Source organism: Gymnoscopelus microlampas, assembly GCF_963454915.1.
Source record: "Gymnoscopelus microlampas genome assembly, chromosome: 15".
Lineage (NCBI taxonomy): Eukaryota > Metazoa > Chordata > Actinopteri > Myctophiformes > Myctophidae > Gymnoscopelus > Gymnoscopelus microlampas.
The window spans coordinates 43349625-43493803 of NC_139952.1; the positions used below are offsets into that span (position 1 = coordinate 43349625).

The 144179-nt window shown below is 41.8% G+C and overlaps 2 protein-coding genes and 1 long non-coding RNA gene across 3 annotated transcripts in view; all 3 read right to left on the reverse strand.

The window, feature by feature from the left end:
• Positions 1–8930: 8930 nt before the first annotated feature.
• On the reverse strand, positions 8931–27661 carry LOC311062480. The gene is made up of 6 exons (XR_014602503.1): positions 27532–27661; positions 23795–23863; positions 19489–19623; positions 19007–19080; positions 18851–18911; positions 8931–9167 (listed from the first exon to the last, which is right to left on the reverse strand). It is a non-coding gene; the product is annotated as an uncharacterized lncRNA (long non-coding RNA).
• A 2199-nt stretch (positions 27662–29860) lies between these two features.
• LOC311062163 (uncharacterized protein) lies at positions 29861–80636 on the reverse strand. Its single transcript, XM_084081003.1, has 45 exons — positions 80436–80636; positions 79806–79874; positions 77230–77254; positions 76142–76159; positions 67903–67956; positions 65572–65702; positions 65354–65479; positions 64789–64846; positions 63300–63347; positions 63054–63122; positions 61754–61893; positions 60130–60252; positions 58177–58237; positions 57970–58050; positions 55303–55431; positions 54108–54194; positions 53855–53892; positions 53669–53737; positions 52680–52707; positions 52553–52579; positions 52276–52341; positions 51945–52078; positions 51325–51444; positions 50222–50339; positions 49497–49553; positions 48031–48164; positions 47386–47493; positions 46294–46339; positions 45763–45843; positions 44323–45288; positions 43627–43784; positions 42940–43062; positions 42072–42726; positions 41399–41523; positions 41209–41307; positions 40716–40776; positions 40116–40379; positions 37921–38003; positions 36843–36962; positions 35955–36006; positions 35023–35100; positions 34785–34925; positions 34063–34125; positions 31133–32726; positions 29861–31034 (listed from the first exon to the last, which is right to left on the reverse strand). The coding sequence occupies exons 1-44, from the start codon at positions 80460–80462 to the stop codon at positions 31135–31137; spliced, it is 6852 nt and encodes a 2283-aa protein (XP_083937129.1). The 5' UTR covers positions 80463–80636; the 3' UTR covers positions 29861–31034; positions 31133–31134.
• An 8605-nt stretch (positions 80637–89241) lies between these two features.
• The window catches only part of LOC311061218 (uncharacterized protein), a gene marked incomplete at its 3' end in the record, with an annotated part of 79943 nt that continues 25005 nt past the window's right edge, over positions 89242–144179 (reverse strand). The window contains exons 15-52 of the mRNA XM_084079772.1: positions 142066–142185; positions 132564–132698; positions 132034–132107; positions 131878–131938; positions 129945–130079; positions 128445–128527; positions 128288–128348; positions 126325–126594; positions 123591–123674; positions 121978–122280; positions 120633–120719; positions 116468–116505; positions 116310–116378; positions 116170–116197; positions 115588–115659; positions 115284–115429; positions 113830–113949; positions 113660–113714; positions 113495–113542; positions 113257–113313; positions 112954–113087; positions 111630–111737; positions 111430–111475; positions 109791–109871; positions 107743–109116; positions 105501–105608; positions 104378–104746; positions 103412–103551; positions 102425–102556; positions 99581–100370; positions 96450–98927; positions 96100–96251; positions 94312–94446; positions 93535–93592; positions 92929–93006; positions 92576–92740; positions 92026–92088; positions 89242–90941 (exon numbers count right to left, since the gene is read on the reverse strand). Of these exons, the coding sequence (XP_083935898.1) occupies positions 89242–90941; positions 92026–92088; positions 92576–92740; positions 92929–93006; positions 93535–93592; positions 94312–94446; positions 96100–96251; positions 96450–98927; positions 99581–100370; positions 102425–102556; positions 103412–103551; positions 104378–104746; positions 105501–105608; positions 107743–109116; positions 109791–109871; positions 111430–111475; positions 111630–111737; positions 112954–113087; positions 113257–113313; positions 113495–113542; positions 113660–113714; positions 113830–113949; positions 115284–115429; positions 115588–115659; positions 116170–116197; positions 116310–116378; positions 116468–116505; positions 120633–120719; positions 121978–122280; positions 123591–123674; positions 126325–126594; positions 128288–128348; positions 128445–128527; positions 129945–130079; positions 131878–131938; positions 132034–132107; positions 132564–132698; positions 142066–142185 (10157 nt within the window). The remainder of the gene's footprint in view (positions 90942–92025; positions 92089–92575; positions 92741–92928; positions 93007–93534; positions 93593–94311; positions 94447–96099; positions 96252–96449; positions 98928–99580; positions 100371–102424; positions 102557–103411; positions 103552–104377; positions 104747–105500; positions 105609–107742; positions 109117–109790; positions 109872–111429; positions 111476–111629; positions 111738–112953; positions 113088–113256; positions 113314–113494; positions 113543–113659; positions 113715–113829; positions 113950–115283; positions 115430–115587; positions 115660–116169; positions 116198–116309; positions 116379–116467; positions 116506–120632; positions 120720–121977; positions 122281–123590; positions 123675–126324; positions 126595–128287; positions 128349–128444; positions 128528–129944; positions 130080–131877; positions 131939–132033; positions 132108–132563; positions 132699–142065; positions 142186–144179) is intronic.

A 144179-nucleotide genomic window follows, 5' to 3' on the forward strand; every position in this document is an offset into this window, starting at 1 on the left:
TAATAATCATTCTAGCATCAATAATATATCTGTCAATAATAAACTGTTTACAGGCATTGTAATAGTTACTATAATATAAAATTGTATAATTATCACTAATAACTATAATTAACCTATATATAGAATCATAAAATATAACCATACTATTATTACATATAGAATCATAATAACAACTATAATAACAATAATTGATAGGACATTATACCAAATATATTGATGGTGTTGCTTACAGTAAAGGTACCAATAATACAATTGTGTCAATAAATACTTTAAACTATATCTGCTCTGCTTTGTCTCTACTTATTATTCTTTTTACCATGTGTTTGAAAAGTGAATCTATATGTTTGCATGTATTTAACATTTACAATGAATATACATGTGTGTTTGAGTTGTTCTGGAATTACCATTCACAATCAGAAGGGTTCTTGACTACTAAAGCTGAACAAAAAGAGAAACTTTGGAATGTAACATCTCATTAAATACCTAAGCCCATACACATATGAACATAAAATACAAAAGTTGTTTGTTTAACTGACAATAATTTTTGCCCTCTACTATCTGGTGTTTTAATTTATTTATTTGACCAGCTTATCCACTTAACGGTTTGATCCATGCAAGAGTCAAAGCTTGTAATTTAAAGTGTTGTCAGACTATAATCTCTGCCTGCTGGACAAAATGGATTTCAATCCCTCTACTGTGTGTAAAATTGTGAAGCAATTGGTGCCTGCCTGGTGATGACAAGTCTGTCACAATGTAGGCTAAACAATAGTTTTTAATTGTGGTATTGACGCCATTCAGTAACATTGATATGCCTGATATGCTGGGGAGTATCTATTGTACAATATACAAAATGGTATGGCTTCAACCCAGCTACTTGCCAGGTCAACAACTATCGTAATGGTTCCACATGTATTAAATGGTGAGACATTCCCAAGTACATTACAAGGTATTTAATATCTATTATCAGGCTGGGGGAAAATAGGTGCTGAATCTTATACTCACAAAACATGACATCATAATATAAGTGTGGGGAAAATGTGAAATGTCTTCTGAGTATTTACAACTTGTTTGCAAATAGCAGATATGCCATTTACTCTATATACACAGGGTATGTCTCCTCATAATATCTCAGATCAGAACAATAAGGTAAAAACAAATAGCAAGTTTGCTTTAACAACAATTTATTTTGAGATCTACAACACCATCTGTTCCACTTGGGACTTGACTGTGAACTACCATGTGACGATGGATTCCTTGGACCCCCATGGCCACAACCCAGAACTCTGCATGGGCGCAACCACACTCTGCAATTTCCCCGGAATTGCGACGCGTCTAGTTTCCATCTTTATAGATAAACTTTTTTCAAACCGCATCTCCTCCCACAGTTTTTATCCCCCAATGTTGTGCCATATGTCAAAATGACCGTCTAAATCGGGAATCGTGTGCTTGTATTTTGCTAAGAGATTGGTTCAATACTTTAATTGATATTAATTTATTAGTGCCATTAAATGTCCCCATCCACTTTAATGGAAAAGTGCAAAAACTCAAATTCAAGTATTTTTTTCTCAGAAACCTTAACAGCTAGAGTTATCAGATTTGGAGGGATAATTCATAATTAAGTCCCAAATTATTTAACAAAATATCACACCATTCGGCCTCATGGTGGCGCTATAACAGCCCCCTTTACGTTTTGGCCTATAACTCTTGAACCGTAGGTCCGAAAATCAAAATTTCTTTTCACCTGGATTCCTTGGGTCACTACGCATCTCCCCATATAGGCCACGCCCATTTGCGTCAGGATAGATTTTTTGATATTGATTTATTTGTGCATTAAATTTCCCCATCCACTTTAATGGTAATTGCAAAAACTCCCATTCAAGTATTTTTTTCTCGGAAACCGTACGGGCTACAGTTACAAGATTTGGAGGGGAGGTTAATAGTTTTTTGCGAAATTATTATGAAAATAATCACACCAGTCGGCCACATGGTGGCGCTATAACAGCCCACTTTACCTTTTGGCCTATAACTCTTGAACCGTAGGTCGTAAAATCAAAATTTCTTTTTCCCTGGATTCCTTGGGTCACGACGCATCTTCCCATATAGGCCACGCCCATTTGCGTCAGGATAGATTTTCCGCCATTTTGAATTTTCTTCAAAACACACTTTTTGCTCCTTTTCCTTCAATTTTTTTCCAAATCTCACACAAATCGGTACACGTGATCTATGGACCCATGCGATAAACCTATCCAAGCGGAATTTTGATAGTCCGTACCGTCCGTCCGTAAATGGCTTCCAAAGTTAGCGGGAGGGGCCCGTTTGACCAAAAATGCCATAAATCACGAACAAAACGTCCGGTCAATCCCAATTTTGAATCACATGTCGAGGGTGGTATACTAAACCAATCCCCAAAAGCATTTCTACTTTGATCCATAGGGGGCGCCACGAATGCTCGAAATGTAACCGTTTGATGCAAAAACATGATTTTTGGGGGATCAATCCTCTCAAAATGAAACGCAGGCGATCTCAGGAGTGACGTGACGATGTAATTGGCGCAGTCTCCGACGGTATTCCTCCCGGCGTATTACTGGAGTCCCGACCGCGTCGGCGCAACCACACTCTGCAATTTCCCCGGAATTGCGACGCGTCTAGTATTAACATTGTTTTTGAAAAATGTTAAACTTCAGACCTTAACTCCTCCCACACTTTTGGCAGCACACACTCGTGCCATTTGTCAAAATGACCGGCTTCACCGGGAATCGTGTGCTTGTACTTTGCTAAGTCATTGTGATTTTGTAGGCTACATCTGCTATTTTCAAATATCTGATATATAGTCTATCACAGGGGGGTCTTCAGCGGTTTCAGGCCAAGGACCCCCTAGCTGAGAGAGAGATGAAGCAGCGACCCCCTACTCTATATTGTATAAAATAGTTTTGTTTGACTTAGTCTGCTCTTTTTCCCTATTCACCCTTTTGGCCAAAAATAGCCGATCTACAAGCTCTCAACGCTCGCAGCACGAGGCGTTGAGAGCTTGTAGATCTGCTATTTTCGGCTAATGTTTCCCTCAGAAAAGGAATTCTATAGGGTTCAAGTGGTTAATGTAAAAAAAAACTAAATCCTATCACACAAAGATTTGGTGGACGGTCGGACCCCCAGATCTACAAGCTCACAATGCTTGTGAGCTTGTAGATCTGCTATTTTCAAATAGCCTATATATAAAATATGGTTAAAGTGGTTAATGTATGTTTTATGATATAGTAATTTATATTTGCAAAGTAACTAGTAACTAAAGTTTTCAAATAATTGTAGAGGAGTAAATATTTGCCTCTGAGAGAGAGAGAGAGAGAGAGAGAGACAGACAGAGCAAGGACCCTTTCGTATAGGCACTGGGTTGGAATGTTTATGATCTAGTCTTCAACAATGAATCATTGTCATTCAAGATGTGAACACACACACACACACACACACACACACACACACACACACACACACACACACACACACACACACACACACACACACACACACACACACACACACACACACACACACAGACAGACATCACAAAGGCCTTACATATACATATTATATTGAGGGGAGGAACTTTTTAGAGAGAGGTGGGTGTGACTGTTTGTTCATATAAATAAAACCAGTTTAATGTATAGCCATACAGACCAGCGAGACAAAAAACATGCATGTTTTCAGAGTGCTGATGTGCTGCTGTGTTGTACTGTCCCTCTCCAGGGGGACAGAGGGACAGCCATGGACAGAGGAGGACAGTATGGATGGACTGAAGCTGGTCCAAGATCAGCCAACCACAGGTCAGCCTACTGTAGCCATTTTTGACATTTTTGGCTATCGGGCAGGTTTATTGGCATGACTGGTAACACGTCGGACTGGTGAGTGGGAGCTTCGTGTTTGATCCCAGAATGTCCCATTTCCAAAGTCTACTATGCCTAAAATCTTTTGAAAATAGCAGATCTACAAGCTTGTGATGTGTTGTGAGCTTGTAGATCTGCTATTTTCAAAAGATGTTTTAACCATTCATAAACATGGCGAGCGCAACAGCTGTCACTTCGTGAGAGGAACTGGGGACTTTCATCATAACGTTTAACTATAAAACTTCGAAATTAAGGAAACATGTTTAGCTCAGCATCATTTATATACCTTTAGTTAACTTGGCATATGCTTAATATTTTTATTAGATGATCGGATCATCCGTGAGAGTACAATTTGTAAACTTCGGGTTCATGCATAGAGGACGAAGCACCGTAGCCGCTCGCCCTACCCAAAAGAACAGATCTGCAAGCTATCGACACGGCATGTCGCAGTGCGTTGACAGCTTGTATGTCTGTTTTTTTTTGGGCATGTTACGCACCGGCCGTAATATATATATATATATATATATATATATATATATATATATATATATATATATATATATATATATATATATATATATATATATATATATATATATAATTGTGTGTGTGTGTGTGTGTGTGTGTGTGTGTGTGTGTGTGTGTGTGTGTGTGTGTGTGTGTGTGTGTGGTCGGTCTTTTCATAGATCTATTTCGTTACGATGGGTGTTACGAGCGCTCGCCCATCAAATATCTGATATATAGTCTATCACAGGGGGGTCTTCAGCGGTTTCAGGCCAAGGACCCCCTAGCTGAGAGAGAGATGAAGCAGCGACCCCCTACTCTATATTGTATAAAATAGTTTTGTTTGACTTAGTCTGCTCTTTTTCCCTATACACCCTTTTTGCCAAAAATAGCCGATCTACAAGCTCAACGCTCGCAGCATGAGGCGTTGAGAGCTTGTAGATCTGCTATTTTCGGCTAATGTTTCCCTCAGAAAAGGAATTCTATAGGGTTCAAGTGGTTAAACTAAATCCTATCACACAAAGATTTGGTGGACGGTCGGACCCCCAGATCTACAAGCTCACAATGCTTGTGAGCTTGTAGATCTGCTATTTTCAAATAGCCTATATATAAAATATGGTTAAAGTGGTTAATGTATGTTTTATGATATAGTAATTTATATTTGCAAAGTAACTAGTAAGTAAAGTTTTCAAATAATTGTAGAGGAGTAAATATTTGCCTCTGAGAGAGAGAGAGAGAGAGGGAGAGAGAGAGAGAGAGAGAGAGAGAGAGAGAGAGAGAGACAGACAGACAGACAGAGCAAGGACCCTTTTAATAATAATGTCGTCTCTGTCAGGTGGAAACCTAATAAGTCCAAAACTGTGACTTTTTGGGATTCAAATTCAAAAGCAGCAAAAGTAGCAGATACAAGCTCAAAATGCAGCACTTTGCACCACGTTTTCGAGCTTGTGTGGATCTGCTATATTATTGATGCTTTTGTGTGACGCAGTATGATCAAGTAGGGCGTTCATTTATGAAAAAATACACAAAAGGTTAAAATATGAAGATAAGAGGTTTCTGCCTGACAGCGACAATTAACTGTGTTCACGCTCTACAGGACAGAAACGAGCAGAGACCCTTACAGGTGGAGGAACTGAGCCTGAAGCACTTCCAGGATCCACCCAGGGGCCATCGGACCCTTTCTCCTTCCTTTCTGAGCTCCAGGTAAGATATAGTGGCAGCTACTGATAAACACTGACTGTGTATATGTATCACTGTTTCCCATTAAAAAAGATCAAACAAATCAAAGAATTTCATAAATGAATAAAAAAGAATCAAGGAAATGTAATGAATAAAAAAACTTTTAAGAAGTGGGGAAAATAGCAGATCTACAAGCTCACACCGCGTCGCAATGCATTGTGAGCTTGTAGATCTGCTATTTTCACTAGTTTGGATCCTGGGGAGACACAACATTTCTCATGGGTCTCGAGCTAAAACGTTTGGGAACCAACCTCTGGTGTATATAATATTATGCCAAGCTTATACGTACACCAATTCTATTCCATATCTACATTGTACATACGCTGATCTGTTTTTCTTGGTTTTCTTGTTGGTATAAAACTACTGACTTTTTTTCCCTGTCTTTCTCTTTCTTCAGTAACTATTATTATTATTATTACCCTTATTATTATTATTATTATTATTATTATTATTATTATTATTATTATGCTGCTACATTGTCTGAAGGAAGACGAACAAAAATCAGTTTTACTCTTATGTACCTGTTCATGATGAGAGTGACAATACATCCATACTTTGACAGGAGTTCCTGCAGGGTGATGCCTGGCCCCATGGCAGTGTGAATCTGGACTCTCCTCAGGGAGTGGCCCATGACAGTGTGAATGTGGACCCTCCCCTCACTCTGGGCTCCAGTGAGACCCTGGCACCAATCATCAACTCCTCCACCCCAATGCTCATGTCCTCCAACCTCATGGTTAGTACACTGTTTGCCTTTTTCAGTATTATTACTCTCCGCCAGGAGAGTATTGTTATCACTGCGTTTTCACTTTCTAAACATGACACACCGATTGGTCAAGCCTCACGTGACACGTGAAATACTGTGATCTGATTGGCTAGTGACGCCACCGGGCCTATATATACATGGCATCACTCTGACAGTGTCTCCGCCACTGTCAGAGTGAGGTAAGACGCGCCTGTGGAACAATTGTTCCAATTGTTCCTATCTGTCTTATTGGACAGATAGGACAGATAGGACACTTATATAGACAGGAGGGATATGACACTTACATAGACAGGACGGATAGGACAGGAGGGATAGGACACTTACACAGACAGGACGGAAGAGGACACTTACCCAGACAGGATGGATAGGACACTTACATATACAAGAGGGATAGCGACCTTCGCGACCTTCGAACCAACACAAGTCTTCTGGCGGAGAGTTGTGCTCCGAGGAGCACTTTTTCTAGTTATTATTATTTTTTGTTTAGTTTGAATTATTTCATACTTTTTTAAGTGGATTTACAGTTTAGGTTTACGAAGGGAAAAAAAGCTTTGGTTTTCATTTTATTAGTTTTACTTTAGTGATGGTTTTTGTTTTGTTTTTATTGCAGTCAGCGGCATGATTAATACTTCTCAGAAAAAAATTGAAAATAGTCTATCTACAAGGCGATAATTATACTACTATATGTACAAAGAATTATTGTCATTCAAGATGTGAAAAAAGACATAATAATAATAATAATTTGTATATGTATATGTATATGTCTGACATACAATGTTGTCGTTCAGAAGGTGCAGCGTGTGGAACTGGCCCTGCCTGCTGTTCTGCTGGAGCTGCTCCGACACAGACTGGTGGAGGCTATGGACCAGATAACACAGGTGAAAAACGTTGCTTACTTTAGTATATTACACATACAATGTAAGTGTACAAAGATTATTAAATGTATACTTTCAATTTGAGAGCTTAATTTAAGTACAGGCCTATTCCAGGTATTCTTTTAAAAAGTTGTTCCAATTTAACATAGTTTACACTTAAAGTATACTCAAGTAGTACTTGAATTCAGTTAAAGCGGCACTATATGTAATAGTGTGGCACTATATGTAATAGTGGACACAAATAACATGGCAGCCAACGTATTTGACTTCATTACCCAAGAGTCTCTGCAAGCATGTCTGGCGAGGACGTGTTGTGATTGGCCAGTCTTTGCTCTGACTTGCTCATTGTCTCCCCTATACATGGTAATACAGTTAAGCCCCTAGCAGGGACCCCCCTGAGTTTACATTTAAGGAAGGATGATTGTCATTGCTTATGCTTAAAGAATCAGAATCAGAATCAGAAGACTTTATTGCCATGACATGTGAACATGTTAGGAATTACACTTGGTACAGCGGAGCACAGTTTACAACAGACAGAAACAACACTCCCCAACACCACAGCAGCCATGGGCGGCGCTATCTTGGGCGGGATGCCCGTTCCCTCTTTGCAAGAATATTGTGTGGGGGGGGGGGTTGGGGGGGGGGTGGGGATGGGATGGGCAAAAAAGCACTACTCTCACGCCCTGCCTCAGGGGGGGCAGTGCGTGAGGGGAGCAAAAAAAAAGGAGCCCAGGGGGGGAGGAGCAGGTGCGAGGAAGCGAAGGCGAGTGTATGTGCGGGTTATGTTAACTTCATGAGAACCATGTGTTCGTGTGTGTAGAGAGTATAGCCTGAAGTTTGTCCTTGGTGTTTTCACCCAGTCTGGTTATCTCATGCGCTGGTGTCAGAGCGATAACACAGCGAGTTGTGAGGCTGTGGGAGACGGCCTTGATTGGGTTCCGACCCAGAGTCATAACAACAGGTGGCCATGGGGGGGGGGGGGGGTCATCTGGGGGGGGGGTCTTCTCCACATTGTAGCCACCGGAGGAAGAACCGGGGGGGGGGGGGGGGGGGGGGTCCAATAATCCATAATCCATAATCCATAGTATTCCCGAGCAGAATGCCACAAAAATGCCACAAAAAAGCATGTCCGTACTAAGCAAGGGATAATCAATGGGGAGCAGGTTGTTATTGAGAAATAAACCCCTACTGGGTGATTAGACCACGCGTAGTGGAGGGGTCTTCATCCCTCTGAAGGGGTTTATTTTTCAGGACCACAATGGAATCAAGCCCTCAGGGCTTTTTGTGTTATCCTTTTAGCATTATTGTGTAACTGGCTGCTGTACTTTTTGCAAACTGTTAATAACGTATTCAATCAATCAATCAATATCCCGCTCATAACATGGCTACTTGGTAAATAAATTAATACATTGACCCAAAAGCTAACAAAACTAAGGATTTAATTGCTTACGGTAATGAAAGCAGTCCATTAAGTAATGCCAGGTGAGTCCAGAGTGACACAGCGCCTCGGAAAACAACAGTGTTGATAAAATAGAATCAATTTTCGGTTACTGAGAGCAATGTTTAGCTGTACATTGTGTGTTTGTTTACATAGCTGCCATGTTGGATACGGCACAAGATCAAGCAGCACAGCAGGTGCTCTGAGTCTTTGATTAGACAGCTCTGTTATTGAGTTCAGCGGTCATTATTAAAAAAAAGAACACACCGCTGAATTCAATGATTGAGCAATGAGAACCAAGCATTCAACCAAGCCGTGTAATAAAAAACAAATACATGACATTCTTCAAAAAGTATAATTTCCGTGTAATATGTGTGTGTGTCCGGTGGGAACACAGGTGATGAGGGAGGAGGAAGCAGGTCACATGCTCATCCAGAAACTGCACAGGCTCAAAGCTCTCAGTGATTTTCCTATGGATGGACCAGCAACAGGTCAGCAATGCAGGGATTCAATTATTTTATTGTTCTCATACATGGTTGACAAAACCATTATATATACAGTATATACACACAGTATATACACACAGTATAAAAGTATACACACACACACACACACACACACACACACACACACTCACACACACACACACACACACACACACACACACACACACACACACACACACACACACACACACACACACACACACACACACACACACACACACACACACACACACACACACACACACACACACACACACACACACACACACACACACACACACACACACACACTTTATTTTAAAAATCTGTATTTGTTTTGTTTTGCTTGACAATAAGGCTGTGTACAATTTTTGTGGAGAAAAAAAACAGGAGTAGTTCACCCAAAATAAATCTTATTTTCTATCAATTACACACCGCACAAAGCCTTCAATTCATGGCGATTTTTTTGCCGTCATCAAACTATTGGCTTAGGAATGCAACAAAAATAAAAAAATCACCATGAAGTCAAGGCTTCATGCGGTGTGTAATTGATAGAAAACTAGAAAAAGTGCTCCTTGGAGCACAGGTAGGTCAGGTCAGGAAGGTTATTGTGGGCCAGCAATGTTTGGAATTTACCAATCAGGAAGGAATATGGAAAAAGTCTTAATGACTTGACTTATAGAGATAATGTGTACCGATTTGCATGATGTTTGTAGGAGTAATATAAACATTTCTTTAGCAAAAATCGGCCTCCTGGTGTAATAGGGTAATGTTAAAAGGGTGGCATTTGTTCCTCAACGTAGTGCGAATGTGCAAAGTTTCACCACAATCGGACGTTGTGTCGGACGTTGTTCAAAACGTAACCTGACACCGTCAAATGGAAGAAGCTTGCGACACAACTTTGTTTCACAGGCTACTTCCATCTGAGACTCCGTAAGCAGAATCGATGACAGACGTTTTTTTTATTTTTTTCAAGCTACTGGGCAGGTGATTGGATGATCCCGCCCCTAGCAGCCGCTGATTGGTTCGAATACGCAGCGACCGGGCAGCTGAACTCCCTGAGAGATTCCAGATCAGGGTGTGTATTGATGACTCAATACCGCCCTCATCTGGCTAGTCAGGTTATTCAAAACGGGCCACGCCTGCAAACTTAGCCAATCAGGGTGGGATATGAAAAATAAAACAGATCCGACTTGATCACAAGACTAGAGTACTGAAGTCCTGACGTCACTCGTCCATCCCCTGGGTTGCGGAAGTAATTTCTCTATGGAGAATAACATTGGGTAATCTTAGAATCGTCTCATATAAGAATTGTGGTCCAAAAATAAACAAACTGTCTCGGCAATATTGTCAGGGAGGTGTCGCTGTATCGTTTATGATAGTCAGTCACTCATATTTGATAAAGTCTATTTCTGGCGAAAATGCAACTAATTTGGCCGCAGTAACATTAGCGTTTTCTCACCGTCAGTTGATGCTTCATATCCATCCATATGAGTCAAACCGCCGGGGTCATTTGTTTATTTTTGGAACACAGTTCTTATTTGACGCGATATTAAACAAGTCTATGGGAATTCTGAATGGGGGAAATAAACCGCAACCCAGGTAGGATAAGTAAATTACGTCAGACTTCGGTGCTCTATTAGAGATCATGTGTACCGGTTTGCGTTAAATTTGGATAAAATCTGAAGGAGTAATATAAAAAGAAATGGAGCTATATAGTCAGATGTGAAAAATACAGGGCAAAGGTTTTTCCTTGGTCTTTAGGGAGTGCACATACAAAGTTTTACACAGATCGGTGCAGTTATAGCTAAAAACACAAAACAGCCTCTTTAACTAAATGCCTCAAATCATGAACGCAGAATATAGGGTAGAGATTATTATTATAATATAATAATATGGGAAATCTGACAGATCCGTGTTGGTCACATGATCGACTATAGAGATACTGTGTACCGATTTGTGTGATGTTTGGACAAAATCTGTAAGAGTAATACCCAAAAATGTGTTTTGCAAAAAGCGACCTCCTGGTGGCGCTATAACAGGCCAATCGGAAAAATTGGGTCAGAGGTTCTGAATTGGCATCCAGGGAGTGTGTGTGCACAGTTTCGCAGTGACGGGGGCAACGGTGCCGCCGATTAGCTGTACACAGACAGAAAGAATGACACACGGACGGGCGGGCGGACAGACAGGGTGCAAAATATACTCTTTGACAATATGCCTTTGACAATAAGTGGAGACAATAAGATTTTTTTTTGGGTGAACTAGTCCTTTAAACTGCACTAAATTGTTGAGCAGCTCCTTAGGATTCTTACAGTCATTTAATTGTTTTCTTTATCTAACCATATCCTGTGTGTGTGTGTGTGTGTGTGTGTGTGTGTGTGTGTGTGTGTGTGTGTGCGTGTGCGTCTGCGTCTGCGTGCGTGTTTGTGTGTGTGTGTGTGTGTGTGTGCTGTCACTGTGTAACGTATAGGAGAGAGCCAGTACCGTGCTTTTCTGCTGCTGAAGGCAGTGCACACGGTCATGCACTTGCGCGAGGTGGAGAAAGGGCGGCGGGTGAAAAGGTCAGCGCAGCAGACTGGGACGTCCAGACGTTGCGGGCTGCACAGCCTGAACGTGTCCCTCGCCAAGTTTGGGTTCGCCCCAGACAACTACGACATCAAGAACTGCTACGGGCTGTGTACCTTCCCCCTGCCCAACGCCAACGACCACGCTGCCCTCCTCAACTCTTTGATCAGCGACGGCAAGGTCCAGGACGTGGGGCGTGCCCTGTGCTGTGTGCCTGTGGCATACACTGACGTCCGTGTGCTGGACATAGCAGCTATTAAACATGTAATGAAATTCATCGTGGCGACCGAGTGTGGATGTCGCTAAATGATGGATGAATGGCTTTTTGATTAGGTGGAAAAAGTATTCAAATTCTTTACTTTAACTGAAAGTATCAATACTGCAATGTAGAAATAATACTCTGTTTACAGGTAAAAGTCCGGAATTCAACTTACTTGAGCAAAAGTACAAAAGTATTGGTATCAAAATGTACTTAAAGTACCAAAGGTAGAAAGTACCCATTATGCAGAATGTCCCATTTCACAAGTTTTCAAATGTATACATTGTACACTGTAAAAATCTTTTGAAAATGGCAGATCTACAAGCTCACAATGCGTCGCATCGCGACGCATTGTGAGCTTGTAGATCGGCTATTTTCAAATGGCCAAAATGTATTTAGGGTTGAAGTGGTTAATGTATGTTTAATATGAAATCCTTGCCGTGTGCCTCTCAGCGGCAAACACATTTTAATCACTTGAACCCATCGCGTGGCCTATATGGAAAGTTGCGTAATGACCCAAGGAATCTAGGGAACCCATGCTGTTTGATGGGAACCCATCAAACAGCAGAGATAGCAGACCTACACACTCTAAAAGCTTCACGTCGAGAGCTTGCAGATCTGCTATTTTCACCAAACATTTGCTTATATTTGTCGTATGTTTGCAGTTTGCCTTTACATTTCCGGAATAGGCACACTCCATGCGGTTAAATCAGTGCAGTCCTGTTACCCAACTGATATCCAGTGGTGGAAAGTAACTGATTACATTTACTTGAGTCCTGTACTGTAAAAGGTACTTTACTGGAGTATTTCCAATTTTTTATTTATACTTTTACTTCTACTCCACTAGATCTCAGAGTCAAATCCACTACAATTATTAGAAAACTTTAGTTACTAGTTACTTTGTAGATTTTGATTATTATTACAAAACATGCATTAACCACTTCAGCCCTATATACATTTTGGCTATTTGAAAATAGCCGGTATACAAGTAGATCTGCTATTTTCAAAAGATATTTATACATTTTATAACTTGGGACATTTCATTTCATGCTTAATGAGTACTTTTACTTTTGATACTTTAAGTATATTTTGATGCCTACAGTTTTGTACTTTTACTCCAGTACATTTTTGGTTACCAGACTTTTAAATGTAACAGAGTGTTTCTACATTGCAATATTGATATGTTTTACTTAAGTAAACAATTTGAGTACTTTTCCCATCACTGCTGATACCCTTGAAAGAAAATGCATGTTTTAACCCCCGAGAGGCTTTTTAGCTTCCATATATTTAGTCTTCTATTTTGTATTCAACTTTCGGATTTTTCTACTGGGGTTCATTGTAGCTAAAGCACTTCTATGAATGATCCACTTCTACTGCATGAGCACTCTTCTCTGCTCAGATGATTCCACAACCCTACTTAAGGGTCATGGGCTCACTGTAATCATTATTATTTCACAGTAAAATATTTTTTTAATAGCATAATGCTGTTGTGCAGACTCTTTCTTTTTGATGGTAACTCAGAGAGGCCCGTTTATTTGATAGTAAACAATGTACTGTATGAGCTCAGCATATATAGCATATTTTCATGTTTCATCAAATGTAAATATATCTGGATCAAATCGAGTGTTACAAATCAAGTGTTACGAAGGCAAAGCACCTTTAAAATGGCTGCTGCCCGCACAGCTGGGCAGTTTAACCCATTAAGGTTAAGTATCTGTCATGTGAGCTTGTAGATCTCTCTCTACGTCGTCCTCAGACGAGCCCTCCATCGGAGTTTCCAGTCATCTTGGTTCTCCATACATCTGGCCAGCTCCTTTGTGCTTTCTGCACCAGCATCTTTCCATACATCCACGTAGGTAGGTGTGGGACGTCCTCTTGATCGATGCCCATGTGTTAGTTCCCACAGTACAAGCTTTTTGACCGGGAATTCTCGGTGTCGGTGGCAGTGGCCGGCTAGTCTCATCCTCCTGACTGCAATCTTTTCTGATACACTTGGTAGTGCCCCGTACAGACGCTTGTTGGTAATGTGCTCGTCCTGGTTGATGTTCAGTACCACACGTAACATTCTGGTGTAGCACCCATCCAGGGACCTCTGTAGGGCTTGCTTTAGTGTCCAGCATTCACAGCCGTAGAGGAGAACGGACTCCACGGTCGCAGAGAAGAAACTGATCTTGATGCGTCGGGGGAGGTTGGATTTCCACACACTGGTCAGGCCATTAAGAGCTCTCCAGGCAAGTGCTTTCCTCACCTTAAGGTCCTTTTCTGTGGAGGCGACCCATGCGCCCAGGTATTTAAAGTCACTGACCTCCTTTAGCACAGTGCCTTCTGTTGTTAGTGTGGTTGCCCAACAGGGCAACCAGACTATAGTTATCTTCACACTTTATTAGTGTGGTTGCCAGGGCAACCAGACTATTGTTATTGAGACACTTCATTATTCTAGATAAACAATACTTTGCCGGACATCTCCTCCCACAGTTTATTTTTCCCAATTTAGTGCCATATGTCAAAATGACCGGCTTCACCGGGAATCGTGTGCTTGTACTTTGCTAAGAGATTGGTTGCATAGTTTTATTAATATTGATTTATTAGTGCATTAAATTTCCCCATCCACTTTAATGGAAAGGTGAAAAAACTCCCATTCAAGTATTTCTTTCTCAGAAACCGTAAGGGCTAGAGTTACCAGATTTGGAGGGGAGGTTCATAATATTGTCCAAAATTATTTAAAAAATCATCAAACCAATCGGCCTCATGGTGGCGCTATAACAGCCCCCTTTACGTTTTGGCCTATAACTCTTGAACCGTAAGTCGTAAAATCAAAATTTATTTTTCCCTGGATTCCTTGGGTCACAACGCATCTCCCCATATAGGCCACGCCCATTTGCGTCAGGATAGATTTTTTGATATTGATTTATTAGTGCATTAAACACCATTCAGCCTCATGGTGGCGCTATAACAGCCCACTTTACCTTTTGGCCTATAACTCTTGAACCGTAAGTCGTAAAATCAAAATTTATTTTTCCCTGGATTCCTTGGGTCATTACACAACTCCCCATATAGGCCACGCCCATTTGCGTATGGATAGATTTTTTGATATTGATTTATTAGTGCATTAAATTTCCCCATCCACTTTAATGGGAATTGCGAAAACTCCCATTCAAGTATTTCTTTCTCGGAAACCGTAAGGGCTACAGTTACAAGACTTGGAGGGGAGGTTAATAGTATTTTGCAAAATTATTGAAACAAATATTACACCATTCGGCCTCATGGTGGTGCTATAAGAGCCCACTTTACCTTTTGGCCTATAACTCTTGAACCGTAGGTCGTAAAATCAAAATTTCTTTTTCCCTAGATTCCTTGGGTCATTACGCAACTTTCCATATAGGCCACGCCCATTTGCGTCTAGTCAAGTATTTTTTTCTCGGAAACCGTAAGGGCTACAGTTACAAGATTTGGAGGGGAGGTTAATAGTTTTTTGCGAAATTATTATGAAAATAATCACACCAGTCGGCCACATGGTGGCGCTATAACAGCCCACTTTACCTTTTGGCCTATAACTCTTGAACCGTAGGTCGTAAAATCAAAATTTATTTTTCCCTAGATTCCTTGGGTCATTACGCAGCTCCCCATATAGGCCACGCCCATTTGCGTCAGGATAGATTTTCCGCCATTTTGAATTTTCTTCAAAACACACTTTTTGCTCCTTTTCCTTCAATTTTTTTCCAAATCTCACACAAATCGGTACACGTGATCTATGGACCCATGCCATAAACCTATCCAAGCAGAATTTTGATAGTCCGTACCGTCCGTCCGTAAATGGCTTCCAAAGTTAGCGGGAGGGGCCCGTTTGACCAAAAATCAAAATTTCTTTTTCCCTAGATTCCTTGGGTCATTACGCAACTTTCCATATAGGCCACGCCCATTTGCGTCTAGATAGATTTTTTGATATTGAATTATTAGTGCATTAAATTTCCCCATCCACTTTAATGGGAATTGCGAAAACTCCCATTCAAGTATTTCTTTCTCGGAAACCGTAAGGGCTACAGTTACAAGACTTGGAGGGGAGGTTAATAGTTTATTGCTAAATTATTTAAAAAATAATCACACCAGTGGGCCACATGGTGGCGCTATAACAGCCCACTTTACGTTTTGGCCTATAACTCTTGAACCGTAGGTCGTAAAATCAAAATTTATTTTTCCCTAGATTCCTTGGGTCATTACGCAACTTTCCATATAGGCCACGCCCATTTGCGTCTAGATAGATTTTTTGATATTGAATTATTAGTGCATTAAATTTCCCCATCCACTTTAATGGGAATTGCGAAAACTCCCATTCAAGTATTTCTTTCTCGGAAACCGTAAGGGCTACAGTTACAAGACTTGGAAGGGAGGTTAATAGTTTATTGCTAAATTATTTAAAAAAGAATCACACCAGTGGGCCACATGGTGGCGCTATAACAGCCCCCTTTACCTTTTGGCCTATAACTCTTGAACCGTAGGTCGTAAAATCAAAATTTCTTTTTCCCTGGATTCCTTGGGTCACTACGCATCTCCCCATATAGGTCACGCCCATTTGCGTTAGGATAGATTTTTTGATATTGATTTATTTGTGCATTAAATTTCCCCATCCACTTTAATGGGAATTGCAAAAACTCCCATTCAAGTATTTTTTTCTCGGAAACCGTAAGGGCTACAGTTACAAGATTTGGAGGGGAGGTTAATAGTTTTTTGCGAAATTATTATGAAAATAATCACACCAGTCGGCCACATGGTGGCGCTATAACAGCCCACTTTACCTTTTGGCCTATAACTCTTGAACCGTAGGTCGTAAAATCAAAATTTATTTTTCCCTAGATTCCTTGGGTCATTACGCAGCTCCCCATATAGGCCACGCCCATTTGCGTCAGGATAGATTTTCCGCCATTTTGAATTTTCTTCAAAACACACTTTTTGCTCCTTTTCCTTCAATTTTTTTCCAAATCTCACACAAATCGGTACACGTGATCTATGGACCCATGCCATAAACCTATCCAAGCAGAATTTTGATAGTCCGTACCGTCCGTCCGTAAATGGCTTCCAAAGTTAGCGGGAGGGGCCCGTTTGACCAAAAATCAAAATTTCTTTTTCCCTAGATTCCTTGGGTCATTACGCAACTTTCCATATAGGCCACGCCCATTTGCGTCTAGATAGATTTTTTGATATTGAATTATTAGTGCATTAAATTTCCCCATCCACTTTAATGGGAATTGCGAAAACTCCCATTCAAGTATTTCTTTCTCGGAAACCGTAAGGGCTACAGTTACAAGACTTGGAGGGGAGGTTAATAGTTTATTGCTAAATTATTTAAAAAATAATCACACCAGTGGGCCACATGGTGGCGCTATAACAGCCCACTTTACGTTTTGGCCTATAACTCTTGAACCGTAGGTCGTAAAATCAAAATTTATTTTTCCCTAGATTCCTTGGGTCATTACGCAACTTTCCATATAGGCCACGCCCATTTGCGTCTAGATAGATTTTTTGATATTGAATTATTAGTGCATTAAATTTCCCCATCCACTTTAATGGGAATTGCGAAAACTCCCATTCAAGTATTTCTTTCTCGGAAACCGTAAGGGCTACAGTTACAAGACTTGGAAGGGAGGTTAATAGTTTATTGCTAAATTATTTAAAAAAGAATCACACCAGTGGGCCACATGGTGGCGCTATAACAGCCCCCTTTACCTTTTGGCCTATAACTCTTGAACCGTAGGTCGTAAAATCAAAATTTCTTTTTCCCTGGATTCCTTGGGTCACTACGCATCTCCCCATATAGGTCACGCCCATTTGCGTTAGGATAGATTTTTTGATATTGATTTATTTGTGCATTAAATTTCCCCATCCACTTTAATGGGAATTGCAAAAACTCCCATTCAAGTATTTTTTTCTCGGAAACCGTAAGGGCTACAGTTACAAGATTTGGAGGGGAGGTTAATAGTTTTTTGCGAAATTATTATGAAAATAATCACACCAGTCGGCCACATGGTGGCGCTATAACAGCCCACTTTACCTTTTGGCCTATAACTCTTGAACCGTAGGTCGTAAAATCAAAATTTCCTTTTCCCTAGATTCCTTGGGTCATTACGCAGCTCCCCATATAGGCCACGCCCATTTGCGTCAGGATATATTTTCCGCCATTTTGAATTTTCTTCAAAACACACTTTTTGCTCCTTTTCCTTCAATTTTTTTCCAAATCTCACACAAATCGGTACACGTGATCTATGGACCCATGCCATAAACCTATCCAAGCAGAATTTTGATAGTCCGTACCGTCCGTCCGTAAATGGCTTCCAAAGTTAGCGGGAGGGGCCCGTTTGACCAAAAATGCCATAAATCACGAAGGAAACGTCCGGTCAATCTCACATTTGAATCACATGTCGAGGGTGGTATACTAAACCAATCCCAAAAGCATTTCTACTTTGATCCATAGGGGGCGCCACGAATGCTCGAAATGTAACCGTTTGATGCAAAAACATGATTTTTGTGGGATCAATCCTCTCAAAATGAAACGCAGGCGATCTCAGGAGTGACGTGACTATGTAATTGGCGCAGTCTCCGACGGTATTCCTCCCGGCGTATTACTGGAGTCCCGACCGGCGTCGGCGCAACCACACTTTGCAATTGCCAATTGCGACGCGTCTAGTTTGTATTTGTTGACGAAATTGTCAATATATTTAGTCTTAGTTTTAGTCAGCATAGCTTAGTTTTTATTTCGTTTTTATTTCGTTTTCGTCAGTGAAAAAAGGTAGTCGACGAACATTTTTCGTCATAGTTTTAGTCGACGAAATCAACACTGCTGCAAGCTTACCACATGTGTCTGTGCTGGATACAGACTGGCTGTTGGATGGTCCCTTAACAATCAGGGGCTCCTGAAAAAGAAAAATACATCAATAACTATAAAGCGGTTGTTTGTTTGACAGTGATGGCTGCCACCAGTGTATTGTTGAAGAGGTATTCAACTTACGAAGAACTCTGGATCGCTCTGGGCTGCAGGACAATCTCTAAACTCAAGCAAAAAAGTTGTGTAGGATATTCTTCCTAAAACAAAAAAAGGCATAAAGTGTTCCCATCAACCAGTCATCAATTCAACATCAGGGTCAATTCCCTATGACCTGATGCATCTAACTTTTATACAAAGATATTTTACATGGCTGCTTTGGTTAGTGTGCCACTTGTGTTTGCCATTATCTTCGGCAGAAGATCATCCATTCGATCCTGTGTGTGTGTGTGTGTGTGTGTGTGTGTGCGTGTGTGTCTGACCACAGTAAACGTTTGCATTCAACTTGATGATCAGTGTCATGATTATTGTGCACACTGACAGCAGGCAAAGGACCTCAATTATCAAATATTTTCCAAATCGATCAACAACTATGTCACTGTTTTCACTAATAATGTCAGAGCAATCGTTACTCTACAGCCAAGGCTATGGCATTCAAAAACACTCACTTCTTTTTTTTTCACTCGTCTCAGTGTCAGAGCGATGTACTGCCACTTCCTTCTCTGTTGAAAGAACACTTTCTTTCATGGACACTGGGTCAGGATGAGAGGTGATGCTGGCTTTGACCCCGTCAGGGACATGAACTGAAAAGAACACAGTAGCTTACAGTATTACAATACAATTCTTAGACGGTTAGGATCTGAGACGGAAGGTGATATGTATGTAAAGGTTTCTCTCTGAGGAACAAGGGACGGGTGTGTGAAGGTTCTCTCATTCCATCCTATATTAAAATTGTCTAATGGGAGGTAGAGTTCTCAAATTCAGCACGAACCCGACCCTACCCGAACCAACGTTTTCGGTGTGCCAGGCCCCAAATCTATGCTAATTAGTCGGGCCGGGCCGAGCCTCGGACTTCCGTGAAGAAAAAAAAGAAAAAAAAGAAAATATTACCCCCAAAAAAGACATTTCAACTGCCCCTAGCGGCCAGGCCGGTAATTGTTGGGGCCGGCCCGAGCCTTGGGTCAGCCCAGTAGGGCCCAGTTAGGGCCGGCCGGGCCTTATTTTTCAGGCCCTTGAGAACTAATGGGAGGGAGGGCGGGCCCCACACCTCAACCGCAACATCGCATACAACTAGGGCTGACCCAAATAACTCGAATATTCGAAGCTTCGTTCGATGGCACATGATTCGAACTTTTTTTTTTTAAATCGAGTAATTGGCCGTTTTTTAAATTTGATAATTTTTTCTTTTTTTCTTTTTTTTTTACCCCTCCCCCCCCACCCCCCCAATTGTACAATCTGCGCAGCAATGGACCCGCGCTACACAAGGTTAAAGTGGTTGTACAATTGGGGAGGGGGGGCCGCGTGCCTTACCGTGCGCCTCAATACGCTTACCTTGCTCCCCACAGTGCAACGTCACGACGTCCTCCTGCCATGTGTTAAGCAAAGCCGTCAACAAACAAACAACAAGAGCAGCCTGCAGGCATGTCCACGAAGAAATCAGAAGTGTGGTTGCATTTTAAAATATGCCCAGACAACACCAAAAAAGCTCAATGCCAGATTTGCGAAAAGAAAATGGCATACCTCAACTCAACAACGAGTCTGAAGAGCCACTTGAAAAACGTAAGTAGCAGCATAACGTAGCAGCACATCCATTAAGCAAATGGCTAATGTAGTTAGCATTAGCAAGCAACTTGACTAATTGTTATCATTATATGCGTTTATAGGTGCATATGCTTAAACTGGATGCTTCATCAGCCGGCCCCAGCAGGACACAAACCACTATTGATTCATCAATGACAAAAAGGACGCTTACGGAATCCAGGAAGGGTGTCATAACTGAGGCACTAGTCTCGTTCATCGCAGAGGACATGAGACCAATAAACATTGTGGAAGGGAAGGGATTTAAACAGTTAATAAAATCACTGGAGCCACTGTATACTTTGCCCAAGCGAGAGAATATCTCTCATGCTCTTTCTCTAAAACACAGTTCCATTCGTGATCAGGTTAAAAGCGAAATTGATACGTGCTCTGCTGTCAGTTTCACAACTGATATGTGGACCAGTCTACACATGGAGGCATACATGACGGTGACAGCTCACATGATAAACAACGACTGGAAAATGAAAAACTACGTGTTGGAGACTAGGGCCATGGAGGAGGCTCACACGGGTGTAAACATTGCACAGAGACTTGGAGACGTAGCCGAAGCTTACGCCATACCCGCAAAGAAGAGAGCTGCAGTTGTTTGCGACAATGCGTCCAATATGACTCTGTGTCTAAATACACTGAAAGCAGAGGAGGATTGGGGTGATGTCAGGGGGGTGCGCTGTGCGGGGCATACGCTCCAGCTGTGCATCAATGCCGCACTAAAACATCATGACCCTGTAAACCGTACCGTGGGACATGCTAGGAGACTCGTGTCCCACTTCAAAAAGAGTGCCAAAGCAACTACGGCGTTAAAGGCTAAACAGAGGTCACAGCCAGGTGAGCCAGCAGTCGATCACAAACTAATTCAAGACGTTGCAACTCGCTGGAACTCGACGTATGCAATGCTCCAGCGTCTGTGCGAGCAACGGTGGCCAATCTCGGCTGTCCTTTCTGACCGAGACGTCACTAAAAGAGAGGACCGAGCTCTGGACCTGACAACAGCCCAGTGGGCCATCGCAGAGGATGCTGTAGCCATCTTGAAGCCCTTCGTCACTCTGACTGAGCTGTTGTCAAAGGAAGAAAATGTGTCCTTATCAGCAGTAGTACCAATGCTGATTAATCTAGAAAGAGAATATCTGACAGAGGAAGATGATGACAGCCCCGCCACAAAAGCTCTGAAAAGTAAACTGTCGGAGGAAATTAATAGGAGGTGGCGAATCTCAGACCCAACTGATGCTGCTGTCCTCTGCGCAGCCATGGACCCCCGTTACAAGAAGTTAAAGTGGCTGTCCGACGTGAGAAAGCAACAGGTCCACACAGAGGTGACACGTCTGGCTGAGCGCCTGGCTCTCCAGGCTGCCTTTTCTGAGAGTGACGGGGACGAAGACATTGACGTGGCTTCACCGGCAAAGAGGGCTAAAACGGACCGAGATATCGTCATTGACCGACTCCTCTTAATGGACGATGAAGATGAACCCCACAGTGGCGGCACTGCAGAAGATGAACTGACTGACTTTTTAAGAGACAGATCCAAAGCGGAAACCGGCCCACTGAAATGGTGGGGGTTAAATCAGCACCGCTTTCCCAAGTTGGCAACTCTAGCAAAGCGTCTTCTCTGTATCCCTGCCACTTCAACCCCTTCGGAGCGCATCTTTTCGAAAGCTGGATTTATTGTTAACAAAACTAGAAGTTCCCTGTTGCCAAAAAATGTGGACACGTTGGTCTTTTTGGCACACAATCAAAAACGAGTTCAATCAAAAGCACAGCAGTGAGTAGTCAGACTCCTTATTTGTCCACCAGCCTCTATTTGCTTTTATTTAACTTCATTGTGTCTGTCTTTATTTTTGTAAAAATGTAGACAACAGAAGCCTATTGATTGAGCCTCAAATTAAGGCATTATGTCTACAATGTATTTTATTTTATTTATTATAGAGCTATTTCGTTGTGCTTTCATAAAGCCTCGATCAAATGATGGCTTAGATGGAAGAGTTTTTGTTGTTGACATTGTTCTATTGTGTTTCAGACAGTAGGTAATTCATTAATTGTGCTTACTGCTTTCATAAAGCCTCGATCAAATGATGGCCTTACTGCTTTTATAAAGCCTCGATCAAATGATGGCCTTACTGCTTTCATAAAGCCTCGATCAAATGATGGCCTAGAGATGGAGGATTTAATTGTTCGACACTGCTTTATTGTGTTTTAGTAGCTAATTATTTGTGTTTTACTGCTTTCATAAAGCCTCGATCAAATGATGGCTTTAGAGTTCATTTTTTGTATGCTGATAGTTGACAGTGTGTGCACTTTGCAGTAGCCAAACTTACAATGTTAGGCCTACCCTTTTATTTTTGTTTGTATATATGAAGGAACTAGAGGTAATGCCTGTGTCGGACTATTTAAGTTCATGTTAATGTCGGAGCGGGTCGACGTAATTAATTGTGCGTCACTGCTTTCATAACCCCAATTGACGCGGTTACACTGTGAAACAAACAATGTGTTTTTGTTTACTAGAAAGCAAAGAACTTGGTTTAGCTAACATTTAAAAACGTTTTAAGAGCTGTGTCACGTTTTCGTACAGTAGCCTATGGTATATATTTTTTACCATGTGTTTGAAAAGACATTTGTATAAATAAAAGGTGCTTATTAAGTCCAGTTATGCGTTTGTCTCTCACTCGCCTCTTACTACCTGTAAATATAGCCTACTGCTAATATATGTATATGTTTGGGTTTAATCCAAAGACAAGTAGCATATCCAATTTAGCAATGCATGTATTAATGTATTAATTAAGCTGGCTGCAGACTGCAGATAGGGCAACAGCGCAGGCCAGCGCAGCCTCGCACTGGCAGATTAGCGACCCGTTTTTAGTTTCCCCCCCCCCGCCCCCCCCCCCCGTCCTCCGCCGAATATTCGAAGTTTAATCGTTTTTTTGCCGAAAAACTCGATTATGAAAATTATAATCGAAGGTCAGCCCTACTACGGTGTAGCGTCGGCGTCGGTGTTGCCATGTCCGCCGATTGTAAGCGCTTTAGGGCCAATGTTGGTGTTATAGGGTTCGTTTGGTTTGACGCATGCGCAGTTTGATCAAGAGTCCACCCTACCACCAACCACCACCACCACCACCAACCACCACCGTGAGCTTACTAGAATTATAATAGGATAGGATTACATACCTGTTGATGTGCCGTAGATCTCAGATGTTCCTTGAAGAGGCCAATAGAGGGACAGTCCACAAGGCAGACCTGAACACAAAACAACGCTCTTAGGGGTAGACAACCTTAGGCACGGGTGCCAACAATTAAGGGGTTTAAATTCGTTCTCCTGCTATGCCACAAAAATGTGTAACATCCTACCAACAGTTGTAAAGGAGTGTAAATCCCTTACTTTTAACTCTATGGTAAATCCCTACTCTCTCCTTCCCCTCTAAAAGAGCACTTACAGCTGGCTGGCCCCTGTAAAAAGTCAAAGCTTACCCCCGGCCACCCCCAAACTTTTTGATTTCTAACTGTTTATATGATGTTTTGCATAGTATTGTATATTTCTGTCTGTCATTAAATGTTTCGATGAATTCAGTACAGCCTGTACTTTTTGGGGTCCTAGTGCCTACTGTACAGTATGACCCTAAAAGACCAGTGGTTCTCAACCAGTGGTCCGGGGACCACCAGTGGTCCTTGAGGGGGTTCCAGGGGGTCCCCAGCCAAATTAATAGTTAGCAAGCAACCAAATTGACCCTTATATGTCTGTAACTCTGAGTGTGTACAAATGGAACCAAATGGACCCTAACTGGTCCATTTGGTTCCATTTGTACACTCTCAGAGTTAAATAAACACTGATGATGGTGATACAGTGTAGATTGGGACCCCCAAGAAATCAAAATGGTTGAGTCCCTGGCATATCTTTTCAAATGGGGGTCCCTGGGCTAATGTTTGTCAATTTGGGGGTACTTGATGCAAAAAAGGTTGAAAACCACTGCTATAGACCAATTATTTGTTTACCAACATTGAGTCTCAATGTGTGAGTGTATAGGATATTTTACAACAGTGCATGTTATGAGAAAGGCACTTGGAAGAAAGCCAATTGTGTGGAAATGAAGCTAGTCAGGATATATAGAATACAATGTATGTCTCCCACTTTCAACATGTGACCTAAACATGTGCAAGGCAGTAGCCATGAGATCATCCCTTGTATAACATACATACAATTGCATTATGCAGGTTATTAGATACCTAAACATGTGCAAGGCAGTAGCCATGAGATCATCCCTTGTATAACATACATACAATTGCATTATGCAGGTTATTAGATTAGATCTAAACAGTATATAGAGCATCGCAGTTGCGCTGAATCCGGGTGCCGGAAGTAAATACTCAATGCATTTTTCCCATTGACTTTTCCAAAAATATTTATATCAATGAATTTAAGCCTAGAATCAAGCCATCCAGGATTCTGGTGAATCATGACCATAAAACCTTTTTTTCTGTGATTTTTTAAATTTTATATTTAATGATATGATATACTATGTTTAATAAATACCCTTTGTTTTGCCGTTTTCAAAAAAGTTTTTTCACAGAATCAAACGTTTTATGGTCATGATTCACCAGGATCCTGGATAGCTTGATTCTAGGCTTAAATTAATTTATATAAATATTTTCGGAAAAGTCAATGGGAAAAATGCATTGAGTATTTACTTCCGGCACCCGGATTCTGCGCAACTGCGATGCTCTATAAGCAGACTACGAGCTGTCTTCGAGAGACAGACATACCCTGAAGATCTTCCAAGTTTTGACCACGGACTGTCTCCTTCTTGAATGTAACAATGATGGAAGCTAAATAAAACTAAGCAACTACTCATCATACTCATCATACATCATACTTCCAAAATGTTAATCAAGTCCATGATCATAACACCAGAGGCAGCTCCACAAACCATGTTCAACCCAGATTTGGCACAACAAAGGGAATGAACTCGTTCTCATGCTATTCATCAAAAATGTGGAATGCCCTACCAAAAGGAGTAAAGGAGTGTAAAACCCTACTCACTTTCAAAAATGCCCTAAAGATACACCTTCAGGAGGCTGCATTTCATAAATGGCCCCTGTCCAAGTCCTAACCTACCCCATGTCCTAACCTAACCTACCCCCTCCCCCCCCCCTCTCTCTTTCTTTTTTTTTGTACATATTTTTCACTCTTCATACCAGTAACCTGTAAACTGATTGTATGACATTCTGTATAATAGTGTGTATATCTGTCTGTCTCTTATATGTCATCATGATTTGTGTGCATGGGGATCTCATCTTAAACAAGCTAAGTGCTTAACTGAGCTATCCAGTTTAGTAGACCTTGTATTGCGAATTTGTACTTCCATGTACTGTTATGTACTGTCATGTACTGTTCTCATGTCTTACTAAAATAAAGTACATCAACTTTGATCCTCTGATTCCGAGTTCATCTTTTTCTACAAGCTGTTGAAAATAACCAATAAGTGATGCACAGGTGATTGTTTCACGCAATCAATTCTCAACCTATAGCCTTATATTCTCAATCTATAGCCTTAGATAAAGACAGTCTGTCTGTTGTTTATCTGTCTGTCTCTTAATATATGTCATCATGATTTGTGTGCATGGGGATCTCATCTTAAACAAGCTCAGTGCTTAATGAGTCTCCCAGTTTAGTATAGACCTTATTGTGAATTTGTACTTCCATGTACTGATGTTATCATGTCTTACTAAATAAAGTACATTTTATTGATTGACATTTTTTTTTCATAGCTATCACCCCCCAGATTGCCCTGGAATGTCAGCTCTAAAGCCCGTATTTCCCTAGCCCCTACGGAACCTCTCCCTCCGCTATGTAGCTCCGAGATGAGGTCCCTCTTTAGTTTCTGCCATATGCTGTAGGCCTTGTCGCACATTTTCCACTTTACATGTTTCTTACCCCGTTCTGCACATCGTATCCAAAAAGTAAAGCATTTGCGCCACTCTCTCAGATGTTTAAAATTTTAGCTGGCAATAAAATCTATCCAACGAGTTGAAGAAAGTATTTAATTTGCCTCGGTTTTCTTCCGGTTCCAAAATATTTTGCATTAGAAGATGCAATTCAACATTGGACCAGTGGTAACCAGTAATGTTATCTCTAAGGGCGCAACTCTTGCGCAATGTCTTAAAAACATGGAACCGGATGAAAACCGAGGCAAATTAAATACTTTCTTCAACTCGTTGGATACATTTTATTGCCAGCTAAAACTTAAAACATCTGAGAGAGTGGCGCAAATGCTTTACTTTTTGGATACGATGTGCAGAAAGGGGTAAGAAACATGTAAAGTGGAAAATGTGCGACAAGGCCTACAGCATACGGCAGAAACTAAAGAGGGACCTCATCTCGGAGCTACATAGCGGAGGGAGAGGTTCCGTAGGGGCTAGTATTTCCCCAAACATGTACAAATGCAAAAAAAATCGATAATTTCGAGAGTCTTGATCTACTGCACTTTCCTGTACTTTTTTTGTTGTTGCAAACTGCCAATAGAGTATTCAATCAATCAATCAAAACATTGGCACAGGGTAGGGTGATCACTGGCACACTGGCATAAGTCTGAGAGAGAGAGTTTTTAAATATTAAATATTCAAAAAAGTTTAGTCAGTTAAATTAAGCTCAGGTAACATCCTGCACATAATTCTACATTTCATTAAAAAAATAAGTTTGTGTATGGAAAATCTATTTCTGTTGTAAATATTTTATGTTGATGTGATGTGATGTCATAATTCAACTTAATGTTGATATGTCACTATCAAGAAAATAAAAATATGGCACTTCATGTCAAAAAGGTTGCCAAATCCTGCTCTACATCATCAGATATACAGCTATGACATTAATAACATTTACAGGAGAAAAACTAAAGTCAACAAGTGTTTACCTGACAGAAGAGCCCTGGAGCCATGATGAACCTTCAACCAAACTGCTGACCCGGAAAAAGTACCTTCTGAGCGGATCCGACATGAAGCTGATCAGAGGAAACTCTTTATTCCCTGGAGAGAGAAACGTGTCTGATAAACAAACCTATCATATAACCTTCCAGTGATCAGAACAACTTACTGACCGCTAGGCTTGACCACGGCTGATTTTGCGCCAAGAGTGCGAACTGACCATTCCATTTGCTGTCTGTGGTGGTCATGGGTTTCTATCTGACGGGAAATCACTGTTGCCACATTATGCTGGAGAAATAAGCAACGAGCTCTATGAAAACAAGCCCAAAAGAAGCGACCATAGCTAGGCAAACATATGAGCCTTTTAACCTTATATTATACATTGGCTATTTGAAAATAGCAGATCTACAAGATGCGACGCGTTGTGAGCTTTGTAGATCTGCTATTTTCATGAAAAAAAACTTCTTGAAAAGAAAAAGGGAAAATTGTGGAATATTTTCAAATCCACACAAATTGTGTATGGGGGGGGGGGGGGGGGGGCTCTGGCACAAAATATTTTCAGAAGGTTGGGTCTGTGGACAAATACATATTAATTTGGGGACATAAAAATGTTTGAGAACCACTGGTTTAAACAACATTAGGAAACAAGCCCAAATAAACAACTACACTTTAGAAACAAGACCCACAAAACCGCAACCTGCGACTACCAATATCTTACAAGCAATTTTATAGAAATACAAGCCCAAAGTCGCTTATAATCAGCAGGCCTGGCACCACTCATGTAGGTGGTGTTTGTGGGCGTGGCCTCCAGTCATATCCCTCCCCAAACCAACTCATGTTGCAACTTTGTTTGTTTACTTGCACAGAGAACAAAATACACACATACTGTAAGCATTGGTGTTCAGTAACTAAATACATGTACTCAAGTACTGTTCTTAAAAACAATTTTGAGGTATTTTTACTTTACTGAAGTATTTCCAATTGTCAATATTTTTTACTTCTACTCCACTACATCTCAGAGGCAAATAATGTACTTTAAAACTTTAGTGATTAGTTACTTTATAGATTTTGATTATTATTACAAAACTTACTACTTACTTCGTCACAGAAAAGTAGCCTAAATGGCCGTTTCTTGAGCTTGTAGATCTGATATTTCTGAATTTGAATCCTTTAAACTGCAACAGCTATGGACAGCACATGGGTTTTCCATCTGACTGACAGCAACATATGCATTGCATTAGAAAGGTTTCAGATCTCTGTTGGTTTGTGAGATGCTGCCACCCCATGGACACAATGAGTAATAGCAGGCACACATTGCCTTTCATACAGTGAATAACTATCACTTAGGTTCAATGATTCAAAACTATCTTTATGTGTAATGCTTATTATGACCTAATGCTTCATCACTGAGGAAGACGACATATACGTCAGAATATAGAGCTATTTAACACGTACTTTAAGTAACCAAAAGTTAAAATATGGAGATAAGAGGTATCTGCCCGACAGCGACAATTATATTTAGAGACAGTTCTCATTTCTGCAGCTGCAGTTACAGAAACAGTTAACTTTCTAAAAAAAACAATAGCCAGTCACGCGGCACGCCTTCACAATGCCACTGTGTGAGAGCCGAGTTCATTCTTAAATGTTTAACCCAGAATGAACTGCAGCCGTCATGGTGTGTTATGGCAGGAGTGCCCATACCTGGCACTAATTAATACCTGAAAAACAACAACCACACACCCAGTTCCAATAAAGCCCTAGAGCAGGGGTCTAAAAACGTTTTCAGGCCAAGGACCCCCTAGCTGAGAGAGAGATGAAGCAGTGACCCCCTCTATAGTGTAGGCCTATTGTATAAAATTGTGTTTCAAAATTGTGTTTCAAAAAATTGTGTTTAAAATAAAAATAGCCGATCTACAAGCTCACGTTGTGAGCTTGTAGATCTGCTATTTTTCGCTAAAGTTCTCCTCAGTAAAGGGATGCTAGGGTTCAAGTGGTTAATGTAAAAAATAAATAATCATATCACACAAAGATTTGGCGGACCCCTCTATTAACTTGATCGTACTAAGCTTGTCGATCTGCTGTTTTTTATGCTTTTCAATTTGAATCCTGAAAAGTAACAGTTTTGGACACATGAGGTTTACTTACACCCCACAGAGACGGTATACTGCATCTTTATAATTATCACAATTAATAACGGGAGCAGAGAGGTTTGACCACAGTGGTTCAGGTACAGTAAAGAGTCCTATCAGTAAAATGCCCCAAAATACAGTTGCCAGGGTTGAAGTGGTTAAATAAGAGGACACCTAATATAACACACACTACTGTACATGACCCATTCTTTATTGAAAAAGTGTGAAAATACAAAGAAATCACATTTTGCTTTATATTAAACCGAACACATCCAAATATCCATTTAAGGTTGATTATTAAGAAATAAAACATACTTTTTCATCTTGACAATACTCTCTGTCTGTCTGTCTGATTGATTGATTGATTGATTGAATACTTTATTAGCAGTTTGCAAAATAAAATGCACAGGAAAGTACAGTTCATTACAAGGTCTGCTAAGAGGATTTTAAACCCAAGAAAGCCTATGGCTTGTTTCCATTGGGGTCCTTTGTACTCAATTCATCGAAACATTTAATGACAGACAAATATACACTACTATGCAAAACATCATCTAAACAGTTTGATAACAAAAACACAAATATGTACAGTAACCAGTTTGAGAGGGGATACTTTTAATTAAAAGTAGGGTAAGTGCTTTTCTTTGGTTAAAATAAGCGTTAAATAGCTCTATGTTCAGATAGCACTCATTGCTATAGACTATTTGTTCAGTAACAGGAGTCTCCATGTCTCTCCAACTCTTTATGAAACAGAAAATACATTTTCAGGTCAGGTTACCAATTGTATCCACTCAGGATGGAGAACTCAGTCAGGGTACAGATTAAACAAGTGAAATTGGAAGCGATGACAAAAAGACATGAGCAGACAAAATTGGACCTGGAACACTATAAAAATGAAGCTGATAAATGGCTGAAATTTTGTCACCTACCTGGGCATGTATTTTCTGTTTCTTAAAGAGCCGGAGAGACATGGAGACTCCTGTTACTGAACAAACACTCTATAGCAATGATTACTATCAGTATATAGTGCAGAGAAGTACCAGTGTGAGACAAAAGGAGAGCAACGTCGACTGTAAAGGTAACTATACAGTAGGGCATACGGCTGAATTAAACTGTTGAACTGGTGAACAGTATAAATGCCAAAGCTGAAGATGACGTTACCCGGAACATGGGGCAGCAGTAGCGGAGGAGGTAGTGTCGAAGTGTCCTTGAGCAAGACACAGAACCCCCGAATGCTTCCGATGAGCAGGTCGGTGCCTTGCATGGTTTCCTTCGCCGTCGGTGTGCGAATGTATGCGTGAATGGGGCAAAACGAGCAGGCCAGATGTATGGAGAATCGGGATGACTGGAGACGATGGAGGGCTCGTCTGAGGACGACGTGGAGAGAGAAGGAGAAAGGTGGGTGAATGAAATGCACATTGTAAATCTCTTTGGATGAAAGGCGCTATATAAATGCACAATTTACCATTATTGCGGCTGCTGTTGTCTTTGCATTTCAAGCCAGGCTTCTGCAGTTAGATTTGTGGTATAGGCGCCTCCAAACATCACATCCTGTCCTGTCCCCTGCTGAGGGGGAGTCTGGATTGGGTACAATAGTCCTCCAGTAGGGCCAACACCGTAGTTTACATACTGTGAGAACACAGAGTGCTGATCTGGAGCTCCGGAAATACCTGCAGGCTCTCTTCCGTGCAGATACCCACGTGTGAAGTAAGAGTTCTGGGCCCCAGTTCCGTACGGATATCCATGTAGGAAATACGGGTTCGGGGTGAGTTGACTGTAAGGATAAACTGGGGTGCCATAGCCTGCAGCTGGCAGGGAGCCACTGGGGCTTGCTGATGCAGAGGTGGGCTGATTGATTCTGTAATCACAATCGTTAAATTGTTGGCTAGTGGGGTTTGGGTTCACCACAGTGGCGGGACTGCCCATGTATGGACCGACCTCGATATAAAAAGGAGAGACCATGGTGTTATATATACTAGTCTGCAGTGCTTGAGCAGTGTTTGGATCAATGACTGTGGCTGGAGTGGCGCTGGGCTTATCCACACTGATGCCCAGATTACAGTACAACTGAGTGGCCTGGTCTCCCCGGGGCTGTAGCTCAGTGGCGCTGACGGCCCTGGCTGCAGGTGGGTTGGAGGTAACAGGACTGTCTTCACCTGCTGGATTGGTTGCTCTGTGGTGGCTTTCCAGAGACTGGTCATCATCACCGATGACGTCGGTAGCTCTTCTTCCTGGCATGAACTGCCGGTTCTCGTAGTTCCAGACGTCATCGTCTGCAAGTTGCCACTTCAACGCGTCACCGTCAACACTTTGGTTTGGTTTGATACTAAGTGTCGGCATTCGACAGTTTGAGTCCAATTGCATCCTGGGCTTCACGCGACCTACAGAGGTTTGGGTGGATGTCGATGACATGGTCACAATCTCAGCTGCACTTTCGGGGCTTATTGCTCGGCTGTGAGAGACATCCTTCCCTGATTGCTCGGCTCGCATCAAAGATGCTAATTGTCTAAAGTTCATGTCAAAGATGGATGTTATTGGTTCACTAGAGGGGACATCTTTGTTAGCTGAAGGGGTCAGAGGGACAGCGGTCACAGAGGTCAACTTCGGCAGTGGTGGCGAGGCTTGTTTAACCTTGGAGAGGGTGGAGTGTTCAGGCTCTGGCTCGCGTTTAGCCGGTGAAGAATCTATGGACCAAGGGGTGGTTGACAGCTCAGTAGATGCAGCTGAGACTGGCTTTGTTGGAGAGCATTCAAGGTTAAAGTCAGAGGAAACTAAGGTTCTAAGTGAGTTCAAGATCTGATCTAATTTAGGCCGAGGCCGCATTTGTGAAGGTTCACCCTGCGTTGGTACTGATGTAGTTCCTACTTTCACTTTGGCCACTTCGTTTTGGGGAGAAGAACACTGGCTGGCAGGTGACGAGATGTCTGAATAAGGACCTGAAGGGCTGTCATGTGTGCTGCCGCCATCGGTAGACATTGAAATTCTTCTCCGTTTGACCGTGTCTCCATCTTCATTCGATGAGACGTCATCCAAAACACGTTTCACAGTTTGTCCCATTTCTGGGGAAGTAAAAAAAGACAAATATGTTAGGATACATGGCAGACTGTCACCCACCCGGAGACAGATTCATTACAAAAGCATGTCAAACATTACTTCCATACAGTTATAGTTGGTATCAGCCTAGAACGCGGGCGTCTATCCCCGTTTCAATGTGCCAGACCCCTTGGAAATTGTTTGCTTCGGTGGAGCTCAACACTGCACGACCTAACCCACCTACCCAAGCCGTGCCACTGATCCGCTGAGTTGGCGGTGCCCAGGATCGAACTCAGAACTAACCCACATCTGTACCTACGCAGGGTGAGCCTTAGCGAATGCAGCCTGGGCGAACCACAGGCGAGAGCTCTATCGACTGAGCTACCCAGACACACAGCTGTGAGTGGGGGGAGTGCAGCTTTATCAGTGTGACCTTGTGTTTATCTAACTGAACACAGATGGCCTGTAGGCTCATTCATCTTTTGAGTCCGAGTCTGTGAGGTGAACAGAACATCTTCAAAGGAGTTCCAGATAAGGGGTCAATCTAACCTATGTCTTTGAGTTGACAGGGGGGGGGAAAAAGGGAAAGAATTGACCCACAAGGGTTAAATAAATTAAGACTGGGTTTTGGTGTGTAGCAGCAGCATTGTATTCTTTCTTTCATCCTACATGTTGTATCATCTCCTCCACTCATTATTATATTATATATGTTGTCGGGCAGAAACCAAATATATTATTTCCAAAATATTAACGCTTTCAGGAAATGAAAAAAACAAACACGATACTGCCTCATCAAAGTTCCAATGGAGTTAGGAGGTTTAGTCAGAAGAACTTTTTAAATACTTTTCATTGGTTCAATATTTGTAAAACCCACATACAGACGTGAAGGGTGTTCAATAGCACTGATTTATTCAAGAAAATAAAAAAAGTTGAAAAACAGAGATAGTTGGTTTCTGCCCGACAGCGACGATATAAATTGATGTACATTTTTAATTTTGGATTTTTACTTGTAACAGAGTATTTTTATATTGCAGTATTGGTACTTTTACTTAAGTAAAGAATTTGAGTACTTTTTCCACCACTGTGCATGTGACACATGCACACGCAAATATGGCCATGCTTTATCTGAGTGTTTTATTTCTTAGGATACAACCTCATGAAACACATTTGAAGGACTTTATCAAATGAAATATTCAGCATAAAACATCCTCTTTAAAAAGTGCAGGGAGTATAAACAGAAAGAATTCGAGAATCAAATGGACAATCAAACCTAGGTTTAACTATAACAGTAAAGTTGGTCAAAACAGCTGGGTTTTCAGGAAAAGAAAAACAGGTTGTGTTCCAGTAAGCGTCAGTATTTACCAGTATGTCCAGAGAAACAGGGGTGGGTGTGTTCTTCCTGTTTCACCTCCTGTTTAATGGTGACTGGAAACAGCAGAGAGACAATTAGACCAATTAGACATGGTTTTATATTCAACATTCTATGCGTTGGGAGTGATGTTAGTGTCGATTTTGACGGCAAAATTTTGATTCTGTTTTACTCATAGTCTTTTGAATCAAAATCTATTTAGTTTTAGTCATATTTTAGTCATCTGAAATGTTTTACTGTTAGTCTAGTTTTAGATGACTAAATATAAGATTATAGTCGACTAAAGCTACAGTTGATTTAGTCGACTAAAATGTATTTTGGCGGTGCCTTGATGGTGTCGTAATGGTTGATTTTACACTTGGTTGCATGCTGAAAATAGAAGATCTACAAGCTCACAACGCGACACGTTGTGAGCTTGAACTTGTATTTTCAGAGGGCAACACCTGTGCAACCAAGCATAAAATGACATGTCTTAGTTTTACTGGATCTCTTCTCCACCTATAGACCTTCCCAAACATTTTAGTCTAGTTTTTATTTGCTGACAAAATTGTCATTATATTTAGACTTAGTTTCAGTCATCGTAGCTTAATTTTTGTTTCGTTTTTATTTCGTTTTTATTTAGTTTTCGTCAGTGAAAAAAGGTAGCCGACGAACATTGTTCGTTCTAGTTTTAGTTTAGACGAAATAAACACTGAGTAATGTTGACCTCACAGACCTGTTATGTTTGAGTCGTGAGTGTTCAGGGTTGAGAGATGCTCTGGGACCGGCTCAGTCTTCACGATGGCCACGGTGCTGATCGGAGTCGCCTCAGTCTGAGTCAGAGTCAAGCGTACGCTTTCTTTGTCGTCCGTCGCTTCTGAATTGGGAGAAACGATAATAAGATTATGAACTTCAACAGTGGTCATTGGCTGGGACATAACATAGAGCTTGTCTGTAGACGGAGAGGTTCTCACCTGGTGGTTGTTGGTCAGCAGGTGGACAGGAGGAGGTCAGATTCTGTTGTCTCCCGATGTCCTCCAGTATGTAGATGCCTACAGACAACACCACACATCCAATGACTATAGCTATGAATAGACAATGATTATGTACACTGTAACGACACTGATGTGTGTAATGTTCTCTTGGGTTTAATGAAAGAATCGATACACAGGAGACGTTCACAAGAATGATTGACATGCAGTGTTGGAAAAAGTACTCACAGTTAAAAGTATCAAAACTGCAATGTAGAAATGTGAGCTTGTAGATCGGCTATTTCCAAATGGCAGACATGTATGTATATAGGGCTGAACTGGTTAATGTATGTATTGTAATAATAATCCAAATCTACAAAGTAACTAAAGTTCTCAAATAATTGTAGTGGAGTAAAAGTACAACATTTGCCTCTGAGATGTAGTGGAGCAGAAGTAAAAGTACTGAAAATTAGCTACTCCAGTAAAGTAAAAAATACCTCAAAAGTGTACTTAAGTACATGTACTCAGTTACTTTCCACCACTGCTGACATGTGTCTGCAACTAGTATTGCTGTGGTGTGGTGCCCATGCTCAAGAACCTTATGTAGGCTGCACTTAGGCTGCACTGCACTGCCATCTATTGACCACAGGTATATTAGTGAGTCTATTCTAATGCAGTATGTGAACTGGATTCACATCATCAGTAGATTACAATGTTGTTCATAAAAAATGCCTATACCTGAAAGGTATAGTTACAAATAGCTGTTTTTTTCCTTTTTAATGATGTCTACTTTGTGTTAATTTGGTGCCTTATTTGTTCTAGTCTTTGTTTTGCTTTGTCCCAATGTTGTATTTTGTGTTGTCCTTGTAGTCACATGACTACTCACTGTGGTGCCCACATGAAAAAAAATAAAGTATGAAACAAAAAAGAACTACCTTCATTGAATGAAGCTGCTTGGACGCCATCATATGAGTTATTGTTGTTATCCTTGAAGTTGACAAAATAAAGAAAGATAAATAAAAACATTGTTAAAGCTACCTTTAAGTGATATTCCTTTGTTAAAATAAGTGTTAAATACCTACTGTATATAATCTGATGTAATCATTGCTATAGAGTGTTTGTCTCTCCAGCTCTTTATTAAACAGAAAATTACATTTTCAGGTCGGGATACCAATTTTATCCAATTAGGAGTGAGAACTAATACAAGATACAGGACAAACAAGTGAAATTGGAAGTGGTGACATAAAGAAATGAGCAGACAACATTGGAACTGGAACAATATAAAATTGAAGCTGATATGGGTACTCTCTCTTCATTGGCTGAACTTTTGTCACCCACCTGAAAATGTATTTTCTGTTTATTAAAGAGCTGGAGAGACGTGGAGATCCCTGTTACTCAGAATATCGTGCTTTAACCTTTTAACAACAATTATTTTGTTTTAACCAAAACATATCACTCACCCTACATTTAATTCCCTACTTTGTCACACAAAAGTAGCCTCAGTTTCTTTTTAGCTTGTAGATCTGCTATTTCTGAATTTGAATCCTTAAAAGTAACAGTTATGGACATATGAGGTTTCCATCTGACTGACAGCGACATATGCATTGCATTAGAAAGGTTTCAGATCTCTGTTGGTTTGTGATGGAGATGCTTCCACCCCATGGACATAATGAGTAATAGCAGGCACACATTGCCTTTCATCAAAGATTTGCTCTTCCAAAAATAGCAGATCTACAAGGTGCCGCTAAATCTAAAGTGACACAGATGCGTTCCCGGTCTTAATGCGTTAACTTCATGATGCAGCAACAATCCAACATGGTTACCTCAAACCGCTCCCGTTCGGTGACTACGTTGACGGCAAGCTCAAAGCCGTTCATCTTCTGTTCCTCACTCATGTGCTCCAGACTCCAGATTCCAGCCATTATACTGGGGTGTTTCTCCCACTAACAAAACAAACATACAGAACACATTTCAAACCGTAGCTCAACAAAACACAGCCACTGTTCTACTGTCATATTCATCAGCGTTTACTTTAGATCATCAGCACAAAATGCTCTTTTTTATTTCTTTTTTTGTAAATATATATCCTATATTAAAGTTTCCTAGAGCAAGGGTTCCCAAACGTTCCCAAAGGCTGCGACCCCCCAAAATAATCATATTTGAACTGGGGACCCCCCCACCCCGACAAACACTTGGGATTGTAGGCATTACATTTAGTTTGACTCAGTTCCACAGATAAATATCGTGAAAATAGCCAAACTACAAGCTCACAACGCACAATGTTTGCCTCTTTGTTACGTAGGCCTAGTATTTGACAATTTGGCCAATTTGTTATTAAAAGTAATTCAATTGTAACTTTATAAATGTGCAGATACCCTGTATACACTTACTGTATGTTGGTGTGTTTACTGTTGAGAGAGAAAACAATAATCATCTGGGGTCAAACTTTTTCATGTCAAGGACCCCCAAAATGATATGAATTTGGCCGCAGACCCCCATAGCAAAATGTTTTGTTCCAGGGACCGCCCAGAAGCAAAGATTTGATTTAATCTTTGCTTTAAAAAATATATACATTCAAAGATTTGCACAAATGTTCAAGATTTTTCAAAAATAGCAGATCTACAAGCTCATAACGAGGCACTCGGTGCCGTGCTATGAGCTTGTACATCTGCTATTTTTGAATAGCCAAAGTATAAAATAATGGTTTAAGTGGTTCCACAGAATAGATGTATTCCCGGTTTTAATGGGTTAACTGCATAATGATGTTGGCTAACCGGTTGCAAAAGGATGTAGTTGATTAAATTCACTCAGATTAGAGCATGACAGAATTGTAAGAGTTCCTCAGTTTAGTTAGTAAAACTGGTACTGTATGTGATAATAAGTACTAGAGAGGCCACTGACCATATACTTAAACTGGTGTTCGAAGCTGGTGGTGTGTTCACCGATGTGTTGAAGAGACTGACTCTCCAGCATCGAGCTCAGACCTGGGGCAAACACGCACACACACACACAGACACAGACAGACACACACACACACACACACACACACACACACACACACACACACACACACACACACACACACACACACACACACACACACACAAAATGCTTCTTCAATAGCCTACACAACCAAACGTTGAGGTGAGGACTTGAGTCAGGTGACTAAAGCCGTTAATCCTCTGGAAATGTTTCATATTGGTATAATGTGGGAAGAGGAATCGGTGTCGCATTCTGCTTTATTTCAACTTTTATAGGATTTGACCTTGCCTTTGCCTCATTAGCTTTTTTTAAATTGTAATTTATGTTTATTTGACAGGGACAATACAAAAAACAGTGTGTCAAGTCATAAAAAAACATGAAACCATTGCATGTGTACAAAAGCAATAACATTCCCAACTTTTCCAACTCCCAACTTGGGACTTAATTAAGACTTATGACGTAATACTTACTTTATACTTATCTAAAATACTTTTTTTTTACATTTGCAAATCCTTGTTGAAACCCTTGCATCCAAATTTCAACGTCACAAAGATTTGTGCATAAGGCCGGGCAAACAGTCACTCACTCACCAGTGTTGGGAAGTAACTAAAGTAATATGTAACGTAAAGTAATATTATTACCTTTTCCCAGTAACTAGTAACGTAACTAATTACTTTCACGTTTTGAGTAATAATATTACCTTTACTTTTTTTCAAAAAGTAACTTATTACTTTTTTTCACGAGCCTCGGTGGTACTCTGGGTTTGAGTGTGTTTATTTGATCCTGTGTTGTTTTTGGTCCATTGATATAATGGTAGACTGGTTGGGATCGAGTTGCTATGCAAGCTGCTTGCTGATCCGGTCTAGAGCGGATACGGAAACGTTGCGCTCATGTCTGTGTGAATTATTATCAGCTGCGGAAGGGCGGGCCGCCCTTAAACCGGATCAAACAGTGTTGCCATGTCTGCTTATTATAAGCGACTTGTTAACCGATGAAGATGCGCCGTAAGCTTGTAGGTCGGCTATTTTCTATATATATATATATATTAGAATACATTTGTTTACAAAGAAATTAAGCACTTTATGAAGAGGTTTTGTTGCTTAGTTGGTTGCTGTCAAATAAAAGGTTTTTGAGAGGCTGGCTGTAAGTGGGTCCACCAGCATATTGTCCAATGCCCACTTAACCGTAGGCCTAGTCCATAGGCCTAGCTGTAGGCTGCTATGAAGTGGTCAAGTGGAACACACTTTTGATTTATTTTCCTGATATGTTTTTTTGTGTCCTGAATGATGCACTAAATATCAGTCAGTCAGAATGATTGTTTTGAAGTTTACATTTCCTACACCCACGAACCACGATGATATGTGTTGCTATGGGAGCCTTTTTATTTTATTAGAATTCATTTTGTTTACAAAGAAATGAAGCACTTTATGAAGAGGTTTTGTTGTTTAACTGTTTTGTTTAACCTAGTACATAGGCCTAGCCCACGATGATATGTGTTGCTATGGGAGCATTTTTATTTTTGTATTTTATTAGAATACATTTTGTTTACAAAGAAATATAGCAGTTTATGAAGATGTTTTTATCTATGTTTGTTTAGTTTATGTTTGGAGCTTTAATAAACAACAGAAGTTGTTCAAAGATTGTGTCTCATGATGAGTCATTATCTGTTTGAGCCCAGGTGTTTGAATTTGAATATTTTATTAGGCAAAAAATACATTAAATACATTTAAAATACTTGTTTCCATTGAGGTCCTTAGTATTCAATTCATAGTCGTCAAATGGTTTTCATTTAGTCTGTAAGTTATGAATTCATACACTGTAAAAGTCTTAGTGTTAATATAATTCAAATGAGTGTACAATGAGGATTTTACAATGTAGGCTGCAGAAAAGAGAAAAAAAACAACTGCTAATGTTGAAAATGCAAAGTTAGACTTTTGGGGAGAAAGGATGCAAATTACTGGGGGCGAGAAGAAAAAAGTAACTAAAGTAATAAGTAACTAGGTACTTTTGGCAGGGAGTAATAAGTAAAGTAACTACATTACTTTTTAAACAAGTAATATGTAATAAGTAACATATTACTATGTTTTAGTAACTATCCCAACACTGTCACTCACCTACGACTCGCTTTCTATCGGCTTCTGACATGGCCTTCGGGTAACAGGACAGACGGCTGTCAGTCGTCATCCCTGTGAGTGACAGACTTGACGTGACATCTTGAGGTCCATTCTGACTTGTACCAGAGTACTGGGGAGGCCAGGGTCGTGTGCCAGAACACCGAGGAGCTTCTTGCCTTGGACCAGGGTCCTGAGGAACCTGCCGCCATTCCCTGGAATCCTGGGAAATCTGCTGTCTCAGGATGGCTTGTATTTTAATTAGGACTAAAGGAGAAAAAACACAATCACATCCAATTAAATCAAAAACCACGGCTCTGCGCTGAACCTAAATGTAATGAATATTTCAAAACTATAATAACTCGACGACTTCACCCATTTTCAACCTACAGTATCTTCATATAATTGGTCCTCACTAATGCTCATGATAAAAAAATATATATATATCTACTCGGTCTGTGTCTCATAGGAGGGCTATGGACACTTCGGAAACCCTGAAGTCGCCTACCTGTGACATCATCGTTAGGGAGATTTTTTTTTTCTAACAAGATTTCAAATGTTTTATTCTTATTAACGCGAGAACAAAAGTTCTAAGAGTTTTACCTTCTGGTACATCTGCTTTAGTCAGCTCTTCGTACTCTCTTTCAGTATTCATTGGCATAGCCTATGCAAAGAAAAGAGACAATCATATTCAATACAAAACAAAACAAAACATGGCAATCTGATCACCATGTCCATCCATTCTGAATAGAGTTGGGTATTTTGTCTGGATGTCTAGGACATAATCATGTGAAATTGGGGGTCCAATGACCTAATGAAAATGTAGCTCTAAGCGTAGTTCAAGAAGGAAGATCTCTCACACTTTCATCTTTATTGCTGGGGATGCTTCACAAACATCCTTTCATTCACAGCTTGAAGTGTGAGCATTTTCATACTTAGGGTTCTCCCTGTTAAAAGCTTATCTTATACGTTAAATGTACGTCAAAATATTTTATCTTTTTTTTATTCAATAAAACTTTTCGTTTGCAACAACTTGATCTCTCCTTATATTGAAATCTATTTGGGGGACATGAAAAAGAAAACTGGTTTGACTTACCTGCGTCCTGCCGCCCGTGTCCTCCTTAGCCAACTCAGTGGTAATCTTCAGGAGCTCCGTGTCCGATAGATCCGAAGTCAACTCTGGGCACTTGAGCCTCTAGATGCATCATTCAGAACATACAGTTAACATGTAGAAAACCAATCTGATTCTGAAACTGTACAGCATAATAGACGTTTTAATCACTCACCACGTAGTTTGATCGGTGTTGGCTGCTGAACCTGTGCAGGTAGCTAGTCGGTCTGGTCTTGCACAGCAGACAGAACAACGCACACCTTTTCTCGTCGTGAGTGACCGCCACCATGAAGTTCAAACCTGGAAGGGTTTAACAAGCAAGCGCCAGCGTTGTTACAATTCGATTAATCACAAGGCAAGAAACTACAGAATTGGCATATGACAATCTAACAACTTTGCACAATGTACGAGCTTGTAGATCTGATATTTTTGAAAAGTCTTGAACATTTGTGCAAATCTTTGAATACATAACATTTTTAACTCAAATCTTAGCTTCTGGGTGTCCCTGGAACAACACCTTCACAATAAAAAGTTTGAGAACCACTGATACAGCAACAATAGTTTTTTCAGAAAAATTAAGACATTGTTGAGACATTAGACAGTTACAAATGTTCGCTTTAAAAATATGTATATATTCAAAGATTTGCAAAAAAACGATTAAAAAAAAATTGCAGATCTACAAGCTCATAGTGCGGCAGTCAGTGCCGCGCTATGAGCTTGTATATCTGATATTTTTGAATAGCCCAAAGTATAAATGTATCCTGAATATTTTTGAGAGAATTCACCTATAACGACATGACCAAAATAGGGACACCAGTGTTAAAGTGGTAAAAAAAAATATTGCTGACCCACTGCAGGTCCATATTTGCTGGATTCCGATCTCCTGGTTTCTGATGGGCTGCTCCCACAAGTAGATGCAGGAGGAGACACAGCTGTGAGGAGAGAGAGAAGCAACTGCGTGTCTCTCTTCTGTGTCGTATCCTCACTATTTGACCTCACATAGGTCTGTATACGGCCCGTCTTGGAGGCATCTTCAGTAGTTTGACAGGTAGTTGAGGAAGTGGTATGGGTTTTGGTTGCAGTCACAGACGTCTCTGTAACTTGTTGGTTGGTCGCCGTTTTCAAAGTGGTTTCGTCCGTTTTGGAGGCGACTTTGTTTTTGGGGGCTGCAGCAGTGTCACATGACCGTGCGACAGTTGGACTGAAGGTGGTGGCAGCACCTGAAGTGCTCGTAGCTTTAGATGCAGCGCCTGTAGATGTAGTAGGTTGGGAGACGGTTGCGACGGATCTGAACGATTTGGGGGCGGCTGGAGTTGTATTTAAGAAGGTTGCAGTAGGTTTAGCATCAGTGTGCGATGTGGTTGTGACAACGTTGCCTTTGGAGACAGATTTGACATTCATTTTAAGAGAAGTATCTGTGGTCTTGCGTGTGCCGTCTGCTTTCAAGGGGGATTTGGCAGCAGCTTTCAGGGACTGGCTTGTGGATGGCCTCATCAACTTCACCTTTAAAATAGCACAGAATATTTATGTAATAATACTGCTTATCATCTTTCAAATTATGTGCTGAGCCTCCTCTGCACATCAAAAGCACCTCAGTAGCCGAGGTATTGGTGAAAAATGCCAAACTTTTTTATACCAAAAGTCCCTAATAGTACAATTGACAAATACCACAAATAGTGGTTAATCCAAGATTTATTAAAAGTTCAGGAGAATTACCCTAGACTTTCCACATCCCTCGTCTCTCTCCACCTGTTGGGCCAGGTCTCGCAGCTCTCTAGGACGCCCATTAGGATGCTCGCTGCTTGGCCAGTCATGGACCATACGAGGACGCAACTTTTTCTGCAAAAAAAACCCATGTATCATAAGTTACAGTTCTGTTTGAATCAGTCATAACCAGAGAGTGTCTCTCTTGTTATTCATTTAAACACACGTGAGCGCAAACCAACCTCCAACAGAGTCTCTGGCTGAACATTTTCTGTTGTGAGTTCCCAGTTTAGGCAAAAAGGATACAATGCAGTGACACAGTACAGTTAAATACGTGGTATCATAAAACCTTTCGGGTCAAGTCCAGCCAAATTGTATTCTACTTACCATTACAAGTGGAATTAAATGAGCAAATTCTACCCTACCTAGAGTACGGTATATATACATACAGGTATAATTGGTGTAAGTACGATTATCAATAACTATATGATAAGCCTCAACCTTCCACAGGCTGTTTTGGGGTTTCACTGTCCAATTGCAATTAATTGGTATAACCACAAAAGTGGGGAGAAAAAGTGATAAAAAAAACAAAGAAATGAAGAAAGAAAGGGCTTTCTTTTCCTCCACCATAGGCTTAACCTGACGCTACCAGACCGCCACCTCTGGCAGGGTCAGGTTACCATAGGCTCACATACTCACTATGTAGTTGTAGTGGTGATCTGCAGATATGAGGTGGTTAATGACTGGAAAACAACCGTATTGGACGCCGACCATGTCTATCGTACAGCAGTGACAACGGAAATAGTTGCGGGCGTTGTGCTCCGTAGGCCACTGGTACTCTGTCATCATGCTCACACCTGGAACCACAGTGTCACAGAACAGTCACAATAGTGAACATAACGGAAAGTAGATGATGATAGTAAATGCTCATCATCACACGTTATCTGAAACCATACAAGATAAGATTATAATGTTGTGGCTTCTCTGTGTAACCCATTAAAACCAGGAACGTATCTGTGTAACAACTTAGCTAGGAGCTTGTATATCTGCTATTGTTGAAAATCTTGAACATTTGTGCAAATCTTTGAATACATATATTTTTTTGAAACAACATTTTCCCTGGAACAACATATTTTGATGGGGATCGGCGGCCAAAAACATATCATTTTGACATGAAAAAGTTTGAGAACCACTGATACAGCAACATTTGTTGATTTGTTGAGTTACAAATGTTCGCTTTAAAAATATATTCAGATGTGCGCAAATTTTCATGATTTTTCAAAAATAGCAGATCTACAAGCTCATAGTGCGGCACTTGGTGCCGCGCTATGAGCTTGTATATCGGATTGAATGGGTTAAGAAAACGAGAGAGAAAAAATGAGAGAGTATGCTGACCAATGACTGGCTCTGTTCTTTCAGTGTTGTTGAGGTACTGCCACAGGGCTGTGTTTGTAACTGTGGGGTCCACGATGTCCTCTGGAGTGACCTGGGGGTGACACCAGCTGTCGGTCGGCGACTCGACTTGGTGCTGCCGGAGATTAGCATTGAATGGCTTGTCCTGGACATCAGAGATGAGCGTGTTTGCCCGGGGTTGACAGTCAGACGTGTCCAGTAGCTCCATCATGTACTCGATGTCACTGTCCAGCTGGGGAACGTCAGGAGGAAGGACAAAGTCATTGGCCCAGTACTTCCGGGTCTTCTCACGAGCCAATCTTTTGTCCACATCGTCGCTGAGTCGTTGTCTTTTGCCTCCCACCTCTGGCCTGGTGTGTTCTCTCCTCTGACTTTTCTTTGGCGTCCCATTCTCCGATTCAGCGTTGAGGTCTGTACCGACCCTTGCTGTTGCGTCCTTTCCAGTCGCACGCCTTTTTGTTCCGGCCTCTTCTTCTACCGCGCCACGCTTTCTTTTCCAGGCCGTCTCCTGACTCTCAAGACTCTGTCTTCTCCCCGTAAACTTCACAGCCGACCCCGTCGCTTGGTCTTTTTCGTTCTTTCGTTCTTCTGTACTTTGTTTCCGAGTCTCTCTGTCCACACTGGTGCCTGTGTCTGCTCTACGCTCCACAGAGGTGTTCTGAGTGGGACACTTCTTCTTCTCATCAGGTTTATGGACACAGGAATCTTCCACAGACGCTGCTTCCTTTTTCACTGGAATGGGCCGTGGAGTGCGATAGTTCACATCTGGACGCCGTGGATTGCGATGGATGACACCTTGACGCTGCGGAGTGCAAACCTTCACATCTGGATGCTGTGGGATGCGATTATTCACATCTGGACGTCCTTTGTCAGCAGGCATCTTGGTTACTTCAGGACTAGTGTCACTCCCAAAGCCGTTGTCAACCTTCTTCAGAGCTTCTGTAGGGACTGAGAAACAACACGAGGTAATACAGGGATCTGACAATAAAAAGCAAAAACATCAGTAAACCAGGGTTCATCACATTAGCTTCACATCCTGTTTTTGTCTATAGGGACCAATGCAAAGTTTGTGTAAAATCAGGCATTCATACAACAAGGGACAAGTGAGGAACCAAAACAGAAATGCATATCATGCATTACTTGACTGTGGTGGGTCCGTTCATCTATGAAATGTTTTGGCAATAATGGTCAATCTCAGAAACTGCAGTCATCATTTCTGAGTCAACATTTCATTCAATATCATTGTAGGTGAGGTTCCTTCACCAGTTTGTCCCAATGTGTGCCCAATGTACATACAAAATGATTTAAATACAGTCACATCGACCGAAAAAACTAAAAAGGATGGTGAATATGAGCACTAAAAGACAGGAGCATTTCAATCAGTATGTGCCTGTGGATCAATTAACATTTGACTTGGCTTACCCAATTTCTCTCTCACTCGTAAAACAGGAATAAGCCCTCCTTTACCCGCCATCTTTTTTCTCCTTTCCAGGATCTTGACAACTGGAACAGACATATGTAGCTAAGACACCAACTCTGGTTCCATCATACATTACAGTACATACTGTACACCATGAGAGGAAGGGGGAGTTCAAAACTGCTACTCTTCTCACAAATATCTAGGGTAAAACCAATTTCACTAATTACTAAACATTTAGTTCAAACTACTAATATTAGTAGCCCCACGTCGGAGGGCATGGCTTTTCACAGAAATGCACATAACTAATGATAACAAATGGTTTGTCATCATGGCCCCAGGAAGAACTGATTAACTGCATCAGGAAGCTCTATTGGCTCAAAAGGAGGCGTGTTGCTAGAAAGTCCGCAACAACACCTTATAGACAAGGTGCCACCATGGCGGAGGTCTGGGCTCTACTGAGAACAGTTTCTAGCTACCCATGTTTTGAAAGCAAACAGCAGAGGTTGATCTGGCAGAACCATAACCACACTCACCCGTTTCATATTTGTTTGGACAGGTAAGGAGGCTCAGTTTCCCAATCTGTAAGACAGAACATCGAGAGATAAGGTTGAATGAAATGGAACTGATTTTACGATTAACTGATAGTACTAATATTACGAACCCCCACCTGCAGATCAAGAGCCGGGCCTCTCCATGGAGCACGACTGTGAATTGCTACTATATTTTACTATACCACTATACTGTATATCATCTTAGCATTCTTATACTATACCTTTATATACTATCTAACATCATAAAACTTGCCAAATTGTATTCTACTTACTGTTACAACTAGAATTAAATGAGCAAATTCCACCCTGTCTCTATATGAATAACATGTGTAAAAGAGAGTATGGTATATACAGGTATATGAGCGTAAGTATCTAACATTATTGTTATGCTATATTACATTATCATACTATCTTAGTAATTACGCAAGGGATAATTGATGGCATGCCGGTCGTTGTTGAGAAATAAACCCTGACAGGATGATTAAATCACTGTTTAATCACCGTTTAACGACGACCGGCGCGCCGTCAATTATCCCACTTATTACACAGCTATAAATTAATTAATTAACAACAAAACAAGTTATTTCCTTGTTTACGGTAATGAAAGTGCTCCTGCCAGTGCTCCTGCCAGGTGCCAGGTGCGGCTGTCCGTCCAGCGCAACACGGTCGCCTCGGAAAACAAGGAAGTGTTGATGAAATAGAATACATTTTCGGTTACTGCATTGTCTATTTCTCGCTTCAAATGTTTTCAAAAACATTCCTGAGAGCCATGTTCAGCTGTAAATGACATTGTGCGTTTGCTTACATGGCTGCCGTGTTGGATACGGCATAAAATCAAGCAGCGCAGCAGGTGCTCTGAGTCTTTGATTAGACAGCTGTCTGTTATTGAGCTCATCGGTCATTATCTAGAAATAACACACCGCTGAATTCAGTGATTGACCAATCAAGCACCCCCCCCCCCCCCCCAATTGCTTGCTCAGGGTGGAACAATATCGGGTCTCTGCGCAAGTGTCTTGAGACAAGTTTTTGTGATTTGACACTTAAATAAAATGTAACTTGATGTATAGAGTGTACCTGTATAGAACTATTGGGGCGGATTTTTGCTGCCTGCTTTGACAAGTCCAGCAACACGTCAGGGGTTTCCTTTGCTTCACAATCCAGGGAGCCTGGGTGGGCATAGTTCTGCAATACACGCACGCACGCACGCACGCACGCACGCACGCACGCACGCACGCACGCACGCACACACACACACACACACACACACACACACACACACACACACACACACACACACACACACACACACACACACACACACACACACACACACACACACACACACACACACAAACGTCGAATAAGTGTCATATTTCAAACCATGACCAATGATCAACTGCAGTTACATACTGTATATACACGTCTCTCTCTATAGTATAGTGGTGATGCAGTATTATGTAACTGGATACCAACTGAATGGTCTCTATAATAAAGCCTCAGCACTGACGAATAAATGCTTCATGACATGAAGTCAGTTCGCTATGGTCTGGTTTATTAAAGGACATACATGCATCATGCATACATGCATACATGCACACATGCATACATGCATACATGCATACATACATACATACATGCATACATGCATACATGCATACATGCACACATACATAGCACCTCTAGCACCATTTGTTACAAAAGCGATGTGTATGTACTCACCAGAAACCTTTTGACGTGTTCAAAACTGAATACGTGGCAGGAGAATTCAACTTCTTTCAGGTTCCTCTCACAGAGTAAACACAAGGATCTCCATGGTTCCAAGGCAGATTTGAACCGAAATATAAACTCCAGACCTGGTATAGAAAGAGCACATGTACCACAACAATTAGACAAAGTCCTCTAGTCTAGATGATGCCAGGTTTTACCCTGATCGGTCCAGCGGTGTCTGATGGTGTCAAATTGTAATCACCCACTGAGTGTAGTGACTATCATACAATGAGTGTGTGTCACACATATGTGCACATACATGCTATAACTCATACTGCATGCGTGTGAGTTTGGCTAACCTAAACATGTCTTTAACAGCCCTAGCACCTTCTCACATAGAGTAAATCATGTAGTGCACTATGCTGAGGGTGCAAGGCTCTCATTGACAGAGGTACTTCAGAAAGTTTGTTTCCTGTCTTATCTCAGCCTAATCAATTAGCGTTAACACATTAGTCTAGAAACATTGACATGTTTGCAGAAAGAACACGATTATCTACAAGGACCACGGCACTTCCTGTAACCCTAACAGACAGGATGTCTGTGCGCTACAGATGCTGCGTGTTCCGCCAGCAACTTCACCATGAACTTTTGCACCTCAGATCACCCATACACATATAGAGAGGCTACCTTATTTGTAACCAGTTTAACCCTTCCCTTTGAGTCCGCATCAAATGGGAAGTTCCACATATTGAACCTGTATGTATATATATCACTGTCCTGTCATTAATAAAGTAAGAACTCTGTTGAATCTAGACTCCTCATCCAATGCAGTTCCCAGATGCGCATCGCTCTCTTTGCTGCTAGACCTAACTCTCACTCTGTGATTTCCACTCACTTCTTCTTGACCACACTCATCTGACCAGATTTTGAAAGAGCTTTGAGAAAGAAAATCATAACACTGAGGGGGCTCAAAGTCAAACACAAAGTCAAAGCCAACATAATTCCACCCATAGGGGGTCACACAAATGCATCCATTTGTTTTTGATGCACAAAATGTGCTTGTGCATCAAGGGTTTAACAGGGTTTTCATACTCCATACAGTTTACATTCATAAAATTGTGGGTGGAGCCTATTATATCATGAACACAGCATCCAATCATCCCCAAATTCCAATTGCATGTTGAGGGGAGCCTTTGGAGGAAACCTCCTCCAAAAAAAAACGTTGTTTACTTCTGGCCATAAGGGGTGCAAATGTGAACAGTTGCACCTTCTGTCGTACAACCTCTACCCACACCTCTCCCCACAGTTTCCTCCTGTCCTGATGGCTGCGCTCCACGACTGACACAGCCCTGGGTAGGCTACCCAGTCTGGCGGAGGAGACCTGCACACTTTTATAGTTATAATTACTGTATAGTGATGGCTATAGTGATAGTGCTCGTTGTCTACAGCCCCATTAGAGTGATTGCAGTGGTACTCACCCAGCTGAGGATATGTGAGGCTGCTCTGCAGCTCATCAAGTGTGACCATCTTTGGAACTATGCGTGCGCACACACACACACACACACACACACACACACACACACACACACACACACACAAAAACAGAACATTTCACAATAGAACAAAAAAAATATTTAGATAATGAACGGGAGGCAAGCGCACAACATTGTTACAGTAAAATCACCAGTGGTGGAAGAAGTACTCAGATATTTTACTTAAGTAAAAGTAGCAATACCACAATATAAAAATACTCTGTTACTCTGTTGGTAAGTAAAATGCCTGTGAAATGTAAAAGTACAAAAGTATTGGCATTTAAATATACTTAAAGTACCAAAAGTAAAATTACTAAAATGTTTGAAAATAAGCAGATCTACAAGCTCAAAACGCGTCGCGATGCGACGCGTTGTGATCTTGTAGCCATTGTCGTCACCAACGTCACGTTTTTCATAAGCACAGAGTGCCAATGATGTCGCCGTTTAAAAAAAGGACCCAAGACATCATGATTTGAAGATTTGCTGCTTCATTCACTTCTTGTTTAACATCTTACTGAAAAAGGCTGTATCTCGCTTCCTACGCACTTTTTTTTTACAATGTATTTTTGGCCTTGGCACAGGGATGATAAAGTCAGAAATAAGTTTGGCACTGAATGAGTTAAGTACAGGTACTTGAGTAAATGTACTTTACACCACCGAAAATCACTAACCTTCAGACGTCCAGTCAAAGCTGAAGTGCTCGTCAAGCTTCTTGCAAACTGTCAGAAAATCGTGAAAACCATCGCGTCTGCGCAGCTGCAAGATCATCCAGCTTGGGAGATCAATTATCTGAATGAACAAATGAAGGAATGAAGGAATGAATGAATGAATGAATGAACGAATGAACGAATGAACGAATGAACGAATGAAAAAATGAACGAATGAATGAACAAACAAACTAGAAAAGTGTGGTCTCTGCCCCGCCCGGGTTGCCTACCCATGGCCCACAAACTTTGGAAGTCATTCGCAGTGTTGAGACGCAGTGTCGACTAAAACTATGACGAAAAATAAATAAAAACGAAATGAAAACTAAGCTACGATGACTAAAACTAAGCCTAAATATATTAACAATTTTGTCAACAAATAAAAACTAGACTAAAATGTTAGGGAGTCTCTAGTGGAAAAGAGATCCAGTAGAACTAAAAGACAAGTGTTTTATGTTTGGTTGCGCTCGGGTGTTGTGCTCTGAAAATAGCAATCTACGGGCTCACAACGCATTGCGCTGCGACCACATGTAAAATCAGCCATTACGACGCCATCAAGGCACCGCCAAAATACATTTTAGTCGACTAAATCAACTGTAGATTTAGTCGACTATAATCTTATGATTTTTAGTCGACTAAAACTAGACTAACAGTAAAACATTTCAGATGACTAAAATATAATGATTTTATTCAAAAGACTTACAACTAAATCAAAATCAACACCAGTTGAAGTCAATCGGAATGGAATCCTAAAAATCTCACTGATACATCTTTTATTTTATTGTACAACCTACAGTTGAAAAGTTACGGGCCAAAGTGTTAAGTGTCCCGTCATAATGCCACCATGAGGTCAAGAAAGTTTCACTCCAAATCGGTCCAACGGTGCCGGAGATTAGCTTGCTCATGGAAGGACACACACACGGATAGACAGACACACACACGGACAGACAAGAGTGAAAACATACATAGCCTGGGCGCCGGTGGTAGTAAATACATAGTTTTTGGAGATGAGCAAAATACATGTTTGAAATCTTCAAAGCATATGGAATCCAAAAATCGATGGCATTTACCTTGAGTATCATGTGATCAGGTCCCTGAGCGTTCTCCTCCTCCCAGGCCAATGATGTTAGGTCCTCCTCACACTCTTTTCCCTTCCAGGCAAATCGTAATAGTGCAGGATTTTGGTGCAACTATAGAGCACAAATTCAATGAAAGAGAGAAAATTAAAAAAGCCCCATGGTGTCATTTCCCCACTAATCTCTCAAGAACAGATTCTGCTCTCCGCTTGAATCTGTCGGGGGAGTTCGTCATAACGTGTACGCAATGGCCTACAAGTGGGCGTGCCTTCAGATCAGGAAGCAGGCCGCGCTTTACCCAATCAAATGTAGTGGGCGGGATTTACTGTCTGCTCTCGCTTCCCACTGAAAACAAACAGAAACTCAGTGGACAGATTTTGGCATAACTGTCCGCCTGGATGTCTGGATGCCTCACTTGGCGCATGATAAGGAAAGGACATTTTTGACTATTTCTGGCCGGCCCAAATTATTTTTTACTCAAAGAAGTGATGTTACACATCTGTCTCACATGAGGTCCCTTTGATGCTTGCTAGTATCTCAAATCTCAAATTGTACTCAACTCAATGGATCAAAATGTACATGAAACCAAAAATGAACAGGACCAAATGGCTCACCAGAGTCTGTTTGATGTGTCGTGGATGATTCAGATGGGCTCTGAAGCTGGAGAAAAGATACCGGCAGACCAGGCATATGCAAAGAGGCTTGCAATAATCTCGGGTGCTGGCGCACATCACAATATGAAGAAGACCTTGCCAAAAGAAAAGGCTCCATTCATTATTATTCAAGGAAAATTGTCCATTGTGTTTGCAACTGTGCCAATGTAGCTCTTTCAACGATGCAACTGTGGCAATGTAGTGGTAATGCAGCAAAACAAAATACCATATGTAGCTCTTGAATGGCATCACATATTATACCGATTCACACACATAATGCAGCCAAACTCACCGATGACTGGTTTAGCCCGCGCTCTTTTGATGTAGTGGAATTCGTTCGAGATAGAACTGTAGAACACTAAGATGAAAGAAAGCATTAATTAAGCTTTACAGTTTACAGTGAAGGACGAAAGAATGACATCTGATTGAGAAAGAAGCACTCTTTCAGAGCTCAGTTTGAAACACTCTCCACAGCATCTCTGATAACCCAACATAAAACTACTGTAATAATAATAATAATAATAATAATAATAATAATAATAATAATAATAATAATAATAAAATCATACCTGGTGTCGGGGTTAGAGGTTCATCTGCTGTGATTGTAGAACAGAAGGTTAATATGTACCAGATGCATCAATGTCACATACAGTACATGTGGTTAACAACAGACCATGAGATAACACGGTATAGTACCTTGTCTCACAAAGATTGTCTTCATTTTCTGTGGACAGACAGACAGACAGACAGACAGACAGACAGACAGACAGACAGACAGACAGACAGACAGACAGACAGACAGACAGACAGACAGACAGGTTTTTATTGTTGGGACACATTTCAGAAAGTTCTTGGCTAATCACTTAATTCATTGGTTCTCAAAGTGGGATCCAGGGACCCCCAGGGGTCCTTGGGGGGATACCAGGGGGTCCCCAGCAAAATTAGTTAATAAACCGTCACAATCAGTTTAACCATATTATCCATATTTCATACTTTGGCTATTCAAAAATAGCAGATCTACAAGCTCATAGCGCGGCACTGAGTGCCGCGCTATGAGTCTGCAATTGAATATTGTTAATCTTTTTTTTTTTAAAGGCATTTTTAACACAAATCTTTGCTTCTGGGGGTCCCTGGGCACAACAAATATTCAAGTGGGGGTCCGCGGCCACATACATATTAATTTGGGGGTCCTTGGCACGAAAAGGTTTGAGAACCACTGACTTAATTAACATTAATATTTGTGGCGAGAGAGAGCAGCAACATACTGTTTTTGCATGAATGATATGTCTTCACCTTTGGCCTTTTATGTATTTTGTAAGTGAGACTAGGTGTCCTACTATTGTACTGTATATGCTAGACCAGGGGTCTTCAACGTTTTCAGGCCAAGGACCCCTTAGCTGAGAGAGATATGAAGCAGGGACCCCCTCTATATTGTCTCTATATCGCGCTGCGAGGCATTGTGAGCTTGTAGATCAACTATTTTTGGCTAAAGTTCTCCTCAGAAAAGGGACGCTAAAAAAAATAAATCATATCACACAAAGATTTGGCCGACCCCCTGTAGTAACTCTGAGGACCCCCTGTTGAAGACCCCTGTGCTAGACTGTCTGGTACCTGTCTCACAGCTCTAGGTTCAAAACAGGGACCTGTTACTGTGACTGAACATACTGTATTCAAATGTGTCTCACCTGCACGTGTTGCCATCCTTTCACGTGGGCAAGATATTGCTTTGTGGACTCAAATTTAACATTGCAGACCTGATCGAGAGTCACAATAAATTCATATCAGCATCATCTTTAATTTAATTATTTAATTATCAATTATTTGTCATTGTATGTCCAGATTATAGTGGTGAGAATATAATTCATATTCACCTGGCAGCGCAGCATGCAAAACATGACTCCATGATTTGCTGTGCAAAAGAAAATAAGAAAGAAATATGAGTATGCAGATGATAAAGAACACACACACACACACGCGCACACGCACACACACACACACACACACACACACACACACACACACACACACACACACACACACACACACACACACACACACACACACACACACACACACACACACACACACACACACACGCACACGCACACGCACACGCACATGCACCTTCTTCCAGCTTGGAGACAGTAGTTGGAGGCTCTGTATTGGTGGGATGTTGTGCTGTCATTTCACCACCAGGGGGCTCAGCAGTAGCTTTAAAATGAGAAAAGCAAACACAAATCAGGATTTAGATAAAACAATGTTTTTACCCATTTAGACCTGATGCCGATTAAAAAATAGGCTTCTAAATCCTGACCTAAGTTTTCTGATTTTTTTTGTATTCAAATACAATTAATTGCTGTCAGTTCAAAAGCACTACTTCATTTCTACAGTGATTATAGGGGACACGCCAGACACCGACAGAGAGGTTGTCAGGTCGAATCCCAGGTGAGAAAATCTAGATTGATGAAGTGAATCACCAAATGCTTCCCTCCTTACTTCCACATGGACCTACCGTCACAGTGCTATAGATAACTATCTGGAATTTTAATATTACGGTTATATAGCTTAACCACACGAACACGAGCGTCCTGAGGTGAAGATTCGCCGAAAATAGCAGATCTACAAGCTCACAACATGTGGCGCTGCGACGCGTTGTGAGCTTGTGGATCAGTTACTTTTGGCTAACAGATTTGGTGTGGAGGGGAAAGCTCCCGGGGACCGAGCCCAGGGGGACCCATGTCAACTGTATATGGGGTTTAAGTGAAATGATCAACAAATGCATCTCTACCAGTTTGGTCATGATATTCACATGACCAATAACCAGTTCTCTAAAGTTCTTCTGAAAGCACAGAGTCTTTGCCAGAATATCATCACATCATTGATATATTTAGGTATTTTCAGTCAAACATATTGTGATATTAGATTTTGTCACTATCGCCCAGCCCCGCTCACAGCTAGCCTGGTTCCAGACAAATCTGCCATTGCAAAAAAAAAATGCCCTTGGCCATACCAGGCTAGCTCACAGCATGACTTGGAAATCTATAGGGCATTAACAGGTTCATTATGGGAGCTTAAGACCATTTTAGGGGTAAACGGTATTCAAATGTATCAGTAGATACTTGAGTGTCCACATGGTATTCTCCACCACCTGATCACAACCAGGTGTATTTTAACTTCTGTACCGTACAGAGAAACACTGACCATTATATGTAACCATTTTATTTACAGGTTGCACCAATTTTTATAGCTAATAGCCATTTTTGTGAGATCATTGGATGGAACTTTGATAAATAAATCAAATCAAATAAATCAAACTTACATGTAGGTCCTGGACCTCCACTTCCTTGGGTTGGAGGGGCCGAGGTGGGACAATTCTTTACTTCACCTCCTTGGGCTGGAGGGGCCGAGGTGGGACAATTCTTTACTTCACCTCCTTGGGCTGGAGTGGCTGAGGCGGGATGATTCATTCATAAAATAATCATTTATATCTGCAAAGTAACTAGTAACTAAATTTTTCAAATAATTGTAGTGGAGTAAAAGTACAATATTTGCCTCTGAGATGTAGTGGAGTAGAAGTAAAAGTATTGAAAATTGGAAATACTCCAGTAAAGTAAAAAATCACACCCAGTGTGAAGTGGGCGGTGTGTGGTCATCACAACATGACTCACTTTTAAAAAAAAGGATAAATGACTTTTTTTAAGGTCCATACTGCTATTCATAGGGCTGCACATGTGTCATGTGTTTCGCTAGCCAATCACAGTCCTGAATTTGCAAAGTCAGCCAATCACATTACAGTTAGTGGTGATGACACTAGCTGTAATGTGATTGGCTGATATGAAAAAAGTATCGATTTGCATTAACAATGGAAGGGTTAGGGGGTACACTAATTTTTTGGTCGGTGTCCAAAACTCACTTATAGGGGGCGGCTACACCGCCCCAAAAATACCTCAAACGTGTACTTAAGTACAGTACTTGAGTAAATGTACTTAGTTACTTTACACCACTGACCTCAGGCAGCATTCTGTCTGCCTTCAAGTTAACCAGAGTCACTCAACTCCGAAGAACCAACTGTTGATCTGTCCAGCATCAAAAACCACAGACCAGTATCACTGCTTTCCACAGGGATGGGACAAGGGACTTAATCTGTGATATACTGCACATGTGCTTGTCTATGGCGGGGCACGGTATAGCAGGGATAATTGTGCTTTAAATGCACATTGTGGCACATACTGATACTGTCTCTCTCTCTCTCTCTCTGTGTATGTACAAGCTTATTGTTCGAGGCTACTAAATCATCACACATGAAGGTGTTTGTTTCCAACTTGTCATACTGTAAATGACCCTACAGTATATGCCTGTCCTTGCACCATGTACCCAAAACTGTATCACTTCTTCAAATCTGCAAGAAAGGCCTACAGTTGGTACTTCCTCTATTCCCTAAACGAAGGGGGTACAAGAACACTTACATCCTGTGTGACAGGATGTGTCACAGGATGTAAGTGTCACAAGATGTAGGTGCTCTGATCAGAACACACTTTGCCTTTTGCCTCGGCTCTGTTCATGAACAGAGCCTCGGCACACACACACACACACACACACACACACACACACACACACACACACACACACACACACACACACACACACACACACACACACACACACACACACACACACACACACACACACACACACACACACACACACACACACACACACACACACACACACAGTATACATTCCCCGACAGATTTACCATCACTCCCTAAACACACACACACACACCCACAGGTACGTACACGCGCACACACACACACACACACACACACACACACACACACACACACACACACACACACACACACACACACACACACACACACACACACACACACACACAGTATCTTACATAAGTTAGGACACACACATACATACTGTACACCCATTAAGAAGACAGATGACATGCACGCACATACAGTCTTACTTCAGTGCCTTATAAGGATAAGTATCGCTATCCCTAACCCTAACCCTGTCTAATACACACACACACACTCACTCACACATGGACGCGCCCCTCTACCACGCACGGACATCTGACCCCAGACACATGTGGACAGTGGGAGCGCCTACATACATATACATGTATATACATGCCCCAGAGCCTTACCACGAGAACCTTCCCACGGTGTACTAGAGAGAGAAACAGCCCGTCAGACTGACCATGTAAACTTATCTTCAATAAACCCCATCTTTAATGTTACCTACTTTTGCTTGACTGACTGCCTGACTCATTTTACAGCCACTATTCGTCTCCATGGCCATACTTAAAGATACCACATCAACAGGCACTTCCACCACACTGCCAATTCTACTGAAACAGCCCCCCCCCCTGCTCCCCCAGCAAATCAAACCTTGCAGGTACTGTAGTTGTGGGCTACACTGTAGCCCACAACTACTGGATGTGACACATACTAACCACTGCTACCAACAGTGATTCAAACATGACATATCAGATCCACCGCCTCCCATCAGTAAATTGGTTAAATCAGTAAACCAGTAAATGGGTTTTCAGTATCATAAAAAATAGTTTGTAGATCTGTTATTTTTTTTAATAAAATGTGCCCAAATCTTTGAATATATATATATTTTTCAAAAAAACTGTTAGGATTTAGAAGACATTTGTAGAACACCAAAGATTTGATTTACACATTTTCGCTTTAAAAAACAAATATATTCAAAGATTTGCACACATTTTCACGAAAAAAAAAGCAGATCTACAAGCTCGTAGCGTGGCGCTATGTTTTCCTACTTGATCATACTACAGCGTCACACAAAAGCATCAAAAGTAGCAGATCCACAAGCTCGAAACTTGATACTTTTGAATTTGCATCCTGAAAAGTAACAGTTTTGTACATAATGAGGTTGGTCATACTGATATGTCATGTTTTCCCCCCGACAGTTTTCATTCCTTCAGTCTAATACTCACCCAGCTTGTCTCCTGGTGTGATGCTAGTTATCACGCTGCTCTCCTTGTGTATGTTCCTCAAGTATTCCAGCATCCCCAGGGCTAAAAGTTGTTGGTGGATAAAAGTAGAGACATAAAGGCTTTATAATTTAAAAAAAAAATGGTAAAAGCAGGAATAATAATGGTAATACCGTTTCTGACTCTGGAACAAAAAATAAATAAACTTACCCTTTACATAGGAAGCCCCTTCCAATGATGTGAACAACAAAGCAGGCAGCAGGACCACTTGCTATAAAAGAAGGCCTTAAAATTATGACTATTACTGTACTTAGGTACTGTAAAATTTTGAGGTACTTTTACTTTACTGGAGTATTTCCAATTGTCTATACTTTTACTTCTACTCCACTACATCTCTACTCTACATCTCTACTCTACTCTACTACAATTATTTGAAAACCTTAGTTACTAGTTACTTTGCAGATATAAATGATTACATTATAAAATATACATTAACCACTTTAGCCCTATTCTATATCTAAGCTATTTGAAAATAGCCGATCTACAGGCTCACAACGCGTCGCATCGCGACGCGTTGTGACCTTGTAGATCTGCTATTTTCAAACATTTTAGTACTTTTACTTTTGGTACTTTAAGTACATTTTGATACCAATAGTTTTGTACTTTCACTCAAGTCAATTTTGAATTTGGGACTTTTACTTGTAACCGAGTACTACTACATTGCAGTATTGATACTTTTACGTAAGTAAAACATTTGAGTACTTTTTCCACCACTGTGGCTTCCCCGCTCACTTCCATTCTATGAGAAGAACGGGGTGAAGCGGCGACCTCGTCGTGTCACGTTGTAGGGCGTGAAATGTCGGGTTCAACATTGATGAACCTTGACCGCGCGTCAAACCAATGGGACAGGTGTTGACCGCACTTGGCAGCCATTCAGCTTGTAGTTCTCTTTCAGCAAGTCAAACAAACTACGCACCACGACTATGCGTGCACCTCATGGTACCACAACGCCACAAAAGGCCTTAAAAAGAAGGCTCCAGACATCCCAAAACAAACTGGTAAGGCTATACTTCTTGGCCTTACATCTACGACTCATCTAACCCATCAACAGGGTTGAGGGCAGAGTACAGAAAATTGCAATGGGCCTGGTCTACAAGATACACTACACCAATAAGACAACCATGTCAAAGAACTTTAAAAACGTAAATGAAGTTCACAATCACAAGGTAGCTCCACTGATCACGTTCAACCCAGATTTGGCACTAACAAGGGTTTGAATTTGTTCTCCTGCTATGCCACAAAAATGTGGAATAAACTACCAAGAGCCATGAAGGAATCTAAAACCCTACTCTCCTTCAAAACCGCTCCAAAAGAGTACCTACAGGTGGCTGCAATTCGAAACTGGCCCCTGTAAATGTGAAAGCCTAGCCCCCCCCCCCCCCCCCCCCTCGAACTGTTTACTGTACATTGTGGAAAGCCGGGCCCCGGACCCAGCTACTGGCATTATCCCTCGCACCTTGTCCACCTACCAGGACCCAAGCTTTGTGATGAAATATGCTGATGTTGTGCCTGCTAAAATGATATTTTATCAACTTATATCCATGTGCTGCTAAATGATATTTTATCAAAGTATATCCATGTGATGCAGAATGTAGTTTCCCTGAAAGAATACTACCATGCATGCTTGTGTTAAACATAGTCTCGTCAAGGGTGACAGAGTTCACCCAGTCTGGTAAGCTCTATTTGACTCCATTACAGTTCCCTAAAAGACACCTAAGGAACTGATTCAGGCCCTACATGTGTCTTCCCTTTCTGTACATCCAGGTATGGTAAAGAGTACATGTTGTCTCCTAAAGGAGGGTACCATTGTTGTACACAGATATGACACGACAGACTATAGTACATATGCCGAGATAGTTTGGGGCTCTCTTGCAATTTTTGCTGAAGACCTGTATTGTGTTTTGACAACTTTCTGAACTTGAAGTTCTATCTGTCTCTAACAAATGTTCGCACGCGACCCTTAACCTAAAACGGTAACATGGGAAATGGATGCGTTTGTTGGATCGGCTTGCATTTCAGACAAGTCTGACCATATACTGTAACTTCACAAGCTCACAAACACGCACAAACACAGCCTCTCATGGATAATGATTACTTGATTACCTTCATATCGGTGATGGTCGTTCCATGGATTTCTTCCATCTGTTTGGCTAAATCCTGCATCATGTCGTGAAACCTGGAAGTGTAATAGTAGCTGCCGGGCAGAGTAGAGGGATGCCATGCATTCTGGAAAACACAAAACAACACGGAAGTGACCTTTAGTAGCCACTTAATCAACAGTCGTCCATGGCCTTAATCCATTAAGACCGGGAACGCATCTGTGTCATTTTTTGATTTCTTTGGCTATTCAAATATAGCAGATATACAAGCTCATGAGCTTGTAGATCTGCTATTTTTTTGAAAAATCGCGAAAATGTGTGCAAATCTTTGAATATATATATATTTAAACTAAAGCAAACATTTGTAACTCAAATCTTTGCTTCTGGGGATTCTACAAATGCATTTTAAATTCTAAAATATTTTTTGAAATAGCAGATCTACAAGCTCACAAGACGCATTGTGAGCTTGTAGATCGTCTATTTTCAAATGGAAGTAAACAAACTGTAAATACTCCAGTAAAATCTAAATTGTACTTAAGTACAGTACAGTACTTGAGTAAATGTACTTAGTTACTGTCCACCACGACTTTCCTTCGAGGCAACCACACTTGCAATTTCCTGAAATTGCGCCTTTCTAGTTCCTTTCTCTTACTTTATCCAACCTTCCATAATAACACCATGTAACTGATATACTAATTCATGGTAATAAAATGTGAGTTGAGCAAACCCGTTGACAGTTGACACGCTTCCCTTTTTTTGTGGTATTTCTCAATCTTAACCCATTCATGCAGTTCAATGCATCTGTGTAACCACTTTATCCATATTATTTTATACTTTGGCAATTCAAAAATAGCAGATGTACAAGCTCATAGCGCGGCACCAAGTGCCACGCTATAAGCTTGTAGATCTGCTTTTTTTGAAAAATTGAAAAAACGTGTGCAAATCTCATGATTATACATATTTTAAAGCGAACATTTGTAACTCAAATCTTTGATTCTGGAGGTCCCTGGAACTAAATATTTTACAAATGTTCGCTTCAAAAAATATATTCAAATATTTGCATACATTTTCACGATGAGCTTGTATATCTGCTATTTTTGAAGAGCCAAAGACATCTAAAATGACAGAGACGCATTCCCGGATTGAATGGGTTAAAGGGGCTACACCATGAATTCAAAAAATATATATTATATATAAATATTGCCCCCTAATACGTTTTAAACAGGTTGTAAGCCTAAAAAACATCCAGATATTTTTTCTCACAATCTGACTGTCTGTCATTCCAAGCTTTTTCAGCTGCAATACCAAAACGTCCTATTGGGCAGGGGGGAGCTACTGAGCAATTCTGTCTGGCCATCGTCAATGCAAAATCTGTGCAAGTGACATCACTTGCACAGCCATTCTGAAATGGCCTGTTCAGACACGCCCATTCAGGAAATCCATGAAATGAGCATGAATGACTGAATGTTTAAAAAAAATATTTTTTTGGGTACAAGAGACACTGGGGAGCCCAAAAAATACTAAAAACCTAAAAAAAAATGAAATTCATGGTGTAGCCCCTTTAAGCAAGTGTTAACAGAGTTTTTTTTTTTTTCATTTTTATGCAGCAGTGTGTCATAGCTAATTACAATGTAGCAGCGGATGTGATCAAAGCCCAGGAGGTGATTGATGATCTTGTGGTCGGTTAGAGTGAGTTTGCAGACGGTGCAGAGATATAAGCGTCTGTCAGTCTGCTCCTCACTGCTGCATTCCACCAGGTGCTCCAGACCTGCAGGGATGACAAGGTGCAACAGAGTGCAATTAAGCAAGGGATAATGCATGGGGAGGTGGTCATTATTGAAATTTGAAGCCCGACAGGGTGATTATGCACCAAGGCGGAGCAGAGGTGCATAACCACCCACAAAGCGACTGTGTTTTGGGGCTAGCGTTTTGGTATTCCCCCGTTGTTGTGCCACGATAAACAAGGAAGTGCAGTGGATCAAATAGAATCACTTTTCGGTTATTGCATCGTCTATTTCTCACTTCAAATGTTTTCAAAATCATTCTTGAGAGCAACGTTTAGTTGTAAATGACATTGGTTGTTTGTTTACATGGCTGTCATGTTGGATAAAGCATAAAACCAAGCAGCGCAGGTTGGCTCGAGCAGGTGCTCTGACTGAGTCTCTGATTACACAGCGGTCCGTTATAGAGCTCATCGGTCATTATCCAGAAATAATGACCGATGACTGACCAATCAGAATCGAGCATTCAACCAAGCCGTGTAATAATACATAATAACCCCCAAATGATATGTATTTGGCTGCGGACCCCCATCTCAAATATTTTGTTCCAGGGACCCCTCAGAAGCAAAGATTTGAGTTACAAATGTTCGCTTAAAAAATTGATATATTCAAAGGTTCGCACAAATGTTCACGATTTTTCAAAAATAGCAGATCTACAAGCTCATAGCGCGGCACTCTGTGCACTGTGAGCTTGTATATCTGCTATTTTTTGAATAGCCAAAGTATAAAAGGTTAAAGTGGTTACAATTATTGTGATGCTATAACACATTTAGCTGGGGACCCCCTGGAACCCCCCCAAGGACCCCTGGGGGTCCCCGGAACCCACTTTGAGAACAAGTTCTTTAAAAGTCCCTCATAGATGGTTCTAATGAAAACACTAAAGTTAAAGCAATCTATACTACCATGGAACAGCGTATAACAGACCCCGACATTTCAGATCAACAGAGAAGAGAGTGTGTGTGTGTGTGTGTGTGTGTGTGTGTGTGTGTGTGTGTGTGTGTGTGTGTGTGTGTGTGTGTGTGTGTGTGTGTGTGTGTGCGCATGGGTGCGTGTGTGCATTCATTCATAAAAGAACAAACTACTTATATGCCCCGCACGTACACTCTTCCTGCATCATGAGGTATTATTCTGAGATGCAACCACTGACCTAGAAGAGGATGTTTCCTGTTGGGGGTTTCCAGGTATGTCTGTATGGTCATCTTTTTTGGTCTCGCAGCTGTGGGGATAGATGGAGCACATACATATACTGTGTATATACTGTACATATATGTGGATAGATGGATCACAAATATTGGAACACAAGGCTGTTGTTTTGATGACACATTAAGGAAGGATCTCTCACTGAAGGGTTTCAATCAAACTGCATAAATAATGAGGCAGCTCATCAACTGACCTGTGGTCTGCTTCAGAAGGTTGTCATTTTCACCCAGAGTGGCCATTGCTGTCAAAGAGTGAGAAGAATCATGACTTCATTTGTACGGCTCAAGAGTTCAAGTGATAGTCTTTAAAGGGATAGTAGGGAAGTTCAGAACTAAACAAACACCGCCACTCCAGCAGTTCTTTTCCCCGACCACCAGGGGGTGACGCAGGAGGGAGTTCCATAGAGCAAGGGTACATTTCAAGGAACCGTGCCCCAAACAGGTTGCTTTATTGGGATACAATATGCGGAAATGCCTGCCCTGCTGGTTCTCTGAATTTTTATTTTTAAATAGGCTCTTTCATGATAAATTGACCACATATATGAAGTTAAACAACTACATTCTATCCACACGCTATCTTAAAAGTAAATTCGGTGCCTCAAAAACGAAGTTTGAGAGCGTTTCAAAACCGAAAGTAAAACGTTCATACGGGCACGGACGCGCACGGACGCGCACATACGTGCGTTAATTTACGTCCCGGACATAAACATATAACACATAAACATTAGGGAAAATACGGATTTCAGAAAGAGGGCTGTGTTTCAATGAAGGAAAACACCCCAGCATCATTATATAGTGGCTGATAGAGGGGAGAAAATGCAAAATATTTATATATAAATATTTTTTAAATTTAGGCTTAATGTTCCCTACAATCCCTTTAACCCATTCAATCAGGGAACGCATACTGTGTCATTTTAGATTTCTTTGGCGATTCAAAAATAGCAGATATACAAGCTCATAGCCCGGCACCGAGTGCCGCGCTACGAGCTTGTAGATCTGCTATTTTTGAAAAATCGTGAAAATTTGTCCAAACCTTTGAATATATATATATATTTTTAAAGCAAACATTTGTCACTCAAATCTTTGCTTCTGGGGGGATTCTACAAATCCTTACAGTTTTCTGAAAAACGCACGTATGTTGCTTTTTAATATCAGTGGTTCTCAAACTTTTTCATGCCAAGGACAACCCAAAATGATGTGTATTTGTCCGCCGACCTCAAAATATTTTTTTCCAGGAACCCCCCAGAACCAAAGATTTGAGTTACAAATGTTGCCTTTTAAAAATATATAAATAATAATATTATATTCAAATAAATAAATTACATTCAATAAATATATATTCAAATATTTGCACAAATGGTCAAGATTTGTCAAAAATAGCAGATCTACAAGCTCATAGCGCGGCACTCGCTATTTTTGAATAGCCCAAAGTATAAAATAAGGATAAAGTGGTTACACAGATGCGTTCCCGGTTTAAATGGGTTAATATTGAAATATAAAAATGATCATATTTGACAATTTGTCTCGCTTGCATTGTGGTAGAAATTCATAATTATGTTCTTCTTAGCCAGTGGATAACTGGAGTGGATATCTATGATCTGCGTCACTATATGGTGTTGTCAATCTAACGGATGATCTTCAGGATTAACATTCTAAATAAACATTATCAGCACTGTACTGTACCTTTGACATAACTGGTGCCTCTCACGGTTTTAAACAAATCTGGAGGCAAGTCCAGAACCTGCACACAGAAAAGATGGAATAAAACAAGCTCATGTTGAAAATTTAAAGCATCAACCTTCCTGTTCCTTCTGGTTACAACATATTGCTTTCACAGACAAAAATGTAAAAGTGGTCATTCATCACGATCGCAATTCTGATCAAATTCAAGCGCTTCGCGCATGCCAATGGTGGGAAAAGTACTCAAATGTTTTACTTAAGTAAAAGTATCAGCTCGTAGATCGGCTATTTTCAAATAGCCTAGGTATAAAATAGGGCTGAAGTGGTTAATGTATGTTTTACAATATAATAATTTATATCTGCAAAGTAAACTAGAACTAAAGTTTTAAGTTTTCAAATAATTATAGTGGAGTAAAAGTACAATATTTTCCTCTGAGATGTAATGGAGTAAAAGTAAAAGTTTTGAAAATTGGAAATACTCCAGTAAAGTAAAAGTACCCCAAAATTGTACTTAAGTAGTACTTGAATAAATGCACTCAGTTACTTTACACCACTGATGCCAACCGACCTGCAACTTCCCAGTGTGTCGTTCCCAGTTCTTCTTGACGTTGCTGTGGGCCACAGGATCCACCATGGTGTGGATCTTTGAGCTGGGAATCCATGAGAATCTCAGCACGTCTGGGTTGGTGTAGTTCTGGGAAAATAGGAAAGATTAAATCTCAATTACAAAGAGCATTTATGCAAGCTGATGTGTATCTCTGTGTAAACGAGGTGGTCAACACTTACGTAGTAATTGCGAAGGTGCTCAGGAGAGTCGAGATGTTCACTTATGTCCGAGACTGGTTCCTCACAGGCGTGACACAGGTAGAACAGGGAGCCATCCTCTGAACCAAAGCACAGCGTCACCAGAGACAAGCCTAGGAGAGAGGCAAATGCCGAAAACAAAACACATGCATGTGTGTTAAAGGGACAGTTCACCCAAACAATAACTTTTTTTCTATCGATTAGTCACCCCATGGAATTCATGTAATTATTTATTCTTGTGCCAAGCCAATAATTTGATGACCAGCGGACCAGTAGGCAGCGATTCCGATAGGAAACACAAAGGAGACTCTTTGTGTCTCCTACCGGAAGTGCTGTCATCAAATTATTGGCTTAGGAATGCGACAAAAACAAAAACATATCCATAAAGTCTCCATGACTAACGGATAGAAAAATAGTTATTTTTGGGAGATAAGGGGATCTTGCTATGGGTAATTAACCCATTTAGACCTGGAAAGCCTATACGTTCTTAAACCCTTCAATCCGGGAAAGCAACGGTGTCATTTCAGATGTTTGCTGCTAAGTACATAGCAACATGAATTTGTTTTACATTTTTGCAATAAAAGGTTTTTCAGAAAACTTTAAGCTTTAGAGGGCGCAGGGACAAACGACGCAGGGACTTTCTACACTTGTTTTGCATTATTTCCTTTATGTTGTTATTTTTTGTCAATAAATGCAAGATATCTCAATATTTTAGTGAACCCATGCAAGGCCTTTCCTCTAGTGCTGCTTTCTGTGAATATAGTATACAGATTACATTCTTTACTGCTTTCTGTTCAATAGGCTCTGCGTGTAGCTGTAGACAATCCCAGGTTTCCAGGTTACCCGTTTCCTCTTCCAGTTCATTTTCCCATAGCTTTGTTTGATTGGCTCAGCAGAAGATTTGAAATGGGAACACGTGACGGTGTCATACTGTGTCTCAGATTCATGCCTGATGCCGAGCCAATAAAACGAAGGAATGGGAAAATGAGGTGGAACAGGAAAACTGGATATGATACTTTCTGAAAACCTGGGACTACAGTTATGCACTAGAGCCGTGGTTCTCCCTTACATGATTTTTGGGCGGTCCCCAGATGACAATTTAAGGACTTTTGAGACCTTTTTAATACATCCCAAAAAAAAGAAAGAATATAAAAAAAAACATTACTGCATCAAAAGTAATCAAAAAACGATTCTATAAAAGTCAAACATCGGCCAAATTGTCAAATAATATAAGAGGCAAAAAATGTTAAAATAACAGATCTACAAGCTCACAACGCCTCGCAGCGCGAGGCGTTGTGAGCTTGTAGATCTGCTATTTTCACAATATTTATGTGTGGAACCGAGTCAAACTAAATGTAATGCCTCAACTCCTATACATTCCAAGCGCTTATCAGGGTCTGGGGTCCCCAGTTCAAATATGATTCTGTTGGGGGGTCGCGGCCTGAAAAGGTTGAGAATCACTGCACTAGAGCCGATAAGCATTGGAATACGCATGCTTCAGTTGACTGAATCCGTACAGTCTGTGGTCTGTGGCTACCACCGCCCATTCTGGTCTAGATACAGTGAACTACTGTTGCATACAAACCACTACTTTTCGCACATTGTGAACAACAGGCAACAGTTACGGTTTCTTTAAGTTTGATAATCTGCTTATTTTCCCCCAAACTCCTGTGCACAACTATACTGATCAACAGTAAAATAACAGGATAAGACGTTTAAAAGCTTTAGCATCTCAGGAAGTATCAGAATATTCCAAGTTCCTTAACCCGCTTTCAATCATAGCCAGGACAAGAACCTAACTGGGATATAACAAATGAGATGTTATTTACCTGCACCAGAGTATAAAACAATAAATGACTATCCCAAATATGAAGGTGTGAGTTGGATGCTATAACATGCATACAGCACACACTTTAATAACCTAATAATGGATATTATTACACACATACACACTTCAATAACATAATAATGGATATTTCTATAACACACATACATACTTAACTAACCTAATAATGAATATTTCTATAACACACATACACACTTTACTAACCTAATTATGAATATTTCTATAACACACATACACACTTTACTAACCTAATAATGAATATTTCTATAACACACATACGCACTTAACTAACCTAATAATGAATATTTCTATAACACACATACACACTTTACTAACCTAATAATGAATATTTCTATAACACACATACACACTTTACTACCTAATAATGAATATTTCTATAACACACATACACACTTTACTAACCTAATTATGAATATTTCTATAACACACATACACACTTTACTAACCTAATAATGGATATTTCGGGCGGTCTCCCAGAATGTCAATGTGATCCAAATAAACTGGAAGAGAGAGTCAGACATGGAGAAACATCAGCAATACACAATACTGTCCATTAACAAGTTTGAATTATACCAGTGATGTGGACATTGCGGTCGAACCTGACACGTGCTGATAATCTGCCCCTTAATCCTTTAAAACAGGGAACGCATCTGTGTAATTTTTACAACGCATCTGTGTAATTTTCCGCTCTATACCTAAAGGTATAGAGCGGATCCTGCTCTATACCTGACTTTGTCCGTGTTCACCGTCAACGTTCTGATTGGTCAGACCCGTCAACGTTCTGATTGGTCAGACCCGTCAACAAAGTGATTGGTCAAGCTTCACGTGACACATGGCTATAAACACATTATAAACACATATCGATGACATAATGTATCAAAGGCGCCGCTACCTTCACACAGGGTGTGATTTTTTTTATTTCTTTGGCTATTCAAAAATAACAGATCTACAAGCTCATAGCGCGGAACTCGGTCAAATATTTAAATATATATATATATATATATATATATATATATATATATATATATATATATATATATATATATATATATATATATATATATATATATATATATATATAGTTAGAAAGTATTAAAGTATTCATTATGCAAAATGTCCCATTTCACAAATGTTTAAAAAAAAAATCACACCCAGTGTGAAGTGGGCGGTGTGTGGTCATCACAACATGACTCACTTAAGAAAAAGGACTTTTTTTAAGTCCATACTGCTATTCATAGGGCTTCACATGTGTCATGTGTTTCGCTAGCCAATCACAGTCCTGAATTTGCAAAGTTAGCCAATCACATTACAGCTAGTGGTGATGACACTAGCTGTAATGTGATTGGCTGACTTTGCAAAAGTATAGATTTGCATTGACTGTGGAAGGGTTAGGGTTGTAGACTGCGTTGTAGACTATTGGCCAATCACGGTGCAGGATTGGTCAGTGTCCAAAACTCACTTATAGGGGGCGGTTACACCGCCCCAAAAAACAGTGTTGATTTTGACAGCAAACTTTTATTCAGTTTTAGTCATAGTCTTTTGAATCAAATTCCATTAAGTTTTAGTGATATTTTAGTCATCTGAACATTTTTTAGTTTTTGTCTAGTTTTAGTTGACTAAATATCATAAGATTATAGTCGACTAAATCTACAGTTGAATTAGTCGACTATAATGTATTTTAGCTGTGCCTTGATGGCGTCGTAATGGCTGATTTTACACTTGGCTGCATGCTGAAAATAGCTGATCTACAAGCTCACAACGCGTCGCAGCGCGACGCGTTGTGAGCTTGTAGATCAGCTATTTTCGGAGCACAGCACGCGGGCACAACCAAACACTGACTGACTTGTCTTTTAGCTCTACTGGATCTCTTCTCCACTAGATCCCTCCCTAACATTAGTCTAGTTTTTATTTGTTGACAAAATAGTCAATATACACACATCTGTGTTACTACTTGCTTGGCATGCATGGCAACCGATTGTGTTGTGAGTGAGGTCAGACCAGAGCTCTGCTCAGCATATATGAGGTGGGAAGCTACTTTAGACTTCCACTTCATTCCACTGAGACCAGGAGTATCTCTCCACAAGAGATTCAGACAAAGAATACAGGGAGATAAAGAGAGAGGACACATTTTCCAGCTTCAGCAGAGCCTATACAACTCCGTCCCCATCACAGTCCATGTACAGCAGCAGCTTTGTCCGTGAACCGCCACTCCTGGGAGGAGTGTGGTCCCAATCCTCCCAGACTAAGCTCTCCTGTTCCGAGTGTACCTTCACGTCTCAGCCGAGCCACGACGACCTCAACCTCCAAACACTGAGGAACAGACATAATCTGCTCAGAGGCCTGTCAGCAAATAGCCAGCTCTGTAACGAGCCGGAAACGAGGAGACACAGACCCACCGAAATCTCAAAGACATCAACGGTATACCGAGATGTTAAACTAACTAGGAGATGTAAAGAAACATCAGGTGATTTACACAGGAGAGAAGACAACTCACATCTGTAAACAGTGTGACACAAGTTTCAGTAAGTTAAGTCACCTGAAGAGACACCAGCGTATCCACACTGGAGAAAAGCCTTTCCAGTGTAAACAGTGTGACAAGAGATTCAATGTAATCTGAACAAACACCAGCGTGTCCACAATGGAGAAAAACCTTTCCACTGTAAACGGTGTGACACAAGTTTCAGTAAGTTAAGTCACCTGAAGACACACCAGCGTATCCACACTGGAGAAAGACCTTTCCACTGTGAACAGTGTGGCAAGAGTTTCAACGAGTCATCTGATCCAACACCAGCGTATCCACACTGGAGAATTACCTTTCCACTGTAAACAGTGTGGCAAGAGTTTCAGTCAGTTGGGTCATTTTAAGAGTCACCTGCGTATCCACACCGGAGACAAACCATATTTCCAGTGTAAACAGTGTGACAGGAGTTTCAGTGAGTCAGGTAGTCTGATCAAACACCAGTGTGTCCACACTGGAGAAAAACCTTTCTACTGTAAACTGTGTAACAAGAGTTTCAGTCGGTTAGAGTAGACACTCTGAGCAAACACCAGCGTATCCACACTGGAGAAAAACCTTTCCACTGTAATCATTGTGAAAAGAGTTTCAGTCAGTCAGTCGATCTGAAGACACCATCAGCATGTCCACACCGGAGAAAAACCTTTCCACTGTAAACATTGTGAAAAGAGTTTCATTCGGTCAGATACTCTGAAGACACACCATCGTATCCACACTGGAGAAAAACCCATTCTACTATAAACAGTGTCACAAGAGTTTCAGTAGGTTAGATTGTCACACTAGCATTTGTGAAACATGTACAGTATGATCCATAATGATCTCACAGAGCTTTCCAATCCAAGCTGTAGGCTACTATCACCGAATCAGGCTTGTGAGGTAACCATAATGCTTAATTTATGCTGCACGCTGAAAACAGATATACAGATATCAGATGTCCCGCGATATATTGCCATATCAAAACGTGTATATATATATATATATATATATATATATATATATATATATATATATATATATATATATATTTTAAAAAGATATATATATGCTAGTGAAAGGTAGAGGAGTTCTTACTGTATGGTGTGTATAATATGAAATGTGAGCTTACCATAATCACAGTACTTAATCATATTCCATCATATTCAAGGGCTTTTGGAGAGAAATGAGACTCCAATCACTTTCGGTTTAGAGCACTGCAGAGGGCAGGTGTGTGTCTGTATCCAGCCGATGCTCGTTGACACTCGTTAATGTTAAATGCATCAAGTCATATGTTTCTGCACTGTCAAATAGGCCCACATCGAATCTATAGCATCAAAGCCATAGATCTTTTACAAGTGACCCTCTCTGGCGTCTCTCTCACATCTAGAGTCCACCTCACATCTAACATCCACCTCACAGCTACGTTGCATCAGTCATCCAACTGATATGGTGTTAGGGACCCATATGCAGAACTCAACATCAAAGTATACTCAGGAGACCAAGGTTCACAATAAACGACAACTTTACTTAAAATAATAGGTACACCTCAAACAGAGGGAATTACATTACAACGGGGAAACACAGGGAACAAGGAACAAGCCCCACAACAATACAATGATCCAGCACAGAGTGAAGTCACAGACAGTCTTAACAAGACCAGGAGACCTGGTTCTGCCAGACCCAGGCTAAGCCGGACTTCACATGACGTGTCAGCCTGTGTCTATGCCTAACCCTTTGTGTCTTACAATATATATATCATCTGTGTTTGTACTTGTGACATAATAGTGATGTCATGAGTCGTCTATGCCTATTTATTCATGCAGAAGAAACGTTCCCACAACCGGACATACTCATGCTGAAGAAACCTAACCACAAACGGACATACCACCCCCCCCCCCCTTCCCCCTCCCCCCCGGGAGGCATGCGTCGCGTGTTTAGGCCTAAAAGAAATGGTGGGCCACCGGCTTCGAATGCTATCAATGCATTGAATGGGAGATTATCACGTTTTATCAGACCATTGAATGGGCGAGTAGGTGACGAGTAGGCGATACACGGACCTACCCGCGATTTGTCAGACCATTCATTGGGCGTAATCAGGAGCTACTGACCTACTTTGGAGGCGGAGCAGTCCCCACAACAATATTTACGATTCTGTGCCTACCGGTACATAACTCCAACGGCGCTGAGTAGGCTCAGGCAAGCGTCGCACCAGCTCGCCTGAGACTGCGCGCCTCCGTCATGGTCCGAAACCAAAACAACCAAAACCAAAACCGAAACTGAACTATTTAAGTCATCTTCGTTGGTAGGTCAGTATGTCTTGATAACATAACACCCAATGAATGGTCTGATAAATCACGGGTAGGTAAGTAGGTCGCCTACTTCGCCCATTCAATGGTCTAATAAAATGTGATAATGTCCCATTCAATGCATTGATAGCATCCGAATCAGGTGGGTGGGCAGTGTTGTCAGGGGCCCATTGTTCCGGTTACTTAAGCCAGCCACCTATTGCAATGGTGAAATGGCAGTATAAATTACGTGGGGGGGGGGCCTGCTAAAAGATCAGCCGGCCAGGGTGACGGCTTGTGTTGGTAGCCGTACACATACTCGCACACACACACACACACACACACACACACACACACACACACACACACACACACACACACACACACACACACACACACACACACACACACACACACACACACACACACACACACAGTGCTGCCCCCCCCCCCCCCCCCCCCCCCCCAACAACCAAGCAGGTGCCATACTAGGCCATCTGCAGTGGGGGAGTCGCCAGATAAATGGCCCTGGGAATGGGAGTTAAGGTAGGATGACCTTCAGCAATCACTGGAGCCTTTCACTGCCAAGACAAGGCAGGACTACACAGGATGTCTGACTCATTAATAATAACCTTGTAAACCAGAAGAATATCCTATTGTATCTCTCTGGCTAATCATTCCTCACCACAACACTTTCTATCCTCAAAGTGGCCCGCACTTTCGACTCTAGCTTAGAGGAAGCTTTTATGACAAAAGTCATTAAATAACAGCCGCTCCTTGATACCAGCACAGAGCAAGGTTATAGCTGAAACCTGCTTGTGTTTACAATTTAGACAGTTTAGCAGATGCTCTTATCCAGAGTGACTTCCAATAAGCAATGTAAACACAAACATTTTGGTGTATGGGGAAAAAGGAGCAGACTAAGTATAGAGCCCTGGGAGACACCGGTTGGTGAAGAATATAGGATAACAGAATGCACGCTGTTTGTTTTTGGCAGCCTAGGACATGTCCATAGGTTGGCCATAAAGAGGCTTCCAACAATTTGGGAAGCCAAAAAAAGCAGCTTAACGGCTTGCAAAATTCGTTGCAATCTCTTCTATCATTGGTAGCCCCCAAATAAGACGCTCTTACATCTGGGTATTTGTCCAGGATTTGCTGACTACTAGACTAAAGTAAAATAACCTGTTTTCCAATGCAGTTATTAGTCACAAGCTCTTGTTAACACCTTTCATTAGTTACATATTCATAAAAAAAGACTTAACCAATTTCAGAAGCTTGTAGATCAGCTATTTCCGCTACCTTTACATTATGTAACACTCTTGCACGATCAAGTAGCACATTGAAAAAAGAGAAACACATACAAATATGAAGATGAAAGTTTTCTGCCTGACAGCAAAGCTATCTTCTGCATGTGTCTCTAACCACACAACATCCGCAGCCATGTGAGGTTATCTCGCTTGGCATCTTTGAGCGGAAGTGGGAGTTGACGCCTATAATGGAACATTCTACACCCGTACAAAGGTCAAAACATTTGTCTTGTGTCACCAGATGACAAACAGTAGAAAGCCATTTGCTCTTTCATGGAAACATAACACCTCGACTGCAGAGAAATGCAAAAATATTGACCGCACATAGTGCATACTTGCTCTATCTATAGTACTGTATCTGTATACACAGAACAATAAAGGTGGCACCACATGGCAACCAAAACTGGTTATTCAGAGTGATGCCTGAATAACCAGTTTCGGCGAATGTTCGCCGAAACTGGGAAACCGTCTTTTGTTTTTTCGGCGAACGTTCGCCTATAAAAACACACCCCAAAGTGGAATGCTAGCGTTTAAATAGTGAAAGGTGCCTCAAAGAACCATTATGGTTTAACCATGAGGAAGAACTGTGTTAGAAGTATATACTTTATATTGTTATCATGTTGTTCACCTTTTGCCTTTTGATTTTGTTTTGACCATTTCAATATCATAGAGGCAAGATGAAAATGGCACAGGCCTGGTATGTATTGTTTTGGCACAGCTTGGTCGGGGACACAAGCAAGTGACACAAGCAAGTTCCCCTCTTATCTTTGTGTACAACTAGGCTCTCTCCCTACTTTCCCCTGAGAACTATCGTACCACCACCCTAAATATTTAACCCATAGAGACCGGGAAAGCATCTGTGTAATTTTCTTTGGCTATTAAAAAACAGCAGATCAACAAGCTCATAGCACGGCTATGAACTTGTAGATCTACTTTTTTTTTTTATCGTGAAAATCTTTGAATATATATATTTATTTTTTTAAAGCGAACATTTGTTACTCAAATCTTTGCTTCTGGGGATTCTACAAATGTCTTCTAAATCAGTTTATTTTGAAAAAAAAAAACGTATGTTGCTATAATATCAGTGGTTCTCAAACTTTTTCATGTCAAGGACCACCCAAAATTATATGTATTTGGCCACGGACCCCCATCTAAAAATATTTAGTTCCAGGGACCCCCCCCCCCCCCCCCAGAAGTAAAGATTTGAGTTAAAGATGTTCCCTTGAAAAAATATATATATTCGAAGATTTGAAAAAAAAATGCAAGATTTTTTTTTAAATAGCAGATCTACAAGCTCACAGTGCGGCACAAAGTGACACGCTATGAGCTTGTAGATCTGCTATTTTTGCATAGCCAAAAGTATAAAAGCTAAAATCTAACATCCTGACACAGATGCGTTCCCGGATTGAATGGGTTAATATAGTTCTCCCATGAGCTCATGTACTAAAATCATACAATGTGAAATGTCTCTGAGTCTGCTTGCATCATTCAACAATTACTAATTGATACAGAATTCCACAAAAGTCATCTCTCTTGGCCTGGGCCGTAGCGTGACGGTCCAGGCACCCTAGGCTGCAGCGTGTCGCGGGTTCGACTCCCGTTCCCGGTGACCTTTGCAGCGTGTCAACTCCCCATCTTTCTCCCCATTTCCTGTCAGTCGACTTTCCCTATCCCTCTCTAAATAAAGGCATAAAACAAAACAAAAAGAATAATAAAAAAAAGTAATCTCTTTAATCTCCCTCTATGTCAGTGGTTATCAAAATGTGGGTCAGGATCCCTAGGGGGGGTCACCAAATATATATTATCTTTTTTTTTTGGGGGGGGGGGGTCCCCAGATGATTTGCTTAATGTGCAACAGTGTTTTCTCACTCAACAGTAAACAAACCAACATACAGTATAAGTGTATACAAGGTATCTGCCCACTGCTAAAGTGACACTTTAAGGATTTTAAAGACCTTTTTAATACCTCTAAAATGAAAGAAATAATTAAATAAAATAAGACCATTAGTGCGTCATAAGTAATCAACAAACTATACTATACTATACTAAAGCAGGGGTCTTCAACGTTTTCAGGCCAAGGACCCCCTAGCTGAGAGAGAGATGAAGCAGGGACCCCATCTATATTGTATAAAATTGTGTTTCAGATTAAACCTTTTTTGTTTACTTGGTCTGCTCTTTTTTCCCTCTACACCTATACCTCTTTGCCAAAAATAGCAGATCTACAGGCTCACAACGCCTCGCAGCGTGAGGCGTTGTGAGCTTGTAGACCCCCTAGGGGTCCCGGACCCCCTGTTGAAGACCTCTGCTTTAAAGAATGGTCAAACATTGGCCACATTGTGAAATATTATATTAACGATCCACATGCTCACTACATGCTTTGAGTGAAACAAAAATGTAGTGCCTCAACTCCTACAATTCCAAGTGCTTGTCATGCTGGGGGTTCCCCAGTTCAAATATATTATTATTTTGGGGGGTCGCGGCCTGACAAGTTTATGAACCACTGCTCTATGTCCTCTCTCTCTGGTCTCTATAGTCCCTCTCCTACCTGTTCTGCTGTCACTGTCAAAAGAAAAGAAAAAACACAGAAAACATGGAAGCTTACCATGTCCTTCGAACACCTCTGAAAACATCCAGCAAAACATCCAGCAAAAGAGCATCCAGAAAGAAAGCAAAACAGAACAGAGGTCAATTCAATTACATCTTGTGGTCAGTACAGTAGAGCTTAATGTAAACATGAACTATTGTGTGCTCACATTTCATGCAAGGCAGATACTGACATGTACTGTAGCTGTAGAGGAAGTGATGTAATACAATGTCATTTAGTCCCTTTGATGTCACAGGTTTAAACAAAAGTAATGCACTTTTTTAAATAATCAGATTCAAGTGAAAAGTGATTATCCATCAAGCCATATTTAACATGTATGATGCCTTCATTTGCCCTGGGTGAGGGGAGTGATAAAAGCACAGAGAGGGTGATCAGCCCTAGGGCTGATATGACAGTAGCTGACCAATCAGCACATTGAACTGTCACCACGAGTGACCTCTGACCTGCAGAGGGAACTGTCAGACATGGTCACTGAGTTGGTCAAATGTTACGTTCTCTACTTTATGACTGAATAGAACTATGGATACATAAACATAATGTTATGTTCTCTTCTCTATACAAGAAAGGTAGCATGCAGAGGCTTAACGTGGCCTACAATGATGCCCTGAGGATACTACTTAAGGATAAGGATAATTCCTTTAACAGGTCCGTTCATGAAAGTGAACAGTATTATTGAGGATATAGTCAATCCAGGGAAGAGCTGTCTCTTGTACTCCAGGCTACATAAACACTGGAGAGTCAGATTCTATGTATGATTTTATGTTTGTTTTATTTTTCATTTATTGTTTAATTGTGTGATGTTGATGATTTGTATGTACAGTACTATATGGACCCCCTGTGTGTCTGGAATAAAGTTTTAATTGAGTTGAATTTATGACTGAATAAACATAATGTTATGTTCTCTTCTTTATGGCTGAATAGAACTATGGATAGATAAACAAATCATCTCCTATATGGCTAGGACTGAAACGCCATCCTCCGGCTGGATAACCTTGGGCAATGATGAATGCCTTGTCTAAATGCTCTATTATTTAAACATTAACATTACTGTATCTTGGAAGCACAGTAAACAAGAGATGACCTACCTTTCTGAAACAGTTCCGCCTTTTCCTGTGGGTAGAGAACAAGAGACGGGTTTAGATTTAGAAATGGTTAATTTATGTGCCGTTTCTCAACATTAATTTCTGGGTATTTCTCAATCTCAAGAATACCAAAACAAGAGAAGGGAGTAAAGGAGAGCTCAAACGCCCCTTCTCTGGGGCCCAAGGTTGACAGTGTAGAACTGCCGTAATTTCAGGTTAGTCAGAGCTCATAAATATCACATTTGAAGTGGTTTCTTACGAAACGAGACGGAGACCAAGATACTCTTCAAAACGTAATGATTTATTCACAAACTGCAGTGCCTTGATTTCAGTGTGGACCGAAACCAAGTCCAGTATTCAGCAGGCGACAAACTTTTATACTGTCCCACACAAGGGCACAAATGATCCACATCACACGTCATCAAACACATGTTTCCGCCTTGCCCTTTCTACACAGATTTCACTGTCATCACATCACAACTTACATCCTCCAGTTTTGGGCCTAAAACCTTTGGCAGAGTTATTAATATATGGAGTATGGAGCCCTGTTATACATTTTCCTTCAACCATCTGTGCCTCCTCATCCTCTCATGGTGGTCTGACTAAGACAGGTGATCCCTTGGGTGCTATTAGGGTGGCGTTCTCGGGGCCCTTCCCTGCTACCGAGCATTCCTACTATATGCCTACGTGATTATCTGCTTGACAGCGATATATTCCATTATTACATATAGGGCTATATATAGGATAATTCCTTTTAACAGGTCGTTCATGAAAGTCCTTGCGGTCTTGTTTCCAATGAGAACCTGTGAGCAATTAGGGGTTAAGAGTCTTGCTCAGGGACAAATTTCATTTCATCGACACATATGCTGGGATGGCCTGGAATCGAACCTGGGGCAACCAGGGCCTCTGGCTCCCTAGGCGGGTTCACTAACCACTCAGCTATGGCCGAGTTATTATGGTTCAAACCACCTTCTTATATGATGCACACTTGGTTATGAGTTATGTTTAGATAATCCTTTTTTATGTAAGGCACTCTGGGGTTATATCATTATCCTAAATATACGTATTCATATATTCATCAAAATCACTCGACCTCCACAACAGCATGAACTACAAAGCAGGCTCAATAGTAAATCTATTCTAGAAACACATTACCCCCACATGAAACCAGGTCAGTTTGACTGTAGTCATTTTCATAACATCATTATTTTTGTGAAGAAAGCCGATGCACACCTCAAAAGGTTGGTGACAGGTGCGTAACTCAAAAAGTGCATAATTATATTCAGAAGGGGATCTCTGATGGTGATATCAAAGAAAAGGACCAGCACACTGTCACTGTAACATCATTATAAAATAGTTTTCTTCCCGTATCGGTACCTTCCAAATTTCAACCCATCCTGTGAAGTAGTGATTCTCAACCTTTTTAATCTCAAGGACCCCCAGTTTGATGTGCATTTGGCCACACACCTCATTTAATACCTTGTTTTTTTATCTGTGTGGCCCGAATCTACATGGTAAGATCCTCAGTGTTAATTTAACGGTGCGAGTGTGTGCACACCCTCAGAGTTACATTGGGTTCCGCTCTATCAGTTATTTAGCTGTCGACCCCCCCACGGCCAAACTGTGGCCTTGCCCAGGCCTGGAATTTCATAATTTAAAGGGTAAAGCCCTTGCCCCTAAACTAAGCCCACTTTGTTTTAGTGCCCAGTTCTCTCCAGAGCCCACTTTGTTTTGTTTGTTTGTTTTTTGGGGGGCTTTTTATGTCTCTATTTAGAGAGGGATAGGGAAAGTAGGCTGACAGGAAATGGAGAGCCCACTCTGTTTTAGTGCCCTGTACACATGCAGGCTGACCTCTGTAATCCCACTAAAGGACTACAAAGTACCAACACAAGCAGATGATAATTAATGGACAGATAGTCGGAGGTTGATGTAAACCAGACATGGCCAAAGTCTGGCCCGGGGGTCAATCGTGGCACAAGGTCAGATTTTACATGGCCTGCAACATCCTTCAACATCCACTTCAGCCCTATATACATTTAGTTCATTTGAAAATAGCCGATCTACAAGCTCACAAGGATCTTTTTTATACATTTGGAAACTTGTGAAATGGGACATTCTGCATGAAAAATGTGAGTATTTTTTCCACCACCATCTGAAAGTTGGTGAAAGTTAAATACAGAGTTCCGAGAGGATGCATTTTGTCTATCAGTCTCTCCTTCCCCTGGTATAAACACCATGCCGGTGGCACCTTATTTACATTCTCTGCTAGGACTCTACATTCAGACGCAGACATAACAATGTGTAGCCTATCTATAGGCTAATGAACTGATTCAGAATAGCCTACAGTGCTATACCTAGGTACTAGTAATATAAAAAGTCTACCTCAACATAGTACAGTAGGCCTACTTGAGTAATGTATAGTTACTTTACATCACTGCTTTCAGATCACTGTCACACTTCCTGACATTTTCATTTCATTTCAACATTCATTGCTTGGCTAAAGTTTCAAACTCCATTTGGGTCTCCCAGAATAATAATAATAATAAACAAATATGATATTAATATTATCCTATACATACCTGTCGATGTTCCTCGGATCTCAGATGTTTCTTGTAATTACCGATAGAGGGACAGTCCACAAGACACACCTGACAATGTATTATAAAATAACAAATTATAAAGTAATAAATGTCAATTTTCAATTTATTAGGCTTTGATTTAGCAGACGCTCTTAATCCAGAGCAATTTACAGTAAGCAGGTAATTACGAGGTAATAAAACATCAAATGCATAGAAATAGTCATCTAGGATCAGAGGTGGAAAAGTAATCAAATGTTTTACTCAAGTAAAAGTATCACTGCAATGTGGAAATACTCTATTAAATGCAATCTGTTAGTTACAAGCTCACAACACGTCTTGATGCAATGCTTTGTGAGCTTGTAAATCTGCCATTTTCAAAATATTTATTTATACATTTTAGACATAATAACTTGTGAAACAGGACCTTCTGCATAATGAGTACTTTTACTTTTGGTACTTTAAGTATATTTTGAATACTTTTTTACTTTCACTCAAGTAAATTTGGTTTTAGACTTTTACTTCTGCATTGCAGTATTGATGCTTTTACTTATAAGTAAAAAGTTTGAGTACTTTTAGTTTTTCCACCACTGCAGAAAAAAGCGACAAGCCTAAAAGTGTAGTGCAGCCTACCTGACAGAACAGTCCTGGAGGAGCCATGCTGAATACAACCAAACTGACCCAAAAAAAATCACTTTCTAAACTGATTCGACATGGAAGCTGGTCAGAGGAAACTCCCTAGAGAGAAAATCCATCAGTGATAAAAAATAAATTCCTGGTCGCTCTTTACTTTGCAGCTCTCTCTCTCTCTCACACACACTGGCCTTGAGGACCAGACCAGACAGTTAAACGGAGAACAACAGCCTCCTGTGGCGGTTCATTAGTTTAATGATGGGAAATACAAGGGGGAGTGTCAGGCATGTTTCTAGCCTTGAAACATGACTGTCGTATCATTACAGTCATGGCGCTACTTGGTTTTTGAAATGTCTACATTTACAACTCGTACATCTACATAAACGTTCAAATTTCGAATATAAAGTACTGAACCCACGGCCACGGAGGTAACATGTTAAAACGCCTGGGTCTAAGTACGCGTATCTTCCGTATTGTTCAATAAAAAGCATTTTACTCCCATCGGCGGCCATCCTTTTCATAGTTATAATGTATCAGAGTGCAGTACACCTCCCAACCAATAAGGTCGCGTAGTTGAAACGTATTGAGAAAATTCTGAGAAAATGGCCACCGATCGGATTAAAATGTTTTTTATTGAACAATACGGAAGATACGGGTACTTAGACCCAAGCGTTTAAACTTGTTACATCCATGGCCGTGGGGTCAGCACTTTATATTGTAAATGTAGGCATTTCAAAAACCAGGAACAAGTAGCGCCATGACACTGGTGACAGACGAGCGTCATGTGAACCATGCCTACAGCTGGACCAGAGCGTTTTATTCAGCCATACAGGCGCGCTGCTCTGCTTATAGACCGAACATGTACACTGCCGTGCGAGGTCTCCAACTTTAGTAAAAACAAATAAACAAAACTATTTCGCAACTTACCGAAACAAAGGCAGTTTTGTGTTGTTGAAAGTCTATTATCCAGGGTGGGAAGCCTCTCAGCACCCCACCTTCTCTGTATAATACGCTTTTTGGGCAGAAAGTAAAATGTGTCCACCAGACGGAAATTATTTTATTTACTCCACTGCGCCCTCTACAGATCTGGTGAATATACATGACCATTGACAAGATCTGTGGAGGGCACAGTCACAGTGGAGTAAATACGTAAATAAAATAAAGTGGAGTAAAGGGGGAAGTTGGTCAGTCAAATTTGAGGCCTACTGGAGTACTTGCTTAAAAGTACTTCTATGCAAAAGTAGGCCCTACATTTAAAAAAAAACTTCAAAAAGTATGCTGCAAATTACATTTTCTTTTTAATATCAATGCATTGGTGTATTAAAATTTAGCTACTTATTCCTATATTTTCCCTCACATAAATGTTCAAAGAAATCAATATTAGTGAAAGTAGCAGATCTAAGCTCTGAGCATCATTGATGCTGCTGAGCAAGAGCAGAGTGCAGGACTCATGTTCATGAATATATTTCTTCCATGATTGGTTCATTGGCATCAATTTAAAAACAAACAGTGCACCTTACAAACATCAACATGGATCAAGTCACAAAAACGCCACGGAAATGCAATTTGTATTCCTTTTAGGCTATTGATTTATCGATTATTGATTATACATGTAGTATTCATCTTACTTCAGTTATATTAATATATGACGGTATGCTGATGTGTCTGAATGTAATGTCCCAAGGGAAGTAAATTAGTCTGATAATGTCTTATGAGTTAGTTTAGTACACCCTCAGTGTACTTATTAAGCAGCAGGCTCATACAGCAAGGTCAAGGACAGCAAGACGACGAGTTATAAGGTTTTATGAACGCAAGAATGTTTCTCGTATCAGGCGTCAGTATTCTGGCTAGGGCAGTGGCTATGGCCTCGGCATATAGCAGTGGGTCTTTTCAATGAGAATGGAATACATGTTTATAATTGGTTAGGGTAGTGTCGGCGCTCTTGGACGCTAAGCAGCACATTTCATAGTTAGGTGGAATTGACCTTCCATACTTTAGGGCTGATAACACATCTTTTGGTCAGACAGAGGAATGTCAGTCCTCAGAACTATCCTAACAATGTGTATGTATCCTTGTAGAATCTTTATTTAAGCTGCCCCAACATCCACATCGATGTCAGACTCCCGTTGCCTTCCGAGACAACCGGACCCTCTCCACGTTTCCTTCTTCCATCTCCTTCCATCCCTTTCCCTCTCTGTTCTTTACTCTTATTGTTCATTATATTACATAGGAATTATTGTCATCTTTTTCAATTCAATTCAATTCAATTTTATTAAAGTGTCAAATCACAACAAGTTGTCTCAAGACACTTTACATGTAGAGAAGAGACCCAACATCCCACCCTGAGCAAGCAATTTTGCGACAGTGGCAACGAAAAACTCCCTCTTAATTCAACAGGAAGAAACGTCAGGCAGACCCTAGGCTCTAGGGCGGGGGCCTTCTGCCTCGACCGTGTTGGGGGAAAGAAGAGAGAGAGAAAGGGAGAGACAGAGGAGAGACAGAAAGAGATACAGTGCAAGCAGTAACAATAACAATAATAGCAAATATAATAGTGTAAGATACTAGCATATGATAGTATAATATAGTACAGCAATAGTGTGTATGCAGTATATAATGGAATAATATAAAAATGTTTAAGATAATATAATATGCGGTATAGTGTAGTGTAGTAGAAGTCCACGGTCGTGTCCAGGTCGTGCTCCATGGAGAGAGGCCCGGTCCGGTCCGCAGTCACAGTCTTGAGCCGCAGCTGGGGGTCCGTAGTAACAGTCCATAGACTCCATGGAGAGGCCCAGGCCCGGTCCGCAGTCACAGTCTTGAGCCGCAGCTGGGGGTCCATAGTAATAGTCCATGGACCTGCGACGTGGGTGGTAGAAGAAACTCCGGGGAACGAGTCCCCGGTTGTAGAATTAGTGGCAGGCCTTACTAGAGCGTGAATCCGTACAGGGTTAATTACGATTGTACCAATGGGACACAAACCCACACAACCAAGGGAGGACGGGAAGAGAGAGGACGAGGGGAGAGAGGAGAAAGGGGAAGGTGGGGGAGAGAGGATGACTATAGGGGGACTGAGTCTATACACTTCGGCTATAGGCTTTATCATAGAGAAAGGTTTTTAGTCTAGTTTTAAATATACAGAGTGTGTCTGCTTTACGGACTGAGACTGGGAGAAGGTTCCACAGCTGAGGTGCTTGAAACTTAAATGCTCTACCTCCTGTTCTAGTTTTTTGGGGGTTTACTGGAACCGTAAGCATTTTTTCATACTGTGGACGCAGTGGTGTTCTGGCTGGTTTACGGGGCTCGATGAGTTCTTTGAGATATACTGGTGCCTGTCCATTGAGAGCCTTGTATGTGAGGAGGAGAACTTTAAACTCTATTCTGTATTTAACCGGGAGCCAGTGCAAAGAGGCCAATGAAGGAGTGATATGATCTCTTCTTCTGGTTCCTGTCAGTATGCGCGCAGCGGCATTCTGGACAAGCTGCAGGCTATTTAGGGACTTACTTGGGCAGCCTGATAGTAAGGCGTTGCAATAGTCCAGCCTAGAAGTAACAAATGCGTGGACAAGTTTTTCTGCATCATTTTGGGACAGAATGTGCCTAACTTGCAATATTACGCAGGTGAAAAAAGGCATTTCTTGAAATTTGTTTTATGTGGGACTGAAAGGACATGTCTTGGTCAAACGTGACTCCCAGATTCTTTACAGTGGCCCTGGAGGTCAAGGTAATACCATCTAGGGTAAAATTCTCATCGATTAATTTATCTCTGAGGTGCTTAGGGCCGAGTACAATAACTTCAGTTTTGTCCGAGTTGAGGAGTAGGTAATTACGGGTCATCCAACTCTTGATGTCTATAAGACATGCTTGAAGTTTAGCCAGTTGATCTGTTTCATCTGGCTTCATTGATAGATATAATTGTGTATCATCTGCATAGCAATGGAAATTTATAGAGTGTTTCCTAATTATCTCACCTAAGGGAAGCATATATAGAGTGAATAGTATTGGTCCAAGTACAGAGCCTTGTGGGACTCCGTATTTAACCTTTTCGCGTAGTGAAGGTGTATCGTTAACGTTTACAAATTGAAATCTGTCAGACAGATAGGACTCAAACCAGTTCAATGCAGCACCCTTAATGCCAACCAGATGCTCAAGTCTCTGCAACAAAATATGGTGATCAATAGTATCAAATGCAGCACTGAGGTCCAACAGAACCAGTACAGAGAGAAGGTTATTATCGGATGCAATCAGGAGGTCATTTGTGACCTTCACCAATGCCGTCTCAGTGCTATGGTGTGCTCTGAATCCTGACTGAAAAGCTTCAAATAGCTTGTTGTTATGTAAAAAATCACATAACTGCTTGGCGACTGCTTTCTCAAGGATTTTAGAGAGAAATGGGAGGTTCGATATAGGTCTATAGATAGCCAAAATGCCTGAGTCGAGAGTAGGCTTCTTGAGGAGGGGTTTGATGACAGCTACCTTAAAGGACTGTGGTACGTAGCCCGTCACCAGAGACATATTGATCATATCGAGTAGGGGTGCACCAACCGGGGTCAGGGCCTCTTTAAGCAATTTAGTTGGGACTGGATCCAAGAGACAGGTCGTTGGTTTGGAAGATGTGATCATTAAAGTGAATTCGGAGAGCTCGACCGGGGAGAAACTGTCCAAATATACACTGTGTCGTACAGTCACTTCTGAGGATATTACGTCGGAGGGCGGTCCGGTAGGGGCTGAGAGTAGTAGGTTATCAATACTATCTCTGATAGTATTGATTTTACCATTGAAAAAATTCATGAAATCATTGCTGTTAAGGGATATAGGAATACGCGGATCAGTAGAGTCATGACTTTTTGTCAATTTGGCTAGAGTGTCAAAAAGGAACCTATGGTTGTTTTTGTTTTCCTCTATTAGAGAGGAATAATAGGTGGCTCTGGCATTGCAGAGAGCCTTCCTATATATTTTAAGGCTGTTCTGCCAGGCTATACAGGATTCTTTCTGTTTGGTTGAACGCCATATCCTTTCAAGCTTACGTGACGTTCGCTTGAGATTTTTAGTTCCAGAGTTATACCATGGGGCTAGCCTCTGTTGCTTTATTACCCTCTTTCTTAAAGGAGCAACAGAGTCAAGCGTTGTCTGAAGGGAGCCTGTGACATTATCAACAAAGTGGTCGACCTGAGAGGGGCTATAGGTATAAAGATCTTCAATTGTATTGGAATATACTGAGTTGATGGCTGATGGTATTGCTTCCTTAAATTTGCCCACAGCACTATCAGATATATTTCTACCAAATACATTTTTGTCCAATGGTGAGTAATCAATTAATGTAAAATCAAAAGTTATTAAATAGTGGTCGGAGAGGTTCTCATTATATGGGAAGACTATGAGATGTTCAATTTCAATACCATAGACCAAAACAAGGTCGAGGGTATGGTTGAACTTGTGAGTAGGTTTATCTACACACTGAGAGAAACCAATTGACTCAATTAATGTAATAAACGCTTTACTGAGGCTATCGGTTGCAACATCCACGTGGATATTCATATCGGCAGCCAGAATGATTCTGTCAGAGTCTAGGACTAGGCGTGATAGAAACTCTGAGAATTCAGATAGAAATTCAGTGTAGGCCCCAGGAGGGCGGTACACTGTAACAAACAATAGAGGCTGTAATGATTTCCAGCTTGGGTGCGAAAGAGTGAGAACCAGACTTTCAAACGTTTTGTAAGTCAGCCTGGGTCTGGGGCTGATTATTAAGCTTGAGTTGAATATGGCTGCAACGCCACCTCCAATCTGGCCGGTGTCTCGGGGAATATGAGCATTTATGTGACTTGGTGGGGTGGCTGTATTTAGGGGGACGTATTCTTGCTCACCCAGCCATGTTTCAGTAAGACAAAGTAGATCAAGATGGTTGTCTGATACGATTTCATTTACCAATACACCTTTATAGCGTAGGGATCTAATGTTCAGGAGTCCACATTTAATTATTTTATTTTGTGGCACTACTGCATTAATTTTGATCTGTGCCAAGTTTTTATGCACAACTCCTCGAGCCCTTGGTTTCACATGCCTAGGGGGTCGAGTAGTTTCAATTGTTCTGATTTGTAGGGTAGGTGGCTGCTCTGGTGGAAGCACAGAGAAGCGTGTAAGACTGCAACTCTGCTTCCTGGTCCCAACTCTGGGTGGTCATAGTTTATTGTCGATAAACTTGTCTATATTTCTAGAGATGAGCGCTGCACCATCCCAGGTTGGATGTATGCAGTCTCTCCCCATCAGACCAGTTTTCCCCTCGAAAGTTTGCCAATGGTTTATAAAGCCCACGTTATTATCTGGACACCACCTTGATAACCAGCGGTTGAATGAAGACATACGGCTGTACATCTCATCGCCAATCATATTTGGCAGGGGACCAGAGAAAACTACGGAGTCCGACATTGTCTTTGCGTATGTGCACACAGACTCAATATTTATCTTTGTGATCTCTGATCTCTTAAGTCGTGTGTCATTGCCACCGCAGTGGATTACTATTGTATCATAACGTTTGTGTTTACTTGTAGCCAGCATTTTTAAATCTGATTCGATGTCGCCCGCTCTGGCCCCAGGGATGCATTTGACTATGGTCCCTGGTGTCACTAACTTCACGTTTCTCATTATAGAACTACCAATAACCAGAGTTGTTTTCTCAGTGACATATGGAGGGGGCGTGTCACCGAGTGGGGCTAACGTCTCACTGCTAAACTCAACGGGTGTAGCAGCGAGTGGGGAAAATCTGTTTGAAACGTGAAGTGGTTGGTGTCCCGTGTGCTTTTGTTTACTAGGCCTACTACGCCTACGACCAGGAGCAGTCACCCAGCCGTCTTGGGTCGTGGGGTGCGTGTGGGGACTATGATCAGTCACGATCGGTGACCGTGACTGGTAATGTCCCCCTGTTCCCTGTTGCACGGGAGCAGAGGCTAGGCTAATGTGAGCACCGCTAGCTATAGTTTCCTCTAGCCGCCAGAGCCTCCTCTCCAGCGCTGCAAGCACACAGCACTTGTTACATACATCCGCACATTCAATAAAGGCGTCGGAGCTGTAACTATGCATGTGACATTCAGCACAGGAGCGAGGATGAGAGCGAGAAGGGAACCGGGGGGAGGAGTGAGAAGCCATCGCCCAGCAGGCCAGGGTAGCCGCTAAGCTAAAGCTAGGCTAATTGTAAAGCCAACAACCAACGGCAAAGTTAGTCCCTTAGCTAGACAATCAGCCCGTACAATCAGCTAGACAAGCAGCGATAAAGTCGCCACACAGTAGAGAGATAGGGTAGTAGTTAGCAGTGGCAGTGTGTGCTCAAATCACAACAATACAATAATATCAACGTTAACGTCTTGCGCAGCTAAACGATACACGTCTCGCTAGCTCAGACAATACAGGAAGTGACGCAATACGCTTACCGTCAGGGCTACGTCAGGGTTGCCAGGTCTTTTGTATTGAATAAATCTTTTAAAATGCATATTAGTATCAACTCTTCATTCTCTCACGAGGAAATGTTCAATTTCCACAACAAAAACAATTAACACCCAACCAACAGACAAATCAACAAAGTAAACAAAAGAAAAAACTAAAATATTATAACAATAGCAGCAATAGTCAATTGTAAATCTGCAGTTCTGCGTGTTTCCAAGATTCAAGAAGTTTTTATTTGTTGTCACTGACTTGTGACTTAGCCTATATATTTCTTGCTTTAATATTATTAAAGAAGTAGTGAAGTAGTATATCTCCAAGCTACAAGATCTACAAGCTCGTTTTGAGCTGGTAGATCGGCTATTTTCCTCTAGATTGGGTCACAGGGAGACATGTTTCTCTTTTGGGTCTGGTGATAAAAGGTTTGAGAACCACTATGATCCCAGCTGTGAAAGGCTCAGGGTTTCACAAGGTGTAAGAAACAAGTAAAAACATTGAATCAAGATTCAAGATTTTATATTGTTACATCTAAGGGGGCTACATGCTACAAAGATATATTACAATATGTTTATTGTAATGTAATTTATTTTGTATTGTTTGCACACAATAGGGAAGCCTGGGTTAAACAATGTGTAAAGAACTCAATAATCTGCACAACATAAGAGACATCTAACATTCAGCAGTCTGTATGTCCCATTTATATCAAGAAAAAAAGGTATGAAAGTACCAACAATTTCACTTTGGTATACACAATTCAAATATCCATTTAATGGATTGATAATAAAAAATATTAAAAAAATAACATTTTGAAAACGTTTCGACAATACCTTCTGGCTCAGTAACATAAAACAAAGTATATATGGCTAATTTTAAAACCTGCCTAGAAAACCAACCAAAATATTCATTCAGGGCACCTGTATTTGCTTAAAGGGTCATACTGTACATAAATCATACATTGGAAAAGTAATTCATTTTATAAATCCATCAACCTCTCAGGCATAAACTAAAGCTTATTTTTTCCCCAGCTTCTTTGAAGTATGGCTGACCTCCATTAACCTGAGTGGACTTCCCTAACTTATCCCTAAGTCCAGCAGCTCTTCTTTCATCAACACCTGTGATGCTTCAGTCCCTCCATAACATTTTAAATGTATCCAAGTCCATTTACAATTTGGATGCAGTGCTAATCTCAAGACCACACACACACACACACACACACACACACACACACACACACACACACACACACACACACACACACACACACACACACACACACACACACACACACACACACACACACACACACACACACACACACACACACACTTCAAAAAGTGTGAATAACACATAAGAGAGAACGTTACCCGGATCATTATTACGGCTGCTGTTGTCTTTGCAAGTCAAGCCATGCTTCTGGAGTGTGCATCGGGTACAATCCTCCAGCAGAGCCATCACTGTAGTTTACATACTGAGAGAACACAGGGTGCTGCTCTGGAGCTCGGGACTCGCCGGCATGCCCAGTTCCGTACGGATATCCATGTGGGAAATAAAAATTCTGGGTGAGTTGACCGTAAGGATAAACCGGGGTGCCATAACCTGCAGCTGGCAGGGAGTCACTGGAGCTTACCGTTGTTAAGGTGGGCTGGTTGATGCTGTAGTCAGAACCAGTAAACTGCTGTCTAGTGGGGTTTGGGTTCACCGCGGTGACGGGACTACCCATGTATGGAGCGACCCCGATGTTAAAAGGAGGATATGCACTGGCCTGCATCACTTGAGCAGTGTTGTTTGGATTAGTGACTGTGGCTGGGGTCGTGGCCAAATTGCAGCTGAACTGAATAGCCTGGTCTCGCCAGGGCTGGAGCTCAGTGGAGCTGACGGCCCTGGCTGCAGGTGGGTTGGAGGAAACGCGACAGTCTTCACCTTCTGGATTGGCTGCTCTGTAGTAGTTTTCCAGAGACTGGTCATCATCACCGATGACGTCGGTAGCTCTGCTTTCTGGCATGAACTGCCGGTTCTCGTAGTCCCAGATGTCATCGTCTGCAGGCTTTGGCTGCGCAAATTTCCGCTTCAACACATTGGCACTTTGGTTTGGTTTGGTGATCTGGATTCGACACTTTGAGTCCAATTGCATCCTGGGCTTCACGAGACCTACAGATGTTTGGGTGGATGTCGATGTCATGGTCACAATCTCAATGGCATTTTCGGGGCTTGCTCGGCTGGGAGAGACGTCCGTCCCTGATTGCTCGGCTCGCATCAAAGATGTAAAATGTCTTAAGTCGTTCATGTCGACGATGGATGTTATCGGTTCACTAGAGGGCAGATCTTTGTTGGCTGCGGGGGACAGGGGGACAGCGGCCACAGCGGTCAACTTCAGCAGTGGTGGCGAGGCTTGTTGAACCTTAGAGAGGGTGGAGTGAAGTTCAGGCTCTGGCTCGCGATTAGCCAGTGAAGAATCTATGAACCAAGGGGTGGTTGACGGCTCAGTAGATGCAGCTGAGACTGGCTTTGTTGGAGAGCATTCAAGGTTAAAGTTAGAGGAAGCCAATATTTTAAGTGAGTTCAAGATCTGCTCTAATTTAGGTCGAGGCCGCATTTGTGAAGGTTCACAGGGCGGCACTTGAGACACTAGAGCTGTAGGTGCTGATGTGCTTTCTACTTTCACTCCGACATTTTGGTGTTGGGGAGAGGGACACCTGGACTGTGGCTCACGTTTAATCAGTGAGGAATCTATGAACCAAGGTGTAGTTGATGGCTGAGTAGATGCTGGATTTGTTGGCGGGCATTCAAGGTTAATCTCTAAAACTTTCTCACCCTGGATTTGTGAAGGCTCACAGTGCGGCACTTGAGAAACCAGAGTTGTAGGTACTGATGTGGTTTCTACTTTCACTCTTGTCACTTGGTGTTGGGGAGAGGGACACTGGCTGGCAAGCGACGAGACGTTTGAATAAGGACCTGAAGGGCCGTCACACGTGCCGCCACCATCGGGTGAATGTGAAATTCTTCTCTGTTTGACTGTCTCTCCATCTTCATTCAGTGACACGTAATCCAAACCATGTTTCACTGCTTTCCTCATTTCTGGGGGGGAGGGAAAAAAAGACAAATATGTTGGAATTCCAATCCAGACTTTCACACACACCCAGAGACATATTCATTACACAAGCCTGTTGAACATTATATATATATATATATATATATATATATATATATATATATATATATATATATATATATATATATATATATATATATATATATATATACATATATATATATATATATATATATATATATATATACATATATATATATATATATATATATATATATTAGGGATGTCCGATTTTATCGGCCTCCCGATATTATCGGCCGATATTAGCATAAAAATTGATATCGGGAAAATATCGGTATCGGTTTTTGAAAAAAAAAAAAAAATTTTTTTTTTTTTTTTTTTTTTTTTTGCTTTATAAATAAGTTACAGGAGTTTTTACTGTATATGGTGTGTGTGATATGAAATTTGAGCTTACCCTAATCACAATAATCCCCGCATATATCGGTATCGGTTGATATCGGTATCGGTAATTAAGAGTTGGACAATATCGGTATATCGGTTATCGGTAAAAAAGCCAATATCGGACAACCCTAATATATATATATATATATATACACATATATATACATATATATATATATATACACATATATATATATATATATATATATATATATATATATATATATATATATATATATATATATATATATATATATATATATATATATATATATATATATATATTTAAGTGTCAAATCACAACAAGTTGTCTCAAGACACTTTACATGTAGAGTAGAGACGCGACAGTCCCAACCTGAGCAAGCAATTTTGCAACAGTTCATTACTTCCATACAGCTATAGTGGGAGGATTGCAGCTTTGTCAGTGTGACCTTGTGTTTATCTAACTGAACACAGACGGCCTGCAGGCTCATTCATCTGTCCATTACTGTGCACTGTATATCTTAGTTAACAAAAAAAGTGCCTGAAGTATAAATAGTCTGCGAGTCTTTTGCCACCTTGGAACTAACTATAATAGTACAGTTGATCAAAACAGTAGTGTTTCAGGACAGCAAAACAGGTTGTGTTGCAGTCAGCGTCAGTATTTACCATTATGTCCAGAGAAACAGGGGTGGGTGTGTTCTTCCTGTTTCACCTCCTGTTTAATGGTGACTGGAAACAGCAGAGAGACAATTAGACCAATTAGACAAGGTTTTATTCACCTGTTTCCTAGGCTGTGTGTTTTCCACTTCCTGTCGATTTCATTGGATATCATTGGTCATCTGACCAGTTTCATTGGATTTCATTGGATCAAATCGACAGGAGGTGGAAAACACACAGCCTAGGAAAGAGGTGAATACATAGACATATAAAGGTAGACGCCTCCTCCCACTCTGGGGCGTCTGTATCTGCGGGCGCCATTTTTGGGAAGGCAAACTGCCTTTCAAAGTGACTACTGGCCAATCACAGCCCCGTAAAAATACATGCTGTGATTGGCCAGTAGTCACTTTGAGTGGCAGCGTGCCTTCCCGAATATGGTGGCCACGGATACAGGACGCTCCAATGAACTGCAGCGGCCAATGAGGTATCTAGGTTTCTATATCTATATGGTTTTATATTCAACATTCTATGTGTTGGGAGTAATGTTGACCTCACACACCTGTTTTGATTGAGTTGTGAGTGTTCAGGGTTGTGAGACGTTCTGGGTGTGGTCTGCCTGATATCTGCTCTGCGACCGGCTCAGTCTTCACTATGGCCACGCTGATCGGAGTCGTCTCAGTCAGACTCCTTTTCAAACGTAGGTTTTCTTTGTTGTCCGTCGCTTCTGAATTGGGAGAAACGATAATAAGATTATAAACTTCAACAGTGGCTTCACACAGTGTCATTGTGTGAGGAGGATCTTGTGAGCTCTGCTGGTCTGTTCAACACCAGAACAACGACATGTTGTCCATCTCATTCTAACATTATTCCAGTGGAACATAAAGCTTGTCTGTAGATGGGAGAGGTTCTCACCTGGTGGTTGTTGGGCGGCAGGTGGACAGGAGGAGGACAGATTCTCTTGTCTCAAGATGTCCTCCAGTATGTGGATGCCTACAGACAACAATCACACCACTACAGTTACACACCTCGACTACCTTTTTTCACTGAGGAAAACGAAATGGAAAAAAAAATGAAATAAAAACTAAGCTGTGATGACTAACACTAAGAATAAATATATTGACAATTTCGTCAACAAATAAAAACTAGACTAAAATGTTAGATCGGCTATTTTCAGCATGCAACCAAGTGTAAAATCAGTCATTTCGACACCATCAAGGCACCTCCACAATACATTATAGTCGACTAAATCAACTGTAGATTTAGTCGACTATAATCTTATGATATTTAGTCGACTAAAACTAGACAAAAAATAAAACATTTCAGATGACTAAAATATGACTAAAACTAAATGGAATTTTATTCAAAAGACTGACTAAAACTAAATCATAATTTGCTGTCAAAATTAACACCGATTCAAGGACCATAGCTGTGAATAGACATGGATATGTACTGTAATGACACCGATGTGGTTCATTAAAACTTGTTAGGTAAAAAAAAAAGGAGAAAAAGATGAAGTACCTTCTCTGAATGGAGCCACTCGGACACGATGATAGGAGCTCTTGTCAAGCGGTATAACCTTGACAAGAAAAAACGTTACACTAGTTAATACATAAATATAACATTATAGTTAACCCATTAAGACCGGGAACGCATCTGTGTCATTTTTAGATTTACTTGTCTATAAAATAATAGCAGATCTATAAGCTCATAGCGCAGCACCGAGTGCCGCGCTACGAGCTTGTAGATCTGGGACTTTTTGGAAAATCGTGAAAATGTGTGCAAATCTTTACAAATGTCTTCTAAATCCTAACAGTTTTCTGAAAAACATATGTTGCTATAATATTAGTGGTTCTCAAACTTTTTTATGTCAAGGACCCCCAAAATGATACGTGTTTGGCCGCAGATTCCCATCAAAATATGTTGTTCCAGGGACCCCCAGAAGCAAAGATTTGAGTTAGAAATGTTGTTCCAAAAATAACATGTATTCAAAGATTTGCACTTAATGTTCAAGATTTTTCTAAAATAGCAGATCTACAAGCTCATAGCACGGCACTCTGTGCCGCGCTATGAGCTTATATATCTGCTATTTTTGAACAGCCAAAGTATAAAATAATGGTTATAGCTAAAAATCTAAAATGACACACAGATGCGTTCCTGGTCTTAATGAATTATGGCCAGACTCAGATATACAAGTTTTAAAGTGTTATCTTTGCGCTTTCAAACTAGTTCCGTTGCAGTTTCACCACCTGTAACACAAGGGTGAACCTTGACTTCATGAACGATCAAAACGGTTACCTCAGCATCCATTTGGTAAAACTGCTCCCGTTCGGCGACTCTGTTGATGGCAAGCTCAAAGCCTTCCATCTTCTGTTTCTCATTCCACGCCTCCATGTTCCTGATTCCAGTCATTAAATGAGGGAACTCCTTCCACTAACACAAACATACAGAAGACAATTTAAAACCGTAGCTCAACACAGCCACTGCTCCATATTTTGTGCATTTTTAGACAGATGTGTGACATTAACACACACAAAAAAATGTTTTTGATTACATGTAATACCATCAGAGAAAAGACAGAATATATTCTTTTGAAAATTTAAACTAAATACATTTTAAAAACACGGCCCCTCACGCATTAGAGGGACAAGGGTTGTGTGTTTTCTAGCATGGTTAAAATGGAGTTTGAAGTTACAATGGGTTTATATAGTAAGAGGGGACTGCCTGATAAAATAGGCTATGAAATATCTAAATATTGAATCAAGCAACTTGAAAACTGTCTGGGGTGCACGCGAAATCCAGAGAAGATGTTAAAATGACCGCAGAAAGTTAAATACCCCTTGCCTGCAATGTTTTATATTTGTTAACTCATTGAGTTCCTGAATTATATCTGGCTATTTCTGGCCAGTACGATTTTGATTTTTTTTTCCAAAGTAAAAAAAAGTGCTTAGGAAGCGAGATACAGCCTTTTTAAGTTATAAGTTAAACAAGGTGTGGATGGAGCTGCAGATCTTCAGATATTGATATCTTGGGTTTTTTATCTTGGGCTTTTTTTTAAAAGTTTTTTTCTATTTTTTTCAAAAACATGTGAAACACGTTAATGGCACGTTGCACCATTGCGGTAAAACACGTGAAACGCGTTAATGGCACTCAATGAGTTAAAGTTTTACTTTTGAAAGGGGCATAATGTGTACCATTCTGATAAACGTTCAGTCTGTTCATTTCAGGCGTCTGCGTCATCCTAACAGTATCTGCTTTAGGCTATACTGTAAAAATGCTGTATTACTTAAGTAAATAAATAAATAACTTGAACATTTAACGAATAAGGATGTTGCCTAACCGGTTGCAAAAATTATACGTAGCCTGCGAGTTAGTTCAGGCAGCATACACTCGAGAGGTTACATACATGCCCATTCTATGTGGCTGTTTACAGCGTCATGCAGACCCATACAGTACGTCATACACTGACGTGGCAATCAGCTGTCCAATTGGGCGGGTTATTTAAGCTCACCTACATCTGTGTTCTGTCCGCTTGTGTGTTATGGTTGTTGTCATGCAGCGTTTGCTCCCACCACCACCCCAGCACCACCAGTGGGCTCTGCTATTGTAATTTATTTCTGTGTGGACCCCAGGAAGAATAGCTGCTGCTAAGGTAGTAGCTAATGGGGATCCAAATAAACAAACAAACTATTGGTTCTATTCTCCATGGGGGGTTGTTATTATATATCTATCTCCCTGCTCTTAAGGTTAATGATGGTTGTCTTAATTGTGCTGAGCAGGGAGGAAAATGTAGCAGAGTCTGAACGCCAAGATAAAATATTACATCCACACATAATATTGGTTCAATATATTAGGTCTATAACATCGGTTCAGTCTATTCGTGAGTTATCTGACCGACTTTGATTTTGAAGGCATTTGTAGAATCGGGCCTCAGGCCTAAATGGGCTAAGGCAGAAGACAAAATTACAATTAAATTATTTGGTCATGGGGAGACGGTTAATGTTAGACTAGAGCATGTCACAATTAGTCACTTGGTTAGGTTAGTAAAAATGATAATATGTGAGAAGTACCGGAGAGGCCACTGACCATATACTTGCGCTGGTGATCGACGCTGATGATGTGTTTACAAATGTTTCTGAGTTCAACATACTCTTCGCAGCAACCACAAATGTAAAAAGGGACCAGTCGCTCATTCTTAGATATCTCTCCACACTGGATCTCCAACACCGATCTCAGACCTAGGGAAAACGCGCGCGCGCACGCACGCACGCACACACACACACACACACACACACACACACACACACACACACACACACACAAAATTATGTAACACTTGATACTTGTAAATCCTTGCTGACACCACTGCAACCAAATCTCACCACCACGCAAGATTTGAGCAAATTGTGCATAAGGGCAAAAAAACAACAACTCACCTGCGACTCGCTTTCTATCAGCCTCTGACATCGCTTTCAGGTAACAGGACAGACGGCTGTCAATCGTTATTCCTGTGAGTGACAGACGTGAAGTGACATCTTGAGGTGCATTCTGACTTGTACCAGAGTACTGGGGAGGCCAGGGTCGTGTGCCAGAACACAGAGGAGCTTCTTGCCTTGAACCAGAGTTCTGAGGAGCCTGCTGACATTCCCTGGAATCCTCAGAAATCCCTTGTTGCTTAACAGAGTCCGAAGCAGCCACTGGCTGTGTCTTGGTGTCACGTGGGGCCACTTGTTGTGTCTTGGTGTCACGTGGGGTCACTTGCTGTGTCTTGGTGTCATGAGGGGCCACTTGTTGTGTCTTGGTGTCACGAGGGGCCCCTGGCTGTGTACTGGAGTCATGAGGGGCCACTTGTTGTGTCTTGGTGTCACGAGGGGCCCCTGGCCGTGTACTGGAGTCATGATGGGCCACTTGTTGTGTCTTGGAGTCATGAGGGGCCACTTGTTGTGTCTTGGTGACATGAGGGGCCACTTGCTGTGTCTTGGTGTCACGAGGGGCCACTTGTTGTGTCTTGGAGTCACGAGGGGCCACTTTTTGTGTCTTGGTGTCACGAGGGGCCACTTGTTGTGTCTTGGTGTCGCAAGGGGCCCCTGGCTGTATACTGGAGTCATGAGGGGCCACTTGTTGTGTCTTGGTGACATGAGGGGCCACTTGTTGTGTCTTGGAGTCACGAGGGGCCACTTGTTGTGTCTTGGTGTCACGAGGGGCCACTTGTTGTGTCTTGGAGTCACGAGGGGCCACTTGTTGTGTCTTGGTGTCACGAGGGGCCACTTGTTGTGTCTTGGTGTCGCAAGGGGCCCCTGGCTGTGTACTGGAGTCATGAGGGGCCACTTGTTGTGTCTTGGAGTCATGAGGGGCCACGTGTTGTGTCTTGGAGTCATGAGGGGCCACGTGTTGTGTCTTGGAGTCATGAGGGGCCACTTGTTGTGTCTTGGAGTCATGAGGGGCCACTTGTTGTGTCTTGGAGTCCTGAGGGGCCACTTGTTGTGTCTTGGAGTCATGAGGGGCCACTTGTTGTGTCTTGGTGTCACGAGGGGCCACTTGCTGTGTCTTGAAGTCATGAGGGGCCCCTGGCTGTGTCTTGGAGTCACGAGGGGCCACTTGTTGTGTCTTGGTGTCACAAGGGGCCACTTGCCGTTTCTTGGTGTCACGAGGGGCCACTTGTTGTTTCTTGGTGTCACGAGGGGCCACTTGTTGTGTCTTGGTGTCATGAGGGGCCCCTGGCTGTGTCTTGGTGTCACGAGGGGCCCCTTGTTGTGTCTTGGTGTCACGAGGGGCCCCTGGCTGTGTACTGGAGTCACGAGGGGCCACTTGTTGTGTCTTTGTGTCACGAGGGGCCCCTGGCTGTGTCTTGGTGTCACGAGGGGCCACTTGTTGTGTCTTGGTGTCACGAGGGGCCACTTGTTGTTTCTTGGTGTCACGAGGGGCCACTTGTTGTTTCTTGGTGTCATGAGGGGCCACTTGTTGTGTCTTGGTGTCATGAGGGGCCCCTGGCTGTGTACTGGAGTCACGAGGGGCCACTTGTTGTGTCTTGGTGTCACAAGGGGCCCCTGGCTGTGTACTGGAGTCACGAGGGGCCACTTGTTGTGTCTTGGTGTCACGAGGGGCCACTTGTTGTGTCTTGGTGTCACGAGGGGCCACTTGTTGTTTCTTGGTGTCACGAGGGGCCACTTGCTGTGTCTTGGTGTCACAAGGGGCCCCTGGCTGTGTCCTGGAGTCACGAGGGGCCACTTGTTGTGTCTTGGCGTCACGAGGGGCCACTTGTCGTGTCTTGGTGTCACGAGGGGCCACTTGTTGTGTCTTGGTGTCATGAGTGGCCCCTGGCTGTGTACTGGAGTCACGAGGGGCCACTTGTTGTGTCTTGGCGTCACGAGGGGCCACTTGTTGTGTCTTGGTGTCACGAGGAGCCACTTGCTGTGTCTTGGTGTTATGAGGGGCCCCTGGCTGTGTACTGGAGTCGCGAGGGGCCACTTGCTGTGTCTTGGTGTTATGAGGGGCCACTTGTTGTGTCTTGGTGTCATGAGGGGCCACTTGTTGTGTCTTGGTGTCTAGAGGGGCCCCTGGCTGTGGTCTCGAGATCAGAGGGGCCACTGGCTGCATCTTGGTGTCTAGAGGGGCCCCTGGCTGTGGTCTCGAGATCAGAGGGGCCACTGGCTGCATCCTGGGGTCCTGGGAACTCTCTACCTGAACATCACATCTCTGTGGACCTTCTGGCTGAACATCACAGCTCTGTGGACTCTCTGTCTGAACATCACAGCTCTGTGGACTCTCTGTCTGAACATCACAGCTCTGTGGACTTTCTGTCTGAACATCACAGCTCTGTGGCCTCTCTGTCTGGGTGTCAGAGGGTAAGGTGTGCATTGGTGAGGATTCTGAGCCAGTGGCCAAACGATCTGGGCTTTGATTTGTTTCATTACCTACGGATGGAAAGAAGGGATGGAAGTGATAGTTGGTGGTTGAGTGCAAATAAACGATGATGGTGGATTAGAAATAGCTAGAGATGAGAAACTGAGAACAGGATAATATGGGCTGACAACTTAAGACATCCTACAGTATCCTCTTTATTAGCTTTGCATCCATAACCTATTCCTTAAAGGGATAGTTAGTATCTATAAGTCACCCCATTTAGACTTGAATTCATGTATATTCTTTTGTTTTTGTCGCATTCCTACAGTATAAGCTAATAATTTGATGGCCAGCGGTTCCGGTAGGCGACACAAAGGAGACTCTTTGTCTCCTACCGGAACCGCTGCCGGTCATCAAATTATTGGCTTAGGAATTTGACAAAAACAAAACAATATCCATGAATTCAAGTCTCCATGGGGTGACTAATCCATAGAAAAAGTCATTTTGGGGGTGAACTATCCCTTTAAAGACATAGTGCCACAATCTATGCCTTTTTTCTCCTGTTATATTATCTAGAGATTATACAATCATATTAAAAATTTAAAGAAAGTGCTGAAAATGTTACAAAAATTAAAAAATAAAGAGTTAACAACAAGAAGAACAACAATTACATGCGCAAAATAGGGAGGCCAGGGTTAGGGATTTAAAAAATAATAATACTGACCCACTACAGGTCCATTTGTTGTGGATTGTGAAGTTTCTACAGGGCTGCTCTGACAGGTAGATGTGGGAGACACGGCTGTGGCCAGTGAGGGAAGCAGCTGTGTGTCACCACCATTTGACATCATGGAGGTCTGCATATGGCCGGTCTTGGAGACATCTTTAGTAGTTTGACAGGTCGTGTCGGTTTTGGTGGCAGTCACAGATGTCTCTGTAACGTTGCGTTGGGTTGAAATATTCCAAGCGGTTTCGGAAGTGCTGGAGGTGACTTTGTTTTCGGGGGAACCTACAGCATCAGAGGCCCTGGGCCCTGCCACAGTCGGACTGGTGGTGACAGCTTTACCTGACGTGCTCGTAGCTTCAACGGCAGCCTCAAAATCTTGCCAGAGAGCTTCCCAGAGAGTTTCAGAGAAGGCTGGATTTTCACTTGGTTTAGAGGTGGTCGCGGATGAAGAGGGTTTGGAGATGGTGGATTTGGACACATCTACCTGTGTGTGTGTATTGGCAAGTTTTGAGTTGGTTGCAAGTGCATCAGAGGTCGACGTAGTTTTACCATCAGTGTGTGACGTGACTGTGACAACATTGCCTTTGGAAACAATTTTGGCTGTATCTTCAGTTAGGCAGCTCCTGGACAGTTCAGTTAATTCAGCCACAGTTTTGGATATGAGAATATTTTTGAGGTCTTCATTCATTTCAAGAGAAACAGCCTTTGTTTTGCTTGTGCCGTCTGCTTTCAAAGGGGATTTGGCAGTAACCTTCAGGGACTGGCTTGTGGAGGACTTCATCACCACCACCTTTAAAATAGCACACAATATTATGCAAGTGACTTCTTATTTAAAGGTAGGGTAAGTGATTTGCAATTATTCAAATAATTGCAAAATGGTTCTATGTTCTGATAGTGCTCGTTACTATAGAGTGTCCTGTCCATATAAGGAGTCTCCATGTCTCTCCAGCTCTTTATAAAACAGAAAATGCATTTTCGTTTCAGTTTCAGTTTCATTTCCAATTTTATCCAATCAGGATAGAGAACACAATCGGGATACAGATTAAACAAGTGAAATTGGAAGTGATGACACTAAGAAATGAGCAGGCAAAATTGGAACTGGAACACTATAAAAATGAAGCTTAAAAATGGGTACTTTCTCCTGATTGGCTGAGATTTTGACACCTACCAGAAAATGTATTTTCTGTTTATTAAAGAGCTGGAGAGACGGGGAGACTCCTGTTACTGAACAAACACTCTATAGCAATGATTAGTATCAGAATATAGTGCTTTAACCTTTTAAAAAATACTTTTTGTTTTAACCCAAAAATATCACTTACCCTACCTTTAACACCTTTCAAATGGCTACAGTACATACCATTTTAGACCATGATAACTATTCCCCACCATTTCCAATACTGCTACAGCTTTTCACAATCCTGCTTACAAACGGTAAATCGTGGGGAAATGGCCGTTTAAGTGTGAGAGTTCTTAATCTTTAAGTTTTCAGTTTCTGAAATATTGGGCACGACCTTGTTGGCAAAACCTTTAGAACATTTCAAAAGTATAAAATAGGGCTTAAGTGGTCCCACCCATTAAGACCGGAAATGATGAACACGTGAGTCATTTTAGATTTCTTTGGCTATTCAAAAATAGCAGATATACAAGCTCATAGCGCGGTACCGAGTGGCACGCTACAAGCTTGTAGATCTGCTATTTTTGAAAAATCATGAAAATATTTGCAAATCTTTGAATATTTGTAACTCAAATATTTTGAGATGGGGGGTCCGCGGCCTTAGCCTGGTAACCCCCCCCCCCTTCTTTTGCATTTGATTTCAGGAATTGGTCTGGTCTGCAGACCTATAGACGGGTTTCCTGTTAGTAAACATGAGAGGATATGACCGCGCAGAGGAGGGGTAAGCCTATAGAGGGCGCCATTACCCGCAGCAGCTCTGGTCAAATGTCCATTCATAAAAGAAATGATCTTCACCGGGTTTAATGAAAGTAGATTAAATTATGCAGTTTGTAATACCTTGTTTACTCAATAAAAATGATTTGTCGGAAGTTGGATCTGTTTGTATATAATAGCAGCATTATGCCTATTATGCCTATAATATCAGAATTATGGCTATCTAACTCCCGAACACAACAACAGAGTGAACGGCGTAACAATTCGTTTCCCCCGAGCATGCGCAGATTGCGCATTCTGCTCTGTGATGACGTCGCGCGGAAATCCGTCTATATGGGCAATTTGGCTGTGGGCTGGAGCTGGGCAGGAGTGACAACCCCTTCAGCCAATCAGCAGTTTGTTTCCTCGACCACCAGACAATGTGACGCAGGGGGACTTTAGAAAGGGCCATGCCGAAAATAGGTTGCCTTATTCGGATACATGTGTGTCACTGCCCGCCGCTGCCGGTTGTCTGATTTGAATTTTTTAAATAAGCTCTGTCATGATTAATTGACCACATATATGAAGTTAAACAACTAAATTCTATCCGAACGATATCTTAAAAGTAAATTCTGTGCCTCAAAAAAGAAGTTTGAGAGCATTTTAAAGTTTTAAAACCGAAACCAAAAACAGCGGACAGGATTTCAATGGCGGACCGTTTCATTTGTGTCGGCTGCACTCGGCTCCATCCGGGTTCACTCGGGTTCCACCTGCCTACCTCCGCTATCAATCACAGAACAATGAGCGAGGACGCTGATTGAACATTGTTATGAACTCCGCAGAAACGCCCAGACAGCCCTGCAGGCCAGACTCACTCCTGATATCAAATGGAAACCCCTCATGGAAATGAGGGGTTTACCAGGCTACCGCGGCCTCAGGTCTTAATGGGTTAAAAGAAGGTAGTAAAACATTTTTACCTTCAATCTTCCCCATCCCTCATCTCTCTCCACCCGTTGGGCCAGGTCTCGCAGAGACCTGAACCTGCCTGGCCATTCATGGCCACGACCCAGCAATGGCCAATCATGGACCATTCGAGGATGCAACTTTTTCTGCAAAAAACAAACAAACATGTAGCGTAAGTTACTGTTCAGTTTCAATAAGTGATAATCACATAAGGTAGAATGTCTTTCTTGTTATACATTCAAACACACAAGTGGACACAAATTAACCCCTGACAATACAATGTAGTGACACAGTACACTTAAGTACGTGGTAATATCATAAATCGTGTCTGTCGTTAATAAAGAGGTCTAGGCCAGGTCAAGTCCAGCCAAACAGCAGCACTTGCCATTACAAGCAGAATACAATGAATAAAGGTCGAACTAGGCCTGCAGTACATACGCATTGATTACTTTATTAAAATGATTATTAACCGGACATGATTATTATTGATCGGACATATCCGTCTTGATCACTTGACTACCGATTTGCGTGATGTTTGGGACAGCATTTGTAGTAATATAAATGTTTATTTGTTGCAAAATCGGCCTCCTGGTGGCAATGTTGAAAGGGTGGCGGACGGACGGACGGACGGACGGACAGACAGGGGGAGCAAAACATACTCTCTCGCCATGCCTTTCGGCCTGGTGGAGACAATAAGTTGAACATGTCAGACCACTGGTAAGACTGCTGGGGTGCAGGTTGTTTTTATATATATAACCCCACACCTCCTTATTCTTTGAGCTCAGCTGAACTTTGTATTCAATGTTTTTGCTCCTTTCCATCATGCTCAGATAACATACTATATCCTGAACACCTCATAATTTGCCATTCCTGGAACACAAACAGTAAACACTGGTATGGTTAAGCCCATTTCATACTCTGTCAGCATTACCATTGTATGCAAAGTATATACATTAAGCATTAGAAAGAGTTTCCCTGCCACCACAGGCTCTGATACTCACTATATAGTTGTAGCGGTGATCTGCAGATATGATGTGAGACATGTGTTGGGAACCGACAAGGTCGCTGGAACAGCAGTGACAACGGAAATAGTTGCGGGCGTTGTCCTCCAGCCACTGGAACTCTGTCATCATGCTCAAACCTGGACCACAGTGTCACAGAACATGTCACATACTGAACACTATGGCAAGTAGAAGATGACAGTGAATGCTCAAGTTATCTGAACCCAAACAAGCTTCTCTTAGCTACTGTAAGTTGTTGGTGTGCAGTTTGTGATCAAAACAGCAATGATGCCCTAGCCCGTAGCACTTGCCCTAGCCTTGACGACCTTGCAGGCTTATGCAAAGGCTAAAATGTCATTTAGATAGCGTGTGATGTAGAGAGATGCCAGGTCATTTGTTGACCTGGTATCCTATGTGTATAGTTTCAATGTACAGATTATTGATGTACTAAATTAATGTGCCAACGTGATCTTTAACAGCGTGAGGCGAGCTGTGATTGGTGTTGCAGCAAAAGCGGTTTACGTTAAGTTAATTCAATCAATTTAAGTGATCATTTCACCTCTACAACGGTATGTTCTAACCAAAGAGTCGATACACTTATTTATATATATATATATATATAACACAGATATATTTATGCATAACTGTCAGGAAATCTAGACCATCTGAGTAAGGATTGTTTGCTACACTGTACGATGGTGTCGTACCAGCTCAGAGCTTGTAGATCTGCTATTTTCATATTTGCATGTGAGCGAGACAAATTGAACACATCCGTTCAAGGATGCATGTCATGACATACAGTATGACCTCAAATCAGTGATTGCTTCCACATATTTAAGATATCTCGCACAACATTGCAAAATAGTATACCTTGCTGACTAGAGGAACATCCCACAATGTTATAAACCAGACATTTCAAGACAAAAGTACATTTGAGAATATACAAAAATGAGAGAGTATGCTGACCAATGACTGGCTCTGTTCTTTCAGTGTTGTTGAGGTACTGCCACAGGGCTGTGCTTGTAGCTGTGGGGTTCATGGTGTCCGCTGGAGTGACCTGGGGGTGACACCTGTCGGTTGGTGGCTGAGCTTGGTGGTGCTGGACATCAGCATTGAATGGCTTGTCCTGGGCATCAGAGATTAGTGTATTTGCCTGGGGTTGACAGTCAGATGTAGACGGAGGGGTTTGAAGGCCCTGGGGATGGGTGGGGCTGACCTGGATGCTGTGGGTCACCTGAGAAGCACCTGGGGTATCTGCAGGTTGAGGAGGAGCTTTTGGTTCGAGTCCATGTAAAGTTTCTTGTTCAGCAACGGTCTCTTTTTCTTTCCTTAAGGCTGTCAACACACAGAGCACGATGGAGAAGTTCAAACACCGACTGCTTACATCAGTTGGTGGAAAATAAAATGGGCTTAGGAGATGTTTTGAACACTGTCGGGCTGCATCTTGCATTTTATTATTGTCTCTTACCAAATTTGAGCTGCAAGGTAAAATACCTTGTCCCTTCCCGACTCAGACACCCAAATGCTTGAGCTCAGCCCCTCTGTCTTCCCCAATAACTCCCCTGCCCCACGAGGTCCATCCACATCCAGCCCCGGCAACTACCGCCCTACATTATTTCTATTCTTAGTTCCATCTTGAAAGTTATGGAAAATATAGTTTATGAACAGGTTGAAAAGTATCTTGCTGAAAAACAAACTACTACTGTGTAATAAAAAAATGTGAATCCTTACTCTCCTTCAAAACCGCTCTAAAAGAGCACTTACAGGTGGATGCAATTCGGAACTGGCCCCTGTAAAAGGTCCAAGCCTATCACCAGTGACATTGATGTGCATAAGTCTGTAAATTACATTTAGTAACAGGCTATGCTTTATAAATCTTTATAAATCGGTTTTGATTCACATTTCAAACCACCTACAAAAGGGATGTGGTTCAAATCTGATTAGGAAACATTTGTTTCCATGTGTGGGTTTTTTTTTTTACAATCAGACTTGATAAAAGCCAATCTGATCAGGTTAGGCCAAAAAAAAAAGGGCTTTGATCTGCCGGTTTGAATATAGCCTAAAATAACATAACGGGAGCCTACTGTACCTATCCCATGCAGCATAGAGGGGTCCTGTAGCTCCATCATGTCCTCGATGTCACGGTCCAGCTGGGGAATGTTGGGAGGAAGGAGGTCATCTGCCCCGTACCTCTTCCCTATGGTGCAAGGAAACGGACAACAACCAGGAGAGGCAAGGTGAGGAGGATGGGTGTGATACAAACATTAACCTATAATCTATACCAGGGGTGTCAAACTCAATTTGGTGTCCGGGCAAGATTGGTCAAATGGTGACTTGAGGTGGGCAGGAACCAGTTGCGGACACACATGCGCGCTCACGCATTCAGTTATACAGCATTGTTTTTCAATCTGTTGTCTGAACTTGTCTCAGAAAACAAACAATGCAATTTGTAACAATAATAATAATTATAATAATTATAATAATTATAATTATTATTATAAACCATTTTAAGTAGAATAATTCAATTTGAAGTTAAACAATACCTGGTAATTTGTGTGGGTTGTTAAATAATTACATTTATAGAACAGTGGTGTAAAGTAACTAATTACATTTACTCAAGTACTGTACCTAAGTAAAGATTTGAAGTAGTTTTACTTTATTAGAGTATTTCCAATTTCCAGAACTTTTACTTCTACTCCACTACATCTCAGTCACTGCTATAACTACAGTATATCATTTAAAAAATGTTTTATGAAGATTAGCTACTTTAATTACTTACATTAAAATCAAACAATGCAATTTGTAACGAGCCCATCCATTTGAAATAGAACGATTCAATTCAATACCTGGTAATGTGTGTGGTTCCATGATTTTTCAAAAATAGCAGATCTACAAGCTCATAGTGCAGCACTCAGTGCGGCACTATGAGCTTTTATATCTGCTATTTTTGAATAGCCAAATAAATCTTAAAATGACACAGATGCTTTCCCCAGATTGAATGTTAAATACACTCTGAGTTCAATTAACACTGAGGATTTCACTGGGCAAGCTCCTGAGAAATAAAAGAAGCAGCTTTGATAAATGTATTTTTAACACATATATGATTAATGCTTCTAACTACCTATTATATATATATATATATATATATATATATATATATATATATATATATATATATATATATATATATATATATATATATATATATATATAGACATAAAAAAGTTAGAGAACCACATTATAGCAACATAAGTGTTTCAGAAAACTGTTAGCATTTAGGAGACATTTGTAAAGATTTCCATGATTTTTCAAAAATAGCAGATCTACAAGCTCATAGTGCAGCACTCAGTGCGGCACTATGAGCTTTTATATCTGCTATTCTTGAATAGCCAAATAAAGAGAGAGAGAGAGAGAGAGAGAGTCTGACTCCTGTGTGAGGATCAAAGAGTATAGCCATTACTACTCGACTAGTAGTTGAATAGACTCTTAACGAGCCAATCAGCCACAACATTCCACAGCTGGGGAGAGACAATGCCTCTCTATAGCGGGCCATCAAAGGTACTTGCTGCAGCCAAGTAGCAGCGAGTGGGGGAGAGGGGACATCTGCTTGGACGCTCAGCAAGGCAATGTAAACTCCGAATCTATGTCTGTTAGATGTAGTATCAATTTACTATTTTTAAAAGTATTTCGCGGGCCGCCATGGACCTTTCCGCGGGCCGCAAAACGCCCGCGGGCCGCGAGTTTGACAACCCTGATCTATACAGTAGTTTTGTTTCATCTGACTCATAAAGTAACTCAGAGACCTCAAGACCATGCGACCTGCCAGGTCCTGAACTCCCTATAGTATGGAAAAACTCCCCCAAGAGAGGAGTGTAAAATAGTAATATAGTATAATATAGTTCACACTGGTACAAAATAGAAGAGAAATACAACAATATAACTAATTAAATCATTCTCCCATAGAGGAGGGGACAAAATTTGTCCCCTCCTCTATGGGAGAATGAAATCGGAAGCCTTTCAGTAGGGTTTTCACTTATCAGCACTCACAACATTTACTTTTCCCATCAACCTTGACATTGGGCGCCTCTGTTGAGAGTATCGTCTTGTTTAGCATTTCACTGCCTTATCTGGGTTGCACAACAGGGCCAAAGATTTGCCCCGTGGCCTTTGTAATACAGAATGAACCGAGCTGAATAAGAACAGTATGACAGGACACTGATCTCATCCTGTTGAGATACTTCTGTACACCAGATGCTTAAATGGGAAAAAAGCAACACCGCCACCAGAGTAGACCAAATGATGAAGAATAAAATAACTCAGCAGATACACACCTTTGTGATTTTCACATTGATCACGTGTTTTTGTCTCCACTGCCACATCACTCAAAGCCTCCGCTGTTTGGCTAATACTGCTTATGTCTCCTGCTTTGTCTTGTTCTTCTATGGAGGACCTTTGGGTAATACTGCTTATGACTCCAGCTTTGTCTTGTTCTTCTATGGAGGACTTCTGGGTCTTCTTACAGGCTGAACCTTCCTCTTCATCACCGAGTCGTTGTCTTTTACCCGCCACCTCCGGCCTGGCATGTTCGCTCCTCCGCCTTTTCCCAAGTGTCCTGCTCTCCGCTTCGGCATCACCGTCTTTCCTGACCCTTGGCACGGTGTCCTTGCCAGTCGAACCGCTTCTTGTTCCGGCCTCTTCCCCCACATCACCCTTTCGGGTTTCTTTCCCTTTTTCAATCCGCTCCTCTGTACTTTGTTTCAGAGTCTCTTGGTCAGCTCTACGTTCCACAGAGGTGTTCTGAGTGGGACACTTCTTCTCACCAGGTTTATGGACACGGGAATCTTTCTCTGACGCGGCGTCCTTTTCCACTGGAAAGGGCCTGTACTCTGTTTCGGTATCTGTCGTGACCATTGAGGTGGCATCCTGGCCAGTCGCACCGCTTTCTGTTCCGGCCTCTTCTCCTGCGTCACCCTCTCTTTTCCGGGCCGTCTTCTGACTCTTAGGGCTCACCTTTTTTAACCACGCAAACTTCCACGTAAAAGGCTGGCCCGTCGCATCGACTTTTTCAGTCTTTTGTTCTTCTGTACTTTGTTTTTGAGTCTCTTCGTCTGCTCGACGTTCCACAGAGATGTTCTGAGTGGGACACTTCTTCTCATCAGGTTTGAGGACACAGGAATCTTTCTCAGGCACTGCTTTCTTTTCCACTGGAATGGGCTGTGGAGTGTGGACTTTTTCAGTCTTTTGTTCTTCTGCACTTTGTTTTTGAGTCTCTTCGTCTGCTCGACGTTCCACAGAGCTGTTCTGAGTGGGACACTTCTTCTCATCAGGTTTGAGGACACAGGAATCTTTCTCAGGCACTGCTTTCTTTACCACTGGAATGGGCTGTGGAGTGTGGACTTTTTCAGTCTTTTGTTCTTCTGCACTTTGCTTTTGAGTCTCTTCGTCTGCTCGACGTTCCACAGAGCTGTTCTGAGTGGGACACTTCTTCTCATCAGGTTTATGGACACAGGAATCTTTCTCAGGCACTGCTTTCTTTTCCACTGGAATGGGCTGTGGAATGTGATCCTTCACATCTGATGGCTGTGGAGTGGGATCCTTCACATCTGGACGTTTTTTGTCAGCATCTCTCTCAGGCATCTTGGTCATTTCAGGACTCGTGTTGCTCCCAATGACATTAGCAATCTCCTTCAGAGTTTCTGTAGGGACTGAGAAACAACATGAGGCAATATAGGCAACTGACACAAAGGCTAAAGAGTTAAAAGGAAACAACAAAAATAAGTTATTTTAATACAGTCATGTCAAACAAAAAAACAAATTAGACTTGCGGCTGCATGGCGAATATTATCATTTATCATTGGAGCGTAAAAAACAGTGTATTCTTTCCCTTAAATCTGTCCGTAAGCCAACGTCCAAGTGGCATTTATCACAGGATCCTATACAGATCCTATACGCGTTGCAACGCGCTGTGAGCTTGTAGATCTGCCATTTTCAAATAGCCAATGCAGCCAGATCTGCAATCTTATCTGAATGACTGTTAAAGCAGTTTGTTTAAATAAAATAATAATAATAATAATAATAAATTAGTTAAATTTGTTAAAATGTTATATTTTCACAGGGATTATTTTTTAGTGTGTTAAATATACATTGTGGAGTGGATACATATGTTCAGATGCCTGTCAGACGGTCAGACAATGCTGGGTGGGTGTATAGCCAAAGTCAACAACTGCCTCCGACCTGTCGTGAGATCTGAACGGGCCGTAGGCTGAAGCCAAAGTCAGGATATATTGATGAATATAAATCGCCGTACGCCCATTATTTAGTCTACACCGCGTTGATAAATGAGGGCTACATGTGGACCAAAACATTTGACTTGTCTTACCCAATTTCTCTCCCACTTTTAAAACAGGAAGAAGCTGTCCTTTACCCTCAGACCTCTTTTTCCTTTGCAGGGCGATGACAGCTGGAACAGAAATGTGGAGCTAAATTATATAATTATTGTACACCATGAGAGACCCTCCAGGGCAAATTGATATATATTTGGCCCCATCTGAAAATATGTTGTGCCAGGACCTCCAGAAGCAACGATTTGTTAAAAATGTTCAAGGACTGTTAAGGAATTCTGAATACCTAAAGTATGCATTTCATTTAGAAAAATGTAAGTGATGTATGCTTATGTCCTTGTAACCACAGTTAGTGTGTAGTTATGTTAGAAAATGTATTTCTTTTAAAGGGCAAGACCACTTTGGTAGAGGTTTGGGTTGTGTAGTTACCTTGCCATGATGTAACTCCAAAGGTGGGCAAGAAATGAAAAATAATTGCGCCATTGATTAGAAATTGATAATTCAAAATATGCTCCTCATTGACTTACATTGTACAGTAAAACAGCTCTCAAAGTCACTCTTTTAGCACAGAAATGAGCGCAAACAAAGTTGATTCAGACAATATAGAACATCACCAAACCCAGTACTGTTTTTTTTTTAAATAAAAATGTCAACTTCATGTTGATTTTGCCATTTTTAATAAGTAGAAAACCCGGACTGGATCGGCGGATCCGGATCCTGATCTTCAAATAGTAAAATCAACAGGGAGTTGACATTTTTATTAAAAAAACAAATAGTACTGGGTTTGGTGATGCTCTATATTGTCTGAATCAGCTATGTTTGGGTTCATTTATGTGCTAAAAGAGTGACTTTGAGAGCTGTTTTACCGTACAATGTAAGTCAATGAGGAGCATATTTTGAATTATCAATTTCTAATCAATGGAGCAATTATTTTTTATTTCTTGCCGACCTTTGGAGTTACATCATGGCAAGGTCACTACACAACCCAAACCTCTACCAAAGTGATCTTACCCTTTAAATGACCTGAACCTTTGACCTGTAACCTAGGGGCCTGTACTACCATGTGTTGTTGTTGTCAATACAAGAAGGAAGCTAAAATGGGTGATGAGCTTATACTGTAGATCTGCTATTTTTGAAAAGCCAACACTAAATTCTAAAATGAAACAGATGCTTTCCCGGTCTTAATGGATTAAACACAGTTGGTCCACATTTTTATGACCACGTAGGAATGACATTTACGTCAAGGCTTGTGGAGTGTCTAGTATATAACTTGCTCCAGAAAGCAGGACCTGGCAGATGGACACGGGAACTTACCTTGCTACATCGAAACTGTAAGTCTATCTCCTGTTTTAGTACTACAATAATAATCACTCATTCTTTCAAACCTGAGCTGTTGTCATTGCCTTATTCTTGTCTTATCTGTTTCTGACTGAGTGCCCAGACAGACAGACAGACAGACAGACAGACAGACAGACAGACAGACAGACAGACAGACAGACACCCAAGAAGAACGATTGGCCAAAAGGAGACCCGGTGCTAGATAAGGTCAGCAACTCCTAACAGACAAGGTGCCGCCTAGTTGGAGGTCTGTGCTCTATTGAGCATATTGTTTGGTTAAACCATGTTTTGAATACAAAACGCAGCACTTTCTCTCCCTATGCCTATAACCACACTCACCGTTTCTATATGTATATGGAAAGATGGGGATGCTCAGTGTCACTTTCTGTAAGATAGAAAATAGAGAGATTGAGTGTTGAAACAGAACAGATTGCTGCATGTACTTTGTGATATCTACAAGAGTGTACCTGATGTGTAGAGTGTACTTAATGGGTAGAGTATACCTGGTGTAGAGTGTACACTTGAGGTGTAGAATGTACCTGTATACAACCAGTGGAGTGGATTTCCGTTGCCTGCGTTGCCAAGTCCAGCAACTTGTCAGGATTTTCCTTTGCTTCACAATCTAGTGAGCCTGGGTGGGCTTTTGTCTGCACACACACACACACACACACACACACACACACACACACACGCACGCACACACGCACTTCACTACAAAGTAGTCCCTGGGACAGCCAGCCACAAACCAGGATGTTGTGCAAATGAACAGTGGTGAAAAAGTACTGAAATATTTTACTAATAAGTAAAAGTATCGATACTGCAATGTAGACATACTCCGTTACAAGTAAAAGTCAGGAATTTTACATTTACTTGAGTAAAAGTACATAAGAATTGGTATCAAAGTGTACTTAAATACGCAGAATGTCCCATTTCACAAGTTTTCAAATGTATAAAATGCATCAAAATCTTTGGGAAATAGCCGATCTACAAGCTCACAATGCGTCGCATCGTGACACATTGTGAGCTTGTAGATCGGCTATTTTCAAATGGCCGAAATGTCTGAAGTGGTGTATGTTTTGTAATAATCAAAATCTACAAAGTAACTAGTAAATAAAGTTTTTAAATAATTGTAGTGGAGTAAAAGTACAATATTTGCCTCTGAGATGTAGTGGAGTAGAAGTAAAAGTACTGAAAATTGGAAATACTCAAGTACAATTTTGAGGTACTTTTACTTTACTGAAGTACAGTACTTGAGTAATGTACTTAGTTACTTTACACCACTGCAAATGAATGGAAGCTACTGGGGGTGTAGCGAGCGGTTACGCGTCGCAGTTTCTCCCTTGTTTTAAAGTGATTTGTAAAACCTTGCACATACACAGGACGAAATGGAACTCTCCACCATAGGAAAAACGAAATCCCGAACGGCAATACATCCATGGATTAGATTATAATACATTAAATATAAGCGCATGGTAAATATTGTAAACAAGACGTAGGCACAGTGACACTGAAACAAGCGGTCCTCTTTGTATGTTATCGAGTGGTTTAGCACGGGACTCAGCTAATCAGAATCAAGGATCACGTGTTTTATCGACCACAACCACGATTCATTTCACTGTATTTGTTCATATTCGTTAGTACAGCTGATCAAAGGGGCCATGTCAAAGCCTTTGACCACTGATTTCAGCACGTTAACATTGTGTAATTTGGGCACTGTTAATTGGCATAACTCCCCAAAAAATGTTGCCTTCTCTAAATCAATCAATCAAGCAATCAATAAAAGCATTGAGGAAATACCTCTTGCACCAATTGTTACAAAAGGATAAATGTGGCCATTTGAGGATGTTATTTGTATGTTCTCACCAGAAAGTTTTTGACGTGTTCAAAACTGTATACGTGGGAGGAGAATTCGAATTCTTGAAGGTCCTTCTCACAGAGTAAACATAAGGATCTCCACGGTCCAAAGTCAGATTTGTGTCGAACTAGAAACTGCACACCTGGCAGGGAAAGAAGACAGACATGTACTGAGACAATTGGACAACAATCTAGGGACCACACCCTCTAGGACGCGGAGATCTGCACACTTTTCTAGTTCTAATTACTGTATATTTATGTTTATAGTGCTTGTTGTCTACAGCCCTTTAGAGTGTTTGCAGTGGTACTCACCTAGCTGAGGATATGTGAGGCTGCTCTGCAGCTCATCAAGTGTGATGATCTTTGGAACTATATGCATACACACAAAAACAGAACATGTCATTTTAAAACAACGCAAACATTATTTAGATCAGGGATGTCAAACTCGTGATCCGTGGGCATTTTGCGGCCCACGGAGAGGTCCAATGCAAAATTTTAGATAATGAACGTGAGGCAAGCGCACAACCTCTGTTTAATTAAAACCACTAACCTTCATACGTCCAGTCAAAGCTGAAGTGCTCATCTAGAATCTTGCAGACTGTCAAAGAATAATTATAAACCTTTAGACAGTTTAAGACAGTGGGGTGGAGGTTGTTCCTCAGACAGACCCTCCCTGACAAGCTCCAATATGTTTGAGGACATGGCCAGTACTCACCTTGCTGATAGTCATCACTGAACATGCTAAAAACCCTGCATGGGAGATCAATGATCTGGAAAAGGTCAAAATGAAGACGTGTGTCAAGTTTTACAGACTTACTGCAGTACATCACAGTCCTTAAAGCACATTGATCCTCATGTAAGGCTGCACTACATTTGCCATTTTACCTTGAGCATCATGTGTTCAGGACCTTGGGCATTCTCCTCCTCCCAGGCCAATGATTTTAGGTCCTTCGTATCCTCTTTTCCCTTCCAGGCAAATGGTAATCGAGCAGGATTCTGGTGCATCTACAGCACAAATTCAATCAAAAGAGAACAAACAAAAGCCCCGTGGGGGTGTTATTGTCCAACTATAATGACAACGAATGAAATAGAAATTCCATGCTCAGTTTGTGGTGTAGTATTTCAGTGGTTCTCAACCTCTTCATGCCGCGACCCCCCATAATAATCATACTTGAACTTGGGACCCCCCCTCCCCCTGACAAGCACTTGGAATTGTAGAGATGAGGCCTTCAATTAAGTTTGACTCGGTTCCACAGATAAATATTGTGAAAATTGCAGATCTATAAGCTTGTAGATCAGTTCTTGCCTCTTTCTAATATTATTTGACAATTTGCCCAATGTTTCACCAGCTTTTATAGTATAGTTTGTTGATTACTTTTGATGCAGGAATGGTCTTTTTTCTTCTCTCTTTTCTTTCTTTTTTTTTTATGTATTAAAAAGGTCTTAAGTCCTTAAATTGTCATATGGGGACCCCCCCCGCCCCCCCCCCCCCAAAAAAGAAAAGAAAACATGTGGGGACAGTGATCAAAGATTTGTACAACATCAAATATAAGAAAATAAAAGCTACAATTAACACAATTAAAACCCCAAGGCAAGACCTTTCAAATAATACAATTAACCCTGAACAGGGCTACACATCCACGCAGGAACAAAGTGCTGGTAAGCACCTTTACTGTGAACCTTTTAAAACCTCTCAGAGGAATTAGCGAGGCTAGGAAAGACTATTTTTTCCCTCCCTCAGATTTAGTAACAGTTACCACGCAAGTGTTGATTTCGTCGACTAAAACTATGTCAAAAAATGTGCAAGTGTAAAATCAGCCATTACGACGCCATCAAGGCACCGCCAAAAAAATAATTTAGTCAACTGTAGATTTAGTCGGGTATAATCTTATGATATTTAGTTTAAAACATTTCAGATGACTTAAACTAAACAGAATTTTATTCAAAAGACTGACTAAAACTAAAATTTGCTGTCAAAATCAACACTGGTACCACCTAACGCAGCCCGGCATTTGATCCGAGGTTCAGGGAATTTCTGATCAAATCAAGTAAGGGACATGGACTATTTCAGGCCGGCCCCAGGGTCTGGCAAAATGTTAAACCATGAAAAGTGATGATACTGTGCACATGGGGTCTCTTTGATGCTTTTGATTGATTCATTAGCGCACACACACACACACACACACACACACACACACACACACACACACACACACACACACACACACACACACACACACACACACACACACACACACACACACACACTTTTACTCAGCTCACCAAATCAAAACAGACATGCAACCTGAACACACACGGAGTAGAATCAACGGACTCACCAGAGTGTGTTTGATGTGTCCTGGAAGAGTCAGATGGTCTCTGAATCTGGAGGGAGGGAACAACCTCTGGCAAACCAGGCATATGCATAAAGCCTTGTTCTTGCATTGAGATCGGCTCCTGACACACGTCACAATATGAAGAAGACCTTGCCAAAACAAAATGCTCCATTCATTATTATTTACAGGACAACAGTCATTTGTGTTTGTAACTGTGGAACAAAGTCACTTTTCATTAAAATGGGTAAAAATAAATGTCAATGTAGCTCTTGAATGGCATCACATAGTGATTATATAGATAACTCACCGATGACCGGTTCAGTCCGCTGTTCATTCTTGATGTAGTGGCATTCATTCAGGATTTCATTGTAGATGAACACTGAGATAAAAGCAAACATCGATTAAGCTTTACAATTTACAGTCAATGACAAAATAATTACATATTACTAGTTTAAGCAGCACTCCTCCACTACTACAGGATCTCACTTAATAATAATAAATCATACCTCGTCCATACTCCAGTTCATCTACTGTGATTGTAGAACCGAGGGTTAAGAACAAACAAGATGCATCAATGTCACATACAGTACATGTGGTTAACAACAGACCATGAGATAACAGGGTATACTGTAGTGTTTCAAAATTGGCCTAAAAAAACATCAGGAGACCACAAGGGGAGGTAAATGTAATTTTCCCATCTCTTTTGTACATATTGTGTTTGTATTTGTTGATGGCATGTATTATTGTGTTAATTTGTTTATGCTATGTTGATGAATTGAATACATAGGACCACAATGGAAACAAGTTCCCTGGACTTTTCTAGTGTTACTGTACCACATGCCGTTCACATTTCTGACTAATAAAGTATTCAATCAATAAAAAAAAGTACCTTCGTTCACAAAGATTGTCTTCATGTTCTGTGGACAGACAGACGGACGGACGTTTTATTGGGACACATTTCCTCAAGTTCTGGTCAGGTCAATTAACCATTAATATTCTAACTTGTGAACATATGAAAATATGGCTCACCTGCTGGTGTTCGCCTCCTTTCACGTGAGCAAAATATTGCCAGGGCACCGTGGTCTCAAAACTACAGGCCTGATCGAGAGTCAAAATAAGTTTAAAGGAAGAGGCAAGCAAGTACAATGCAGCAATGGTGTCAAGATAATTTTCATATTCATATTCACCTGGCAGCGCAGTGCGCAAAACGATACTGGATGCTTTGCTGTGCAAAAAAATATATACAAAACATGAAAGCAATATGAATATGCAGATATTAAAGAACCAGATGGTAACAATATATGAAAATTAATAGAGAGGTTTGACATGTGACACAGAGTGCGCGTGCACACACACACACACACACACACACACACACACACAAACACACGCACGCAGATATTACTATATTTTTAATGTTTTAGGATGGCTATGTTTTATTACAAGGCCGGTCGGAACGATGCGAGTTAGGAATGCATGTCCCACCCGGCTATGCAATACATGTTGTGCCATGATACCCATTGTAGTGAATTATTTAAATGTACGTGTCTATGACTTTCATGTTGCCATATTTGTAACCGTTTCAGAAAAGCAATAAGCCACGCGAGGTCTCAGTTTACCTCCATTTTATAAAGGCTGAGAGGGTCAGAGACACTCGTCTAGTGCATTGGTTCTCAAAGTGGGGTCCGGGGACCCCCAGGGGTCCTTGAGGGAGTTCCAGGGGGTCCCCAGCTAAATGATAGATTAGGCACCAAATGGACCCTTATGGGTCTGTAACTCTGAGAGTGTACAAATGGAACCAAATGGACCCTAACGGATCCATTTGGTTACATTTGTACACTCTCAGAGTTAAATCGACATAGATTTTACTATATAAATTGTGGTCCAAGTGATAGAAATGCCATTAAATGGGGGTCTGTAGCCCTAATGCATGTCAAACTGGGGGTCCTTGAAATTAAAATGGTTGAGAATCACTGCTAGAGCCGTAAAAAAACTTCTCTTATGGGGGTCCCTGGCATATCTTTTGAAATGGGGGTCCGCGGGCTAATAAGTGTCAATTTGGGGGTCCTTGACATGAAAAAGTTTGAGAACCACTGATCTAGTGTCTTGTGTGAGTCGTGTCTACCTCCGCCTCTCAGCCATTATAACATACTGGCTAAACTATGACCTATAGTCATAGTGGCTTATTTCCCTTTAATCTTTTTTGATATGCTACAGTACTACAACACTGCCAAATAGCACTGTTTATCGGTTTCACAGTCTGTTCATTTACGCTTCTTTTTCACTCTTGTCTCCCAATAGGGAGTCGAAACATGGGCGTACATGTGCCCATAATTACACACCGAGTTCTCCGCCACCTGATCAAAAACAGGGGTATGCTAACTTAGTATGTACAGACAAACGTAGAAAAAGGTGTATGCAACCATTTTGTTTGGCTGGGCAAGATTATATTTCTTTTTTAAAAATATTTGTTATTGTCTTTTTGCCTTTATTGATAGATTACAGTAGTCTGACAGGAAATGACACGCATGCAAAGGTCGTCGGGATCGGGAGTCGAATCCGCGACACGCTGTCAGGCAGCATAGGTGCCCGGACCGCTACCTTAGCCGTCCGGGCCCAGGCTGGACAAGGTTTGATATGACGAACTTACATGTTGGTCCCGGACCTTCAACTGCTTCGGCTGGACAGTTAATTGCCAGATGTCCTTTCTGTCCACATCCGAAACACCTTTCTACCTTCTTTCGCTTTCGTGATCCTGGGAATATCAGTTCTAAAGTTAATTTTACTTTATTTATATATTATGTTCTTTTACTAAGGCTATGAGTATCGGAGTGGGGTTCAAACTGTTCTACCACTGGGTGGACTTGAGAAGAAGTGGGGTAGGTAACTAGGTATAATCCTAAAGGAAGAGTATACCAATAGCGTTCTGAAGGTGAGGAGAAGGTCAGAGAGTGATGAGTATGAAGCTATATACCACAGACTGTAAAATGAATGGACAAAGGAAGCCCCATTGGTTTCTACAGACCGTTTTGAAGCCACTTTTGAATTAAAATCCGCCATCTTTGAACTTCCGGTCCCGAAATGAAACCGGAAACGACTGCTATTGGCTGCAACTGCAGCGAGGGCGGGTAATCTCTCGGTAGAGCCAGTAGTAGCAACAGAAGCATACTCACTTTTTCAAAAATAAAAAATAATGGGACCATAATTTACTAAACGCATATCATGGTAATTGAAAGAAGACTTTAAACTAGTGACTGAAAGCATAAAGTATTTATGACCATGTTTATTAAGGTAATAAAATCAAGTGTAAAGTCCGGCCAAAAACCCATTCGCTTGAATATAGTTATTGCTTCGGCAGCCAGCAGGGGGGAAATCATGGGGGAAATGGCAAAACTAGCGGCCATTCATTATGAACTGTCACTTCCTATATGGCCTCAATTTAGAAAGAGGATGCTAGCCCCTTGCTGTATACCGATACAGTGATACATTGGTAGCCAGTGGTACATACATACATACATACATACTGAAACATCCGTCTCCAGCACTGTTTCCGATTCCTCCTTCACTCTGACTGTTTTCCCCACTGATCTGGTCAACATCTACAATGACTCACTCTGCAAGCTGGTCACTGCCTGGACCAGCTTGCACTCACTCAAACACCATGTGTCTCCTTCACCCACACTGTTATAATGATTAACTGCACCTCCTAAAAATCAAAGGGTTGACAGTTAGAAAGGGTTGCCAAGAAAACCGGTATCACCGTCCACAATGACATCTAATAAACAACACCTACAGCTCTACAAAGACGCCCTCAACTCCACCCGCTCTTCCTACCATTCCGGAATCATCCAGTCTGGCAGTCGCAACCCCAAAGTTCTCTTCTTCGCAACCTCAAAGTTCTCTTCTCGGTGCACCCCAGGGCTCGGTACTTGGCCCTCTTCTGTACATCCACTACATTCTCCCCCTCAGACAGTTCTTTCGCCGCCATGGCCTCCGTTTTCACTGCTACGCTGAAGACACACAACTCCACCTCCCCTCCGAAACCATTAATGCTACCACCCACTCACACCACCTGCCTGACCTGGATGCAAACAAACTTCCTGAAACTCAACTGCAATAAATCGTCATTATTGGTCCAGATGCCCTCACCACTCATAACTTCTCCCTGAACATTGATGGCTCCATTGTCACCCCTGCACCCAAGTCCGCAACCTTGGTTTCATCCTGGATCCCACCCTCTCCTTCCAGTCCCACGTCAACCAGATCACCAAAACAGCCTTTTTTCACCTCCGCAACATTGCCTGTCTCCGTCCCACACTATCCCAAATTGCTGCAGAGAGACTCATCCATGCCTTCATCACATCCAGACTTGTCTACTGCAATAGCCTCCTATACGGTGCCCCCGCCAAAGTTCTCAAGAAACTTCAGTTTGTGCAAAACTCTGCTGCCCGCCTGCTCACCAGAACCCGATCCAGAGACCACATCACACCAGTCCTCCACGACCTCCACTGTCTCCCAGTCAAACACAGAATAGATTTCAAAATACTGATCACCACCTACAAGGCCCTGAACAACCAGGCCCCCCGCAACCTCTCTGACCTCCTCAAACGCCACGCCCCTTCCCGCTCCCTCAGGTCTAGTGATACCAACCTCTTGGACATCCCCAGAACAAAGAAACGCACCTGGGGTGACAGGGCTTTCTCGGTTGCAGTCCCCTCCCTTTGGAACTCACTCCCACCTCACATCAAAGCCGCCCCCACCCTTGCCCTGTTCAAATCCTCCCTCAAAACCCACCTTTTCAGACTAGCTTTCCCTCCCTAATTCAAATCTCCCTTTTAGCTTTAGTTTGATTTTTGGGCGGTGCAACCGCCCCTATATGTGAGGTTTGGACATCGACATTCGCTGCACTGTGATTGGCCACCATTGTACCCCCCCACCCATTGCACCCCCCCAACCCTGCGTTGTGATTGGCCACCATTGTACCCCCCTAACCCTGCACCGTGATTGCCACAATTGTACACTGGTTGACTCTATTCAGGACTGTGATTGGCTAGTGAAACACATGACACATGTGCATAGCCCTATAAATAGGACTAAGCACTTAAAAAACAATTATGTTTTTTTAAGTGAATCACACCGCCAACTTCACACTGGGTGTGATTTTTTTTCTTTGCTTAGTTTTTAGCCTTTTCAAACAGTTTTCGCTTCTTTTATTTGAATTGTGGTAAAGCGACTGAGTAGCAAGAAAAGCGCTAAATAAATTCGATATATTATTAGTATCTCCTCCTACAGTAGGTATGTTTCTTCTCCCGGCTTTCTCAATCTCACGCACGCACACGGACACACACACACCTTTATTTGGCTTGGAGACTGTAGTTGGAGCCTCTGTATGGGTGGGATGATGTGCTGTCATTTCACCACCAGGGGGCTCAGCAGTAGCTTTAAAATGATAAAAGCAGAACGATTGAGATTTAAAAAAAAACACAAATAATAGCTACAGTATATTATAAGGATTCCAAAACACAGGCAAACATCAGCAGCCAGTCCAAATTCTATCAAAACATTGCTTAGTTTGTTTATCTTATAACAGGACTTTGGGCATCCCCGTTTCCACAGGACTTTGGGCATCCCTGTTCTGGGATGAGGCCAGGATGTACACTCAGGCAGTAACCTGAGAGTCACTGCAACATTCACTAACATTTGTATGTTCTAAATTGGTGTATATTCCTCTCAAGACAACTTTTATTCCCATTATATTGACGTGAAATAGACATTTTTAAAACATTATGAATGAATGTGCCGATACAGTTCTCAGAAAAACATGGCTGCCTGCCTGGAAGTTGAGACCAGTCATGCACTGGTCCAGTGGAGAGAGCACTAGAGTACGGCTCATAAGCCATAGTTCCATACATGTACAGTATTCTTAGTATGATGCATGTGTTGTTTTTATCAGCCTCCTCTCCGCCTCCTGGTGGCTCTGACACTTGCTTTGTGGGCATCGATGAATCAGTCAGGAGGCCGTCCCACATTAACATACGTGGATGTATTCAAGAAAGACGCAGGAGCGCAAAGCACCAACGAGCTGGCCAGATGTATGGAGAACCGGGATGACTGGAAGCGACGATGGAGGGCTCGTTTAAGGACGACCCAGAAAGATGTGCTTTTTGACCTCCCAATTGAGGTCCCACCGCTTTATTTCTTCCTCAGCGTTGCTCTGAATGCTACAGCGGAAATATATTTACTGCTTCTTTGATGTGCCACTACTACACTGTTTATCAGTTTCTGTTAATTTATGCTTCTTTTCCACTGTTGTCTCAGCAATTTTGAGACAAGGGAGGGAGGAGAGGGGGCGGGATTAAATGACTATCTATGACATCAAAGTCAAGGGGCCAATCCCAGATTACCTTTCAGCCTAATTATAAAAAAAAAAAACAGACCACAGAAAATCCACTGAATGTTCAAAGTTCAGGTTTTTGGGGTGTAATTGAGGTCATAAACCCCCCCAAAAAACAAAAAATAAAAAAAGTGAAAATGAATGTCATAGAACCTTTAACTTATCTATGGACAAACACAGAACAATGTATATGTATATGTAAATGTGTGTGTATTATGTACGCAACCATTTTGTTTACAGTCTGCACAAAGTTTGATACATATATAGGCCTTTTTTTGTGAGACCATTGGATGGGAAACTTACATGTAGGTCCTGGACCTTCACCTCCTTGGGTTGGAGGGGCTGAGGTGGGACAATTCTTTACCTCACCTCCTTGGGCTGGAGGGGCTGAGGTGGGACAATTCTTTACTTCACCTCCTTGGGCTGGAGGGGCTGAGGTGGGACAATTCTTTACTTCACCTCCTTGGGCTGGAGGGGCTGAGGTGGGACAATTCTTTACTTCACCTCCTTGGGCTGGAGGGGCTGAGGTGGGACAATTCCTGAACCAATGTCCTGGCTGTCCACATTCGAAACAGTTGTTCTTTCCTGTGAATATCACTTTCACTCCTGTGGTCAGACAGAATGAGCAGTATGAAGCAAGGCAGCACTGGCTGGTGCTCTGTAGGATGACACAACATTCTTCCCTTTTCATCTTTCACCATTTTGATCCTTGTAGATCAAAATGGTGAAAGATGAAAAGGGAAGAATGTCGTGTGAAGTTCAGAGAGGAGTTAAGACAGGCAGTGAAGAGTTGCTGGATAACTGGACAAATACTGCAGACGTGGTAAGGGAGAGTGTTAAGACATAACTTGGGGTGCCCTCGGGACAGAGTAAGGAAGACAAAGACCTTGTGGTGGAATGAGGGAGTACACTGTTGGGCCCGGAATGATGCAAGTTGGGAACGATGCAAATTGGGAATGCCCGTTCTACCTGATGTACCCATTGTCAGGGAACCCATTGTACCCGTCTGTCTTTGTCCCATCTATGCCCATATATCGAGATCTCTTTATCTATCTGTCCTTGTCCCATTGTAGATGTCCATATATGGGCATATCGGGTGGATCGGCAGTTCTGGACTACTGCAGACCGACTTCATGCCGGGCAATGCACTCCCTCGGGTCCATGGCATAAAGCATCAGGGCCACTCACCATAAAGGAACACAGCTGACTATAAATGAACAAAATAATTAACATCTTGTACATATTGTATCAAGATGGAAAAAACAATCACATAATCTCTATTTCTACATACAGGTATACAGATATTGCTTAAATCTAGTTTACGTTGTCACAGGTTTTGTCTGGCTTTTCACAAGGGTCCATATATGATAGAATCGACTTTTCTGATCTGTGGGCCTCTCTAACCATGTTGTTCCTCTGGTAGAAGTCTACAGATTTTACATTAGTATGTCCCAATGGTGTTTTTATGGCCAAGTGCAGACAGCCTGGTCAGTCTTTAGTTCTTTAAATCAATTTGCATGCCATTTTTATTGGTTATAGAATGTACACAATACGTATGCCTGTATTTCTACCAGTTGATGGCATATACATCATACAAACCTCACCAGTCCAGGCGCAGACGGCCAGGTCGGATGTTACTACTTATTCTGTACTGCATTTTCTTCATCCTTATTGTGGTGCTGCTATTTATGACAACGGAATTTCCATCAGCATCAATAAAGGCCCGTCTGCCTGTCTACAGTATGTATCTTAGCTGTATATCATCCAACATACGTATGATATGATAGATACTGTACTCATGATTTCCTTTAGAGACAACATCTCATCATTGTCGTCTTGATTTCTCACTACACTGCTTTACTTTGGTTTTAGGGTTTCCCAACTTTCAAGGGCTGTGGGTTGAAATCCACTCTCACCTGTTGAGTTGGGACAATACCTTGCCCAATGTCCTTTCTGACCACATTTCCAACAGGTGTCTGCAGCATCCCAATCTGTCCATCCTGTGTAGGAAAAACACATATTAGGTGATCTATGATCGTTTATCATCGTCTTCATCAGGCCAGACGGCCGAAGGCTGCATACTTTTGTTTTCGCGCAGTGTGTGTATGCGTGTGCAGCTACTGTAATCTGGCACAGCTGGACCAATAAATAAAACTAAAACAATAAAACTTTGCACGCACTCTCCCAGTAGGCCAAGGAAAAACCTCCACCCCAAATGTTTCAGACAAAAATAAATAGAAACATAAATCAAACGCAGGAAATGGGGCTAGATAGGGCAAACCATCCTCCAGCACAACCAGGCAGGCCTTAACCTGGAACCTAAAAGGCGAAAAGAAAGTAAGGAAGACCTGGAAACGGCTAGAAAAGAAGAAAGTCGCCCAACACTGAAGCAGCTGGAGGAAGTTCAAGAATTACCAATGCTCCCCAAAGAGTAAAAAGGCTTCAGTCAAGTTAGTTTGGCACACCAAATCACTTACATCACTTCCCTTAACCTAAACATACAGAGATTATAAGGCCCATTATCATTGGATAGATTATTTGCACACAGTGCGCGCACGGCACACATTGAGAGAGACTCTCAGTCCAAGCTCAGCAACCTGTACTTCTTACAACACCCATGTTCTCTGGCTGTAAGCACACACCTCCTCTGTACCTCCCACATCCATGTCCCTCGGCTCTACGTTGCCCAGGCATCCTCTGTCTGCACAACAGTCTGAGTCCAACCAAAGGCCTTGCACCTGATTGATACTTTGTGTCATGCCCTGAACATGGCAGCGTAAAGGAAAGTCATGTTTAATCCATGTGGCAGCAGGAGGGTGTAGTGACTGTGATCTGTTGCTGGGCCCAGCCCGACCTAATTACCCAATGTGCTGCAGGTGTGCCTGTGAGTTGGCAGAGCCACTCCTGTCTCCCCCAACTGCAGACAACACCTAGACCATGCCCCCCCTGCCACCTTCCAGTATTATCTCATATTAACCGATTGTTTACCAGAAATGGTAAAATACTGTTTTTCACACTTTTAGAGCATATCAGTGGTCATCATAACATTGACCAAAAAAAGAAATAAATCCATGTTTGTATGTTTTGTATTTGTTTTGTATTTTTATGTGAAAAGTCCCTAAAAGTCAAACGCAACGTACTGCGTGATGATGACATATGCAAAGCCCTTATGAATATATATGAATCATGATTTAATTCACCTGTGTGATTCCCATAGCTCATGTTCCTCCACTCGCACCGGATTTTCCTTTGGGAGACACTCTTGGCCTGGGCTGCTATACATGTTCTTTATTCAACTCAAGATGACGGCCAGACGGAGCATTACTAGTTTTAAACTTAAACCGTAGTTGATAAATAAGCAATGCTGTACATAAACGTGCCTCAGCATTGCCCATCTCTCTCTCTCTCTCCGTATCACTGCATGAGACACAAACAGCTCTGGGCTTTGTGTATGTGTGTGTAGAGCCCTCAATCCCATAGCCCGAGGGATGGGACCGTCGGCTGAGACTGTGATTGGTTAAGGCAAAACACGCCTCCGTTTCAGGGCCAAGCATAGAAAAAAAGGTTAGCAATAAAGAAATTTCATTTTTAAAGTGAGTCTGCCGTGTAGGCCTACAGAAGATTATAAATAGTTTCCTGACATTTTGTTTTACTCTGACATTCCAGAGTGGTCCTTAGGGAGTATGCCAGAGTGGTCTTTGCATGTACCCTTTAACCTCTTAGATTAGATTTATCTCCTATAGGCAGGAAACAAGGGAACCAGGAGACCTGGTACTGCCAGACCCCTAGTGGTTGAAATCTGAATGGCCGGACTTTGCATGACGTGTCATGCGAAGTCACGTCATGCGAGATCCCTTCTATGCCCATGTATGGACGAAAGGGGGACAAAAAACTGACATGCCCATGTATGGACGAAAGGGGGACAAAAAACTGACATGCCCATGTATGGACGAAAGGGTGACAAAGCCACATGTAGGCCGACCCCTTGGGTCTAGCAAAAAGGTTGTTGTGGGAAAGGAGCCAGTAGAAGATGGTGTGACTATTGTCATGGCAGACTGAGCCTTGAACAGTGTTTGTGCCAAGTTTGGTGCAACAGTGTCCTAATGGCCCTAAGACAGTCTATTAGAGGAAGGGAGCAAGAACCCGGCTTCACTATTACTCCCAGAAGGTCTACGAGACACCCTGGTGACCCTGCAGAAACCCTGACAGACCCAGAAATCTGCCGTCTATCTAATTAAGTAAAACAGGCACTTAACCTGTAACCAGAGTGGAGTTATAGTGTGCCAAGTTTGGCCACACAAGACCAAGGTCATAACCAATAGCATCCCCCAAGGATATCTGCCAGCTCTTAATGGCGTGACCAGTGTATAGAAATATAAAATATTGTTAAAATATTCATTTTGGAATTTCCATTTTTGCTAAGCAGCTAGCTAGTCTTCCAAAAATGTGGATTCTAGTAGGACTAGTAGTAAGCACACACACACACACACACACACACACACACACACACACACACACACACACACACACACACACACACACACACACACACACACAAACACACACACACACACACAATGAGATACTGAACACACATCATAGCACGTGTTCTAAAGGAACATAGCTTCCCATGTGACCCATATATTATACCAGAGGTGCTTGGGTAGTCCTGCTGGTCTTCTGGTGGGCCGTAGGTGCTTGGGTAGACTTGCTGGTGTATTGGTGGGCCGTAGGTGCTTGGGTAGACTTGCTGGTCTATTGGTGGGCCGTAGGTGCTTGGGCCCAGCCAGGTGTTTGGGTAGACTTGCCGGTATCCCGACGGACAATAGATGCTTGGGAAGACTTGCTGTACTCCAGGTGGACGGTAGATGTTGTTTGTGTAGACTTGTCCCATCATGCTTGGGTAGACTTGCAGGTCACCTGGTGAACAGAAGGCTGTTAAAATGGTGGCTCACCGGTTTGACTGGACAATGGGCAAAAGCAAGCAGTGAAGGAGCTATTAGTCACCATTGGGTACAGTGGGCTGAGCCTAGAGTTTTAATCGGTCCTGAACAGTTGAGCCTGGCCCGGCCCAAGCCCGACAGAATTCTGTCCAAACCCGGCCAGAGACCAACTTCGATCACCTTTTATTAAGCCTGAACCCAATTTCATCCCGACATATTTTCCAAACAGTAGCAGCAGCCTTTTTTTCACCTCTACATTAAATATTTGACCGTATTGGTTATTTTTTTAATGAGCAGTTGTGCTCATTCAGTTTTTCAAAGTATTTGGAATACCAAATAAAGGAATACATATCATCTGCTGCTGGCAAAAAAATGGCAAAATTGCAACTAATGCACACATTTTAGGGAAGTTGAAATGGTGGCTACATGGAAACTGCACAGTAGAGATGCGCAGATCGTGCTCATATCTGCGGTTGCGGCGGAAAGATTAAGTGTTAATCACTTCATGTGCTCGATATCCAACGGGTATAATTGGCCGGGTGCTGTGGCGTGTTTCGTTTGATTTCTGAGTTGCTGAGTTGCCAACAGATCGGTGTGATAAACGAGCTACATCAGCATTTTTCCCCACAGATTATCTGAAAATCTGGTGCCATGTTTTTGCACTTTTTCTGTTTTTCATGTGTCTATGAGGTTGATAGAACTTCATTAAGCCCCCCGGTGGTGGTTTTATGGTGTTTTATGTCTTCTCTGACTATTTTGAGTTTCTTCCTGGAGGCTGAAACCTTGAGGGTCAAACGTGCCAATAGAAAAACAGTGCTTTAGTGACACAGTAAAAACATACCCTCCCCCTCATTATCATAACACAACAGGTGTGGGCATGAGGTGGAGGAGGGACTAGGACAGGTGGGTGGTGCTAAGGTGGTGAAGGAGGTGCTTTTAACAATTTCTGACATTCATTTATTTCATTTGTGGTAATAAAAACCCAGCTAAGGAGACCCCTCCCTGAAATAGACAACCTAAAAGGTTACGGCAAAAGCCTAGATCCCAATGCAGGTTTTCCACATTTGTCTTGGCATAATGCTGAGCCTGCAAACCAGTGTTGATTTTGACAGCAGATTTTGATTCAGTTTTAGTCATAGTCTTTTGAATTAAACACTGAATTAGTTTGTCATATTTTAGTCATCTGAAATGCTTTACTGTTAGTCTAGTTTTAGTCGACTAAATATCAAAAGATTATAGTGGACTAAATCTACAGTTGATGTAGTCGACTAAAATGTATTTTGGCGGTGCCTTGATGGCGTCGTAATGGCTGATTTTACACTTACAGTAGTTGCATGGTGAATAGCCGATCTACAAGCTCACAACACGTCGCAGCGCGGCGCGTTGTGAGCTTGTAGATCGCCTATTTTCAGAGTGCAACACACACGAGCAACCAAACATACAGTAAAATGACTTGTCTTTTAGTTTTACTGGATCTCTTCTCCACTCGTCCCTCCCCAACATTATAGTCTAGTTTCTATTTGTTGACGAAATTGTCAATATATTTTAATCTTAGTTTTAGTCATCGTAGCTTAGTTTTTTTCCCGTTTTTATTTTGTTTTCGTCAGTGAAAAAGGGAACGTTTTTCGTCATAGTTTTAGTCCACGAAATCAACACTGCTGCAAGCTTACCACATGTGTCTGTGCTGGATACAGACTGGCTGTTGGATGGTCCCTTAACAATCAGGGGCTCCTGAAAAATAAAAGAAACATCAAAAACTATGAAGTGGTTGTTCGTTTGACAGTGATGGCTGCCACCAGTGTATTGTTGAAGAGGTATTCAACTTACGAAGAACAAGAACTCTGGATTCCTCTGGGCTGCAGGACAATCTCTAAACTCAAGCAAAAATTCCCTTGTGTAGGAAATTCTTCCTAAAACAAAAAAAGGTATAAAGTGTTCCCATCAACCAGTGATCAATTCAACATCAGGGTCAATTCCCTATGATCTGATGAATCTAACTTTTATACAAAGATATTTTACATGGCTGCTTTGGTTAGTGTGCCACTTGTGTTTGTCATTATCTTCAGCAGGAGATCATCCATTCGATCCTGTGTGTGTGTGTGTGTGTGTGTGTGTGTGTGTGTGTGTGTCTGACCACAGTAAACTTTTGCATTCAACTTGATGATCAGTGTCATGATTCTTGTGCACACTGACAGCAGGCAAAATACCTCAATTATCAACAACTATGTCACTGTTTTCACTAATAATGTCAGAGTAATCGCTACTCTACGGCCAAGGCTATGGCACTAGCCATAGACATAAATATGTAGAGGGCAGCGATTCAGGAGTCCCGAGTAGGTGTTGGCTAGTAGTAGTCCCCACTCTCGCATCGCATAGACATAGGAATTGTATCATAGGAAGTGTTACCGAAATCCCTGTGTCCTAAATGGCTGAGAGGACACCATGGATCTAAATGTTTTTAAAAAACATGCTGGACTCCGTACTGATCATTTGTATTTCTTAAAAGTAATAGATGCAGTATACTTTGTACATGCCAACTCACACATGCAACCTCTCGGAACACCAAGAGCTGCTCAGCCACATGAGCTCTATTTTACACTTTGTTGCACGATGGTGTTGCACTGCAAAAATAGCCGATCTGAAAGTTCACAACGTGTTGCATCGGCCTCAATTTCGATTGATGCCTTGAAAAAAAAGAAGAAAAAAAGAAAAGCTAACATGTTTATATGTGAAATGGTCTGTACAATGTATATTGCTGTCTAAATGTAGGTCCTTTTTGTTCTGTAAAGTAATGTCCACGCCCCACCGTTGCCATGGTGATGTCCTTGAGTAGTGATCCTCAGCAACCGAGCTGATCTAGCGCCGTATACGAGCAACTGGTTTGTCTGTGATCCACTCATATACAGTAGCACTGACAAAGGTCCTACGACTGAAACATTTGCAACTTTGTTGTACCCCTCACTTTGAGCACAGAGCACTTTATGAGTATGACCATGTTAAAATAAAACAAATACTAAGTTTCTGTCTAAGGAGTCTTCCTTAAGTTTATGCAGAGAGCGAGTCTTTTTCTGGCAGTTTTCCTTTACGTTTTCGAGACCACCGCACCTGCAGTCAACCCTGATTCCTGAACAAAGGACAAAGAAGGGCGCAACAGTTTACCCTGTACTTTAGTGCCAATCAACTGAAAAATGCTACCAGAATATATCTCAATCACATTTACAGCAGGGAAAAGAAGAGAATAATCAGATGATTTGTTATGCACAGGGAAGTGATTTTTTTTGTGAGCCACAAACCAAGACATTTACAAATAAACCAAAAAACACTCACTTCTTTTTGTTTCGCTTGTCTCAGTGTCAGAGTGATGTACTGCCACTTCCTTCTCTGTTGAAAGAACACTTTCTTTCATGGAGACTGGGTCATGATGAGAGGTGATGCTGGCTTTGACCCCGTCAGGGACATGAACTGAAAAGAAGACAGTAGCTTACAATATTATTACAATACAATTCTTAGACGGTTAGGATCTGAGACGGAAGGAGATAAGTATGTAAAGGTTCTCTCAGAGGAACAAGGGATGGGTGCAGTGTGAAGGTTCTCTCATTCCATCCTATATTAAAATTGGCTAATCATTCTGACTCAGCCATAAACAAACCACGGCCACGTCACTATGACAACATAAACAAACCACAGCCACGTCACAATGACAACATAACCATAAATGAACCACGAGTCAGCTCCATATATGGGCATATGACAATGTACAAATCCCACATCGCATTCTTAACACCAGACCACAAAGTAATCAAAAAATCGTGATTTTCAATGTACTGTAATTGTGAAACTTTGCAATTCATTTCAACATAATTATTTATCAGTTGTTTCACCTTGTCCACGTCTACTGACAATTACACAAGGGTCTATAACCGCAACATCGCATACAACCCAACATCTCGTCACTGTTGTAAAACTTATACAATGCATGTTAATGCTGTCACTTCCACTGTGTCCACTGATTGCTTCTCCTGTCATACAGAACCTAGAATTGACATTCTTTATTGCAGGGGGCCATTCTGTGGTTGACAGAATGGCCGAGGTGTTGCATCTGTTCACCTTAAGTGCCTCGTCTCGTTTCTATTTCACATGTCTAGCATACATAGTCGACCTTCATCTGCAGTATTCTTGGAGGCCTATCTTGCAATCTCAGTGGGGCCCATGCCATTTATTGTGTGCAAACGGCTCAACAGGCCCATCTGTGCCATGACTTCCTGTGTGCCATTCTACCTGGCAGTTTCCATCAAACTGCTGTCTCGAGAGACAGGAAGAGGCCCCATGTTCTCGCGTCTGCCTGAACTTGCAAACCTACAGCTCATCTCATCTACGGCTCATTTCACCCTCTTATGAACCCTTTATCTGTGTAATTACTAAAGCCATGTGACTGCCACTGTCTTAAATGCAACATGTATACTCTGCCTTTCTCTGAATAAACCAGAACATATTGAACTCACAGACTTGTTTGGAGTTCAGTTTGTTCCCGATGCATCGTTCTTCTTTGCTGCTATACTGAATCATCAGACTGGGTTCTCAACTTCTCTCATCCTCATCATTCTAACAGACTCCGGGGCGGATAGCAAAATATCACTACTATTGCTTCTTGTTTATTTGTTGGCTTGTGGTCTTATATTGGAGAAATGTCAATTACTGACTCTTTACTCAACCCAAACCTAACCCTAACTGTACGTAACTTCAGTGGTCTAGTTAGTCATATTTTAGTCATCTGAAATGTTTTACTGTTGTTAGTCTAGTTTTAGTCGACTAAATATAAGATTATAGTCGGCTAAATCTACAGTTGATTTAGTCGACTAAAATGTATTTTGGCGGTGCCTTGATGGCGTCGTAATGGCTGATTTTACACAGTAGTTGCGTGGTGAAAATAGCAAAATCTACAAGCTCACAACGCGTCGCAGCGCGACACGTTGTGAGCTTGTAGATCTGCTATTTTTCAGAGCGCAACACCGAGCGCAACCAAACATAAAATTACTTGTCTTTTAGTTCTACTGGATCTCTTCTCCACTAGTCCCTCACTAACATTTTAGTCTAGTTTGTATTTGTTGACGAAATTGTCAATATATTTAGTCTTAGTTTTAGTCAGCATAGCTTAGTTTTTATTTCGTTTTTATTTCGTTTTCGTCAGTGAAAAAAGGTAGTCGACGAACATTTTTCGTCATAGTTTTAGTCGACGAAATCAACACTGCTGCAAGCTTACCACATGTGTCTGTGCTGGATACAGACTGGCTGTTGGATGGTCCCTTAACAATCAGGGGCTCCTGAAAAAGAAAAATACATCAATAACTATAAAGCGGTTGTTTGTTTGACAGTGATGGCTGCCACCAGTGTATTGTTGAAGAGGTATTCAACTTACGAAGAACTCTGGATCGCTCTGGGCTGCAGGACAATCTCTAAACTCAAGCAAAAAAGTTGTGTAGGATATTCTTCCTAAAACAAAAAAAGGCATAAAGTGTTCCCATCAACCAGTCATCAATTCAACATCAGGGTCAATTCCCTATGACCTGATGCATCTAACTTTTATACAAAGATATTTTACATGGCTGCTTTGGTTAGTGTGCCACTTGTGTTTGCCATTATCTTCGGCAGAAGATCATCCATTCGATCCTGTGTGTGTGTGTGTGTGTGTGTGTGTGTGTGTGTGTGTGTGTGTGTGTGTGTGTGTGTGTGTGTGTGTGTGTGTGTGCGTGTGTGTCTGACCACAGTAAACGTTTGCATTCAACTTGATGATCAGTGTCATGATTCTTGTGCACACTGACAGCAGGCAAAGGACCTCAATTATCAAATATTTTCCAAATCGATCAACAACTATGTCACTGTTTTCACTAATAATGTCAGAGCAATCGTTACTCTACAGCCAAGGCTATGGCATTCAAAAACACTCACTTCTTTTTTTTTCACTCGTCTCAGTGTCAGAGCGATGTACTGCCACTTCCTTCTCTGTTGAAAGAACACTTTCTTTCATGGACACTGGGTCAGGATGAGAGGTGATGCTGGCTTTGACCCCGTCAGGGACATGAACTGAAAAGAACACAGTAGCTTACAGTATTACAATACAATTCTTAGACGGTTAGGATCTGAGACGGAAGGTGATATGTATGTAAAGGTTTCTCTCTGAGGAACAAGGGACGGGTGTGTGAAGGTTCTCTCATTCCAACCTATATTAAAATTGTCTAATGGGAGGTAGAGTTCTCAAATTCAGCACGAACCCGACCCTACCCGAACCAACGTTTTCGGTGTGCCAGGCCCCAAATCTATGCTAATTAGTCGGGCCGGGCCGAGCCTCGGACTTCCGTGAAGAAAAAAAAGAAAATATTACCCCCAAAAAAGACATTTCAACTGCCCCTAGCGGCCAGGCCGGTAATTGTTGGGGCCGGCCCGAGCCTTGGGTCAGCCCAGTAGGGCCCAGTAGGGCCCAGTTAGGGCCGGCCGGGCCTTATTTTTCAGGCCCTTGAGAACTAATGGGAGGGAGGGCGGGCCCCACACCTCAACCGCAACATCGCATACAACTAGGGCTGACCCAAATAACTCGAATATTCGAAGCTTCGTTCGATGGCACATGATTCAAACTTTTTTTTTTTTAAATGGAGTAATTGGCCGTTTTTTAAATTTGATAATTTTTTCTTTTTTTCTTTTTTTTTGACCCCCCCCCCCCCCCCCCCACCCCCCCAATTGTACAATCTGCGCAGCAATGGACCCGCGCTACACAAGGTTAAAGTGGTTGTACACTTGGGGAGGGGGGGCCGCGTGCCTTACCGTGCGCCTCAATACGCTTACCTTGCTCCCCCCAGTGCAACGTCACGACGTCCTCCTGCCATGTGTTAAGCAAAGCCGTCAACAAACAAACAACAAGAGCAGCCTGCAGGCATGTCCACGAAGAAATCAGAAGTGTGGTTGCATTTTAAAATATGCCCAGACAACACCAAAAAAGCTCAATGCCAGATTTGCGAAAAGAAAATGGCATACCTCAACTCAACAACGAGTCTGAAGAGCCACTTGAAAAACGTAAGTAGCAGCATAACGTAGCAGCACATCCATTAAGCAAATGGCTAATGTAGTTAGCATTAGCAAGCAACTTGACTAATTGTTATCATTATATGCGTTTATAGGTGCATATTCACTCACTCATTCACTCATCCCATGGCCTAGGGGGCCGTAGGGGTGTCATGGTGGATGCTTGGGCAGTCAGGGATCTCCAGCGCTCACGATCTTCTGCTGTGCGTAGCAGGGTTTGGAAGCTGCAGCCAGTCCATTCCTTGATGTTGTCCATCCAGGACTTTCTCTGCCTGCCTCTTCTCCGCTTCCCCTCCACTGTCCCCTGTAGGATGGTCTTTGACAGGGAGGTATGTCTTGTGACATGACCATACCAGGCCAGTTTGCGACGTTTTACTGTTGAGAGTAGGGGCTCCTGTTCTCCAGCATGGGTGGTGACTAACTGTCTAACATAATCATTTGTCCGGTGTTCTTTATATGAAATATGTAGCATTCTTCTATAGCACTTGCTTTCAAAGGACTGTACCCTGCGCTCAGTGTCCGCTGTGAGTGTCCAGCTCTCACAGCCATAGAGTAGGGTGGAGAGTACAAGTGACTTGTAAAGTCTGACCTTCACTGAGAAGCTGATGGTGTTACTTTTCCAAATACTGGCCAGTCTCGTCATGGCTGATGTTGCAATGCCAATTCTTGCTTTTATCTCTTTTGTGGAGCTGCCATCTTCACTCACATAGGACCCGAGGTACTTAAAGTCCTTTACTTCCTCCAGCGTCTGCCCGTTCATTGTGATCTTCGTTGGAGATACATGGTTGTGGCTGTTGACCAGGATCTTACTTTTCTCTGCACTTATCTCCATGCCATATGCTCTCGCCGCCTCTTCCAGTCTGGTGGTGAGTTCCTGAAGTTCGGCCTCGCTTTTCCCCATGAGGTCGATGTCGTCAGCGAAGCGGAGGTTGGAGATGGGTCTTCCTCCGATGGATATGGAGGTGTGGAATTCTTGGAGTGCTTCATCCATGATGTTTTCCAGAAAGATGTTAAATAGGACAGGGGAGAGGAGACAGCCTTGACGGACCCCAATAGATGTTTTAAAAGGTTCTCCCATGCTGTTGTTTATGAGAACTGCACTGGTGGAGTCCGTGTAGAGTGCTTGGATGACCTGTATGATGTTATTGTTGAAGTTGTAGTTTCTGAGCACCTGCCATAACCCTTCATGCCAGACACGGTCAAAGGCTTTTTTGAAGTCAATGAAGTTGTGGTACAGGTCGTGCTGGTGCTGAAGGTGCTTCTCAATCAGTAGCCTGACATTGAAGATCTGTTCAGTGGTGCTCCTTTTTGGTCTGAATCCTGCCTGTTCCTCTGCAAGAGTTTCCTCTGCCTTGCTCCTCAGTCTGTTCAAGATGATCCGCAGCATTACTTTGCTAGCGTGACAGATAAGGCTGATGGTTCTGTAGTTTTGGCACTGTCTTGAATTCCCTTTCTTGGGGATGGGGATAATTAGAGATTGGGTCCATTTTTGGGGCCACTGCTTGGTTTCCCATATCTTTTGGCAGATGTGTGTCAGTGCTATTATGCTTTCTTGCCCTCCATGCTTCCAAAGCTCTGCTGGGATGTTATCGATGCCTGGTGATTTGCCGATTTTTAGGCTCTTTACTGCCTCCTCTACTTCCACTTGCAGTATTGGTGCATCCTCACATATACTGCAAGTGGAAGTAGAGGAGGCAGTAAAGAGCCTAAAAATCGGCGCATAGGTGCATAGCATATGCTTAAACTGGATGCTTCATCAGCCGGCCCCAGCAGGACACAAACCACTATTGATTCATCAATGACAAAAAGGACGCTTACGGAATCCAGGAAGGGTGTCATAACTGAGGCACTAGTCTCGTTCATCACAGAGGACATGAGACCAATAAACATTGTGGAAGGGAAGGGATTTAAACAGTTAATAAAATCACTGGAGCCACTGTATACTTTGCCCAAGCGAGAGAATATCTCTCATGCTCTTTCTCTAAAACACAGTTCCATTCGTGATCAGGTTAAAAGCGAAATTGATACGTGCTCTGCTGTCAGTTTCACAACTGATATGTGGACCAGTCTACACATGGAGGCATACATGACGGTGACAGCTCACATGATAAACAACGACTGGAAAATGAAAAACTACGTGTTGGAGACTAGGGCCATGGAGGAGGCTCACACGGGTGTAAACATTGCACAGAGACTTGGAGACGTAGCCGATGCTTACGCCATACCCGCAAAGAAGAGAGCTGCAGTTGTTTGCGACAATGCGTCCAATATGACTCTGTGTCTAAATACACTGAAAGCAGAGGAGGATTGGGGTGATGTCAGGGGGGTGCGCTGTGCGGGGCATACGCTCCAGCTGTGCATCAATGCCGCACTAAAACATCATGACCCTGTAAACCGTACCGTGGGACATGCTAGGAGACTCGTGTCCCACTTCAAAAAGAGTGCCAAAGCAACTACGGCGTTAAAGGCTAAACAGAGGTCACAGCCAGGTGAGCCAGCAGTCGATCACAAACTAATTCAAGACGTTGCAACTCGCTGGAACTCGACGTATGCAATGCTCCAGCGTCTGTGCGAGCAACGGTGGCCAATCTCGGCTGTCCTTTCTGACCGAGACGTCACTAAAAGAGAGGACCGAGCTCTGGACCTGACAACAGCCCAGTGGGCCATCGCAGAGGATGCTGTAGCCATCTTGAAGCCCTTCGTCACTCTGACTGAGCTGTTGTCAAAGGAAGAAAATGTGTCCTTATCAGCAGTAGTACCAATGCTGATTAATCTAGAAAGAGAATATCTGACAGAGGAAGATGATGACAGCCCCGCCACAAAAGCTCTGAAAAGTAAACTGTCGGAGGAAATTAATAGGAGGTGGCGAATCTCAGACCCAACTGATGCTGCTGTCCTCTGCGCAGCCATGGACCCCCGTTACAAGAAGTTAAAGTGGCTGTCCGACGTGAGAAAGCAACAGGTCCACACAGAGGTGACACGTCTGGCTGAGCGCCTGGCTCTCCAGGCTGCCTTTTCTGAGAGTGACGGGGACGAAGACATTGACGTGGCTTCACCGGCAAAGAGGGCTAAAACGGACCGAGATATCGTCATTGACCGACTCCTCTTAATGGACGATGAAGATGAACCCCACAGTGGCGGCACTGCAGAAGATGAACTGACTGACTTTTTAAGAGACAGATCCAAAGCGGAAACCGGCCCACTGAAATGGTGGGGGTTAAATCAGCACCGCTTTCCCAAGTTGGCAACTCTAGCAAAGCGTCTTCTCTGTATCCCTGCCACTTCAACCCCTTCGGAGCGCATCTTTTCGAAAGCTGGATTTATTGTTAACAAAACTAGAAGTTCCCTGTTGCCAAAAAATGTGGACACGTTGGTCTTTTTGGCACACAATCAAAAACGAGTTCAATCAAAAGCACAGCAGTGAGTAGTCAGACTCCTTATTTGTCCACCAGCCTCTATTTGCTTTTATTTAACTTCATTGTGTCTGTCTTTATTTTTGTAAAAATGTAGACAACAGAAGCCTATTGATTGAGCCTCAAATGAAGGCATTATGTCTACAATGTATTTTATTTTATTTATTATAGAGCTATTTTGTTGTGCTTTCATAAAGCCTCGATCAAATGATGGCTTAGATGGAAGAGTTTTTGTTGTTGACATTGTTCTATTGTGTTTCAGACAGTAGGTAATTCATTAATTGTGCTTACTGCTTTCATAAAGCCTCGATCAAATGATTGCCTTACTGCTTTCATAAAGCCTCGATCAAATGATGGCCTAGAGATGGAGGATTTCATCGTTCGACACTGTTTTATTGTGTTTTAGTAGCTAATTATTTGTGTTTTACTGCTTTCATAAAGCCTCGATCAAATGATGGCTTTAGAGTTCATTTTTTGTATATGCTGATACTTGACAGTGTGTGCACTTTGCAGTAGCCAAACTTACAATGTTAGGCCTACCCTTTTATTTTTGTTTGTATATATGAAGGAACTAGAGGTAATGCCTGTGTCGGACTATTTAAGTTCATGTTAATGTCGGAGCGGGTCGTACGTAATTAATTGTGCGTCACTGCTTTCATAACCCCAATTGACGCGGTTACACTGTGAAACAAACAATGTGTTTTTGTTTACTAGAAAGCAAAGAACTTGGTTTAGCTAACATTTAAAAAAGTTTTAAGATTTTGTACCATGTGTTTGAAAAGACATTTGTATAAATAAAAGGTGCTTATTAAGTCCAGTTATGCGTTTGTCTCTCACTCGCCTCTTACTACCTGTAAATATAGCCTACTGCTACTACTATTTTTATATGTTTGGGTTTAATCCAAAGACAAGTAGCATATCCAACTTAGCAATGCATGTATTAATGTATTAATTTCGCTGGCTGCAGACTGCAGAGATATAATAGGGCAACAGCGCAGGCAAGCGCAGCCTCGCACTGGCAGATTAGCGACCCGTTTTTTTTTTTTTTTTTTACCACCCCCCCCCCCGTCCTCCGCCGAATATTCGAAGTTTAATCGTTTTTTTGCCGAAAAACTCGATTATGAAAATTATAATCGAAGGTCAGCCCTACATACAACCCAACATCTCGTCACTGTTGTAAAACGTATACAATGCATGTTAATGCTGTCTCTTCCACTGTGTCCACTGATTGCTTCTCCTGTCATACAGAACCTAGAATAGACATTCTTTATTGCAGGGGGCCATTCTTCGGTTGACAGAATGGCCGAGGTGTTGCATCTGTTCACCTTAAGTGCCTCGTCTCGTTTCTATTTCACATGTCTAGCATACATAGTCGACCTTCATCTGCAGTATTCTTGGAGGCCTATCTTGCAATCTCAGTGGGGCCCATGCCATTTATTGTGTGCAAACAGCTCAACGGGCCCATCTGTGCCATGACTTCCTGTGTGCCATTCTACCTGGCAGTACTCATCAAACTGCTGTCTCGAGAGACAGGAAGAGGCCCCATGGTCTCGCATCTGCCTGAACTTGCAAACCCACAGTTCATCTCATCTACGGCTCATTTCACCCTCTTATGAACCCTTTACCTGTGTAATTACTAAAGCCACGTGACTGCCAGAGTCTTAAATGCAACACGTATACTCTGTCTTTCTCTGAATAAACCAGAACATATTGAACTCATAGACTTGTTTGGACTTCAGTTTGTTCCCGATGCATCGTTCTTCTTTGCTGCTATACTGAATCATCACACTGGGTTCTCAACTTCTCTCATCCTCATCATTCTAACAGACTCCGAAGGGCAGATAGCAAAATATCACTACTATTGCTTCTTGTTTATTTGTTGGCTTGTGGTCTTATATTGGAGAAATGTCAATTACTGACTCTTTACTCAACCCAAACCTAACCCTAACTGTTACTACGTAACTTTAGTGGTCAGGTTCTGATAATAACTGGAAAAGAGTCAGGAATCATTCCTGGTTTATTACAACAGGCCTGTCTGAGTTAGTAAAAGTATTAATGTCCATTCACAGCCAGAGAGGCTTTACATACATTTCACTTCCACAAGCTCCTCCTTCCTACACATCTGGTAGCCATTGCAGAAGAGAACACAGATCATATGCTGGTCTCTTGACCATTCTAGCTCCATTTCACCTTTTAGATTGACCTTTACTCCAGTCTAAGTCAAATAAACATTCCATATATCATCAGTTAATAATACATACTAACCCTAACCCTGGTCATTTGGGAGGCACGGAGGTAAAGTACCAGCCCACCACGTGATATCTTCTGCTTAGTCCGTAACATGAATATCCCATCCAGGACCCCCTGCTGTACATCCAGGACCCCTGACTATACACCAGACATCCTCTAAAATGGGACAGACAGGGTCCAACCTATTTTCAAAAGATTTTTATACATTTGAAAACTTGTGAAATGGGACATTCTGCATAATGAGTACTTTCTACTTTTGGTACTTTAAGTGAATTCCGGACTTTCATTTATAACAGTATTTCTACATTGCAGTATTGATACTTTTACTAAGTAAAAACAATTTAGTACTTTTTCCACCATTGTCCAAAACATTGCCCGCCTTCATCCAAACCCATCACACAACCGTTCTCATCCATGCTTTCACCACATCCACATCCAGACTCAACTACTGCAACAGCCTCCTATACGGTGTCACCATGGTGGCATGGTTCTCAAGAAACTACAATAATGTACAAAACGCCGCTGCCCGCCTGCTCACCAGAACCCGATCCAGGGACCACATCACACCAGGACCCTCAACAACCTTCCCTGGCTCCCAGTCCAACGAAAAGAATAGATTTCAACATACTGATCACCACCTACTCTCTGACCTCCTCAAACGCCACGCCCCTTCCCATTCCCTCATGTCCGGTGATGCAAACCCCTTGGACGTCCCCAGGACAAATAAACAAAGCTGGGGTGACAGGACTCACTCAGTGGCCGCCCCCCCTCCCTCTGGAACTCACTCCCAGCTAACATCAAAGCTGCCCCCCCCCCCTCTCGGCACGTTTAAAACCCCACTCAAAACGCATGTTTTCAGACTTGCATTCCCTACCTAACTCAAATCCTCCTTTTTTCCTTTAAAATTTTCTTAGTTTTTGCTTAGTTTTTAACCTTTTCTTTTTCAAATTGTTGTTTTTATTTGTTTTTGTTCTGCAAAGCAACTCTGAGTATTCATAAAAGCGCTATAATATAAATTGCATGTATTATAAAATCCAAAATATAATTTAAAATCCTTTTCCTTTCCAACAAAGCCCTTACTGGACAAGTACCATATCTTAAAGAGCTCACTGTATTTTAGTATGTTTTATTAACTGTTAGGTATGTTTGATTGCATCTATACATGCTGGTATTTTAAAGATCTCTTTCCCTCTACAACATGACCTATGGTGATCAGGAAGAGGTGTTCATAGGACAGTTCATATGTCCAGTTTAGGTCAATCTAGTTAAGTGTCATGGAACGTGAGGGTTCTGCAATTGATACCAGATGTATAGGGAGGAGTGAGTGGTTGTATTGAAACAGATACAAACCTCTCTGGCTAGTCTTGGATAACAGTCTTTGCTAACCCATGCAGGCCTATTTTAACCCATCAAAACCGGGAACGCATCTGTTATCATTTTAAGATTTCTTTGGCTATTACAAAAATAGCTGATCTACAAGCTCATAGTGCGGCACAGAGTGCCGCAGTGGTATATTAAAATAGCATAGTTCTAGAAATATCTAAGATGAACACGCATTAAGGACTCACAGGGCCTGATTTGAACCACACAAAGAACAGATTTAGAGACACACATCCCCCGCAGGATGTTACACACTGGATGCTCCTATATGGTCATTGATTAACAGTGATCTCCTACTGTGGTCAACCTTAAAGCTTTGGATACTGAGTGGCACAGCTCACATTCCAGAGTGGTTGCCCTAACACCAGTTCCCAGCGGTCATCTGACCTTAGCTGACCTTAGCTATTGTCTTACTTAACTCATGTACAATGGACTCACACACACACATACACAAACTTAATTTAGCACACACACATGTACACACAGTCTCAGTACTTGTAACGCACACACATAGTCATACGTGCACACTGAAGCACATCCTTGCATGTCCACACACACACACACACACACACACACACACACACACACACACACACACACACACACATATAGGATACACACTGTTTGGACATCTGGATCTCAATACACACACCTCGTGCACAAGCCTATAGAACAAAACAGCATGCATGTGCACACACACTGGGTATAAATATGTATTCTGAGTTGAGATCTGTCTCTTGTCCTGCTGAAGCTGCCATGTGATGTTAACTCTTTACTCTCCTTAAATAAAGTAACAAAGTAGAAATAATGCCTGAACTCTCTCATTCATCTCAATAGAGGCAAATAGTCCCACAGATTAATGCACTTTACCACACTGCGCTATGAGCTTGTAGATCAGCTATTTTTGAAAAAATATTTTTTTTTTAAAGAGAACATTTGTAACTCAAATCTTTTGCTATTGGGGGGTCCCTGGAACAAAATATTTTGCGATGGGGGTCCGCGGCCAAATACATATAATTTTTTCAAATAACTGTTAGGATTTAGAAGACATTTGTAGAATCGGAAAATCAGGTCTTAATGGGTTAAATAAACCAAGATTCCCGACTCCAGACTATTTGTTCTCAGAACCTGACGACTGAGGTTTCATAGTATCACTTGCAACCTTGCAACCCCACTAGAACACTGCACTCCCAGAATGCAGTGTTACTTGAGGCCTACTTGAGGTTCCTAGTACAGTATCTACAAAAGTAGAATGTGAGGCAAGGCCTTCAACTATCTGGCTCCTCTCCTGTGGGAAAAGAAGAAACGTTTTGTGTCTCAAAGATTCTCACCCGTCTCAGTGTCAGAGGGGTGTTGGGCCTCTTGCTTCTCTGCTGCAGCATCACTGTTTTTCATGGACACTGGGTCATGAGAGGCACTGCTGGTTTTCAACTTGCGCCTTTTCCTTTCAACTGAAAAGAACAAGCAACATTGAAGAACAAAAAAATACAAATAACTCTCAGAAGGAGAGGATCTGAGAGAAACCACCGGCTTCGAATGCTATCAATGCATTGAATGGGAGATTATCACGTTTTATCAGACCATTGAATGGGCGAAGTAGGCGACCTACTACCTACCCCGCGATTTGTCAGACCATAGAAACGGGTGTATGTGCAAGTTTTCTCATTTTGTTCTCTTGTTGCATGTGGGAATATTTGCAAAACCCCACATTATCTTTTGTCTTGTGTTATATGGATGCACAGTACATTAAATGCATGAATTCAAACAGCTTATTTGGTCATCTGTTGCTCTTTGCCCTCATCTCCTTATTAAATAATGGTTAATCAGAACATTGTACAATTCATCTCCACATCCAACACTCACAGAAAAAAAATCACAGAGGCCATTACATACTGTAACTTTGGTCCAAGGAACAGGGCTACAGTACTGTATGCATGTGCATTGGCAATAAACCGGTGAAACAATGTATCACAATACAGATTCAAGATTCATATTTTAAATTCTTACATCTTGTGTACAAGTACAGAAGACTAACAATCTTTTGTTCAGATTGTTCAGACATTGTAGCAGCAATAATGAACATAAAAACAATAAGACATTTAAAAAATCTTATCAAGGAATAACAGCAATATTCAACCAGGATAATAAAGTTTGTACATTGGTCCTAGAGCACTTTAGATGCGTACAAAGTGGTGTCTGCAAGGTTCCTACTTCTAAAGTTATATCTATATTTTAGGGTCAGGGGGGCAGAAGTGTTGGAGCCCATTCTCACGACCTGGCATCGCAACGTTCTTCTTCTCCAGGCGTGAGAAGGCAATGAGCAATGTTGTGTCTATGGCCGATAAGAGTGTTGTGTCTATGGCCGGTAAGTGAATTGGTGGGGTCTAGGGTGGGTGGCAAGCAGCTGTTTCACATGCTTCTCAAAGCATTTGCTCACATGGGGATGACACCGGCTTCGAATGCTATCAATGCATTGAATGGGAGATTATCACGTTTTATCAGACCATTGAATGGGCGAAGTAGGCGAGCTACCGTCTACCCCGCGATTTGTCAGACCATTCATTGGGCGTAATCAGGAGCTACTGACCTACCGACGGAGGCGGAGCAGTCCCCACAACAATATTTACGATTCTGTCCATATCGGTACATAACTCGAACGGCGCTGAGTAGGCACAGGCGAGGGTCGCACCGCTCCGGACGGCAACTCAGTCGCCTTAGCTCCTTCGGTGGCCCGTCGCGGGGCTCCACCTCGCCTGAGACTGCGCGCCTCCGTCATGGTCCGAAACCGAAACAACCAAAACCAAAACCGAAACTAAAGTATTTAAGTCATCTCCGTCGGTAGGTCAGTAGCTCCTGATTACGCCCACTGAATGGTCTGATAAATCGCGGGGTAGACGGTAGGTCGCCTACTTCGCCCATTCAATGGTCTGATAGAACGTGATAATCTCCCATTCTATGCATTGATAGCATCCGAATCAGGTGCGGATGAAGGCTACAAGACGCCAGTCATCTAAATCAGTTACCAGTTGTAGACCATTTGAAACAGGAGGGGAAGGAGTGATCGTAAATAGTACGATATATTATGGTATCGTAATATATAGCGATAACTGTAACCAAGGAAATATACATTTTGTGCATTCAAAAGGAATTAACATTTTATGCAATCCAAGCAAAGGCATTAACATTTGCCTCTATCAATATACAGGGGTATCAATATTCTCACACCTCTACCAATCAAGATACACAAACACAATGAACAAGGGCGTCAAGAAAATAAATGAATTAAAAACATATTTTTTTCCCCATTCATAATGATTTTCCATCATTATGAATAATCATGATTTACAATGATGATCACAATGTTAGAGCTGAAATCTGTAACTTGTAAATCTGTAAATCCTTTACATTACCGAAGTTGACAATCTCACGCTTCGCCACTAGCACA

Coding starts and splice junctions, on each gene's coding strand:
- LOC311062163 (XM_084081003.1), bottom strand. CDS start 80,462: ATGGCTCCTCCAGGACTGTTCTGTCAG. Junction 63,348..64,788: donor AGGCACCAGTTATGTCAAAG/GTACAGTACAGT, acceptor ACTCTTTGACAG/CAATGGCCACTCTGGGTGAA. Junction 50,340..51,324: donor CTGATCACATGATACTCAAG/GTAAATGCCATC, acceptor TTGTTCATTCAG/ATAATTGATCTCCCAAGCTG.